Source organism: Saimiri boliviensis, chromosome 6 (genome assembly GCF_048565385.1).
Source record: "Saimiri boliviensis isolate mSaiBol1 chromosome 6, mSaiBol1.pri, whole genome shotgun sequence".
NCBI lineage: Eukaryota > Metazoa > Chordata > Mammalia > Primates > Cebidae > Saimiri > Saimiri boliviensis.
The window spans coordinates 121,191,630-121,324,986 of NC_133454.1; the positions used below are offsets into that span (position 1 = coordinate 121,191,630).

Sequence of the window (133,357 nt, forward strand, 5' to 3'; positions counted from 1 at the left end):
ACTTTGCATATGAGGAGACTGAGGCTGAAGTGAACTAACTTCTTTCCCATTTCAGTTGAGGATAACAATGAGGCAGTGAGGAGGAAGTAAATACTCCTACAAGGCTGTCTCTAAAGAGATTCTTATAATAACAACAGCTTTATTGTTTGCCATGATTAGAAAAGTATTCAAGATCATTGTGAAATAGTGTTTTTTTCTAGGCAGATAATTATATAAAGGCCAAAGTTGTGTGTGGTGGTGGGGGACAAGGAGAGGGAAAGCATTAAGACAAATGCCTAATGCATAGGGGGCTTAAAACCTAGATGATGGGTTGATAAGTGCAGCAAACCACCATGGCACATGTATACCGATGTAACAAACCTGCACGTTCTGCACATGTATCCCAGAACTTAAAAAAAAAAAAAAAGTGTGTACAAAAATCACCTGCAATCTCAGCATAGTTAATGCCTAGTACATTTCAGAGAGAGGGTGACAGGAAAGGGAGGATGAGAGTGGGTTTATTTTAAGGCACAAGGTCATATTAGAAAGCAGGGCTTCCGGAAGTGTGGTTCTAAGACCACACACATCATAATTCCCTGCAGTGCTTGATTAAAATGCAACATCCCTAAGGTCACAGACTCAGATTCTGGAGAAAGATTTAAAAAAAAAAAAAAAAACAGGCCAGGGATGGTGGCTCACGTCTGTAATCACAGCACTTTGGGAGGCTGAAGCAGGTGAATCACGAGGTCAGGAGTTCGAGACCAGCATGGCCAACATGGTGAAACCCCACCTCTACTAAAAATACAAAAAAAAAAAAATTAACTGGACGTGGTGACGGACGCCTGTAATCCTAGCTACTCGGGAGGCTGAGGCAGGAGAATCGCTTGAACCCAGAAGGGAGAGGTTGCAGTGAGCCGAGATCGTGCCGCTGTACTCCAGCCTGGGCGACAGAGCAAGACTCCGTCTAGGGAAAAAAAACAAAAACAAAAACTGCACCTTTAATAAACATTTGGGCAATTCTTATGGCCACTAAAGACCAAGTACCACTGCTGCCTGGAGCGCTGCTCTCTTCATTGAACAGTACAAGAGTGTGTAGGTAGACACCCATCACTCTCAGCAGCTTAGGAGAGCCCTTGAGTATAGACTGATGTATTAAAATTGAATCACATGCTGAGATTTTCACCAGCTGCCCTTGGGGATGTGGGCACATATCCCCACATTGCACTGGCTGGCTGGAAGCCGGCACCATAAACTCCAAGGCTGCTCTGTCAACCCCCACAAGACTCACCCCCGCCCCCGCCCTCCCCACTTCCCCACCTCCCCACCTCAAGAGCCCCTGAAAGCTACTCTTCCACCTACCTGAGGCAAGCTATTAATGGACCCTGCCAACCAATCACAGCTAGAATAATATATGATGTCACCAGCAGCCAATCAGAGCTCCTCACCAGTATATGCAGAATTCTGTCATTCTACTAGGATGATGAGATTCCCAAGCAACACCATCCTTTTCAGATAAGGGCACTGAGGCTGAAAGAGGAGCTGAAACCCACCCAGGGTCACTACACACAGGTGGCAAGGCTGGGACCAGAAACCAGGACTTCTGACTGCAGCCCAGTATTCATTCTTTCCACAGCTCACAGGGCTGTCAAAGACCCCAGGGCCTGGGCAGAGGCTCCTCCTCCCTGGAGAGTCAAGGCACTCCAGCGAGGAGTCAGAGCACTCCAGGAAGGAGTTGAGGCTCAGCACAGCCCCCCAACTCCCTCAGGGGTCAGCATACTGGTGGAGCAGATCCCTCAACCTCTGGATTTTAGGGCCATGGTAGAGGAAGTGTTGCCCAAAGTTCCAGTCCTGGTCTCAGCCCAATGCCCCCCAAGAAGAAATTAGCGGGGCCCTGGCCAGGCTGTGCTGGCCATTGCTTCTGAGCAGATTACAAGGAGGGACCAAGACAAGGGCTCCTTTGTGGAGGCTTTGGCTTAGGGAGTCAAGTGACAGCTCAGCCCTCACGTGGGCAGTGCCAGCCTCTAAGTGTGGACAGGGGCACTGGCCACAGAGTCCCAGGGAGTCCCACCAGCCTAGTGGCCAGACCTTCTGTGGGATCACCGGACCAGCCTGGAACCCACCTGTGAGTAGAAGGGGACCCAGTTAGACTGGGCTGGAGCTTTGAGGAGTTCAGGGTTGGATGGCCGCCTTGCTTATGTGTGTGGGATGTGCACACACAGGCAACACATGCGTGTGTGGGCACTTGTGTGTCTGTGCAAAGTCCCTGAGGTGGGAATGAGCTTGGTGTGCATTAGGCACAGCCAGCCAGTGTAGCTGCAGCCAAAACACATGGGGAAAGAATGGAGGGGACATCAATCACTGCTTCAGTAAATGTTCATCAAGCGCCCTCTATGAGAACACAAAGGAGGAGCTTCCATTCTGAGGAGGAAACAGGCCATAAACAGGCAGGTATTCTGTTTAATTTCAAGTAGTGATAAGTGCTATATAGAAATATCAAGCAAGGCAAGGAGACAGTGAGCACCAGTGGCACTGGGGCTCTATTTCCAGGAAGGATGGTTGGGAACATCTTGTCTTTTTTTTTTTTTTTTTTTTCCTTGAGACAGAGTCTCACCCCATTACCCAGGCTGGAGTGCAATGTCGTGATATTGGCTCACTGCAGCCTCCCCTTCCTGGGTTCAAGCAATTCTCCTGCCTCAGCCTGCCGAGTAGCTGGGATTACAGGTGCATGCCACCACGCCCAGCTAATTTTTTGTATGTTGAGTAGAGATGGGTTTTCACCAACCTGGCCAGGCTGGTCTCAAACTCCTGATCTCATGATCTGCCCGCCTTGGCCTCCCAAAGTGCTGAGATTCCAGGTGTGAGCCACCGTGCCCAGCTGGGGACATCCTCTCTAAAGGTAACCTGGAATGGGAAGGAGCCATCCAGGTATCTCAGGTAGAGCTTCCTCCAGGCAGGAAGATCAGCAGGTGGAAAGGCCCTGGGGCCACCATTCAGTAAACATTGAGCATCTCTACCAGCTAGGTTCGGTTCTGGGAATGGGAATACGGTGGTGGACAGCGCTGCCTAGCCCCTTCCATAATTCTCACAGTAGGGTGGTTACGAGAGCTTGGGAGCTAATGAACAAGATGGGCTAAGAACACTGCCTAGCTCAAAGGACCCGAGCTCAGTGTATAGACATTGCCGCTGTTACTACTGCCTTTGTCATTATACAATTTTTTTTTAGAGGTGGGGTTTCACAATGTTAGCCAAGGTGGTCTCGGTCTCCTGACCTTGTGATCCGCCCGCCTCGGCCTCTCAAAGTGTTGAGATAATTGGCATGAGCCACTGCGCCCAGTGGCATGATCTCTGCTCACTGCAACCTCCACCTCCCAGGTTCAAGCAGTTCTCCTACCTCAGCCTCCCGAGTAGCTAGGATTATAGGCACCTGTATCATACCCAGCTAAATTTTTGTATTTTTAGTAGAAATGGGGTTTTGCCATGTTGGCCAGGCTGGTCTCGAACTCCTGGCCTCAGGTGATCCACCTATCTTGGCTTCCCAAAGTGCTGGAACTACAGGTACGAGCCACCGTGCCTGGCAATCATACAAAATTAAAGGCACATGGCAACGCACACACCTATCTACGTCTTCCCTGAAGGCTCTGGGCAGCCTCTGGGCTCACTTTCTTGGTTTTCCACCTTCAACAGGCTGTCAGAGCTGGCAGGGCCTTGGAGACCACTTCATCCACCTCCTGGGTCCCTATGGGAGAGCTGAGACCCAGAGCAGGGAGGGGTTCTGACAGGCTCTGACCAGGGCTTCTGATCCCTACCAGCCCCCAATCAGCATCTCTCGCTGTCTACCAGGACCCAAGCCCAGCTGCTGCAGCCCAGTGCCTGGCCATGACCATCACCTACACAAGCCAAGTGGCTAATGCTCGCTTAGGCTCATTCTCCCGCCTGCTGCTGTGCTGGCGGGGCAGCATCTACAAGCTGCTGTATGGAGAGTTCTTCATTTTCCTGCTCTGCTACTACATTATCCGCTTCATTTATAGGTAAAGCTGGCAGGGCTGGGGCAGAGGGTCTGGGAGGGATGTGGCTGGGGCTGGGAGCCCCTGGGGGCTTCTGACAGCTGGGGGCCAATGTACCAGTTCACTACAAGACTAAGCTGAGCTCCTAACCAGGTCCTGGGCACTGGAGCTGAGGCTGGGGCTGGGGGCTGTGGAGAGAAAAGAAGTCAGACTGAGAGGCTGCTCAACCCAGCCAGCAGGGTTTTAGCCACCCTCCCTCCAACTCTGGGAGGAGCCCGGGAGCCCAGGCTTTGCCTAGCCCCACTCAAATGGCCTGTTTTATTGAATCCCACACAGACTCAGAGGCCCACATGGTACATAAAAACAAAGAGAGAGGCCAGCACGGTGGCTCACGCCTGTAATCCCAGCACTTCGGGAGGCCAAGGGGGGCAGATCACCTGGTTCGAGACCAGCCTGATCAACATGGAGAAACCCTGTCTACTAAAAGTACAAAATTAGCTGGGCATGGTAGTGCATGCCTGTAATCCCAGCTACTTTGGAGGCTGAGGCAGGAGAATCACTTGAAGCCAGGAGGCAGAGGTTGCGGTGAGCCGAGATTGTGCCATTGCACTCCAGTCTGGGCAACAAGAACAAAATTGTCTCAACAAACAAACAAACAAACAAACAAAACAAAGAGAGAGACAGAGTTTCACTGTGTTGTCCAGGCTGGTCTCGAGCTCCTAGGCTCAAGCAATCCTCCTGCCTCAGCTTCCCAACGTGCTGGGACCATGGATATGAGCCACCGCACCTGGCTGACCACATGGTACTTTTTGCTTGTTTGTTTTTTGAGACAGGGTCTCACTGTCACCTAGTGAATGCAGTAGGTGTGATCTTGGCTCACTGCAACCTCTGTCTCCCATGTTCAAGTGACTCTCCTGCCTTAGCCTCCTGAGTAGCTAGAATTATAGGCACACACCACCACATCTGGCTAATTTTTTTTTTTAAATATATTTTTAGTAGACAGCATTTTGTCATGTTGGCCAGGCTGGTCTCGAACCCCTGACCTCAAGTAATCTGCCCACCTCGGCCTCCCAAAGTGCTAGGATTACAGGTGTCAGCCACCAGGCCTGGCCCACATGGTATATTTTAAAAATTATTTTTTAATTAAAATGTTTATCTAAGGCCAGTAGCAGTGACTCATGTCTATAATCCCAGCACTTTGAGAGGCCAAGTTTGGAGGATCACTTGAGCCTAGAAGTTCAGCTTAGGCAACATAGTGAAATCCCATCTCTACCAAAAATTTTAAAAATTAGCTGAGAGTGGTGGCATTTGCCTTTGGTCCCAGCTACTTGGGAGGCTGGAACCATTGTTCACTGCAGCCTCAACCTCACATGCTTAAGCCATTCTCTCAAAAGCAAACAAAAAGCCAGGTTCGTGGCTTATGCCTGTAATCCCAGCACGTTGGGAGGCTGAAGCGGGCAGATCACCTGAGGTCAGGAGTTCGAGATCAGCCTGCCCAACACGGAGAAACCCCATCTCTACTAAAAATACAAAAAAATTAGCCGGGTATGGTGGTATATGCCTGTAATACCAGCTACGTGTGAGATTGAAGCAGGAGAATGGCTTGAACCCGGGAGGCAGAGGTTGTGGTGAGCCGAGATCATGCCACTGCATTCCAGGCTGGGCAACAAGAGCAAAACTCCATCTCAGAAAAGAAAAAAAAAAAAAGAAAGAAAAGCAAACAAAATAATGTTTCTCTGGGCCAGACACGGTGGCTCACACCTGTGATCCCAGCACTTTGGGAGACCAAGGCGGGTGGATCACGAGGTCAAGAGATGGAGACCATCCTGGCCAACATGGTGGAACCCCGTCTCTACTAAAAATACAAAAATTAGCCGGGTGTTTGGCATGTGCCTGTAGTCCCAGCTACCACAGACTATATGATATAATCACAGAATATATGATAGTATTTTAAACTGAAAAAGCATTCATGATTACATGGATTGTAAAATACCAAATACATAAAATTCTTGAGATCCTAATAATGCTAGGAACAAAGCACATTTTGTTTTCACTAGGGCACCAATGTACTTTTTTAAAAGTTAGGGCCAGGCACTGGCTGATGCCTGTAATCCTAGCACTTTGAGAGGCCAAGGCAGGAGGATCACTTAAGCCCAAGAGTTTAGGACCAGCCTGAGCAACATAGGGAGATCCTGTCTCTATATAAAAAATTAAAAATTATCTGAGCATGGTGGCTTATGCCTGTAGTCCCTCCCAGCTACTCAGGAGGCTGAAGCAGGAGGATTGCTTGAGCTCAGGAGGCTGAGGCTGCAGTGAGTCATGATCGTGCCACTGCACTCGAGCCTGGGTAACAGAGCAAGATCCTGTCTCAAACAAAACAAAACCAACAAAACAACAATAAACCAAAAACGTTTAAACAGATATAATCACAAAATATAGACAGCATTTTAAATTGAAAAAGCACTAATGACTACAATGGATTGTAAAACATCAAAGGCATAAAATTCTTGAGTTCCTCATAATCCTAACAGCAAAGCACATTGGTCCTCGGTTTTTACTTGGGCACCTATGTACGCTGAAAAATGTCAGACTTCAGTTTTTAGAGCAGTTTTAAGTTCACAGCAAAATTGAGCAGAAGGTAGAGTTCTCATATGTCTCTTTCCTCCTCCCCCTGCCCCCAGCCTTCCCCCTATCAACACCCCACACTACAGCAGTAGATTTATTACAGTCCCTGAACCCACATTGACATATCACTATCACCCAAAGTCTATAGCATACAGCAGCATACACTCTTGGGGCTGTATGTTCCGTGGGTTTGGATAAATGTGTAATGATGTTTCCACCATCGAAGCATCAGGCAGAGTGGTTTCACTGCTCTAACAAAATCCTCTGCATGGTTATTCACCCCTCTCATTAAAGCCAGACAGTCTTTGTTTCTTTTTTCTTTTTTGATTTTAGAGACGGTTTCGCTCTGTCATCCAGGCTGAAGTGCAGTGGTAACCACGGCCCACTGCAGCCTTCAACTCCTAGGCTCAAGTGATCCTCCTACCTCAGCCTCCAGGGGCTAGGACTGCAGCCATGCGGCTACCCCACCGGGTTAATTTTTTGTAGAGATGGGGTCTTGCTATGTTGCCCAGCCTGGCCTTGAACTCCTGGTCCTGCCTCAGCCTCCCAGAGCTCTGGGATTACAGGCTTGAACCACTGTTTCAACCTGCTTTTTTTTTTTTTAAGAGATGGGGTTTCACCATGTTGGCCAGGCTGGTCTCGAACTCCCGACCTCAAGTGATTTGCCCACCAAGGCCTCCCAAAGTGCTGAGATTACAGGTGTGAGCCACTGCGCCGGACCTCGACCTGCTTTTAAACAACTGACCCTTGGCTGCTTTCAAAGGGTCAGGGTGTCTGAAACTGACCCCTGCAGCAGGACCTTCCTTTCTACACACCTCCCAGTGGCCAGTGTGAGGATTCTCGTCATAAGAAACCACTGGAGCGGGCCTCTAGCCTGTTCAGGTTTGTGGCTGCACAAGGAGTATCATGGACCTGGCTCAGGCCTCAGGAGGGGCCCTGGGCTGGGGAAAAGGTGGGACAGCATCGAGGCAGTCCCACTCCTACCCAGGGTCGGGCTAGACCTGGGGACAGCCTCAGCCATCTCCTCGCTGCGTCCACACATGTCCACCCCACCCCCACCCCCAGGCTGGCCCTCACGGAGGAGCAGCAGCTGATGTTTGAGAAGCTGACTCTGTATTGCGACAGCTACATCCAGCTCATCCCCATTTCCTTCGTGCTGGGTGAGCCCCCCCTTCCTGCTGTTCCGGCTCCCTGTGGCCGCCCAGGCTCCAGACAGGCCAGGGGTGGACCACAAAGAGCTGGGTCTAGGGGCTGGGGTGGAGGCTGGGGGGACGCCAGCCGCAGGTCGGCGCCTCTCTGTAGTTCAGGTAAACGTGCGGACTGCAGCCAGAGAGACTGCAGTTAGACGTTAGGTAAGACGTCCTGCTGTTAGGGAGCGCTGACATCATGGTCCCTGGAGCCCCTGAGCGGGAGGGGAGAGGCTCTGGCCGATTTCTGGGACCAGCAGGGGGACCTCCGGGAGACGGAACCCGTAGGGCTCTCGCGCTGGGGCTAGGCCCGCCCGCAGCAGAAAGCTGGAGGAGCTGGGCCCCGGGCGGGCTCTGGCCGCAGCCCGGCCCCTCGCCCCCCGCCCCTCCTGCCCAGGCTTCTACGTGACGCTGGTCGTGACCCGCTGGTGGAACCAGTATGAGAACCTGCCATGGCCAGACCGCCTCATGAGCCTGGTGTCGGGCTTCGTCGAAGGCAAGGACGAGCAGGGCCGGCTGCTGCGGCGCACGCTCATCCGCTACGCCAACCTGGGCAACGTGCTCATCCTGCGCAGCGTCAGCACCGCGGTCTACAAGCGCTTCCCCAGCGCCCAGCACCTGGTGCAAGCAGGTGGGCGGGGCGGGGGCGACTGGGAGGAACGGGGCGGGGCCAGGGTGGAGATGGGCGTGGCCGGAATGGAAGATGGGTGGAGCCAACGTCCCCTGGACTGTGGAGGGCGGCATTGGGTGGACATAGGAGCGGGGGCGGGGGCAAGATTTAGGGGTCTAATTGGGTGGGATAGAGTTGGGTGTCTAAAGGTGGGGCGAGGCCAGGAGCCCACTCTCCGAGAGTGGGAGTTTGGGGCAGGGCCAAGGACCCTTGAGGGATAAGGGAAAGAAGGGTGGCGGCTTGGGAGCTGGTGAGGTCCTAGGTTCTACCTCCCTCTGCCCGTGCCCCTCCTCATCTCCGGTTTCCACTCTGGAGGTCTGCCACATCTGTCTCTGACTCCCCCCCGGCCTTGCGTGACCTGGTCCTAGTTAAAAAGACAGATCCAGGCTAAGCGTGGTGACTGTCGCCTGTAATCCCGGCGCTTTGGGAGGCAAAGGTGGGAAGATCCCTTGGGCCCAAAAGTTTGAGACTTCCCTGGGCAACATAGTGAAACCCCTATCTCTACAAAAACATTAAAAATTAGCCGGGCATGGTGGCATGTGTCACTACGGTGGGCTCAGTGTACAGGCACACTACGGGCATGGTGGCATGTGCCTGTAGTCTGAGGCTAAAGATCGGGAAACTGAGGCAGGAGGCTCACTTGAGCCCAGGAGTTCCAGGCTGCAGCAAGCTAGATCGCACCACTGCACTCCAACCTGGGTGACAGAGCCAGACCCTGTCTCTGGAAATAAATTAATAATAAATAAATAAATCCCCTGCCCACATGCTCAGCCCAGAATAGCACATAGTAGGTGCTCAGAATTTTTTGTTGTTGTTGAAAGAAAGAAGACGGCAAAGGAATGCTGAGGTCTGTAGAGGTCCGCAGGTCCTGGCCTGGCCACCAGGTGCCAGCCACGTGGCTCCTGCAGGTTCTCCCTCCCACCGCCTTCTTCACTCCACTCTGCAGGCTTTATGACCCCAGCAGAACACAAGCAGTTGGAGAAACTGAGCTTACCACACAACATGTTCTGGGTGCCTTGGGTGTGGTTTGCCAACCTGTCAATGAAGGCGTGGCTTGGAGGTCGAATCCGGGACCCTATACTGCTCCAGAGCCTGCTGAACGTGAGCCCGCTGTACACACAGGGCTGCCTCAGGGTGGGAAGTGTTGGGGTCCACAGGAAACAAGGTTTCCTACGAAGAGAAGGCTCGAGCCCTCAAGGGTCTTCCCTGAGCCTGAGGTAGGGTTGCAGAATCTTTTCCAACAGCATTCCATAGCCCAAGGTGGTCCCTCCTCATAGGCCCCTCCCTCCTCTCCCAGGCTGTGAGGTCCTGGCTCCTTTTCGATAGATAAGGAAGCTGAGACACAAAGAGGTTTAGTGAGCTGCCCATGACCACACAGCCAGGGATGGACCATGAGCACCAGACCCTGGTGCCTGGAGAAGAGGTGGAGGTGAGCCCAGGGTGGGAGCAAGTCCCGGGTGGGGGCAGGTGGTGTTCAGAACCCCATCCCTCCCTGCCGCCTCCAGGAGATGAACACCTTGCGCACTCAGTGTGGACACCTGTATGCCTACGACTGGATTAGTATCCCACTGGTGTATACACAGGTGAGGACGAGGCTAGTGAGGCTGCCCCTTTGGGAAACTGAGGCTAGAAGGACCAAGGAAGCAGCAGGGGTGGGAAAGGCTCACCTAGAGGCTGAGTAAATTGCTCCCCCTGGCAGTTGGGCCTGGACTTTGAAGTGCTGAGAGAATTCTAAGAGTCCAGGCTCCTGCCTGGCTCAGTAGACACAGTGTGATTATTCCCATTTTAAAGAGAGGTTGGCCGGGCACAGTGGCTCACACCTGTAAACCCAGCACATTGGGAGGCTGAGGCAGGCGTACTCCTCACTGAGGTCAGGAGTTGGAGACCAGCCTGGCCAATATGGCAAAACCTGGTGTCTACCAAAAATACAAAAATTAGCTGAGCATGGTGGCACATGCCTGTAATCCCAGCTACTCAGGAGGCTGAGGCAGGAGACTTGCTTGAACCCAGGAGGTGGAAGTTGCAGTGAGCTGAGATCACGCCATTGCACTCCAGCCTGGGTAACAGAGTAAGACTCTGTCTCAAAAAAAAATAAAAATAAAAAATAAAAAAGAGGGGTTAACAGAGACCCTAAGTCACATGAGTGTGCAAGTCGGAACAAGGCCTCGGTCTCCTGTCTCGGACCCCAGCCCCAGGAGCATCTGATTCAGGGTTCCTGCCTCGCTCTTTGCTGCCACACTCCTCCTCCTCCCAGGTGGTGACCGTGGCGGTGTACAGCTTCTTCCTGACTTGTCTAGTTGGGCGGCAGTTTCTGAACCCGGCCAAGGCCTACCCCGGCCATGAGCTGGACCTCGTGGTGCCTGTCTTCACGTTCCTGCAGTTCTTCTTCTACGTTGGCTGGCTGAAGGTGAGCCTCTCCAGGGCCCCGCGGGGCTAGAGGCACGGCCAGAGGGGTCATGGCCAGCAGCCACCCGAAATGAAGATGCAGTGTCAGGAAAGGAAGTTCTCATGGGTGGAAAGCAGCAAGCAGGGCCCCGACCACAGCCCTCCGGTCTGCGCTTTCCCGTGTGGTTACACATGAGGAAACGAAGACTACAGGGCAGCTTTCTTGAGGCCTGGGTCTGCTTCCGGAGGCTGCACCCAAGGCCCAGACTTAGCAGCTTGAGGGACAGGGAGAGCTCAGTCTAACCACGTGCCGCTCCCTCAAGAGAATATTCTTCAAACGTCTGTCCGGAGAAAGGGGGATTCATGGAATAGGAGTGGCAATGGCAGGCCCCACTGGTGAGGCTGTTAAAACACAGGCTTTGAATGAAGAGACCCCCAAACAGGCTTTATGTGAGCAACATGGCTGTTTATTCAGCTGAGGCCGAAAAGGGCGTCAGCGAAGGGCAGTGGGATAGGACTTGGTTTTATAGGTTTGGGGCGGGCAGTGGAAAGTTACAGAGTAAGATCAGTTACAGTGGTGGGGCAGGGGCAAGGAGCATCCGTTACCACCGTAAGTTCAGTTACAATGGCGGGTGGGATAGGAGTAGTTAAGACAGTAGGGTGGGGTGAGGAGTATTCACATTATCATAATGACAGTTAAGATGGCAGGGTGGGGTGAGCGGAAGCTTATGTTGGGGGGGTGGAAGCTCCGCTGGGCAATGTAGGGTGCGGTGATCAGTGGAGGCAGGCAGGACTTTAGACTTTCTGGGTCCAGGCTTGCACATGGAGACCTGACAGAAGCCACTTCTCATCTCTCCTGAAAACAAAGCCCGGAGGCTGGGCATGGTGCCTCACGCCTGTAATGCCAGCACTTGGGGAGGCCAAGGCAGGCAGATCACCTGAGGTTAGGAGTTTAAGACCAGCCTGGCCAACATGGTGAAACCCTGTCTCTACTAAAAACACAAAAATTAGCCGGACGTGGTGGCAGGTGCTTGTAATCCCAGCTACTTGGGAGGCTGAGGCCGAAATTGCTTGAATCCAAGAGGCGGAGGTTGCAGTGATCCGAGATCGTGCCATTGCATTCCATCCTGGGTGACAGAGCAAGACTCTGTCTCAAAAAAGAGCACCTCTCCTTATTCAAGATGCCTGTTGGGGGGTCTCGTTCCCCACCTTAGGTGGCTAGTATTTCCTCCCACCACACCCAGTACTCTGAACGGGAGTCCTGAATCACAGTGCTCTCTCTACCTCTTTGTCTTTCCTACCTTCTGTTATCCACGCACTCTCTCTCCCTTCCTACCTGCCTTTTTTTTTGGTAGTGGGGGTGGAAGTCTCCCTCTCTGCCCTTCCTGTCCATGTCTCTCTCTCTCTCTCTCTCTCTCACACACACACACACACACACACACACACACACACACACACACACTCCTATTCCTCTAAATTCCACCTGCCCCCCAGTTATCTTTGGTTTCTGCAAATCAAAACAAGTCACACTTTTATGCTTGAAATTCTCCAAGGTGCAGCTGGATTAGGTGGGTCATGCCTGTCATCCCAGCACTTTGGGAGGCTGGGGTGGGCAGATCACCTGAGGTCGGGAGTTCAAGACCAGCCTGACCAACATGGAGAAACCCCATCTCTACTAAAAATATAAAATTACCCGTGGTGGCACATGCCTGTAATCCCAGCTACTCGGGAGGCTGAGGCAGGAGAATTGCTTGAAGCCAGGAGGTGGAGGTTGCGGTGAGCTGAGATCACTCCATTGCACTCCAGCCTGGGCAACAGAGCGAGAGAAGGAAGGAAGGAAGGAGGGAAGGAGGGAAGGAGGAAAGGAGGGAAGGAGGGAAGGAGGGAGGGGAGAGAGGGACAGAGGGAGGGAAGGAAGGAAGGAAGGAAGGAAAAAAGAAATTCTCCAAGGAGCCCAGTGGCTTACAAGATGTCCCCTGGACCCCTAAGGCAGCTTGTCACCTCTTTGGAGCTTTGTTAGGGCATTTTAGAGATTACTATCCAGGAATCTGCTCTCCTGGACCACCCTTTAGTTCAGCTACATCTTCAGAGTGTATCTCTATTGCATGAATGAATACAATTATGCAACAGGGAAAGAGGCATGAGGTGAGATAAAGGTGTGACTCCTCTGAGTGACACACTCAGGGACAGCTGTGGGTGTGCAGGAAAGGACTGGGTCAGGAGAGTCAGAGGGGCTGGGTCAGGAGAGTCAGAGGGCCTGTGCCCAGAAGTGTGTGGGTGCCCATAAGCGTTGGGGGCTGGAGCCCTAAACTCTGGCATTGAAGACAGTGGTCAGGCAGGAAGGGTGTGATGGGGTGTAGAAATGGCAGCCCTGAGTTTAAGGGGGGAGGCTGGCCTTGAGGAGTTCTGCCTGAGGGTTTACAGAGCCTCGCCTGTCCCCAAGGTGGCAGAGCAGCTCATCAACCCCTTCGGAGAGGATGATGATGATTTTGAGACCAACTGGATTGTTGACAGGAATTTGCAGGTATGGAGAGAGGGAGAGAGGCCATACCATGGACCTTCCCCAAAGGGGGCCCAAAGACAGGACCCCACTGTTCTGCAGGGAGGCCTCACAGTGAATTATCACCCCTTCCCCTCCTCCCTCCTGATGCCAGTCCTTCACTCACAGGATTCTCACCTCAATCTTTGAGGCGGCAGGCGGGCACCCATCTCCTCATTTCACAGGCAGGAAAACTGAGTTGCAGAGAGAGGGAAGTGATTCCTCCCAAGTCATCAGGCAAGTACAAGCTCCTGCCTGGCATGACCTTTCTGTGGGACTTCTCCTTCTGTCCCTGGTGACCAGGTGTCCCTGTTTGCTGTGGATGAGATGCACCAGGACCTGCCTCGGATGGAGCCGGACATGTACTGGAATGAGCCCGAGCCCCAGCCTCCCTACACGGCTGCTTCCGCCCAGTTCCGCCGAACCTCCTTTATGGGCTCCACCTTCAACATCAGGTGTGGCCAGTGCTGGGGGGCTGGGTGGGAAGCCCCTCTAGAGCAGGGGTCTGCCGAGGAGCTTGGAATAGCACTAGGTAATACATACTGGGTGCCTCATAAGTGTGAGGCACTGTACTATGCTTTTTATAAATATTAACTACTGTTTTCCCCCCAAGTTTTCAGATGACGGAAGTACAGGTTCAGGTTCAGAGAGAGCAAGTTGCCCAAGGCCACGTAGCTAGCAAATGGTGCAGGTGCTACCAAAAGAACAGCCAGTGATCAGTGATGCCGTGGAACATTAGGACCTGGCTTCTGTCATCCAGAACTATATTTTCTTTTTTCTTTTCTTTTCTTTCTTTTTTTTTTTTTTTTGAGATAGGGTCTTGCTCTGTCACCCAGGCTGGAGTGCAGTGGTGTGATTTCAGCTCACTGCAACCTCTGCCTCCTGGGTTCAAGTGATTCTGCTGCCTCAGCCTCCCGAATAGCTGGAATTACAGGTGCCCATCACCATGGCCAGCTAATTTTTGTACTTTTCGTAGAGACGGGCTTGGCCAGACAGGGGAGACAGATGTTGGCCAGGCTGGTCTCGAACTCCTGACCTCAAGTAATCTGCCTGCTTTGGCCTCCCAAAGTGCTAGAATTACAGGTGTCAGAACTATGTCTTCTGATAAGCATGCGTGCTTGGATAGGAAGTGGAAGTGAGGGTCCCTGGGATGGGAGAGGAGCAGCAAATATGTCCCAGCAGGCAGCCATGTCATCACAGGTACCTCCTGAATTGACTTTGTCCTACACAGTAAAGGCCTCAGGCCGCCCACAGCAGCCAGACTTACCTCCACATGGGCCCACTGCCCTGATTCGACCTAAATCCCTCTTGATCTGCAGTGGGCTGAAGGGCTGTCCCAGCTGGTCCTGTCTCCCCAGGATGACAGAGTTGAGAGGGCCTTGGAGAGTGCTGGGCACACGTCAGGGTTTATACTCAAGGTTTTCTTCCACAGTATCCAGTGCCGTTCTCCACTTGCTGATTTTTGTTTGTTTTGTTGGTTTTCTAAGACGGAGTTTTGCTCCGTCACGAAGGAAGGAGTGCAGTGGCGTGATCTCAGCTCACCGCAACCTCCTCTTCCCGGGTTCGAAGGATTCTTTTGCCTCAGCCTCCTGAGTAGCTGGGATGACAGGTGCCTGCCACCATGCCTGGCGAATTCTTGTATTTTTAGTAGAGACAGGGTTTTACCATGTTGGTCAGCCTGATCCCAAACTCCTGACCTCAGGTGATCCGCCCGCCTCAGCCTCCCAAAGTGCTGGGATGACAGGCATGAGCCACTGCGCCCGGCTGTTTGTTCTTTTAAAAACCAAACATCGCAGGGCGCGGTGGCTCACGCCTGTCATCCCAGCACTTTGGGAGGCCGAGGCGGGTGGATCAAGAGATCGAGACCATCCTGGTCAACATGGTGAAACCCCGTCTCTACTAAAAATACAAAACATTAGCTGGGCATGGTGGTGCATGCCTGTAATCCCAGCTACTCAGGAGGCTGAGGCAGGAGAATTGCCTGAACCCAGGAGGCAGAGGTTGCGGTGAGCCGAGATCGCGCCATTGTACTCCGGCCTGGGTAACAAGAGTGAAACTCCGTCTTAACAACAACAACAACAACAACAACAACAACAACAAACCAAACATCCCACTAAACTGCAATCAGATTTAACTAGAGTCAATAGTGAGTGTGAGTAAGGGTTGGGAAGGTGATCAAATGAAGGCTGAGGGCTGGCTTTAGTCAAACATTTCTGGAGGATGACTTTGAGCCCTACATGATCTGTACCCCAGTAGCTGAAGGTTGCGGGGGGGAGGCTAAAAACAGGACGATAAATCGTAGACCTTGTCTCCAAGGAATACGCTATTTACACAGGGAGCTCAAACCCAAGCCCCAAACTCTGTATACAAGGTTACAAGGACTGGGTGTCTAGGAAAGGGACAGAACGTGGAACACAGTCACCTTTGGCTGCCTGAGAGGTGGCTTCCAGCCGGGTCTGAAGCTGGGCCTTGGAACATGGGGAGAACGGCAGGCCATACTCTGCGGCAGTTAAGCTGTCCCTTACAGGGTAAAGGTCTTGGGCCCCCAGGATGCCTGTTGCCACGAAGCCAAACTTCTCTTTGTGGATGTCACTCCCAGTTGGAACCACAAATCTCTGGCATTGCCAGAGTCACTCATGGGCCTGATCTGAATCACTCATGCCAGGGGACAAGTGGTTCTGACTGCCTGGCTCGAGGGGTTTTAAAGGAAGCAGTGAATGATGAGGAGGAGGCCTTTACATGCTAGGTGGGGGGTGGCGGGGTGGGGGTGGGAGTTGGATGTTAACTCTGGTCAAGAGGGAGTCAAAGAACAGTGAGGTGAGCCGGGCCTGGAGGGGTCACCTCCAGGAGGTACAGAGGGACCAGTAGAGAGGTGAGAGCTGGGGCATTGTGTGGCCTTGGTTTGGAACAGCGGAGAGAGAGGAGGAGGTAAGGGACAAATAAGGCCAGGAATTGGTCTTCTGTCCACCTGCTCAGCCCTGTATCTCCTGCTTCTTTCCAGCCTGAGCAAAGAGGAGATGGAGTTCCAGCCCAATCAAGAGGATGAGGAGGATGCTCACGCTGGCATCATTGGCCGCTTCCTAGGGCTACAGTCCCATGATCATCAGCCTCCCAGGACAAACTCAAGGACTAAACTACTGTGGCCCAAGAGGGAATCCCTTCTTCATGAGGGCCTGCCCAAAAACCACAAGGCAGCCAAACAGAACCTTAGGGGCCAGGAAGACAATAAGGCCTGGAAGCTTAAGGCTGTGGACGCCTTCAAGTCTGCTCCACTGTATCAGAGGCCAGGCTACTACAGTGCTCCACAGACACCCCTCAGCCCCACACCCATGTTCTTCCCCCCTGAACCATCAGCACCGTCGAAGCTTCACAGTGTCACAGGTATAGACACCAAAGACAAAAGCTTAAAGACTGCGAGTTCTGGGGCCAAGAAAAGTTTTGAATTGCTCTCAGAGAGCGATGGGGCCTTGATGGAGCACCCAGAAGTCTCTCCCGTGAGGAAGAAAACTGTGGAGTTTAACCTGACGGATATGCCAGAGATCCCCGAAAATCATCTCAAAGAACCTTTAGAACAATCAACAAGCAACATACACACTACACTCAGAGATCACGTGGACCCTTACTGGGCCTTGGAAAACAGGTCTGTCCTCACCCGAACTAGAGTCACTGAATTGCCCTGTGCATGACCCCTCTTTCCCCCACCCTATCTTCCCTTGCTCTGAGCCTATCTTTCCTCACAAATTCCTAGGGTCTATCATTGCCAGAGCACGCTGGACCTACACCCAGCACTAGCTTGTGGTATAGACTTGGCCATCTCCACAGGGATCCTAGGGAAGCGTTTGGGACCTTTTCTCTCTTCATCCAAGAACCTGGTATCACCAGGAAGACCTATTGGGACCATGTGAAGGAAGACGAGGTTGCACCGACCAGGATGCTGCTGAAGGAACAAGTGACCAGGCTTAGCTGAGCAGGTGTTATCACTGGCCCCAACTTACTTCGGCAGCTGACCGAAAACCATGGGGTGTCAGTCAGCTGCGTGACAGATGAACACTTCCCCATAACCATTTAGGGTAGTACCCAAGTACTCCAGGAAAGGGTGGCAGGCACCGCCTCACCCCCTGGAACTGGTCGATGGTGAGGTTGAGGGTGTCCAGGGCCCTTAGGCCATTTTCTCACTGCCTAGGGGACCTCACGAAAATACTTCATGCTTCCTTGGGGTCAGCCCAAAGCTGTCACAAAACCAGATGCTTCTCTTTATTCCAGATTTCCTGAGCACTTTCACCCAATTAGAAACACCCCATTTCATCCCCAGTCATGTGGAGAGGAAGTTTAACTTCCCTTTTCTCGATTCTCAAGCAGTTACTTTCGTGGTCAGAACACCCAGCTATTATGATTGAAAACTTAAAAAGGGCAACAAATTCAGTCTTGCTTCTAGGGCTAGACAGGAACTTTACAAACACCTGTGGCTTGTTTAGGAAAGAATGTTACTATTGGGTGTGCGGTGGCTCCTGCCTGTAACCTCAACACTTTGGGAGGCAGAGACGGGCGAGTGGATCAGTCAGGGGTCACCAGCCTGACCAGTGTGGTGAAACCCCGTATTTACTAAAAAATAAGAAAATTAGCTGGGCGTAGTGGCACATGCTTGTAGTCCCAGCAGGAGGCCGAGGCAGGAGATCAAATCCAGGAGGCAGAGGCTGCAGTGAGCCAAGATCTCGCCACTGCACTCCAGCTTGGGTGACAGAGACTGTCTCCAAAAAAAAAAAAAAAAAAAAAAAAAAAAAAAAAAAAAAAAAGGCCAGGTGTAGTGGGGCTCACGCATGTAATCCTAGCACTTTTAGGTGGATCACAAGGTCAGGAGATCGAGACCAAACTGGCTAACATGGTAAAACCCCATGTCTACTAGAAATACAAAAAAATCAGCCGGATGTGGTGGTATCTGCCTGTAGTCCCAGCTACTTGGGAGGCTGAAGCAGGAGAATCACTTGAGCCTGGCAGACAGAGGTTGTGAGCCAAGATCGTGCCACTGCACTTCAGCCTGGGTGACACAGAGTAAGACTCTGTCTCAAACAGAAATCTTGGGCTGAGTGTGGAGGCTCATGCCTATAATCCCACTAAGTCAGGCGGATCACTTGAGGTCAGGAGTTTGAGACCAACCTGGCCAACATGATGAAACCGTCTCTACCAAAAAATACAAAAATTAGCTGGGTGTTATGGCGCATGCCTGTAATCCCAGTAACTCAGGAGGCTGAGAGAATTGCTTGAACCAAGGAGGTGAAGGTTGCAGTGAGCCAAGATTGAGCCACTGCACTCCAGCCTAGGCAATGGAGTGAGACCGTGTCACAAAAAAAACGAAAAAAAAAAAAAAAAAAAAAAAGAAAACTTTGCCCTCCTACTGCAACATTTTAGTATTTGAAATGACGGTACCTTCCATACTCATGCCATTTTCTCTCACATTCTCACTAGGGATGAAGCACATTCCTAACCTGCCTTCTAAGGGGGATGCTTCGCCAACCAGGTCCTCTCCTGCATGGTACCAGCAGAACACTGATCCAGTCACAGCTGAACAGCTGTCCACAATGAGGCATACAACCCACGACAGCCTGAATCAAATGGTTAGCCTAATAGATAAAAATCAGTAGTCCTGGACTAGTTCAGCCTTTAATGCCTTTCATTCATAAAAATTGTGAAAGCTAGACTGAATCATTGTAAACATTTAACCGGAGACACTGGATTCAGTGGGAAACCCTTAGTCCTGTCTGAATCCAAGACAGCCACACCTTAGCTAAGGAGTTTAATACAAATACTCTCCAGCTTCTTTTTGATCCGCATGACTAAAACTGAACAATGGAGGCTGGACACAGTGGGTCACGCCTGTAATCCCAGCCCTTTGGGAGGCTGAGGTGGGTGGATAACGAGGTCAGGAGTTTGAGACCAGCATGACCAACATGGTGAAACCTCATCTCTACTAAAAATACAAGAACTAGCTGGGAATGGTGGCATGCGCCTGTGATCCCAGCTGCTCAGGAGGCTGAGGCAGGAGAATCACTTGAACCCAGGAGGTGGAGGCTGCAGTGAGCCGAGATTCCTGCCACTGCACTCCAGCATGGGCGACTGGTGGTGGTGGTGGGGAACACTGAAAGGCACTTAAAGAATCGGGAAGCTCGCCTAGATAGATGTCTGACTCATCCCAAGACCTGAAAGACAACACCTGGGTACCAAATTTCTTTATTTGAAGGAATGGTACAAAGAACTTAAGTGGATGTTTTGGTACAACTTATAGAAAAGGTAAAGGAAACCCCAATATGCATGCACTGCCTTGGTGACCAGGGAAGTCACCCCGTGGCTATGGGGAAATTAGCCTAAGGCTTAGCTTTCATTATCACTGTCTCCCAGAGTGTGCTTGTCAAAGAGATATTCTGCCAAGCCAGACTGGGGTGCTCCCATCTTGCGCAAGTTGGTCACGTGGTCACCCAATTCTTTGATGGATTTCACCTGCTCATTCAGGTAATGTGTCTCAATGAAGTCACACAACTAGAAAACAATGGGGAAGACAGTTAGTAGTCAGCTTTCCCAATCCCTAAAGCAAACGATTTTCTCCATTTATTTCCTGGGTTTCCAATACTCACATGGGGGTCATTTTTGTCGGTGGCCAGTTTGTGCAGTTCCAGTAGTGACTGATTCACATTTTTTTCCAAATGTAATGCACACTCCATCGCATTCAGCCCGCTCTCCCAGTCATCATGGTCTGGTTTCTAAATGAAGAGAACAGGTGAATGCATCTCTATCAACTAACCTACACATCAGTAAAGCCTGTCTTACCTAACCACCATGCTTTGGCAAAGGAGGTATTAATATCGGCCTAATTTAGTTTATTTAGACGGTTAAGCCTAAAAACGCACAAAAGGCAAAAGCCCACTGTATCATCATATCATCACTTTCCAAGGGCAACTGCTATAGTTGGAGTGATTTCGGACATCCCGGCACCACTAGATCACCAAGTATGACAGCCGTAGTTCTTTTGTTTACCTTGATATCCTGAAGGAAGATGCGGCCACCTCGTTGGTTCTGCAGCTTCATCAGTTTCTCGGCATGTTCCCTCTCCTCATGAGATTGGTGAAGAAAGTACTTGGCAAAGTTCTTCAAAGCCACATCATCGCGGTCAAAGTAGTAAGACTGAAAGGGGAACACTGAATATGTTATGCTAGGGATTCCCAGACAAGTGGCTGTTGACAATCTACGGGGAGGCGAGATGGTCTTGTGAGCCTAGGCTTCCTTTCTCAAAGCACAGCATGACGGAATCAGTGCCTAAGGAGATTGGGGGTAGATGGATTGAACCGAACAGTAGTGCTTCTATTCTAAAATAGAAAACGGAAACTTGACCTTTGAAAGTTTCTTTCAAGGAACCTTTAGAATATGATGGGCATTTCCTCGAACACGGAGTGTCTTAAGGATCTGTATTAGTGCAGAGAACACTTCTTACAGCCCGTGCCAAACCTCACTTATGAGAGGCTGGCTGCGGGAGTACTGACTGCACGTAAGTCCTTTTCTGCCCGCCCCCCCCCCCCCCATTAACCACGTTAAAGCATGGTTAAAACAAAGAGCTCAGGAGCTGGCCAGCTATACCGCGGATTTATTTATAAAATTAAAAACTCCCATGCAAGGTGACAAATATGGACAGCATATTGATGTAAATATACTTTTATAATATAATTGTATTGCAAAAATTTGATTTTTGGTTTTAGGCATTTGATGTAGTCAAGTGTTTCTGAAGGGCAGCAACAGTCACGGAAACACAGGCTTGTTTTCAAATCCATTTGGAACACATCTATTCTTGGGACAGTTTGGACAATCACAAGGCAACTCTAAGGAAGACTCTCAGGACACCGCCTAAGACCAGGATTTGGGAAAATTGATTCCACTGATCACCGAAAAATTTATTGCCCAGTAACTGTCGGTTGACTTTACTCAAGAGCTAGGGGTTCAATTAGTAGGTCAGAACTCCACACCTCTCACAGTAAGATACATAAAAGATAAATTAAGTTCCCTAGGCGCAAGATCAGGTGACACTTCGGTGACTGCAGAAGGGGCGATTTCTAGAGATATGCTTCAATGCAAGCGGGGGACTTAAGAGATAAGCAGAGCAGAGAGGTGTATACGGCTGCTCAAGAGGGCACAAGATAAGCCACTACGCGCCAGCCCCCAAGGGGGCTATTCGACAGCGTTACCGTGCAGGCTCGCCGTACCTAGGCGGATGGGAGTTGGATATCTAAGCAAAAAACGCTGGGTCTCAAGGCCAAATGCCAGAGGCAGAGGAAAAAATGGGAGTGCAAAACCCCACCTTCCTAACCGCAGGTTTCCTGCAGGAGCTGCTGCCAAGTCTTACAACCCAGGATTTCTGGACGCCAAGCGCTCTTTTAAAAAAGAAGGGTGTGCAGAGGTGGCCCTGGCCTAGGAGGGAGCGTTCCCAGGGGACAGCCAAGAACCAGCTGCCTGGACTTCCCGCGCCAGAGAAGTCCTTGGAGACCTCGAACAGCCTCCATTTTCCAGAAGGGCGCAGGGAGGCGGGGAAGCCCGCGGACGGCCACACCCCCGGCCCGCCCCAGCGCGCGCCCCGGGAACCGCGCCCGGCCCCCGCCCCGGCCCCGGCCCCGGCCCCGGCCCCGGCCCTGGCCCGCCCGCACTCACCATGGACAGGTAAACATACGAGGCGTAGAGCTCCAGGTTGATCTGGCGGTTGATGGCGGCCTCTGAATCCTGGTGGTAGTTCTGGCGCACCTGCGAAGGTGATGCGGTCGTCATGGCGGCTGCTAAGGAGAGGCGGCGGCGGCGGTGGCTGCGCGGCGCTGGAGAGGCGGCGGGGGCCTTGGGGCGGTCCGAGGACGCGGTGTGGAGGTGACAGAGGGCTGGCTGTGGGCGGCCGGCCGGGGTGGGGGACGAGCGCCGGGTTCCGTCCAAGCACTGTTGAAGCAGGAGACCGCGGCGACTCTCGGCGAAGAACGTCTGGCGCAGCGGGCCGCTCGCTGGCTCTTATAGCGGCTGCAGCGTCAGGCCCGCCCCGGCCAATCAGCGCCGCCCGCCCCGCGCCCGCTGCTTCCGGTGGGCGCGCGGCCTCGCCCCTGCGGTGGGGGAGGGGCGGCCGCGGGAGGCCCTCGCACGCTCCGGCGGAGCTGGGGCGCTGGGGCGGGTACCGGACGGCCTCGGGGACGGCGGTGCCGTCTTTGTGCCCTGGAGGCCCGTTTAGTGGGGTTGGAGGGAAGCTGCGAGGAGTGCCCTGATCTAGGGGCTCCCGGGCCTTGGAACGCGCGGGGCGCGGTAGGGGAGTAATGGCGTGATCCCGATTTCCAGTTTCCAGACCGGGCACCCGGAGGCTCCTGGCCCGGGTGGTGTTAAAAATCGTAGCGGCGGGGAAGCCCTGGTGACATCTTGCTGCGGATTGGGAAGGTGGAAGGTGGTCGCGGGCCTTAGGTGGTCGAGCCCACTTCCTCGTCCTCAGAGTTCAGGAAGGAGAGCGATGGAGAAGTGGGCGCACGGCCGGTTTCGGGTCCGCCCCTGCCCTCCCGACTCCAGCGACCATGTCCGCCTTTGGTGGAAAGCAGACATGGCTCCCTGTGCAGTTTCTGCAACAAAGGCTGGGCGGGCCGGGTTTCCCTAGGGATGAGGACCGCCTCGCCCCGGGGGTCGTGGGGGTGAGCCACCGGGGCCTCCGAGAGAATCGCTAGTGTCGCTTCTCCCCCAAGGGACATATCTCTCGGATTAGAAATAAAGGAGAAGCGACGTGGATCTAAAGGCGAAGCCCATCCTGAGGCCTTTTCAAAATGGCCTCTTACCGGCCCCACTCCGTGGCCCTATTGGGCAACCCTGGGTGTGTCATTGGAGAGAAGCTGATGGGGTTGGTGGCGGGCGACAGGTGGAAGAGACCCCGGGAGGGGTGGAGCCAGCGTGTGTGGCCTGCAGCTGAGTCCCAGGCACAGGGTGGATGTGAATTTATAGGTGGCAGAGCTGGAGCCAGGCCCTGCCCCTACCTAGATCCTGGCTTCGGGGTCCAATGTTCGCTCGCGTGGTTGTTTGAGGCATCGGTGGAAGAACTATCAAGATCATTTTCAGGATGCTAACAAACCTGCAGCTAGAAGCTAGACTTCCAAACCTTATTGTTAAAAAGCAACTCTACCGAAATATTAAAACAAATTGCCGATGGAATTAGGGTGATCTGTTTTTCACCGTTTCATTTAAAAATTCACCTATGTGCCAGCTATGTGCCTGGCGCAGTGGCTCACACCTGTAATCCCAGCACTTTGGGAGGCCGAGGAGGGTGGATCACTTGAGGTTGGGAGTTCGAGACCAGCCTGACCAACATGGAGAAACCTTGCCTCTACTAAAAATACAAAAAATTTTCGGGGCGTGGTGGGGGCATACCTGTAATCCTAGCTACACTCCAGCCTGGGCAACAAGAGTGAAACTCTGTCTCAGAAAAACAAAAAACACCTATGTTACTTGCAGGAAAACCGTTTTAGTGGTGCTAGAGCAACAATAATAAGGTAAACAGTAGAATGTTGCTAGACAGTGAGTACCTTACCCGGTTTGGGATATAGGAGGAGGTCAGGGAAGCCTTCCATAAGCGAGACACCTGAGCTAAGTTTGAAGAAAAAGTTAAAAGGAAGGTGAAGTGCGGGAGGGAAAGGGGGAAGGGAATTCGGAGCAGAGTGAAACAGCATATGCAAAGGTGTGAAGATGTGGAAATGCACGGCCTGTTCAAGCTACCTTAAGAAAGTATGTTGGCCTGGGGCCAGGCGCGGTGGCTCATACCTGTAATCCCAGCACTTTGGGAGGTGGAAGCGGGTTGATCACTTGAGATCAGGAGTTGGAGACCAGCAAAACCCGTCTCTACTAAAAATACAAAAATTAGCTGGGCATGGTGGCGTGTGCCTGTAATCCTAGCTACTCTGGAGGCTGAGGCAGGAGAACCGCTTGAACCTGAGAGGTGGAGGTTGCAGTGAGCCGAGATCGCGCCTTTGCACTCTAGCCTGGAAGACAGAGCGAAACTCCGTCTCAGAATATAAAAAAGAAAGTATGTTGGGCTGGAAAATACCGTGCGTGTTTGGTGATGCTGGATAGGGTGAAGAATAGAACAAGGTCCGGCAGGGTTGTGTGCCATAAAGGGGTTAAACTTGATCCTAGAGACAGCATGGAGACACCACATTAGCTTTGTTTTTAGAAACTTTACACTGGAAATCTCCTAGGATAAGAGTATTGCAAAGCCACCGTATATAGGATCCAAAGCTTTCCTTTATAACAGTAACCAACAGAAAATGGGGGGAAAAAGAATGGAAAAAAAGATGTTTTTTACTTACATTGGCAACAAAAGCTTAAAGTACCTTGGAATAAAGTTAACAAGAAATATATAGAGAAAACTATAAATGCTTACTGCTGGACAAAAAAAAATTTAAAAAGGCAGCCTTGCATAAATGAAGAGGTACCATAGTCCCAAATGGTCAGTCTTCATTTTGTAAAGATATCAGTTGGCCAGGCGTGGTGGTTCACACTTGAAATCCCAGCACTTTGGGAGGCAGAGGCAGGTGGATCATGAGGTCGGAAGTTCGAGACCAGCCTGGGCAACACAGGGAAACCCCGTCTCTGTTAAAAATACAAAAATTAGCTGGGTGTGGTGGTAGGCACCTGTAAATCCCAGCTACTTGGGAGGCTGAGGCAGGAGAATCGCTTGAACTTGGGAGGCGGAGGTTGCAGTGAGCCGAGATCGTGCCACTGCATGCCAACCTGGATGACAGATCTAGACTCTGTCTCAAAAAAAAAAAAAAAAGTCAGTATTCCCCAAATAAATGAATTCACTGCAATTTCTGTAAGAGGCAGGTTTTTTTTTTTTTTTTTTTTTTTTTTTTTTTTTTTCCCCCTCAGTCATTACTGACTCTGGGACAGTATGTTTTTTTTGAAACTTCGCAAAATGATTCTAAAGTTCATTTGGAGGAGTCAGTGTGTTGATAGATTTGCATTTGGTGCTATAATAAAAGTACAGTAAAGTGCTATAAGCAGTGTGTGCTGGTGCAGAAAGAGATGACTACATTATTGCGACAAAATAGTCCTGCCCGCCTACATATGGGAACTTGGGACATGTTGAAGTGTCGTTTCAAATTAGGGAAGAAAGAATGGGTTTAACAAATTATGCTGAAACAATTGATAGTCATGTGGAGAAAAATGACTCACTCAGTGTTTAAAAATACATTCCAGATGGATTAAAACTCCAAGCCTTAAAAGAAGTATAAGGTTTTGAGAAGAATATATAGAAGATTATTTTTTATAATTTTGGGGTAAGGAGTATTCTTCTGAGGCTGTCAGAAGCCATAAAAGTACAGTTGGCAGATTTGACTACTTAAAAATGAAAAGCTGTAAGACAAAAGATGTTGTAAACAGAGTCAAAACAGAGACGACAAATTGGGTTGATATTTGTAGCTCATATAAGTGATGAAGATTAGTAACTATAATATATATTTGTGTATGTCTAGTTAAATGCTATATATTTGTCACACCTTTATTTTTTTTTTTTGAGATGAAGTTTCACTCTTGTTGCCCAGGCTGGAGTGCAGTGGCTCGATCTTGGCTCACTGCAACCTCCACCTCTGGGGTTCAAGTGATCCTCCTGCTGCAGCCTCTCAAGTAGCTGGGACTGTAGGCGCTTGCCACCATACCTGGTTGATTTTTGTATTTTTAGTAGAGACGGGTTTTCACCATTTGGCTAGGCTGGTCTCTCGAACTCCTGATCTCAAGCCATCCACCCACCTCGGCCTCCCAAAGTGCTGGGATTATGGGCATGAGTCACCATGCCTGGCGTTATGAGGCCCTTTTGATTGCCTGCCCTGGTGCTATAGATGGTAAGCTCCTGGAAGGCAGGCATTGTTTCTGTCTTGTCTCTGCACTCCCAGCTTTTTGCAAGGTGCTTGGTACTTGGTACTCAATATGTGTTGCATGAACAGATGGATGCATGATTGAATGTTCAGGACGGATGAGAGTGAGGCTAGAGATCTGGGCAGCAGTCGGGGTGCAGCAGCCTTAGTTCTTAGAGAGCAGAGGGGATAGAACGAAGATTTGACAGATCTGGAGAAAACTGAATTAACAGACTGATAGACAAAAGTTGGGGGTGGGGGTGGGCAGTGGGTAAGGGAGCTCCCAGCTTTCTGGTTTGGGCAGCCTGGCTGCTGCTGCCATTCCCTGAGCCGAGGAGCACAGGAAGAAATGCAGGTTTTGGGGAAGGCCCTTGGGGAAGGTCAGCTTGGTTTTAGAATACATGTGCTGAGTTTCCAGGCTTCCGGGATGTCCAGGGGGACAGAGCCAGCATGAAGTTGTTGGACCCACCGGAAGAAAGTCGATCTGCTGCAGGGAGTAGGTTTCCTGAGTCAGTATTGGCGCCATGCTTGGCTGAACACGTACGTAGCTGCAGTGAACATCGCAGCAATACTGAGGGGCAGCTTGTGCTGTAGAAAGTCACTAGGGAAGGCTGGTGGAAACAATGGAAGGGAAATCTGTTGGTGGGGGAGTGTAAGAGCGTGAGAGAGAGAGAGAGAGAGAGAGAGAGAGAGAGAGAGAGTTTGTGTGTGTGTGTGTGTGTGTTTATATGACTGTTTATATGATTGCTTCTGTCCCTTCCCTACTTTCTGGTAACTTGAGGTGTCAGAACTGCAATCTCCAAGCCTTTAGATTCTTCCGAAGCTGTGGCCTAGTCTTTGGACCTTTGTTGACCAGGGTTCCACCTCCCCCACCCTCCAGCCCAGCTCCTCGTGACTTGGAGGCTGCGGCGGGGAGTTTGGCTGAACTCCCGGGACAGCAGCCTCCCAGGGCGAGGGGTGGCGGGAGGGACCTCGAACGAGAGAAGAGCCAAGCCGGAGGTTTCTGGAGGCTCAGCGCATCCCGGAGGAGGAGGGGGCGGGGGTGGGGGTTGCGGTGGAGAGTTGCTGTCCCACCGTGACTCAGCACTCTGCTGGTAGAGAGTTGCTGTCCCACCGTGACTTAGCACTCTGGTGGGCCGGGCTTGGGCTCCAAAAGTGCTTTGTCCTGGAGGAGAGAAGCAGTCAGAAGACCTGGAGGGCTGTGGCTTCACTGTGGAGGGAAGGAGGGAGGGGGTGAGAAAGAGCACCCACCTCCCGTCATTTCCTAATGAAACAAAGACCAGAGGCTGGGCGGGGAACAAAGGGGTCTGAGATCACCCAGTGGGGCCTCTGATGGTGTTTTTGCTGGCAAGCCATGGTTTTTCTTTTCCTGCCTGTCTCTTGCTCGTGCCTTCCCACCGCGTGGGGAATTCTCAATAGGTGCTGGGTTTCTTTCCCTTCTCCGGACCGTTACAATGTAGGATTCTACAGCTAGGAAATCATCATAGACCCCCACAAATTTAAAGGCTTGGAAGGGACTTTAGAGCTTCCAAATCATTGTGTTTTACAGAAAGGTGAGACCCAAAGAAGGTTAGGCTTGCCCAAGGCCATAGAGTCACTGGCTTTTCAGCAGAAAACTAGGACAGGGCACATGACAGGAAGCCTGTGGCCATTAAATACGATCACTGTGTTTAATAAGTGTGTTGAAGGAATGGGTGTGTGAAGGAAGCGCTGTGTGAAAAGGCAGAGCCCAAACTGTTCCACGGGCTGGTTACAACAAAGGAAAACCTCAAGAAGAACCTCAGGGCTGGAGACGTGGGTTTCATGGCATTTTAACTGAAGAGCTGATGTTTTAAATGTCTGGGATTCCCCCTGAAGTGAAGTGAAGTAAAGCAGGAAATTCGAGTTTTGAAATTCAGAACATGGAAAAAACAGTACTAAATCAGATTCGGGTACATTTCTGGATGATGCAATCGTATTCACAGAGCTTGTCCTTAAGTCGTTTCTTGAAAGCCCTTGAGACCAGCGGACTCAAGAGTGTAGATACTCAGAACCCCCAGCCCCCCACCTCCTCCAGAAGGTTAACGAGAGCCACAGCCTGCGATGTTTGAGGACTACTGCAAACCGAAGGCAGGGCCTGTTTTTGAACGCTCACTCAGGCCCCCCTGCACTCCAGCCTTCTGCCCCAGCCCTTATCACATGGGGTCCCAGCTGTGTGTTTGCTTCCTGGCTGGACTTTGAGCTTCACTTTGAGCTGTGTCTCCAATCCTGGCACAGCCCAAGGCGCTTCCAGCTCTAGCAGTTTGCAGCTCCGCACCTCTTCTCCCGAATGGTCATGCCCAGCAGAACATCTGGACTAGTGGCTCCTGGAGTTCAAGGCTTTTGCCTTTAACAGTCCCCAGCTGTATCCTTCCCTGTGCGCCCCTGGGAGCTGCCCGCAGTGAAGAGGCTACCTGGCCTCTCTGAACTTTGATTCCTGTGTTATTTACAGTATCTGAAGCCAGCCCTCTCCCATGCTACCTTGAGCACACACTCTGGGCGCCCTCTTCACTACAGTTCTCATTGCACCCCATCAGCTGGGACCCAGCCACTTGGCATCCCCACATCACCCCGTCCAGGCCCAGCTGTGCTCACCCTGGCCAAATCAGGAGAGGCCCAGCTCAGCACAGGTGGCAGGCGGTAGCCAGGGCTAGCAGCCTTGGGAGAAGGGTGAAAAAAAAAAAAAAAATGACTTGCACCTCTGGGCAGGGACCTCAGCAGCCAGAGAGGCCTTGATATCCAGGGACTGGGAGTGCCTCCTCGTGGAAATGGGGACTGTGTCTGCCTTGGGGGTTCTCACCGTGTGGACACTCACTGTGGTGGAGGGGAACGATGGCTGCACAATCACAGTCCCTTGAGCACCGGGGCAGAGGGGGGGAGTAGATCCAAGAGCATCTGAGACAGCCAGGGACCAGCCCAGCCGGGAGGCAGCAGAATGAGGCAGCCAGAGGGAGCGGCGAGGGCTTTTCTGCCCTCAAAGAAGGGGCACAATCCAGGAGAGCTAGTGAGTCTTGCTGGGCCAGCAGATAGGGCCTAAGTCAGCAGAGGGAAGTCCTGAGTGTCCTATGAGAGAGTCAGGACGCAAACGATCTCCCCCTCAGCATGGCTGAGACCTCCAGCCTGTGGCTGCTCCCAGCGTCTCGGGCTCTTTCTTTCCTGCCTGGACCACTGCCTGCAGTCCCAGCCTCTCTTACTTGTCTCTGTTCTGTCTGTCCCAGCATTAAGAAATGCAAAGATAAGCACTTTGTGATGACAACTTAGGGAGGCTGGTACAGTGGCTCATGCCTGTAATCCCGGCACTCTAGAGGCAGAGGTGGGTGGATTACTTGACCCCAGGAGTTTGAGACCAGGCTGGGTAACATAGTGAGTCTCCCTCTCTATAAAAAAAATACAAAAATTGGCCGGGTATGATGGCACAGGCCTGTAGTCCCAAGTACTCAGGAGGCTGAGGCAGGAGGATTGCTTGAGCTCAGGAGTTCAAGGCTGCAGTGAGCTATGATTGTGCCACTGCACTCCACCCTGGGCAACAGAGCCAAACCCTGTCTCTAAATAAATAAAAGTAAAAATAAAACTCCTTAAGGGCTCCCCACTGCCCTTGGGATACAATTGTGATTCCTGGGTGTGGCCCAGCCACTCACCCCCAGGCTTCCCTCTAGCCCAACAGTGTTCCCCTCACACCTTGGGACTTCACACAGCTGGTCCCTCTGCCCAGATGGCTTGCCTCTGACCCTTCTGCCTGAAAAACTACCCGACCTTCAACACCCAGCTCAAATATCCTCTCGAGGCTCCTTGCACTGCCCCACGGAGCTGAGAATTTCCATTTTTCGTGCCCTCCAGCACTCTGAGTGCATGGTCTCCTATGCCACACCGTACTGTACTGTAGACCTGCCCTGGACCTGCCTCCCCCACTGGAAGGGAACTAATGCCCTTTATCTTAGGCATGCCTTTGCCTTTCCCACCTCAGCACCTGGCAAAGCACTTAACAGATTTAAAGGCTCCCAGACTACCAATAAATATGGGCTGGATTTAACTTGGACTTGGCTCTTAGCTCAACTCTTACCTTTTCTGTTACTAAGCGTTAGGCTGCTCCACCACCACCTCATAGGTTTTTTTGTTTGTTTGTTTTTTATTGAGACGGAGTCTCACTCTGTCACCCAGGCTGGACTGCAGTGGCGCGATCTCGGCTCACTGCAACCTCCGCCTCCCAGATTCAAGTGAGTCTCCTGTCTCAGCCTCCCGAGTAGCTGGGATTATAGGTGCTCACCACCACACCCAGCTATTTTTAGTAGAGATGGGGTTTCACCATGTTGGTCAGGCTGGTATTGAACTCCTGACCTCAAGTGATCCACCTGCCTTGGCCTCCTAAAGTGCTGGGATTACAGGTGGGAGCCACTGCGTCCGGCCTTCTTTTTTTTTTTTTTTTTTTTTTTTGATAGTCTTGCTCTGTTGCCCAGGCTATAGTGCAGTGGCATGATCTCAGCTCACTGCAACCCTGCCCCCCAGGTTCAAGTGATTCTCCTACCTCAGTCTCCTGAGTAGCTGGGACTACAGGCACGCACTACCATGCCCAGCCTAATTTTTGTATTTTTAGTAGAACAGGGTTTCCCTATGTTGCCCACACTGGTCTCGAACTCCTGGCCTCAAGCTGTCCACCTGCCTCAGGCTCACAAAGTGCTGGCATGAGCCACTGCGGCCAGTCAGGTTTGGTTTTTCCATCTTTACTTAAGTAAGACTCCCAGCTGTTTCTGCCTCCCTTAAGGAAGAAGCCGGGAATTAGCGAGTCTTTCTGGGGTTTCAGGATTATTCCTTGGCAGAGACCTGAGGACACTGCGAGGCAGTTGGGGATGGGGACTAGTGCTGCCACGGGGATGGAGATGTCACAGTCCTGGGCTCAGTGGTTCTGAGGACCAGTTCCCGTGGCTTGCTTTTGTGGTCACAGAATGTTTCCTCAACTGGAGGAATCTGTGGGCTGTCACTAGGGGCCGACGGGGGAAGAAGTCAAGAACGGTTTTTTTTTTTTTTTTTTTTGAGACGGAGTTTCACTCTTGTTACCCAGGCTGGAGTGCAATGGCACGATCTCAGCTCACCGCAACCTCCGCCTCCTGGGTTCAGGCAATTCTCCTGCCTCAGCCTCCTGAGTAGCTGGGATTATAGGCACGCGCCACCATGCCCAGCTAAATTTTTTGTATTTTTAGTAGAGGCGGGGTTTCACCATGTTGACCGGGATGGTCTCGATCTCTTGACCTCGTGATCCACCCACCTCAGCCTCCCAAAGTGCTAGGATTACAGGCTTGAGCCACCGCGCCCGGCCGAAGGGTTGTTATAAAACCAGCTTGCTACTTCAAAACAATGTCCTGTCCTTCCTGGCAGTGGACCAATGCATTGTTGAAGTTGTCCTTTCATAAACATAACAGAGATTTTTACATAAAGTAAGTTTTGGGGCTGACACTGACCGCACCTCTGAGTAGGTAGGGCTGGCAGCAGAGGTTCCCTTTATCCAGTGAACAAACTGGAGATAAGAGAGATTAAGAGACGGCCTTGCCTAAGATTGCACAGCTGGTAAGAAACAGGGCTCTGACTGGAACCTGGACTCTGATTGTGGCCCAATTTTCCAAATCTGGTGCCTTGACTCAGCCATGACAGCAATGCTGAAACTCAGCACGTACATTCCCTTAACCTCGAGGCATGCAGGAAGAAGACCTCCAAGATTCCACTTGCTGAGGCTTCTGAAATTTCCCTACAGGTGGAGAGCACTTCCTGCACCCTGAGTCCTGAAGGCGAGCCAGCACCGACCTTCTGCTGGCTTCAAGCCACCAGCTTTGGCAGAGGGCACTTTCAAAGTAGTTGCTGTGATTCTACCATCAGCAAAGTGATCACGGGTAATCTTCGAAATGAATAGGCGGATGTGATTAGTAACTGGAGTCTGTTTGCTTGGTGGGAGTTTTGTGGTTCTTTGGAAGGTGCTATTGGGAATCTTATGGCAGGGCTTAAAGAATTGGAATTGGTCTTGATCTCCTGGACTTGGTGTTCATGGCTGGCAGGCATCTCCTGGACTTGGTGCTCATGGCTGGCAGGCCCAGGAGATGCCTAAGCAGCCTGGAGACTGGTGGCTGTCCAGTGGCTTTCTGAGCAGGACAGTGGGTCTAGGCCCACGCCAGAGAGCTAAGGGTATTTCTGCAGCTTGTAATTCACAGAGACCACGGCTGGCTCCTCAGATCGGCACTGCTCCCACTGTGCTTGGCTGGTCCTCCCGGAGGCTGGGGGCCTCTACTCAGCCACAAGACACACCGTCTTTTTTTTTTTTTTTTTTTTCAATAAAGACGGGGTTTCACCATGTTGGTCAGGCTGGTCTTGAACTTCCGACCTCAGGTGATCCACCTGCCTTGGCCTCCTCCAAAGTGCTTGGTTACAGGTGTGAGCCACCACACCCTGCCAAGACACACCATCTTAGGGAGCAGTGGGAGATGCTTCCCCGAGGGGCTCATGGTGTCTCATTACTAGGTAGGATCTGAGAACCGTATAATCGTGCCTGAAAGAGTGTCCGGGTCTCTGGAGCTGAAGGTGTTCACATGCCGGGGAACATAGGATGACCCACTTCCAAACTGGGGCAACACCAGCTCCTCCCTTGAGGCCTTAGCCTACCCTTAGTTTTCTGGGGGGAGGGCTCATCCACCCTTCTGACAAAGCCTGTGATCGGATGCTCAGAAGCCAGCCGGCCCCAGGCAGAGCCAGGAGAGCCCTCCCATGGGAAGGGACTTTACATGCTATTACTACCTTTCTCATCTGTTTCCAACTGCGTGGATGATATTCTAATCCCCTGTCCAACACCCCTGCCTTTTGTAATTCTCTGAAAGCATTAGTTGGAACCAAGTGGCTCCCATTTTTTGCCACTATTTACTCACCTATCTGGCTGCCCTTTCAATATCGTAGGTATGTATGGGGGTTAACGGGGGTGTGTATGTGTAGTGGCAGGAATCCAGATAGTTCGCTTTTTGCTTTTTCCTGGAATTGATTTCATCAGATCCATACCTACTTCCCAATATCCACTTCCCTTCTGGACACTAGATCCAGATTTTCCTCTGGGGAACTATTTGCTTCCCTCCAAGCTCTGTGATGTGCTACACTTGAAACTGCCTCCATCTCTAGATTCAGGGGTAGACATGTTGTCTTTTACTTGGAACAAAAAAAAATTATTTTTTAGAGCTGTGTTGCCCAGGCTGGAGTGCAGTGGCTATTCACAGGCACGATCCCACTACTGATCAGCTCAGGGGTTTTGACCTGCTCTGTTTCTGACCTGGGCCGGTTTACCCCTCCTTAGGCAACCTGGCGGTCCCCTGCGCCCAGGAGGTCACCATACTGATGCCGAACTTAGTGCAGACACCCAGTTGGCATAGGGCACTACAGCCCAGAACTCCTGGGCTCGAGCGATCCTCCTGCCTCAGCCTCCCGAGTAGCTGGGACTACAGGCACGTACCACTGTGCCCAGCACAACAAAATTTTTAATCAACTTATGTTTTACATCGGGGTCCCTGTAGAGAGCCAGTGTAGCCCACCCCCTCTGGGGAAATCAGCAGCAAGGCTGCTGTGAACTTTGGGTGAACTCCAGAGAAGGAAACCGTAATAGGGGAATGTGTGTCTCGGAGAAGAGCAGAGAGGCTTAGAAAAAGATAACCAGCTCTCACTGACCTTGCTGCAAGATAGTTGTTAGCAGAAGTATGTTAACTGAAATATGAGAATTATAACCACAGGCTGTTCTAAGTAACTACAGCCTCGTACTCTGAGGCACATGTGGGCCGAAGACACTGACATCATCAGCTTTTCGGACCGCTTGGCCCAGCTTTCTGTATGTCTGTCTGTGTGACTTTCTCTCTCCCCCGCTGTTCCTTCTTAGGTCTTTGAACCCTTGTGCAACGCAGGACGCAGCACACGCCAGAGGCCCCCGGCCCCAGGTAGACCAGTACCGGTTGGAGCTGAGCAGCAGGCCAATGAACATCCCCTCGCTCTGCCTGCTGCTCACGTGATCTCTGCCTCCTGGCAGGTCAGCAGCCGTATTAGATTCTCATAGGAGCGTGAACCTTATTGTGAACTGGACATGCGAGGGATCGAGGTTGTGTGCTGCTTTTGAGGATCTACCTAATGCCTGATGATCTGAGGTGGAACAGTTTCATCCCGAAACCATCTCCCTCCCCACCCCTTGTCCAGGGAAAAAAATTGTCTTCCACAAAACTGATACCTGGCGCCAAAAAGGTTGGGGACCACTATTTTACATCATCTAAATGGCAACTGATTCCTTCATGGGTCACAGAATTTTCAAGACCGGAAGGAGCCTTTGAGACTATCTAATACTTTCAATCACTCAACTAACATTTTTATTTTATTATTATTATTATTATTATTTTTAAGACCGAGTCTCTCTCGGTCATGTAGGATGGAGTACATTGGCATGATCTCAGCCCACTTCAACCTCCACCTTCGGAGTTCAAGCGATTCCCCTGCCTTAGCCTCCCAAGTAGCTGGGACTACAGGCATTTGCCACCATGCCTAGCTAAAATTTGTGTTTTTAGTAGAGATGGGGTTTCACCATGTTTGCCATGATGGTCTCAATCTCTTGACCTCATGGTCCGCCTGCCTTGGCCTCCCAAAGTGCTGGGATTACAGGCTTGAGCCACCTTGCCTTACCTATTATTAATATTTTAAAAATAGAGACAGGGTCTCACTCTGTCACCCAGACTGGAATGCAGTAGCAGGATCATAGCTCACTGCAGCCTCCAACTCCTGGGCTCAAGTGATCCTCCCACCTCAGCCTTCTGAGTAGCTGGGATTACAGGTGTGTGCCACCACATCTGGCTAATTAAAACAATTTTTTTGATGAGAGTCTCACTATATTGCCCAGGCTGGTCCCAGACTCCTGACCTCCAAAGATCCTCCTGCCTCAGCATCCCCAAAGTTTGGGATTACAGGCATGAGCCACTGCACCTGGCCTCAAACGTTGAAAAATGCCAGCTCGGCCCGGCGCAGCGGCTCACGCCTATAATCCCAGCACTTTGGGAGGCCGAGACGGGTGGATCACAAGGTCAAGAGATCGAGACCATCCTGGTCAACATGGTGAAACCCCGTCTCTACTAAAAAAATACCAAAAATTAGCTGGGCGTGGTGGTGCACGCCTGTAATCCCAGCTACTCGGGAGGCTGAGGCAGGAGAATTGCCTGAACCCAGGAGGCGGAGGTTGCGGTGAGCCGAGATCGCGCCATTGCACTCCAGCCTGGGTAACAAGAGCGAAACTCTGTCTCAAAAAAAAAAAAAAATAAAAAGAAAATTGCCAGCTCTATGCCAGACTCTGGGTTAGATGAAGAAAATGATGCCTGGAGGACAGGAGGAGACCAGCTCCGGTTTACAGGGAAAGTCAGTGGCTGAGCCAAGAACCAAAACCTATATGTCTTCTGACTCCCATACCAGCCTTCTTTCCTCATGCTCCTCTGCTTCCTGAGATTAAATTGTTCTGGCAGCGCTCACATATGGTTACATGAGCTTGAATAAACACGGGGAACTCTGTGCCAAGCAGTTATTATCAGTTTTCTGGGGAGAGTTGCAGAGAAAGAGAGATGAGAAGGATGATGGAGTCTCACTCACCCCGTGTGCCAGGCTCAGCTCTCTGACGGGGGCGAAACAGGCTCGTGGGACTGCCTGAGGGTTTGTCCCCTAGCGTCCCTCCTCTGGGCCCCATCAGCCCTCTGCTTCATCCACACCAGCCCCTGGGGTGCCCCACAGGACCCTTGGGTCCCCTCCGTCCTTTGCTTAAGTCTTTCCTCCCATAGCTATTCACTTTTATCCATCAAAGACCCACCCTTTCTCCCAGCTCCAGTCCTGATCCTGCATCTGCCGAGGAGTCTTCCCGGATTCAGAGCTCGTCTCTTATTCCAGGTTCTCCTGCTAATGTTTGTTCCTTTAGCCTTTACGGAGTGACAGGAGACCCTGTGCCATTGTATCGTCATTCCTCCATTGTCACTGGGAGATGGAGGCTCGTAGGAAGCTGGTCTTCATCTTTGCTCCCAGGAACGGGACCAGGCCCTGGCACCTGGCAGGGCCCCAGCTAAGACTCTGGTTGGATGTGATTGAATCATTGTGAGAGCAGGGAATCCTTGCTCCAGGAGGGTCCTTCGTTCCTTGAAAGATGGTTCTTTGCACTTAACTACAGGCAAGGGAGGGCCTCTCCTGCAATTTCCCCTGAAGAGCCTGGAGTGGGAGCCTCGGGAGTTAGAACTGGTCTCTGGAGTTTGCCTTAACCCCAACCAGCTTGGTCAGCTCTTTACCCCCAAAACTCCTATATTCCAAGGCCAGGGGTCCTCAGGCCCAAGCGCCACCCAGCTGGGTGGGTTAGACTCAGACTGTTTTCTTACAATGAATCAGGTAAGAATAAAAACTAATACTTATTAATAAAAGCAGACTTCTGCTGGGCACAGTGGCTCACGCCTGTAATCCCAGCACTCTAGGAGGCCAAGGCAGGTGGATCACGAGGTCAGGAGTTTGATACCAGCCTGACCAAAATGGTGAAACCCTGTCTGTACTAAAAATACAAAAATTAGCTGGGCGTGGTGGTGTGCACCTGTAATCCCAGTGAGACGAGATCATGTCACTGCACTCCAGCCTGGGTGACAGAGAGAGACTCTGTCTCAGAAAAGAAAAAAAGAAAGAACAAATGAATAGATAGTAGTCATAAACCATAACATCATTCTTGTTCCCCAGGCTAGAGTGCAGTGGCGTGATCTTGGCTCACTGCAACCTCCGCCTCCTGGGTTCAAGTGATTCTCCTGCCTCAGCCTCCCCAGTAGCTGGGATTACAGACACCTGCCGCCATGCCTGGCTAATTTTTGTATTTTAAGTAGAGACAGAGTTTCACCATGTTGGCCAGGCTGGTCTTGAACTCCTGACCTTAGGTAGTCCACCTGCCTTGGCCTCCCAAAGTGCTGGGATTACAGGCTGTGAGCCACCACGCCAGGCGGAAGACCCGAGCTCGACTGCACTTGAGTAGATGACAGCTTTACAGTTCATAAACATTTGCTTTGATTAATTTTGCTGTTTTCTCTTTAAATTTAGGAGCCAGTACATTTTCTTGGGCCTTGTAAAGCTCATAGGCACTAGGCCCGGGCCTGTCATGCCTAATAGAGAAACCTGCCTGTCTGAGGTCAGCGATGGTGGTTTGGGTGTGTGTCCCTGAAGGAACACCAGACCTGGAGCCAGGACTGTGGAAGCTGGTCCCAGCTCTGCCATTAACTAGCTGGGTGATCTTGGGCAAGCTGCCAGCTTCTCTGGCCTTCTGTGTACTCACTTGTCAACTGGAGATAATGTCACCTCTATTTGTCTCCTGTGTTCTTTGCTGAAGGAGCATTTCTTCCAGCTGGAGAGACTGGAGGGACTTAACTGAGTCTTGCCATAGAGCCAAGTAAACACAATTTCTTTCTTTTTTTTTTTTTTTTTCAGACGGAGTCTTGTTCTGTCAACCAGGCTTGAGTACAGCGGTGCAAAGCAATCTCAGCTCACTACAACCTTCGCCTCCCAGGTTCAAGTGATTCTTCTGCCTCAGCCTCCTGAGTAGCTGGGATTTCAGGCGTGCACCACCACACCCAGCTGATTTTTTTTTTTTTTTTTAATTTTTGTATTTTTAGTAGAGATGGGGTTTTACCATATTGGCCAGGCTGGTCTCAAACTCCTGACCTCCTGATCCGCCTGCCTCGGCCTCCCAAAGTGCTGGGATTACAGTCGTGAGCCACTGCACCTGGCCAGTAAAACCAATTTCTTTGGGATCCATTTGACACTGGTTGGCTGCCCACTGTCAGCCAAGCTCGCAGCCAAGCTTGGAGAAGTAGAGATGGCTGAGCCAGAGCTTGTGTTCACAGTAGTCCAGAAAGATAGGCTCAGCAGAGATGTGTGGAAGGGGCACTGTGGGATTCAGGTGAGCAGCCCGAGAGCCTGAGAGAGCCATGGAAGAGCCCAACAGAGGAAGGGCCTTTTCCTTGCTAAGGAAGGTAAAATACCCAAACCAAGTCAATTCAGCAATGATCCAGGCGGAAGCCTGGGATGCAAGAGTGGAAGGGGCGGGACTGTAGCTGCTGTTATCCCCAGTGTGGGGACTCCCTTCTGTTTTGTTTTGTTTTTTCCTTTTTTGAGACAGCGTTTAGCTCTGTCACTCAGACTGGAGTGCAGTGGCACATACATGGCTCACTGCAACCTCAACCTCCTGGGCTAAAGCAATCCTCCCACTTCAGCCCCCTGAGTAGCTGGGACTATAGGTGTGAGCCACCACACCTGGCTAACTTTTCTGATTTTTAGTAAAAAAGATGTGTTTCCATATTGCCCAGGCTGATCTTGAACTACTGGGCTCAAGCAATCCTGCTGCCTTGGCCTGCCAAAGTGTTAGGATTATAGGAGTGAGCCTCTGCACCCGCCCTCTCTTAACGACTGTTAAGTGTACATCACAATATTGTTAACTATATGTACACTGTTGCACAAGAGTTCTCCCGAACTCTTTCATCTTCCATGACTGAAACTCTGTCTCCTTGAGCAAAAGCTCCCCATTTCCCCTCCCCTCAGCTCCTGGAAACCACCATTCTACTTTCTGTCTCTATGAATTTGATGACTTTGGGTACCTCTTGTAAGTGGAATCATGCAATATTCGTGATTGGCTGACTTCACTCAGCATGATGTATTCAAGGTTATCATCGGTATAGCATATGGCAGGATTTCCGTTTTTTAAAAAAGACTGAATGATGCTTCACTGTATGTATGTACTATCTTTTCTTTATCGATTCATCCATCCACGGACATTTAGGTTGCTTCCACGTCTTGGCTATTGTGGATAATGTCGTAATGAACATAGGAGTACCGCTCTCTTTGAGATCCTTTTTTCATTCTTTAGGATATATGCTCAGAAGTGGGATTGCAGTATCGTACGGTTGGTCTATTTTTAACTTTTTGAGGAGACTCCGTATTATTGTTGCATAGCAGTACACCATTTTACAATACCACTAACAGCGTGCAAGAGTTCCAGTTTTTCTGCATCCTCACTGACACTTGTTACTTTTTGGTTTTGTTTTGTTTTTTTGAGATGGAGTCTTGCTCTGTCACCCAGCTGGAGTGCAGTGGCATGATCTCTGTTTGCTGCAACCTCTGCCTCCCTGGTTCAAGCAATTCTCTTGCCTCAGGCTCCCGAGTAGCTGGGACTACAGGCGCACACCACCACACACAGCTAATTTTTGTATTTTTAGTAGACACGGGGTTTCACCATGTTGGCCAGGTTGATCTCGAACTCCTGACCTTGTTATCCGCCCACCTCACCCTCCCAAAGTTCTGGGATTACAGGTGTGAACCACTGCGCCCAGCTGACATATTTTTTTTTTTTTTAATAGTAGCTATTCCAATGAGCATCAGGTAATAGCTCATTGTGTTTTTGATTTGCAGTTCCCTGATGATTAGTGATGGTGAGCATCTTTTCATACCCTTGTTGGCCTGACTGTTAAAAGAGAAACAAACAGAAAGCAACAACAAAAACAGCTTCAACAAAAAGTCCCCAAGCAAACCCCATCCAAAGGTCAGCAGCCTTGAAGATCAAAGCTAAACTCATGAAGGTGAGAAAAAAAATCAATGAAAAAAATGCTGAAAACTCAAAGAGCCCGGTACATCTTCTCCTCCAGATGATCGCCAACACCTCTCCAGCAAGGGCTGAGAGCTGGGCTGAGGTTGAGATGGACGAACTGACAGAATTAGGCTTCAGAAGGTAGGTAATAACAAACTTCCCTGAGCTTGTTACTACCAAATAACAGAAAAGTAACAATTCTTTGCATTATTACCCAATGCAAAGCAGCTAAGAACCATGATAAAACATTACAGGAGCTGTTAACCAGAATAACCAGTTTAAAGAGGAACATAAATGACGTGATGGAGCTGAAAAACACACCACGAGAACTTCACAACACAACCATGAGTATCAATAGCTGAATACACCAAGCAGAGGAAAGAATTTCCAAGCTTGAAGACTATCTTGCTAAAATATGACAGAAGGTTAGGTGTGGTGGCTCATGCCTGTAATCCCAGCACTTTGAGAGGCCAAGGCGGGTGGATCACCTGAGGTCAGGAGTTTGAGACCAGCCTGATTAACATGGTAAACTATAATCCTAGTTACTCGGAGGCTGAGGCAGGAGAATTGCTTGAACCCAGGAGGTGGAGGTTGCAGTGAGGTGAGATTGTGCCATTGCACTCCAGCCTGAGAGACAGAGCGAGATCCATCTCAACAAATAAATAAATAAATAAATAATAAAACAGAAAAGAGTAGAGAAAAAAGAATGAAAAGGAGCAAACAAAATCTCTGAGAATTATGGGATTATGTAAAAAGACTGAACGTACAACTGATTGGGGTATCCAAAAGAGACAGCAGAATGGAACCAAGTTGGAAAACATACTGCAGGATATCATCCAGGAGAACCTTCCCAACCTGGCAAGACAGGTCAACATTCAAATTCAGGAAATCCAGAGAACCCCAGTTAGATACTCCACAAGAAGATCAACACCAAGACACATAATCATCAGATTCTCCAAGGTCAAAATGAAGGAAAAATGTTAAGGGCAGCCAGAGAGAAAGGCCAGGTCACCTCAAAGGGAAGCCCATCAGACTAACAGTGGACCTTTCAGCAGAAATCCTACAAGCCGGAAGAGATTGGGGGCCAATATTCAACTTTTTTTTTTTTTTTTTTTTTGAGACGGCGTTTCACTCTTGTTGCCCAGGTTGGAGTGCAATGGCACGATCTCAGCTCACCGTAACCTCCACCTCCCGGGTTCAAGTGATTCTCCTGCCTCAGCCTCCTGAGTAGCTGAGATTACAGGCATGCGACACCATGCCCAGCTAATTTTGTATTTTTAGTAGAGACAGGGTTTCTCCATGTTGGTCAGGCTGGTCTCGAACTCCTAGCCTCAGGTAATCTGCCCACCTCAGGCTCCCAAAGTGCTCAGATTACAGGTGTGAGCCACTGCACCCACCTCAACATTTTTAAAGAAAATAACTTCCAGCCGGGTGTGGTGGCTCACGCCTGTAATCCTAGCACTTTGGGAGGCCAAGGTGGGTGGATCACCTGAAGTCAGGAGTTCAAGATCAGCCTGGCCAACATGGTGAAACCCCATCTTTAAAAAAAAAGAAAAGAAAATAATTTCCAACCCAGAATTCCATATCCTGCCAAACTAAGCTTCATAAGTGAAAGAGATATAAAATCATTTTCAGACAAGCAAATGCTGTGGTGATTCATCACTACCAGTCCTGCTTTGCAAGAGCTCCTGAAGGAAGCACTAATATGAAGGAAAAACCATTACCAGCCACTACAAAACACTGAAGAATCAAGACCTGTGAAGCAACTACATCAACAAATCTTCAAAGTAACCAGCGAGCATCATGATGATGGGATTGAATTCACACATAACAATATGAGTCTTAAATGTAAATAGGCTAAATGCCCCAATTAAAAGACACAGAATGGCAAGCTGGATAGAGTCAAGACTTGGACGCTGTATTCAAGAGACCAAGCTGACATGCAAGGACACACGTAGGTACAAAATAAAGGGATGGAGGAAAATTTACCAAGCAAACAGAAAGCAGAGAAAAGCAAGGGAGAAAAATTTACCAAGCAAACGGAAAGCAGAAAAAAGCAAGAGAGGAAAATTTACCAAGCAAACGGGACAATATTAGGTTAGTGCAAAAGTAATTGCGATTTGCCCAGGTAATTTACCTGCCCTGGCAAATCACAATTATTTTTGCACCAATCTTACTAGTATTTATAGGTCACCATCCAGGTACTAGAAGCACTCATTGTTTCAGTGCTCAATAATGCTAGACCTTTTCAGAGGACAGAGATAGGACCCTTTACAATTTTTTTTTAAGAAAAAAATGAGTTCATTCTGATCTGAGACTTTCAATTCAAATTCAGAATTCTAGGTGTTTTGCTTCATCTTAAAGATTTTACATCCGGGCTGGGTGCCGTGGCTCATGCCTGTAATCCCAGCACTTTGGGAGGCTAAGGTGGGTGGATCACGTGGTCAGGAGTTTGAGACCAGCCTGGCAAACATGGTGAAACCCCATCTCTACTAAAAATACAAAAATTAGCTGGGCATGGTGGCATGCACCTGTAATCCCAGCTACTCGGGAGGCTGAGGCAGGAGAATTGCTTGAATCCAGGAGGTGGACGTTGCAGTGAGCCGAGACCATGCCATTGCACTCCAGCCTAGGCGACAGAGCAAGACTCCATCTCAAAAAAAAAAAAAAAAAAAGATTTTACATCTGAATTGCCTTTCTTCTAATGCCCCAAATATCTACTCTCAAGTATAATTACAGAATTATTTATTTATATTTTTCTCCACCACATACGCAGCAGTCTTAAAGTAATAACCCCTATACTACCACCAAACAGTTACTCTTGAAAACAGCTTGGTATTTTGATCTTGTAGTTTTCGTCTTATAGTAAATCCCACCAAGAATACATAGTCAAATGAATGTATTTAAAGTTCCTTGGAATAGCTCCTCTGTGTTTTTTTAAATTATTATTATTGTTATACTTTAAGTTCTGAGGTACATGTGCAGAACGTGCAGGTTTCTTACATAGGTATACACATGCCATGGTGGTTTCCTACACCGGTCAACCTGTCATCTACCTTAGGTATTTCTCTAATGCTGTCCCTCCCCTAGTCCCCACCTCCCACTCTGTGTTTTTGCTACCAACCCATTACACAGTTAGGAGCATTTACTTCATTTTGCTTTCAATTTTTAGAATTACTTTTTAAAGTTTATTTTAGTTTTATAATTATGTAAAATATATGCATGGTCAAAGTCAAATCTATAAAATAAGATATATTTATCTTTTCTCTTTTTTTTTTTTCAAAGATGGGGTTTCACTATGATGGCCAGGCTGGTCTTGAACTCCTGCTCTTAGGTGATGCACCCACCTCAGCCTCCCAAAGTGCTAGGATTACAAGCGAGTCACTGCGCCTGGCTCAAAATAAGATATATTTAAATGGATGTAGGCTGGGAATGCTGGCTCATGCCTGTAGTCCCAGCACTTTGGGAGGCCGAAATGGGGAGGATCACTTGAGCTCAGGAGTTCAAGACCAGCCTGGGCAGCATAGCAAGACCCCATTTGTACAACAATTAAAAAAAAAAATTTTTTTAAAGCCAAGTGTGGCTTTGCTTAGTGACAGTATTGTAGCCGATGAGGTTTATCCCTGGCATGATTATTGCTAATTGAAAACTTTTCCCAATACCCCGCCATGATGACTTGCAATATAGTCAGCATTGGCAATTTTTGGCAGTCTCTATGGAGACTGAAAAATTTCAAAATAAATAAATAAAAGCCAAGTGTGGTTGTGCGTGCCTGTAGTCCTAGCTACATGGGAGGCTGAGGTGGGAGGACGGGTTAAGCCCAGGATTTCAAGTCTGCAGCGAGCTATTATCATGCTGCTGCATGGGTGACAGAGCAAGACCCGGTCTCAAAACAAACTAATAAATAAATAAATAAAAACAAATAAGCCTAGTGTCTATTCTCCCCCTACTCTATTCCTTCTTTCTGTTAAACTATCAATGTTTAGTATTTAATTGTATGAAAATATTTACATATTTTTGTTTATATTTGTCTCTTTTGTTCTTAGAGAAACAGACCGTAAGGTGTCCTTAGGATGACATTGTATTAGTTTGTAGAGATCTTCCTTGTTCTTTTCATGGCTGCAAAGCACCCCATTGTGTAGACGTGCTATTGTTTACTTCTCAAAGTCCTTATTGATGGATTTTTGGCTTTTTCCCATGCTTTGGCTTTTACAAACAGAGCTGCAATAAACAGCCGTGTCTCTGTGTCTTTCTGTATCGTTTGCGGTGTATCTTTATTATAGATTCCTAGATGTGGGATTGTAGGATCAAAGGGCAAATGCACTCCTAAATTTGCTAGATATTGGCAAATCCTCTTCTACAGAGACTGTAATACCATTTTGCATTCTCACCAAGGAATGTGTGAGAATGTTGGTTTTCTCACAGCCTGGAAAAGACAGCGTACAGTATTAAGCTTTTGGATTTTGGCCAGTCTGATAAACGAGAAACAGTTCCTTGGGGCAATTTGCGTTTCTTTTACTGTTAGCAAGGTTTAGTGTCTTTCTGTATAGTTTTGAAATATTTGCCTTTCTTTTTCTGTAAACTGTATTTTTAGTGCATTTTTCTATCAGGTTGTTGGCCTTTTAATCTGTATTAGAAACTCTTCATAGCTGGGCGCGGTGGCTCTTGCCTGTAATCCCAGCACTTCAGGAGGGTGAGGTGGGCGGATCACCTGAGGTCAGGAGTTCCAGACCAGCCTGACCAACATGGTAAAATCCCATGTCTAAAAAAAAAAGAAGCTCTTCATATATTAAGAATATTGGCCCTTTGTCTGTGATGTAGTTGTACAGTTGTTTTTTTCTTTTTCTTATTTATTTATTTATTTATTTTTGAGATGGAGTTTCGCTCTTGTTACCCAGGCTGGAGTGCAATGGCGTGATCTCGGCTCACGCAACCTCCGCCTCCTGGGTTCAGGCAATTCTCCTGCCTCAGCCTCCTGAGTAGCTGGGATTACAGGCACGTGCCACCATGCCCAGCTAATTTTTTGTATTTTTAGTAGAGACGGGGTTTCACCATGTTGACCAGGATGGCTTCGATCTCTTGACCTCGTGATCCACCCGCCTCGGCCTCCCAGAGTGGTCGGATTACAGGCGTGAGCCACCGCGCCCGGCCCTTTTTTCTTTTTAAAACCAATTTATCATTTGTCTTTTTAATTTTGCTTATGTTTAAAATTTTCATTTAATTTTTTTCATTAAAAAAATTTTAATTCCTTGAAACTTGTTCATCTTTTCCCCTTATTGCTTCTAGGTGTTGAGTCAGAATTAGGAAAGTTTTCCCCACTCCCAAATTATAGGAGAATTGGTCCATATTTTCTGTTAGTACTTGTATGGTTTCATCTTTACATTTAAATCTCCAACCCCCCTGGATGCGGTGGCTCACACCTGTAATCCCAGCACTTTGGGAGGCCAAGGCGGGCAGATAACTTGAGGTCAGGAGTTCAAGACCAGCCTGGCCAACATGGTGAAACCCCGTCTCTATTAAAAATACAAAAATTAGCTGGGTGTGGTGGTGCATACCTGTAATCCCAGCTACTCGGGAGGCTAAGGCAGGAGGATCACTTGAACCGGGGAGGCAGAGGTCGCAGTGAGCTCAGATTGTGCCACAGCACTCCAGCCTGGGCAATAGAGTGAGACTTCCTTTAAATCAATCAATCAGTCAACCTCCAACTCCTTTGGGACACACTGTGGTCCACAGCATGAGGAATGCCTCTGGTTGGTTCTGAGTCCATGAAGCTCTCCTGCTATCCTGATACCAGCTATGAAGTCACTCTCCCTCCCTCCCTCCTTTCCTTCCTTTCTTTTTTTTGAGACGGAGTCTTGCTCTGTCACCCAGGCTGGAGTGCTATGGCACAATCTCAGCTCACTGCAACCTCTACCTCCCAGGTTCAAGCGATTCTCCTGCCTCAGCCTCCCAAGTATTTGGGATCACAGGTGTGTGCCATCACACCCAGATAATTTTTGTATTTTTAGTAGAGATGGGGTTTCACCATGTTGGCCAGGCTGGTCTCGAACTCCTGACCTCAAGTTATCTGCCCACCTTGGCCTCCCAAAATGCTGGGATTACAGGCGTGAGCCACTGTGCCCGGCCAAAGTCACCCATTGTTTCCCATGACTTGGGATGCTGCCTCTATCAGACATCAGCTTTCCATAGGCCATGGGGGCGATTTCTGGATTGTACGCTGTGTTCCTCAGAAGGATTGCTTCATTTTATTCATCCTTCCCTGCCAACGTCCTCCCAGCCTCTCCAGGATAATAGGGTGTCAGGCAGAGCATCTGTAGCAGGAGGCGCCATGTGGCTGGCTCTAGGGCTGCAGAAGGCTTTCCCCTGACAACAAAGCCCTTTGTTCCAGGCTCAGAGATCAAGCTTTATAGGCAAATGGTTTTGAGAAGATCCGCAAATCCCTACGAAGCCACACTTTGCAGATAGAGAGGCATTTCTGGAGAATCACTTTCAGGGAAGAAGAGTGTGCGTTGGAGGGGCCTCTGGGAGGAGGAGACTCCTATTCTGTTCCTGGGGAAGGGATGGATAGGACCAAATGTTCTACATTTAGAACCAATGCTGGGGCCTGCAGGGAATCAAATCCTGGCTCATGATGACCCTTGAAGGATGACTTCTTCATAAGCAAGACAGAACCGTCATCTATGCAGCTACCCACCCATCCACTCATCTTATAAATATTTACTTAATATTTAATTCCCTCCATAGCACACACAGGCTCTGTGCTGTGGGGGAGAGAGTCAGCACTTTGTTCCTTCCCCTTGTTTAGGGAGATGAGAGCAGAGGCTCCATGTGTCTGAGAGATAAAAATGAGTCATGGCCTTGTTTTCTGAGCAGTATTCAACACATGTTTTCTTTTGAGACAGGGACTCACTTTGTCACCCAGGCTGGAGTGCAGTCATGGCTCACTGCAACCTCTGCTTCCCAGGCTCAAGAGATCCTCCTGTCTCAGCCCCCCAAGTAGCTGGGACTACAGGCATACACCACCGTACCCAGCTAATTTTTGTAATTGTTTTTTGTAGTGACAGGGTTTTGCCATGTTGGCCAAGTAGGTCTCGAACTTCTTGAGCGGAAGCAATCCACCTGCCTCGGGCTTCCAGAGGGCTCAGATTGGCTGGGTGCAGTGGCTCACACCTGTAATCCCAGTACTTTGGGAGGCTGAGTCGGGTGGATCACGAGGTCAGGAGTTTGAGACTAGCCTGGCCAACATAGTAAAACCCCATCTCTACTAAAAAATACAAAAAATTAGCTGGGCATGGTGGCAGGCACCTGTAATTCCAGCTACTTGGGAGGTTGAGGTAGGAGAATTGCTTGAACCTGGGAGGTGGAGGTTGTAGTGAGTCAAGATCATACTGCTACACTCCAGCCTGGGTGACAGAGCAAGACTGTGTCTTAAAAAAAAAAAAAAAAAAAAATGCCGGACACAGTGGCTCATGCCTATAATCCTAGCACTTTGGGAGGCCAAAGCAAGTGGATCACCTGAGGTCAGGAGTTCGAGACCAGCCTGACTAGCATAGTGAAACCCCATTTCTACTAAAAATGCAAAAAATTAGCCGGACCTGGTGGCGCACACCTGTAATCCCAGCTATTTGGGAGGCTGAGGCAGGAGAATTACTTGAACTCAGGAGGTAGAGGTTATAGCAAGCTGAGATCACACCATTGCACTTCAGCCTGGGCAACAAGAGCAAAACTCCATCTCAAAAAAAAAAAAAAAAAAAAAGGCCGGGCGCGGTGGCTCAAGCCTTTAATCCCAGCACTTTGGGAGGCTGAGGCGGGCGGATCACGAGGTCAAGAGATCGAGACCATCCTGGTCAACATGGTGAAACCCCGTCTCTACTAAAAATACAAAAAAGTAGCTGGGCATGGTGGTTCATGCCTGTAATCCCAGCTACTCAGGAGGCTGAGGCAGGAGAATTGTCTGAACCCAGGAGGCGGAGGTTGCGGTGAGCCGAGATCGTGCCATTGCACTCCAGCCTGGGTAACAAGAGCGAAATTCCGTCTCAAAAAAAAAAAAAAAAAAAAAGTGCCAGGATTACAGGCATGATCCGCAGCGCCCAGCCACCACATCTGCTTAAGTTAAATCATTGATTCCATGTCTCAACTCTGCTGAATAGAAATACAAATTCTAGGAGGAGAAGACAGCCAGGGTAATAGAATGACTAGGACAACAAATCTTTAATGACATGCTGAGCTGTCATGTTATAAAGAAAGAAAGAAAAAATGCTTTCTGGGAGACAGGCTTGAAGTGTAGACAGAAGTCATTTTCAGCCTTGGGCTTCTAGGGCAAATTTGTCCAATTGATTTTTGGTGGGTTGGTTTGGGGCAGATTGCTTTTCAATAAATTGTCTGCCTGCAGCATAGGCTCTAGCTATGAACGGCGTCTTTTGAAGGATTGCAGCTCCCACTTCCCTTCAGCACTTTTAAGATGCAGTGAACTAAGGCCAGGCATGGTGGATCACACCTGTAATCTCAGCACTTTGGGAGGCTGAGGCGGGCAAATCACTTGAGGTCAGGAGTTTGAGACCAGCCTGGCCACTATGGTGAAACCTCATCTCTACTAAAGATACAAAAAATTAGCTGGGCATGGTGGAGCACACTTGGAATCCCAGCTACTCAGGAGGCTGAGGAACGAGAAGCGCTTGAATCCAGGAAGCAAAGGTTGCAGTGAGCCAAGATCATGCCACTGCACTCCAGCCTGGATGACAGAGTGAGACTCCGTCTCAAAAACACAAGAAGAAATGATAAATGGATAAAAGTTGGAGAAGACAGATATGCTAATTACCCTGATATGATCACTAGAAATTGTATATATTGAAATACCACTATGTACCCCATTAATATGTACAATTATTATGTGTCAATTAAAAAATAAAATAAAATAAATAGCTGGATGCAGTGGCTCATGCCTGTAAGCCAAACATTTTGGGAAGCGAAGGTGGGAGGATCACTTGAGCCCAGGAGTTCTCCAAGATCAGCCTGGGCAAACTAGGGAGAGGTCTTGTCTACTATAAATTAAAAAAAAAAAAAAAAATCACTGGGCGCAGTGGCTCATGCCCTTAATCCCAGCACTTTGGGAGGCCAAGGCGGGAAGATCACAAGGTCAGGAGTTCGAGACCATCCTGGCCAACATAATGAAACCCTAGCTCTAAAAAAAAAAAAATTAAAAAAAAAAAAAACAAAACTAGCCGGGCCAGTGGTGTGCACCTGTAGTCTCAGCTACTCAAGAGGCTGAGGCTGGAGGATTGCTGGGGCTGGGGAGTTTGAGGTTGCCATGATCATACCACTGCACTCCAGCCTGGGTGACAGAGTGAAACCCTGTTTCTAAAATAAATAAATAAATAAAAAAATAAAGAATAAAGTACAGGCAGGCCCTAAAGGTCTAGAGTAGGGTAGGGCCAAAGGCAGTGGAGCCCATCATAGGCTCCCTCTGCATCTATCAGGCTCACCTCCTGGGGTCGCTGTGAGGATGGACGGACATGAAGACCCTACAACCTATGGAGTGTCCCTACAATCGTATCATCATTTGTTTGCCGAGATTTTGCAACCCCTGCCCCCACTGCTAAACAACAGTCGATTTCTTAGCAGCTCTGACCTTTACCTCCTTATCTCTCTGAGGTGGCCCTGAAGCCCAAGCGTTACAGAGCCAAACGTGGTTAAGAGTAAAAGTGGCATTAGAAATCATGGTGTCTGGCAATTCTCAGCGCCTGGAGCTGTTGAGACTTTCATTCTGCTTCCGTTGAGACTTTCATGGGAAGCCGGGGCTTTTAGGGGAGCGTGTCCTGACCCTCAGCTGTGTACAGAAGGAAGAATCACCTGGGTGATTTGACCAAGTCCAGGCTGCCCCCAGCCCAGGCCTCCCCTCCATGCAGGACCAGGCTGGTGATGTTCACTGGCTCTCCTGGACTACCCCTCCAGGCCAGGAGAACCAAAGGCTCAGAGCAGGAGGGGTTGAGGGGGCTCACAGGCCCCTTCCTCTGCTGGTCCATAGCAGAATGGGACTTTTCCTTCTGCCTGTTCCTTTTATTTTATTTTATTTTTATTTTTGCTGAGACTGAGTCTGGCTCTTGTTACCCAGGTTGGAGTGCAATGGCATGATCTCAGCCCACTGCAACCTCCGCTTCCCGGGTTCAAGTGATTCTCTTGCCTCAGCCACCTGAGTAGCTGGGATTACAGGTGCACGCCACTGGGCCCGGCTAATTTTTTTGTGTGTACTTTTAGTAGAGACAAGGTTTCACCATGTTGCCCAGGCTGGTCTGGAACTTCTGACCTCAGGTGATCCGTCTCTGCCTCCCAAAGTGCTGGGATTACAGACATGAGCCACTGTGCCCGGCCCTGCCTGATCCTTAACCCATTGCTCCTTGTCCTGAGGAGTCACATCTACAGCGTCCAAGTGCCCCTATTATGATGCCGCTTGCTCCCCTTCTGCTCATCTTCTTCAGATCCAGTGCCTGCTTCTAGAGCCTCTGTGCCACGTGGCATGCTTCCCATCCCCTCTGTCCTGGTCCCCTCCCCAGCCTTGCTGTCCTTCTTGCCCAAGTGGCGTCTGGTGCAGAGAACAGAGAGGCCCCCAGGTGGACTTGGCAGAGCTTTGCAGTGCTCACCGTGGCAGGTGGCAAAGTGCTGTCCCAGGGGCTTTAGAAGAACCCTAAGCAGAAACCATCAAGAAACCTCAGGAACTTGGCCAGGAGCAGTGGCTGACACCTGTAATCCCAGCACTTTAGGAGGCTGAGGTGGGCGGATCACCGGAGGTCAGGAGTTCGAGACCAGCCTGACCCACATGGAGAAACGCTGTCTCTACTAAAAATACAAAAAAAATTAGCCAGGCATGGTGGCACATACCTGCAATCCCAGCTACTCAGGAGGCTGAGGCAGGAGAATCACTTCAACCCGGGAGGTGGAGGTTGTGGTGATCCAAGATCACTCCATTGCATTCTAGTCTGAGCAACAAGAGCGAAAACAAAACAAAACAGAAACAAAACAAAACAAAATCAACCTGTCCATTAGATCTCCCAGTTCTGGTGGGGGAGGTTAACTCAGGAGGATCAGCTGGAGGAAACAGAGAGGGTGAGTGGAGGGGTGGGGGCTGGAAGTTCCTAAGATGGTCTGTCCTACCCCTGAGACCACCCGGCATCTTTCTGGTCAATTAAGTAAAAGAAGCCGTCCTGAGCTCAGTGGGTGACTGGTCGTGTGGGAGCAGAGCAGGCCTCTTAGCCCACAGCTCAAAGGCCTGGCCTTGGCGCTGCACTGAGCCTTGGCGCTGCACTGAGCCTTGGCAGGGAGCCCACTGCAAGGTTAATCTTCACCTTCTCTGGCTCCACATCTCCTGGAGGAAGAGAGCAAAGCCTTTGTTCCCTGTGCTGTAAGAGGAGTCTGGGGCCTACCTTGCCAAAAAAGACTGCATTTGTAAGTGTTCAGTAGATTTGTGTGTACAAAGAGAAGTAGGCAGAAGCATTTTCACCCAGAGAGGACGTTTCATTACCCTCATCCTTGACGCGTGAGGGTCAGGCAGTCTGTACAGCCAGTGACGGGAATGCCTGACTTCATGGGGCACTAAAAAGAAAACAGAAGGCTATGTTCTGTCCTTGTGAAAGCAAAGGGTCCCTACTGACAGCATAGCTTGTTATCTATGGCTCTGCTTAGTCAAAATGACACTCCAGGCTGGGTGCGATGGCTCACGCCTGTAATCCCAGCACTTTAGGAGGCCAAGGTGGTCAGAAGGTTGAGACCAGCCTTGCCAACGTGGTGAAACCCCATCTCAAAAAAAAAAATGACACTCGATGTATTTATTTATTTTTAGAGACAGGGTCTCTCTCTGTCGCTCAGGCTGGAGTGCAGTGGCACAATCTCAGCTCACTGCAACCTCTGGCTCCTGGGTTCAAGCGATTTTCTTGCTTCAACCTCCCAAGTAGCTGGGATCAGTCACAGCTGTGCACCACCACTCTCGGCTAATTTCTGTATTTTTGGTAGAGACAGGGTTTCCCCATTGTTGGCCAGGCTGGTCTTGAACTCTTGACCTCAAGTGATCTGCCCTCCTCGGCCTCCCAAAGTGTTGAGATTATAGGCGTGAGCCACCACACTCAGCCCACGCTCCTTATAAATGTGTAAACACTTTATGCAGACAAGAAAGGTTTTCTGCTTCTGTGAGTATCCCTTCGAGTAATCGGATGAAAGGGAAAACAGCCCCAGAGAATTTCCAGAGTGTTCCCTGGAATCTCCAGATTCCAGCACATTCGATGCTCCTCGGGACTTCTATATTTGCTGTTCTCTCTGTCCAGATGCTCTTCCCTAAATCTCTGCTGGGCTGGCCTCTTAGCACAGAGGGCTCAGCTGAAGAGCCAGCTCCTAGCAGCCTTCCCTGACCCCTCCTCAAAGGGGTGCATCTCCCCAAGACTAAGTCCCTCTCCATGCCGTCGCTGTTTTGCTTGTAATTAACACTGTTTCCGTGGCATATACCGACTCTTTCCAGCCTCCACTGACTACAGTGTGAGCTCTCTGAGAGTCATCGGGCGCTGTCATCATCACTGCTGTATCCCAGTGCTTAGACGGGTACCTGGCACCTGGGCCGTGTTCAGTCAGTATTTGCTGGATGGGTAGATGGAACTTGGGTTTGGATGGAGTGAGGAAGAAGATGGCTTGGAGAGACAAGTAGAGCCAAGAAGACAAGTGGCCTTTTCTTTCTTCAGCTTTCCTCTTCACATATGGCCCTGAGGGACAGATTGCTGAAGAAAGAGGCAGCCCACTGTCCCTGTCCCTGGAAGCACCTTCACCAACCAGGGGCTGGCGTTCTCCCCATAGGCTGGGCCAGGCAGACGGAGTCTCCTTCAGCCAAGATGCTTCTGGAGCAGCAGACCCACCTCTGCCACCATCCTTTACTTAAACTGGAAGACTCCCAGCCCCTGTGAACAAATCCATCGGGAATTCTCTGTCTGGTGTGGGGCTGTAACTCAGGGAACTCCAGGCTGGAAAAAGTGGGATGGGCTCACGTGGCTTGCAGAACTTTAAAAGTAAGTGACCTGGCCAGGCGCAGTGGCTCACGCCTGTAATCCTAGCACTTTGGGAGGCCGAGGTGGGTGGATCACGAGGTCAAGAGATCGAGACCACCCTGGTCAACATGGTGAAACCCCGTCTCTACTAAAAATACAAAAAATTAGCTGGGCATGGTGGCGCATGCCTGTAATCCCAGCTACTCAGGAGGCTGAGGCAGGAGAATTGCCTGAACCCAGGAGATGGAGGTTGCGGTGAGCCGAGATCGCGCCATTGCACTCCAGCCTGGGTAACAAGAGCGACACTCTGTCTCAAAAAAAAAAAAAAAAAAGTAAGTGACACCATTGGGAACAGGCTGAAGGAGCTAAGTGTCTTCCTTTTTTTTAGATGGAGTTTCACTCTTGTTACTCAGGCGGGAGTACAGTGGCACGATCTCAGCTCACTGAAATCTCTGCCTCCCGGGTTCAAGTGATTCTCCTGCCTCAGCCTCCCTAGTGGCTGGGATTACAGGCGCCCACCACCATACCCAGTTAATTTTTTGTATTTTTAGTAGAGATGGAGTTTCACTATATTGGCCTGGCTGGTCTCGAACTCCTGACCTCAGGTGATCCACCTGCTTCAGCCTCCCAAAGTGCTGGGATTACAGGCACCCACCACCATACCCAGTTAATTTTTTGTATTTTTGGTAGAGACGGGGTTCACCATATTGACCACGTTGGTCTTGAACCCCTGACCTCAGGTGATCTGCCCGTCTCGGCCTCCCAAAGTGCTGGGATCACAGCTGTGAGCCAGTGTGCCTGGCCCAGGTTTCTTTCAGTTTGGGCAGCTCACAGGCCCTTCTAGTTATTCTAGTATCCAACGTCCCCTAACTCTGCCTTGTGCTGTTTCTAATTGGATTAAACTTCTCAGAGGCAGAGCCCTAGAGGGAGATTCTTTTGCCAATGACTCCTTGAGGGGGAACTCTCAGGATGAAAACCATTGTTGGTGGGGAGCGGGGAGGGGGCACGCAGAACAGGACAGGTGCAGAAGCAGAGCAAAGCTGTTCCAGCTCTGGTCTGACTTGGCCTGATCCCTGGGAAGCCGTGGAGTGTGAACAGCACCATAGAGTTGTTCCACCTTGAAGGCCTTTGTCCCCATGGCCCACATGGTCACTGGGTGCAGGTCACTCCCTGGGGAATGCAGTCATTGGGTGGATTTTGTCAGCCAAAGGCACTGCTGTGAGCTAGCAACAGCCAGCACTCCCACTTGCTGGAGACAGGGATCTGGGTGGGCACCCACAGTGTCTCCTGCGGCCTCCAACCTTGCCTGCCTTCTACTGTCCAGAATGAACGCCCCTTCTCTTGAAGGTGCCATGGCCTCCGCCATCCCCCACCTCCAAGACCCCGCCTGCTCCTCTGAAAGGCCTCACCGTCTCCTCTGCGCCTTTGATTCCCACATGGCTTATTTATCCCCATCATGTCTTCCTATTCGACTCTCCCCTTCCTCCTGGGGTGTGGGCCTTGTCCTTGAGTGTCCTTGGAAGGACACTCATCTGCAAATCCCCTTGTGTCGCTAACGAGGCCTGGCACAGAGCTGGGCACCTCTGAGGTGTCCTAGAGTGGACGCTGCTGGACTTGGGGGACACTGAGTTTAGGAGGCTATTGCCCACGACCTGCCCAGGGTCTCGGGCTGCAGGCAGAGCTGGGACCAGAACCCATACCGACACTTGAATCCTCCCCTGTTGTCAAATCCTGATTAGGGTACATTTTTTATTTTATTTTGTTTTATTTATTTATTTTGAGACAGAGTCTCATTTTGTCACCAATCTGGAGTGCAGTGTTGCGATCTCGGCTCACTGCCACCTCCCCCTCCTGGGCTCAAGTGATCCTCCTGTCTCAGCCTCCTGAGTAGCTGGGACTACAGGCACGTGCCACCGTACCTCGCTAATTTTTTGTATTTTTGGTAGAGGCGGGGTTTCACCATGTTGCCCAGGAGATCTCAAACTGCCTGCCTCGACCTCTCAAAGTGCTGGGATGAGCCACCTCACCTGGCCAGGGTACACATTTTCTTTTTCTTTTTCTTTTTTTGGAGATGGCGTCTCACTCTGTCACCCAGGTTGGAGTGCAGTGGTACAATCTTGGCTCACTGCAACCTCTGCCTCCTGGGTTCAAGCAATTCTCCCACCTCAGCCTCCCAAGCAGCTGGGATTACAGGTGCGTGCCATCACGGCTGGCTAATTTTTTGTATTTTAGTAGAGACAGGGTTTCACGGTGTTGCCAAGGCTGGTCTAGAACTCCTGACCTCATGATCTGCCTGCCTCGGCTTCCCAAAGGGCTGGGATTACAAGCGTGAGCCACTGCACCCGGCCTGGGGTACATATTTTCTAATCCACTCTCCTGGTTTCAGTGTTTTGTGTTTCTGGGTATTAGGCTTGCTAGGATTTCTAACCTTTGCTTTCCTAGAACAGAAAGCTCCAACTTCGTGTATAATCTTACTGAAGTTGACCCACTGCTCAGGAAACAAAATAAGAATTAAAATCCCCAGGGGAATTACCATACACACATATTGCAAAAACCTCCGAGGTCAAGTGTGTGGGATTTCCAGAGGAAGTGAAAGTCAGGACCAGCAAGAATATCAGACCAGCTGGCCAGAGCCCCACCCCAATGGCTAGCCTTGCCCTGCAGCGAAGAACAAGCTTACTTCCTCTAAGCCAGAGCTCATAAGACCCCCTCCGACCCAACACTGGGCTGCATGTTAGTGCCACTGCCATGGTGGGTCCCCTGAGAGTCCAGGAGGCCTTAGAAAGATTCCGAGGCCTGGCCGTGCATGGATTTTGCTCCTTAAAAATGTCTCTCGCTGGCTTACACCTGTAATCCCAGCGCTGAAGTGGGCAGATCACAAGGTCAAGAGATGGAGACCATCCTGGCTAACATGGTGAAACACCGTCTTTACTAGAAATGCAAAAATTAACTGGGCCTGGTTGTGCATGCCTGTAGTCCCGGCTACCCGGGAGACTGAGGCAGGAGAAACACTTGAACCTGGGAGGCAGAGTGGGCTGAGAAGGTGCCACTGCACGCCAGCCTGGGCGACAGAGCGAGACTCCATGTCAAAAAAAAAAAAAAAAGAGTCTCTCCTCTCTTTCAAATGAGCAGTTGCCCCAGAACCCACCCTAACACCACCGACGAATGGATGGAAGGACAGAGAAAGGCAGAAAAGACCCCCCGCCAGGACTCTTTGGAGGCCAGTGCTGTCTCTCTGTTCTCTAACAGGGCTAGGAGAGGATGGGCCCGTGGGGAATTGTTCTGATCCAGAGCCAGGGCAGCAGCTGTGCTGTGCCTCCAAACTGTTCTGGAGGAAGAAAATAGTGCAAAGAAAGACGTATTCAGGGCGGCAAGCGGCCTCCCTCTCCGGCTCAATCTCCCTCTTTCTCTCTGAAATTCTTCACACCCACAGGCATCAGCTTTTTCTGTCCCATGATGTCGGGGGTGGAGATGGGGGATGGGAGAACTGGCTGCCTGACTCTGCCTGATCAGCTGGCTGCAATCTGTAGGTCGTGGAGCACCTGGGATCCAGACGGTTCCCCAGACACCAACTGCCAGCCCTAAGTGTCCTCCATTTGCTACCACCGAGGGGGCCAAGGATTTTTCTTTCCCACAAACCGCATAACTGGACTCGAAGCCTTTTGTTTTAGGAGAGCTTATTGAAGAGTTGATGGGAAAAGCATTGACAAGATGGGCGAGGCTCCCAGCTTCCCCAGGGAGGGTGACCAGGTCAGGACTTCACAGTGTGAATTTGTGCTTATTTGATTTGGATAGTTGGTTAGGATGAAAAAGAAGCCATTTTTCAGCATATGTATGGCCACCTCCCCAGACGAGTTTCTCTTCTGTTAATAAAATAGGAAGCAAGGTCATACCATGTTCAAAGGTCAGATAACGCTGAGTGTGGTGCTCATGGCTGTACTCCCTACTTGGGAATCTAAGGTAAAGGGATTGCTTGAGCCGGGGAGGCAAAGTCTGCAGTGAGCCGCGAACATGCCACTGGCCTCCAGCTTGGGTAACAGACTGAGACCGTCTCAAAACAACAACAACAACAACAACAACAAGTTTAGATAAGATATTTTGGTGTGGCTGAATATGGCGGCTCATGCTTGTAATCCCAGCACTTTGGGAGGCTGAGACTGGCGGATCACAAGGTCAAGAGATGGAGACCAGCCTAGCCCATGTGGTGAAATCCCATCTCTATTAAAAATATAAAAAATTAGCTGGGCATGGTGGTACGCACCTCTAGTCCCAGCTATGCGGGAGGCTGATGCAGGATAATTGCTTGAACCCAGGAGGAGAGGTGAAGGTTGCAGGGAGCTGAGATGCACCACCAAACTCCAGCTTGGTAACAGAGACTCCATCAAAAAAAAAAAACCAAAAACATATTTTGGCTCAAAATCTATCATGAACCCCCAAAATTCTGCCCAGGTCAATCCAGTCCAGTGAGAAGAATATTTTGCTTTACAAATTTGTTTCCCGAAAGAGTTGGACCTGAGTTCATTTGTCTCTTTCTCCAATGCCTTAGAAATTAATGGTGTAGGCTGGGCGAGGTGGCTCATGCCTGTAATCCCAGCACTTTGGGAGGCAGAGGCAGTTGGATCATCTGAGATCAGGAGTTTGAGACCAGCCAGGATAACATGATGAAACCCTGTCTCTACTAAAAACACAAAAAGTATTCAGGCATGGTGATGGGTGCCTGTAGTTCCAGCTGCTCAGGAGGCTGAGGCAGGGGAATTGCTTGAACCTGAGAGGTAGCTAAGATCGCGCCACTGCACCCCAGCCTGGGTGACAGAGTGAGACTTTATCTAAAAATAAAAAGGGGAGGGCACAATCATTCAATAAATGGGGCTGGATTAACTGGGTATCCATGTTCAAAAGAAAAAAATTGAACCTTACCTCATACTATGTACAAAATTTACTCAAAATGGATCAAATGCCTAAATGTAAGAGCTAAAATTACCAAACTCGAAGAAGAAAACATAGGGCTGAGTCTTCATGACGTTGGATTTGGCTGTGGATTCTTAGATATGACACCAAAAGTACAAGCAAGTAACAAAAGAAACAATGGACGTCATCAGTATCTAAAGCTTTTGTGCACCAAAGACCACTGTCATGAAAGTGAAGACATAACTCGCAGCATGGGAAAAATATTTGCAAGTCATATATCTGATAAGGGTCTAGGATCCAGAACACAAAAAGAACTGTTAAAACTCAGCAATTAGGCCAGGCACAGTGGCTCACGCCTGTAATCCCAGCACTTTGGGAGGCCGAGGCGGGTGGATCATGAGGTCAAGAGATCAAGACCATCCTGGTCAACATAGTGAAACCCCATCTCTACTAAAAATACAAAAAAAATTAGCTGGGCATGGTGGCACGTGCCTGTAATCCCAGCTACTCAGGAGGCTGAGGCAGGAGAATTGCCTGAACCCAGGAGGTGGAGGTTGCGGTGAGCAGAGATTGCGCCATTGCACTGCAGCCTGGGTAACAAGAGCGAAACTCTGTCTCAAAAACAAAAAACAAAAAACAAAAAAACAAAACAAAAAAAACCTCAGCAATTAAAAGCAAACAAACAAACAAATGAGCAAAGGACTCAATTGTACATTTCTCCACAAAAGATCTGCAAATGTTCCATAAACATGGTGCTCAACATCATTAGTCCTTAGGGAAATGCAAATAAAAACCACAATAAGCTCACACCTGTAATCCCAGCACTTTTGGGAGTCCGAGGAGGGCAGATCACAAGGTCAAGAGATGTAGACCATCCTGGCCCACATGGTGAAACCCCACGTCTCTACTAAAAATACAAAAAATTAGCTGGGTGTGGTGGTGCACACCTGTAGTCCCAGCTACTTGGTAGGCTGAGGCAGGAGAATCGCTTGAACCCAAGAAGCAAAGATTGCAGTGAGCTGAGATTGTGCCACTGCACTCCAGCCTGGTGACAGAGCAAGACTCTGTCTCAAAAAACAAACAAACAAACAAACAAACAAACAAAAAACCACAATGAGATGCCACGTTCCACCCACTAGGATGGCTATAACTAAAAATGCTGAAAATAACAAGTGTTGGTGAAGATGTGGAGAAATTAGAACCTTCATACATTGCTGGTAAAATGGTACAGCTACTGTAGAAAACCTTTTGGCAGTCTTCAAAAACTTAACCATAGAATTACCATATGACTCAGGAATTTCACTCTTAGGTATGTACCCAAAAGAAGTGAAAACAGGCCAGGCGCGGTGGCTCGTGCCTGTAATCCCAGCACTTTGGGAGGCCGAGGTAGGTGGATCACGAGGTCAAGAGATCGAGACCATCCTGGTCAACATGGTGAAACCCCGTCTCTACTAAAAATACAAAAAATTAGCTGGGCATGGTGGTGCATGCCTGTAATCCCAGCTACTCAGGAGGCTGAGGCAGGAGAATTGCCTGAACCCAGGAGGTGGAGGTTGCGGTGAGCTGAGATCGCGCCATTGCACTCCAGCCTGGGTAACAAGAGCGAAACTCTGTCTCAAAAAAAAAAAAAGTGAAAACAAAAACTGGTACTTGAATGCTCACAGTAGCACTACGTGTTAAAAACGCGCACTTTGAATGAAGAGATCCCCGAAAGAGGCTTTGTGTGAGCAACATAGCTGTTTATTCACCTGGGTGTGGGTTGGCTGAGGCTGAAAAGGGTGTTAGTGAAGGGCAGTGGGATAGGACTTGGTTTTATAGGTTTGGGGTGGGCAGTGGAAAGTTACAGAGTAAGATCGGTTACAGTGGTAGGGGTAGGGGCAAGAAGTATACATTACCATAAGTATAGTTATGGCTGGGCGTAGTGGCTCACACCTGTAATCCAAGCACTTTGGAGGCCAAAAGGGGCAGATTACCTGAGTTCGGGAGTTCAAGACCAGCCTGACCAATATGGTGAAACCCCATCTTTAAAAAAAAAAAAAAAAAAGTTCAGTTACAATGGCGGGTGGGGTAAGAGTAGTTAAGATGGTAGGGTGGGGTGAGGAGTATTCACATTATCATAATGACAGTTAAGATGGCAGGGTGGGGTGAGCAATCTTAACCTGGGGAAGCTCTGCCAGGCTATATGGGATAATGGCAAACACAGGCGGGGGGTGGGAGGGTGGGGGGATTGGGATGGGAATTGGGGGTGGTGATCAGCCGAGGCAGGCAGCACTTCAGATTTTCTGGATCTGGGCTTGCACATGGAGGCCTGACACTATGTATAATAGCCAAAGGTTTGAAACAACGCAAATGCCTTCAGCTGGTGAATGAATAAACAAAATGTGCTATATTTATTCATATCATGGAGTTTCTTCAGCCATACAAACATGAAGTATTGATAGATGCTACTGCATGGATGAATCTATACAAGACGCCAGACACAAAAGCCCACATATTGTATGACTCTATTTATACAAAATGTTTGGAATAGGCAAATCCATAGAGACAGCAGGTTAGCGGTTGCTAGGGACTGGCGAGAGGGGCAGTGGAAGTCACTGCTCAACAGATACAGAGTTTCCTTTCGGGGAGATAAAAAAGGTCTGGGATTAGATGGTGGTGATGGTTACACATTTTGAATGTATAAATTCCACACTTTAAAAGGAATTCTACACTTTGGTTAAAATGGTACCTATTATGGGATGTGAATTTTGCCTCAGTAAATTTTGTACCCAAGCGAATCAAGGAATGGGCCACACTCTGAGATTGAATTATGAGTCCTTTATTATGCCAGCGACTGAGAGGTGGCTAACACCCAAAATTCTCTCGGCTCCTAAGAAAAAGTTAGGTGTTGGCTGGGCGTGGTGGCTCATGTCTGTAATCCAAGCACTTTGGAGGCCAAGGTGGGCAGATCACCTGAGGTCGGGAGTTCAAGACCAGCCTGACCAATATGGTGAAACCCTGTCTTAAAAAAACAAAAAGAAAAGAAAAAGAAAAAGTTAGGTGGTCTTTTATACTCTAGTTTAAAAAGGGAGGGGGAACCTAGCTGAAGCAAATTTTTCACAAAAGTAAGCAAAAAGTTAAAAGATGAACTAGTACATGAGCAATAAAACGGTGCCAGGTGCGAGGGGTAAAGCGGTCATGAAAGACATACAACTTACAGATAATGGGGGCTCCGGGCGCTCAACGGCACCTACATCCCCAGGCTCTGCTCGTACCACTTAACTCGGCTTTTATCAACAAATGCATTCCTGGAGATGCCCAGTGTCAGCCTGCCCCAGCCACATGCTCTAGTTACATACTTAAAGGTGGGAAAATAACTAAATTGAGGAAGCTAAGATGGAGTCTGTCCGGCTCAAGAAGCTAACATAAAGCCTGAACGGCTTTTAGTCTGAGAAAGAGAGAGTTAGTTTTAGCTGGCAGAAAGCAGGTTATCACATAAAAAAGAAAAAGTTGGTGGCTCACACTTGTAATCTCAGCACTTTGAGAGGCCAAGACAGGAGGATTGCCTGAGTCTAGAAGTTTGAGACCAGCCTGAGCAACATAACCAGACTTTACTCTATAAATAAAAAAATGAGCCAGGTGTGTTGGTGCATGCCTGAAGTTCCAGCTACTCGGGAGTCTGAGGTGGGAGGATCGCTTGAGCCCAGGAGGTTGAGGCTGCTGTGAGCTATAATGGTGCCACTACCCTCCAGCCTGGACAACAGAGTGAGACCCCATCTCTAAAAAAATAAAAGCATTGGGCACAGTGGCTCATGCCTGTAATCCCAACACTTTAGGAAGCCGAGGTGGGTGGATCACAAAGTCAAGAGATGGAGACCATCCTGGCCAACATGGTGAAATCCTGACTTTACTAAAAATGCAGACATTAGTTGGGCGTGGTGGCCTGTGCCTGTAGTCCTAGCTACTTGGGAGGCTGAGGCAGGATAATCACTTGAACCCAGGAGGCACGTTGCAGTGAGCCAATATTGTCCCACTGCACTCCAGTCTGGTGACACAGTGAGACTCTGTCTCAAAATAAATAAATAAATAAATAAAATAAATAAAAAACACGGGCCTGATGTGGTGGCTCATGCCTATAATACCAGCACTTTGGGAGGCTGAATCACTAGAGGTCAGGAGTTCGAGACCAGCCTGGCCAATATGGTGAAAGCCCATCTTTAATAAATAAAAAAAGAAAAATAAATAAATAAAAAACATGGCCAGGGCTAGCTCATGCCTATAGTCCCAGCACTTTGGGAGGCTGAGGAAGGTGGATCACCTGAGGTCAGGAGTTTGAGACTAGTCTGGCCAACATGGTGAAACCCTATCCCTACAAATAATACAAAACATTTGTTCTCAAGTCTGGTTGCTCAAAATCAGGACTCCTAGAGCTGGTCAATTACAGTACGTACTTTTGTTTGGTTAACCCAAAGTCGCAGTGTTAGCCCATGCCCGGCTAATTTTTGTGTTTTCAGTAGAGACAGGGTTTCATCATATTGGCCAGGCTGGTCTTGAACTCCTGACCTCAAGTGATCCACCCACCTCGGCCTCCCAAGTGCTGGGATTACAGGCATGAGACACTGTGCTTGGCCTACTTTTTTTTTTTTTAACAGCCTTAATTAACTTTTTCTTGTATAAAAACACTATGTTGTGGCCACAGCTGGAGCCTGGGTCCTCTACACAGAGACTCTGGTGTGGGTCTTGACAAGATGGTGAGTGAATTTCTGGTAGGGAGACTTGGTGAATACAGTCTTCTTCTACAGGTCTGGTCAGGTAGCTGTAGGTCTTGCAGATGGCATCAAAGCTGGTCTTGGAAGGGTGCCCAGGGTGGCAGTGCAGCTCCTGGCTAAGGTGTAGCAGTCATCGGTACCAGCCATCATCAGCACCTTCCTGGCACCAGGGCCAAGATGATGCCAGTGCTGTTGGGCACAGGGTTACTAGTAAGGTGTACTAGCACAGAGCCACAGTGGTCTGTCACCTTGCAAGGGACAGTGTGGGGCTTGCTGATATTGTTCCCCCAGTAGCGTCTGTGCCCAGAGATTATGGAAAGCTTGGGCAGGATCATGGCCCCTTGGATGGCAGTGGCTACCTCCTTGAAGCACTTCACACCCGAATTGATGTGGCCATTGCAGTCTGAATGGCAACAAGCGCCTTGTACTTGGTGCACTGGCCAGCGCAGGTCTGCTTCTGTGCCAGTACGATCTTTAAAATCTCATCCTTGAGTGAAGCCCCCAGCAAAAAGTAATAATGACATCAGACTCTTTGATGGGGAGGGAGAAGAGATAGACCTCCTCCAGGGACTTGATCGTCATGTCCTTGACCAGACGGGCCAGCTTGGTGACGAACATCCACTCCTTATCCTCAGCCTTGCCTCCAAGAGCTGCACTGTCTTGGAGGTCTCACGGCCCTGGCCTGGAACCTGGCCCTGACCCCAGCCCCAGATTGCCAGTGCTGAAGCCTCCCCAGAGACTGCTGCAGCTCCTCATCCCAGGGACCCATTTGGTGTTTTCTCAGAGAAGAAGCTGTCATCTTCTTACATGAGAAATGTAAAAACTATGTTTCCCACATTGTTGTCCATGTTTTGTGCTAGTTGCAGCTGAATGCATTCCTGTGCCATCAATCATGTCTACTTTAGAGATAAACAGGTTCTCAAAAAAGGGGAGGTCTCCCTTTGAAGCCAGCTTGTTTCCTGGAACTGGAGATTCAGGTGGAAGGGGAGAAAAGTCCCTCTGGCTGGGGGTTAAGCTGGGGATGAGGAGTGGAGTTTCTGGCAGAGAAGTCTTGGGGTAAGGACAATACTCGCTTTCCTATGACAGGGCCTGAGGATCTTCCTCGGCCCAGGTCACAGTGTAGCAGGAGCGGCAGCGGGAAACAGATCTCTCGGACACCGAACACAGGAGGAAGGAGTTTATTCACTCGGGAGCAAGGTGGCATAGTTGCCTAACAGCCAAGCTCCCCTAACAAAAGGAAGGTTCCATCTTTATACAGGCTTATACTTTAGATGTAACATGTGGAAGAATCTTAGGTTAATAGCTTAACATATGAAAAGGGTCTTGGTTTACAGTCTCAGGAATTATATATGAAAAGGGTTTCAGTTTACAGTCTTAAGAATTACATATGAAAACGGCTTTGTTTTACAGTCTTAGGAATGAAAAGGGGAAGTTAATCAGAGATGCCTGGGTCTCCCTCTTCACTAGGCCTTGGCCACATGAGAAGTCAAAGATGCCTCTCCTGAGCTGAGTACCAGGGAGCACTCCCTGACACTAGTAGGCACTGGTGTGTGTGGGGAAGATGGCAGTAGCCATGGATAGTGACTCAGATCAGAGACCCAGCTCCAGTCCCTGCTCTGCTATGAACTGCCTGTGTGTCAGTGCCTCAACCAATTCCTTAGGGCAAGTAATCTGAGCCCTCACCCATGAATAGGACACTGTGTGCTCACAGCGAGGCTCCTGCCCAGGTCCCCTGACCTCTGAGGCTCTTCTCAGAAACATGAGTAAATCCTGGCAGGTGAGGGATCCAGGAGAGCGACAGAGGGCTTTGTGTCACAGCCAGGACACTGCAAGTATCCATCCTCCAGGCATGTGGCTTCCTGAGGGCTAGGACCAGTCGAGGTGGGGGTGGGGGACTAAGATTCTGCTGTGAGCAATGCAGAGTAAGGAAAGGATCCACATTCCAAGGACCATGGCTTTGCTGCCAGCTGACTCCCACTCCACATCAAATACTCCCCCATCCCCCGCTTGCTTCCTGTTTTCCTGTTGCTGGGGCAGTCAGCACCGAGGCCAGGCTTGGCACTGCAGGAGAGATTCCAGAGCCTGGGGAGTCCTGCGCTCTGGAAAGGCTTTTCTCAGGATTCCTCCCTGGCTCCCCGGGAGGCTGAGGTGCAGGGAAATGCCCAGTATGCACCATGCCTGCCAGCTTTCCTGGAACCTTCCATAGAGTGAGCCAAGAAAGGATCTGCCCCCAGGCCCCTGGGGCTACAAACTCTCTTTTCCCTGCTCCTGGAGATGAACCAGGAAGAAAGCTCGGGCCTCTCCCCTGGGTGAATGCCTTCAATAACAAAAAGAAGGCCAGGTGTGGCAGCTCACCCCTGTAATCCCAGCACTTTGGGAGCCTGAGGCAAGCGGATCACTTGAGCGTAAGAATTTGAGACTAATCTGAATCTACAAAAGGAAAAAAAATTAGCCAGGCACGGTGGCATGCATTTGTGGTCCCAGCTATTCAGGAGGCTGAGGAGTTCCAACCAGAGCAACTCCATCTTGAATAGGATCTGGGTAATATAAGACTGAGACCTACTGGGCTGCATTCCCAGGACGCCAGGTATTCCAAGTCACAGGATGAGATAGGAGGTCGGCACAAGATACAGGTCACAAAGGCCTTGCTTATTAAACAGGCTACAGTAAAGAAGCAGGCTGAAACCCACCACAACCAAGATGGTAACAAAGTGACCTCTGGTCATCCTCACAGCTCATTATATGCTAATTATAATCATTAGCATGCTAAAGGACACTCCCACCAGTGCCATGACAGTTTACAAATGCTGTAGCAACATCAGGAAGTTACCCTATATGGTCTTAAAAAGAGAAGAACCCTCAGTTCTGGAAATCGCCCACCTCTTTCCCGGAAAACTCATGAATAATCCACCTGTTGTTTAGCATATAATCAAGAAGTAACCATAACTATCAGTTGAGCAGCTCAAGCTGCTTCTCTGTCTATAGAATAGCTATTCTTTTATTCCTTTACTTTTTTTTTTGAGACGGAGTTTTGATCTTGTTGCTCAGGCTGGAGTGCAATGGTGCGATCTTGGCTCACTGCAACCTCCACCTCCTAGGTTCAAGCAGTTCTTTTGCTCAGCCTCCCTAGTAGCTGGGATTACAGTCACAGGCCACCACGCCCAACTAATTTTGTATTTTTAGTAGAGACGGGCTTTCTCTCCATGTTGGTCAGGCTGGTCTCGAACTCCTGACCTCAGGTAATCTGCCCACCTGGGCCTCCCAAAGTGCTGGGATTACAGGCATGAGCCACTGCACCAGGACTTACTTTCTTAATAAACTTGCTTTCGATATACTCTATGGACTTGCCCTAAATCCTTTCTTGTGAACGGTCCAAGAACCCTTTCTTGGGGTCTGGATTGAGACCCCTTTCTGGTAACACAAACATGTTTTTTCCACTCTATAGCATTGAAAACCAAAGATATTGCTTCCAAATGGGTTACTCTTACAATCCATTTTAGTGAAGGTTCCTCCGGGAGCTGATACACAAATCTAGAGTAGATTGTAGATTTGAGGATCTACATTGTGCAACAGAGCATCACACTGTGCCCTCTGGTGTCAGTAGTTGGTGGTTTTGGCTTCCCTGACACTGACTACCTTCTTGGTAAACAGAGGTCTCAGAGATACATCTGTTGTCCTGGCATAATTTTTCACTAAACTTCAAAGGGAGAGAGGGTCCATGAGGCATGTCTGGCCTCCCTTCCTGTCATGGTCAGGAATTCCGTTTTCCGGGTTTCTCTAGTATCACCTTGGCCAAGAGGGTCTGTTTAGTTGGTTGGAAGCTTAAGATTTTATTTTTAGTTTATAAAACTAATAAATTCTCTAAACCTATAATCCCTTGGTTATTGCCATCTGTGATAGCTAAAATGAAAGTAAAAGGGCTGGGCATGGTGGCTCACACCTGCAATCCCAGCACTTTGGGAGGCTGAGGCAAGAGGTTCGCAAAGTCAGGAGTTTGGGACCAGCCTGGCCGATATGGTGAAACCCTGCCTCTACTAAAAACACAAAAACTAGCCAATCGTGGTGGTAGGCACCTGTAGTCCCAGTTACTTGGGAGGCTGAGGCAGGAGAATCACCTGAGCTCAGGTCACTAAGCTCAGAATGACTGCTGGCTGCCCTTCCTTATCACTGTGTGATGGATGGCTCTCAGTCAACAACGGCATTTTCAGGGCATTCCCATAGTCACATGGGAGTCTATAGGTATATAAAAGGTGAATCACACCACTCCACATGAAGGCGACCCTGACCGGGCACAGTGCTCATGTCTGAAATTTCAGCACTTTGAGAGGCCAAGGTGGGATGATCCCTTGAGCCCTGGAGTTCAATACTGGCTTAGAGAACACAGTGAGATCCTATCTGTACAAAAAGTTTAAAAAATTAGTTGGGCATGGTGGTGCACGCTTGTAGTCCCAGCGATTCAGGACGTTCAGGTGTGTTAGACATAGTGAACCCCAGGTTCCTCTTCATCAAAGAATCAGTATGTCAGTATGTTCAGCTCTCTTATTCTTTAATTCTCTATTTTAAAGTTTATCTTATTTGTAGTTCCAGTAAACAACCTTCTCCACCAGTTCTAATCAGTAGTTCACATCTGTTCCCCCCGTCCCTGGCTCCGTCCTGACTCATCCTGTTCACCTGCTCCAGTCACCTTCTTTGACCTAGGTCACCCCTGGCTACCTGCTCTGACCCACCCATAACTGTCCTTCCCACCAAAACACCCACCCTGCCACTCCAGCTCGGACCCCTACTCTCTTTAAAATAGCCAATCGGGATGAGTCTAGCTTGTGTGTCTAACCCTAGCCAACAGGGGAATGACACAGCAGTAGGGGCGACCCCTGTCAGGCGTAAGTACCCCTTCCCTCCTTGTCCAGGTGCGCCCGCCATGGTTTCGTCTATGAGCCGCACCCTTCTGTAGAAGTAAATTGCCTTGCTGAGGACATTTATATTTGAGTGCTACTTCTTTTGTGGTATCAAAGATTCTATTTATAACAGGTGGGAGGATCATTTGAGCCCAGGAGATCAAGGCTACTGTGAGCTATGATGGTGGCATTGTATTCCAGCCTGGGCAACACAGTGAGACTGTCTCAAAAAAAAAAAAAAAAATGAAAGAAAAGAAAAGGAAAGAAAGAAAGTGATTGACCACCCTGAGATTTTCCCAACAGTTGATTTCACTCATTTCTTTTATTTATTTATTTTTTGAGACGGAGTCTCACTCTGTCACCAGGCTGGAGTGCAGTGGCACTATCTTGGCTCACTGCAACCTTCGCCTCCCAGGTTCAAGTGATTCTCCTGCCACAGCCTCCTGAGTAGCTGGGACTACAGATGCAGACCACCACATCCAGTAAATTTTTGTATTTTCAGACTAGATGGGGTTTCACCATGTTGGCCAGGATGGTCTCAATCTTTTGATCTCATGATCCACCAGCCTCGGCCTCTCAGGGTGCTGGGATTACGGGCATGAACCACCGCGCCCGGCCCCCTCATCCATTTCTTGATCTCTCAGCTCCTGGCCCGGCTGGCTTGCCACATGCTCTGTAGGGGATAGGCCTATGGAAACCTATCCCCAGAGTCTAAGGAAGCTGAGAGGCCAAAGAGGCTGACCAATCTAGTTTCTTAGAAAGAAACATTTAATAGGAACTTGAAAGCCATGTCTGGGTCTCAGATGGCAGCGAGACAAGATGGTGGACTGGCGCCATTATTCCTTTTTCTTTTTTTTTCTTGTTTTTGAGACAGGCTCTCACTCTGTCACCCAGGCTGGAGTGCAGTGGTGCCATCATAGTTCACTGCAGCCTCAGTCTCCAGGGCTCAAGTGATCCTCTCACTTCGGCCTCCTAAGTGGTTGAGACTACAGATATGCATTAAGACACCCAGTTAATTATTTTATTTTTTTGTAGAATTGGGGTCTCACTTTGTTGCTCAGTCTGGTCTTGAACTCCCGAGTGCAAGTGATCCTCCCACCTTGGCCTCCCAAAGTGCTGGGATTATAGCTGGGATTATAGGTGTGAGCCATAACATGTCTGGCTGATATGATTTCTTTTTTTTTTTTCAAAGTGCAAAAGCAATGCCATCTTGAGGCAATAAACCAAACAATACCATTGTGTAAAACAGTCAGCAATATCCCCTTCTACTCAATTCCAGCCTCTCCACAACCAATGTGAACTTTTGATATCTATCTTTTCATACCTATGTATATATGTGTGTATGTACACACAGTTATCTGTATCTGTGTGTGTGTGTGTGTATATATGTATTTATTCATGATAAATACATATATATATATTTATTTATGATTTCTTACAGTGGGAGACAGAGGTCCAGGGAAGACATCTCTTTGGGACATCTCTTTTGGCAGAGCTGGCCTTCCTGAGTCCTGGATTGCCACTCCTGTGCATGTACTAAGTGTAGTTAGCTCTCTCTAATTTCAGCAGGAAAGCAAAGATGCAAAAGGCTCGAGGGACCAAGATCCCTGCCCTGCATGATATCAGCACCCTAATAATGGCCTCAAATACCTACTTCCTCCAATGTTCCAGGGGCCAAGGTACAAGATGTCCCTCCAGGCCTGGGCTTTAACTGTCTAGGCCTCCTCTTCTGGGACTTGCCAATTAAAAGGCTGATTTTTGCTGGGCATGGTGGCTCACGCCTGTAATCCAAGCACTTTGGAGGCCAAGGTAGGCAGATCACCTGAGGTCAGGGGTTCAAGACCAGCCTGACCAACACGGTGAGACCCCATTTAAAAAAAAAATAATGGCCGGGCGCGGTGGCTCAAGCCTGTAATCCCAGCACTTTGGGAGGCCGAGGCAGGTGGATCACGAGGTCAAGAGATCGAGACCATCCTGGTCAACATGGTGAAACCCCGTCTCTACTAAAAATACACAAAATCAGCTGGGCATGGTGGCGCCTGCCTGTAATGCCAGCTACTCAGGAGACTGAGGCAGGAGAATTGCCTGAACCCAGGAGGCAGAGGTTGCGGTGAGCCGAGATCGTGCCATTGCACTCCAGCCTGGGTAACAAGAGCGAAACTCCGCCTCAAAAAAAAAAAAATAAATAAAAATAAAATTAAAAATTAAAAATTAAAAAAATTAAAAAAAAAAGCCGGGCGCGGTGGCTCACGCCTGTAATCCCAGCACTTTGGGAGGCCGAGGCGGGTGGATCACGAGGTCAAGAGATTGAGACCATCCTGGTCAACAAGGTGAAACCCCGTCTCTACTAAAAATACAAAAAGTTAGCTGGGCGTGGTGGCACGTGCCTGTAATCCCAGCTACTCAGGAGGCTGAGGCAGGAGAATTGCCTGAACCCAGGAGGCGGAGGTTGAGGTGAGCCGAGATTGCGCCATTGCACTCCAGCCTGGGTAACAAGAGCGAAACTCCGTCTCAAAAAAAAAAAAAAATAATAATAATAATAATAATAAATAATAAAAAAGAAAAAGAAAAAAAAAAGGCTGATTTTCTGCTGGGCACAGTGGCTTGTACCTGTAATCCCGCACTTTGGGAGACCAAAGCAGGTGGATCACAAGGTTAAGAGATCAAGACCATCCTGGCCAACACGGTGAAACCCCATCTCTAATAAAATACAAAAATTAGCTGGATGCGGTGGCAGGCACCTGTAGTCTGAACTACCTGGTGGGGGCTGAGACAGGAGGATCCCTTGAACCTGGGAGGTGGAGGTTGTAGTGAGCTGAGATCGTGCCATTGTACTTCAGCCTGGGCAATACAGCAAGACTCTGGCTCAAGAAAAAAAAAAAAAAAAGAATTCATAAGCACAAGAGATTAGGACAGGAAGTAGAGGGAGGCCCTAAGTTGAGGGAGGAGAGTTTATTTTGAAAAGGCTTCGTGGTGGAGCAGTCAGAGATGGGAAGGGGCTTAGGGTTTGGGGTGTGGTTATTTCTGCAGTTCTCTGACATTTCTTATTAAACTGAGTCCAAGAGACAGACTCAAGAGCCTCATCCATTGACTAAGTAATTACTAATACCTGCTCTGGTGAATCTATGTGTGCACCCTGGGCTTTAGAGCTGCCCCCTCTTCCTGAAGACTTATAATATGGCCCAGCTATTTAACATTTGAAGAAACAAAATCAGATTTGAGCTCTACCACTTGCTAACATTTTGACCCTGTCTCCTGTCAGTTTCTACCTGTACTGTGGAGAGCTGTTATGAAGTTTCCGTGGGTAAATCAAGCAAAAACAAACAAAACTGGATCCCTGAAAAACACAACTTATAGGCAGGATTCCGATAAACTGAAGCCCAAACTGGGAAATACATATGATGACGTTAACAGAGATTCTGTAAGATAATTCCCTTATGGATTAGAGGTGAGAAAAGACTCCTCAAAAAACATTACGAGTTCAATCATGAGCCATAAAATGGATTAACTTAATCTTCCCTAAATAAAGGGTTTCTGTAAAACAAAGCACACAATGGTCAAAAGTGACAAACAGATGAGAGATTTGGAGAAGATATTGCAATATCTGCAGCCAAAAAGAGACTAATATTTAAAATATACAAGGAAATTTCTACACATGAGAAAGAGAGACCCCAGTGGGAAAATGGGCAATGAGTATGAAAAAGCAATTTGCAGATTAAGAACCTAAAAGGTTACATAAATATGTGAAAGATGTTCCTTGGTCATAAAGTAATTGCATATATATATATATATATATTTTTGAGACGGAGTTTCGCTCTTGTTACCCAGGCTGGAGTGCAATGGCACGATCTCGGCTCACCGCAACCTCCGCCTCCTGGGCTCAGGCAATTCTCCTGCCTCAGCCTCCTGAGTAGCTGGGATTACAGGCATGCGCCACCATGCCCAGCTAATGTTTTTTGTTTTTTGTTTTTTTTGTATTTTTAGTAGAGACAGGGTTTCACCATGTTGACCAGGATGGTCTCGATCTCTTGACCTCGTGATCCACCTGCCTCGGCCTCCCAAAGTGCTGGGATTATAGGCTTGAGCCACCGCACCTGGCTAAAGTAAGTGCATATTAACCTAACAATGAGATATTGTTTTCCACCTATTTGGCAAAAACGATAAAGCTAGATAAAGCCAAGTGGGGTAGGGACGGTGGGTTTAAGTGCCCTATGGTATTGCTGGTCAAGGGTGGGTGTTGTGGAAATTCTGCACAGCAAGCTGCCTTACTTGCCAGACTGTCTATATGTTTGCTACACAACCAATAATCCACTCCTGGGAATATATATATGTATACACACACACACCCCCCACACAGGGGCCTAAAGACATATGATGAAGACGTTCTTCATTGCAGAGACTAGCTTGGGAAGGCAAGTATGACATTGTGACATAATAAAAATTTGGTCTCCGAGGCTGGGCGTGGTGGCTTACGCCTGTAATCCAAGCACTTTGGAGGCCAAGGCAGGCGGATCACCTGAGGTTGGGAGTTCAAGACCAGCCTGACCAACATGGTGAAACCCAGTCTTTAAAAAAAAAAAAATTTGGTCTGTGCCCCCAGTTCCTGGCACAGAGCACCTCAAACCCTTAGAATTTCCTGGGTGATTGATAGAAGTTTCTTTTGTTCTAATGAAGTGACTCTTGCTGGGCTTTCTGGTCACCAGAAACACCAGGCCATGGTTAGAAGCTTGGAACTTTCAGCGCACTGCCCCCTGCCCCACCAATCTCTGGGGTGGGGACGAGAGCTGAGAGTAGAGTTAATCACCAATAGCCCATCAATTTAATCAATCATTCCTAAGTGACGAAGCCTCTATAAAAATCCAAAAGGACTGGGTTTGGAGAGCCTCAGTTTCTGAATGTGTGGAGGTGCTGGAAGGGTAAATTGCCCAGAGAGGGCATGAAGTTCCACATCCCTTCCCCTGTATGTCATTCCGCATACATCTTCATCTGTATCATTTGCCATATACTTTATAATAAACCAGGAAATTGTTTCCCTGAGTTCTGTGGTCAATCAGAAATAGGAATGGTCTACAATTGTAATTGGACTTTGAAGTGGGGGCAATCTTTTTTTTTTTTTTTGAGATGGAGTTTCACTTGTTGCCCAGGCTGGAGTGCAATGGTGAGATCTCGGCTCACCTCAACCTTGGACTCCCAGGTTCAAGCGATTCTCCTGCCTCAGCCTCCAGAGTAGCTGGGATTAGAGGTGTGCACCACCACACCAGTTAATTTTGTAGTTTTAATAGAGACGGGGTTTCTCCATGTTGGTCAGGCTGGTCTCGTACTCCTAATCTCAGGTGATCCACCCACCTCGGCCTTCCAAAGTGCTGGGATTACAGATGTGAACCACCATGCCCGGCCAAAAAATAGTTATTTTAAAAAGGAGTGCAAAGCAAGAGTTTAGCACAGAAACTGGCACGTGGGAAGGGCTCCCTGAGTGTCAGCTATTGCTAATTAATTAAGAAACAAATGGTCCAAAGACAGGCAGTGCTCTTCCCCAGGCACACATCTCGGTGAGTTCCATGGAGAGGCCTGGTCTGTACCTGTCTTGCCGTGATATTTTCAGGAGTCTGGAGCAGTGTTTGGCAGTTGATTTATCTTGAATGATTGAACGAAAACTAGTTCATGACAGAGCCATCCAGGAGAATGTTCACCTCGTCCAACCATTCTACACAATTGAGAGAAATATTCCTTTCTAATTTCTTTTCTTTTTTAGAAAACATTAATAGACCTTCATTCTACCCTCAAAGGCTGAATTAGGGGTTAATTAGGATTAATCACATGTTGTAGTTACGTCCTTTCCTATGAAGGACATATAAGTATCAAAGCACAGAAATGTCACCTCAATGCCTACACAGCTTTCACCTTACCCCCAAGAGTGGGAGAGTCAAATTTAGAATCCCAGGCCCTTGCGGGTAAGCCTGACAGTTTCAGTGAGCTCTGAAGGGGGAGGTGCCCACAGGGTTTGCTGATCCAGAAAGCGGCAGAACTGGGTAGGCTAAGGGAAGTGAGTCAGTGTCTTACCGTACATGGATTTCAAAACAGCAGGGACTGCAGACTTCATGGTGTGAAGAAACACATCTGACAGCTTTGTTATGACATCAGGGAAGCTGCAGTCAGCAGACACCTACGGGATGTAGAAGGTTTGTTTTGACCACACCCCTGTCAATAGTTACAAGACAAACCAAAGCAGAAAGCCCAGACACCATGACTGGCAGAAAAGTGACCATTTGCGGAACTATTTCATGTAACACAAAAAGACATGTTTTCAGTCTGTAGGGCAGAGTTTTCGCGTCTCTGTGTGTGCACAGACCAGACAATTGTGACGGCTCTTGCCTACAGGAAACGGCAGAACAATCCATGTCCTTCCCCAGTGAGATCACCATTTATATACTTCTACAGTGCCTGGGGCTTCCTCTTTTTTTTTTTTTTTTGAGACAGTTTCGTTCTTGTCACCCAAGCTGGAGTGTAGTGGTGAGATCTTGGCTCACTGCAACCTCCACATCCCAGGTTCAAGCAATTCTCCTTCCTCAGCCTCCTGAATAGCTGGGATTACAGGTGCCCACCACCACACCTGGCTAATTTTTGTACTTTCAGTAGGGACAGGGTTTCGCCATGTTGCCCAGGCTGATCTTGAACTCCTGACCTCATCTGACCTCAAGGAGGTTGATCTGCCTGCCTTGGCCTCCCAAAGTGTTAGGATCACAGGCATGAGCCACTATGTCCAGGCTTCCTTACAACTCTTTGTAAAAATCTCCCTCTGTGACAGCCCCGACCTTGCTCATGGAGGGCATAGTCTTCTTATTTGAGTCTTTAGAGCCAGCAGTGGCTAGCATGCTAGATTCACCTGGAGAACTTTTAAAAAATCCCAGTACTGGCCGGGCGAGATGGCTCACACCTGTAATCCCAGCACTTTGGGAGGCTGAGGTGGGCAGATCACCTGAGGTCGAGGGTTCGAGACCAGCCTGACCAACATGGAGAAACTCCTGTCTCTACTAAAAATACAAAATTAGCTGAGCGTGCTGGTGCATGCCTGTGATCCCAGCTACTCGGGAGACTGAGGCAAGAGAATCACTTGAACCTGGGAGGCGGAGGTTGCAGTGAGCCGAGATTGCACTACTACACTCCAGCCTGGAAGACAGAGCTAGACTCCGTCTCTAATTAAAAGAATCTCTGGGATTTGGACTCAGGCAACAGTGTTTTTTAAACTCCCAAAGGGGTTCCTGACCAGGCCAAGGCTGAGTAGCACTGCTTTTGTGTCTTGCTGGTAGGCTGCATTCAGCAGATTTATTAAACAAAACCTGATTCCTTCAGTGAAGGCCAGTGACAGAGCCCTTGTTCTGGGCATTTTAAGGGGCCTGGTTGTAAGAACCATCTGCCAAGGCACAGGCCTGTTGGCCCTCACCTCCTGTGGCTCCCAAAGCAAAACTGTTACCGGATGGAAGGTCTTGACTGTGAGTTGTCCAGGTTCTTGGCATGTCGAAAGAAGAATTGAATACAACGCACAAAGCAACAGAAGAACGAAACTACAGAAGACAAACAAAGCAACAAGCACTGATTTATTAAGGCAGAAGTAAGTTCCCCAGAGAAGGCGTGGGCTTGAGCGAGCAGCACAAGAGCCATCCTCCCCTCATGTTAGAGTTTTTATTAGGTTAAAAGAATTTGGGGCCGGGCGCAGTGGCTCAAGCTTGTAATCCCAGCACTTTGGGAGGCCGAGGCGGGTGGATCACGAGGTCAAGAGATCGAGACCATCCTGGTCAACATGGTGAAACCCCGTCTCTACTAAAAATACAAAAAAATTAGCTGGGCATGGTGGTGTGTGCCTGTAATCCCAGCTACTCAGGAGGCTGAGGCAGGAGAATTGTCTGAACCCAGGAGATGGAGGTTGCGGTGAGCCGAGATCGCGCCATTGCACTCCAGCCTGGGTAACAAGAGCGAAACTCCGTCTCAAAAAAAAAAAAAAAAAAAAAAAAAGAATTTGGAAACACCACTAGGTGACCTTTCGAGGCCTCCAATTTGGTTTACTTTTTCTTTTCTTTCTTTCTTTCTTTTTTTTTTTAATGAGACAGGGTTTCATCATATTGGCCAGGCTGATCTCGAACTCCTGACCTTGTGATCCAGCTACCTTAGCCTCCCAAAGTGCTGGGATTACAGGCATGAGCCACTGTGCCCGGCCTCGAGGCCTCCACTTTGTTACACCCTATGTAGGATTGGCCTGTGACCAATCAGAGGCTGAAGTGGAGGCTCAGCCCACAATTGGGCTGAGGGAAAAACTTCTGTTTTAGCTGGGTGGCTCACCCCTGCAATCCCAGCACTTTGGGAGGCTGAGGTGGGCCGATCACCTGAGGTCAGGAGTTTGAGACCAGCCTGGCCAACATGGTGAAAACCTGTCTCTACTAAAAATACAAAAATACAAAAATTAGCCGGGCATGGTGGCGCACACCTGTGATCCCAGCTACTGAGGAGGTTGAGGCAGGAGAATTGCTTGAACCTGGGAGGCAGAGGTTGCTGTGAGATGAGATCATGCCACTGTACTCCAGCCTGGGTGACAGAGACTCTGTCTCAAAAAAACAAAAAAACTTCTGTCTTGCTGTCACAGGATCGACGATGTGACCTGCGTGCTGCCTCATCTTGCCCAGAACTGGCTGCCCCTGCTGTTCTTCTGTTTCTATCTAAACCCTTGGTTTACCCCGACCCTATTCTCCTGCCTTGATATGGTTTTGCTGGGGGCGCAAATGGGGCCCCAAGGCCTTCAGACTCAACAAGTATGGGGCCTTGGCATCGCTGCTCCTGGATTTGCCATTTACCTGGTGCTAATCTGAGAGGACCCCGAGAGAACCCACTTCTATAGCTCCCTATTAGGTGTCCAGCTTCTGGGGAAACCGTTTTCCAGTGCAGTAACTCCAGGGTTAGGACAGCAAAGGCTGGGAGCTGCAGCTACGTTTCCAGCAGAACCCAGAGGGCCCCTCTGCTTAGAGGCTCTCATTCCTTGTCCTCTAGCTTTTCTTGACTCCAAAACACCGTCAAGGCTCTCTATTCCATATGAAAAAGATAGGATTGGATTTAAAGGGGGAAAATATAACTTGCTTCTCAGGTGACTGAGAAGGTGCAAGGGGTAGCACAATTTGAGCCATGAATGCCAGTGACAGGGTAAGTAGCAATCGTTGCATTGTTTGGACTCTGCTCTCTAGAGAAACCCTTCAGATATTGTCACCACAGGAACAGCCCAAACTGGGTCTACTCTGTTGATAGCAAAATGTTGACTTACTTTTTAGTATAACAGAGCCCAAAACTGTAAGTCCTGTAGCCTGGGCATGCCAAATAGAAAAAACTTAACGTCAGGCCGGGCGAGGTGGCTCACACCTGTAATCCCAGCACTTTGGAAGGCTGAAGCAGATAGATCACGAGGTCAGGAGTTTGAGACCAGCCTGGCCAACAGGGTGAAAACCCATCTCCACTAAAAATACAAAAAATAGCTGGGCATGGTGGTGCATGCCTGTAATCCCAGCTACTTGGGAGGCTGACGCAAGAGAATCGTTTGAACCTGGGAGGTGGAGATTGCAGTGAGCTGAGATCGCGCCACTGTACTCCAGCCTGGGCAACAGAGCCAGACTCTGTCTCAGAAAAAAAAAAAAAAAAAAAAAAAAAAAAAGACCTAGGATCAATAGAAAGGAAATATCTGGGTTTCCTTTGTGAAGAAAAAGGTTGTGGAGACCAAAGTTCTTATTGTGCAGAGGAAGTCTTCGGGTAGCAGGCTTCAAAGAGAATAGATTATAAATGCTTCTTACCAGGTCTGTGTTGATTTTAATGCTGGGGAGGTATATGAGGCATGGACCCCCATTTCCCATCATGCCCTAAAGCAGTCTCTTCTGGTTAATTTTCTTTTCTTTTCTTTTCTTTTTTTTTGAGACGGAGTCTCACTCTGTCGCCCAGGCTGGAGTGCAGTGGCACAATCTCAGCTCACTGCAACCTCTGCCTCCTGCGTTCAAACAATTCTCTGCCTCAGCCTCTCAAGTAGCTGCGATTACAGGCATGAACCACCATCCCCAGCTAATTTTTGTGTTTTTAATAGAGACGGGGTTTCACCATCTTGGCCAGGCTGGTTTTGAACTCCTGATCTCGTGATCCACTCGCCTCAGCCTCCCAAAGTGCTGGGATTACAGGCGTGAGCCACCTCGCCTGGCCCTGATTGGCTGTTTTAAAAAGAGTAGGGGTCCAAGCTGGAGTGGCAGGGTAGGTGGGTGTTTTGGTGGGAAGGACGGTTAGGGGTGGGTCAGAGCAGGTAACCAGGGGGGACCTAGGTCAAAGAAGGTGATCGGAGGAGGTGACTGGAGCAGGTGACCAAAGCAGGTGACTGGGATGAGTCAGGATGGAGTCGGGGCTGGGGGAAGAGATGTGAACTGTTGATTAGAACTGGTGGAGAAGGTTGTTTACTGGAATTACAAGGAAGTTAAACTTTAAAATAGAGAATAAGAGAGCTGCACATACTGACATACTGATTCTCTGAAGAGAAAGTTGGAGTTCACTGTAACATCAGGAGGCAGAGGCAGGAGAATCACTTGAACCTGGGAGGCAGAGGTTGCACCACTGCACTCCAGCCTGGGTGACAGAGAGAGACTCCATCTCAAAAAAAAAAGAGTCAAGCTGGGAGATGTAGTTTGAATGGGCCCCCAAGTAACAGTGATGCTGTATCATCTTGGTGGTTATACAATGGGGTTACATAATGGGGTAACAGAGACAGACTGTGCTGTCTGTGCATTTCACAAGAAATGTATATTTGGTGTTCCTCTCGGTTCCTGGCACAGACCTTCTAAAACCTTTGGAGTTTCCTGAATGATGAGGGGAGAGGAGCATCTTTTGTTATCATAGTGAATCCTTCGTCACCATACCTCAGTTCATGCTAACACAGTGACTCTTGGAGAGTGGGGCTGGTAGCCAGAAGAACCAGCCAAGTGGCTGGCACGATGGCTCATGTATGTAGTCCCAGCACTTTGAGAGGCCGAGACAGGTGGATCACTTGAGCTCTGGAGTTCAAGACCAGCCTGAGCAACATAGTGAAACCTTGTCTCTACAAAAAATACAAAAAGTTAGCAGGACATGTGTGCCTGCAGTCCCAGTTACTTGGGAGGCCAAGGTGAGAGGATTGCTTGAGCCTCGGCAGGTGGAGGCTGCAGTGAGCAGTGATCACAGCACTACACTCTATCTTAGATGACAGAGCAAGACCCTGTTTCAACAAACAAACAAACAGTAGGGTCAACTGGCAGGTGTGGTGGCTTATGCCTGTAATCCCAGCACTCTGGGAGACACTGCTGTTCTCCGCCTGTTGTTGGTTTTTTTTTTTTTTCCGGAGATGGAGTCTCCCTCTGTCACCCAGGCTGGAGTGCAGTGGCGCAATCTTGGCTCACTGCAACCTCCATCTCCTGGGTTCAAGCATGATTCTCCTGCCTCAGCCTCCCTGAGTATCTGGGACTACAGGTGTGCACCACCATGGCCAGCTAATTTTATTTATTTATTTTTTTGAGACAGAGTCCTTATGATGTTCATTGTGGGCTAAATAAAAAGAGAAAAAAGAAAAAAAAAAAGACAGAGTCTTCCTCTGTCACTAGGCACCAGGCTGGAGTGCAGTGGCACGATCTTGGTTCACTGCAACCTCCGCCTCCCAGGTTCAACCAGTCTCCTGCCTCAGCCTCCCGAGTAGCTGGGACTACCGGTGCGCACCACCACACCCAACTAATTTTTGTATTTTAGTAGAGATGGGGTTTCACCATGTTGACCAGGATGGTCTCTATCTCTTGACCTTGTGATCAGCCCGCCTTGACCTCCCAAAGTGCTGAGATTACAGGCATGAGCCACTTCGCCTGGTCTTTTTTTGTATTTTTAGTAGAGATGAGGTTCACCATGTTGGCCAGGCTAGTCTCGAACTCTTGACGTCAACTGATCTGCTGGCCTCAGCCTCCCAAAGTGCTGGGATTACAGGCATGAGCCACCGTGCCTAGCCCAGGAGAGCAGACTTTTTAAGAATAACTTGGTGGGTTGCAGGGGAGTCAGTAAGGCAGGGGTGCTGATTGGTCAGGGATGGGATGAAATCACAGGGAGTCAAAGCAGTCTTCTTGCACTGAGTCAGTTCCTCTGTGCGGGCCACAAGCTCAGACAAGCCAGTTTATTCATTTGGATGGCGCCACCTGACCCATCAAGTGCAGGGTCTGCAAAATAGTTCAAGCACTGATCTCCTAAACCATAACTTCTAATCCTGTGGCTAATGTTAGTCTAGTTCCTGGGCAAGAATGAAGTCTGCTTTGGGAAAGGGCTGCTGCCGTCTTTGTTTAAACTATAATCTACAAATGAAGTTTCTCCCAAAGTCAGTTCAGCCTACGGCCAGGAATGAACAAAGACAGCTTGGAGGTTAGAAGCAAGATGGAATCACTTGAGTTAGATCTCTTTCGCTGTCTCAGTCATAATTTTGCATTCCTGCTGACATTCACCTGTGCAGGCTCCCAGCTTGCAGGCTGCTCTTTGTTAGAAAGTGATTTGGGACTGCTTTTCATTAAAAAGAATAGTGTTGGCTGGGCGCAGTGGCTCATGTCTGTAATCTCAGAACTTTGGGAGGCCAAAGTGGGTGGATCATGAAGTCAGAAGATTGAGACAATCCTGGACAACATGGTGAAACCCTGTCTTTACTAAAAATACAAAAATTAGCTGGGAGTGGTGGTGCCCACCTGTAATTCTAGTTACTCAGGAGGCTAACGCAAGAGAATCACTTGAACCAGGGAGGCAGAGATTACAGTGAGCTGAGATGGTGCCACTGAACTCCAGTCTGGCCACAGAGCAAGACTGTAGCTTAAAAAAACAAAACAAAACAAAACAAAAAAACAGCCTTACTGAGGACTCTCATGCCTTGCTATCTGCCTAAGTAATTTCTTCTTAACTCCTATATCGATAGGTCTGTTGCCCAAAGTGCCTGTTGAGTCAATATGCAGAGACACCAGGTTACAGCAGAAAAAGAGGTTTAATTGCAAAGCCACTGAACCAGGCGATGGGAGGAAACCTCAAATTCATCTTTTTTTTTTTTTTTTTTTTTTTTTGAGACGGAGTCTCACTCCATCACCCAGGCCTGAGTGCAATGGTGCGATCTCAGCTCACTGCAACCTACACCTCCTGTGTTCAAGTGATTCTCCTGCCTCATCCTCCCCAATAGCTGGGACTACAGGCCTGCGCCACCACACCCAGCTAATTTTTGTATTTTTAGTAGAGATGGGGTTTCACCTTGTTGGTCAGGCTGGTCTCAAACTCCAGACCTCAAGTGATCCACTCACCTCAACCTCCGAAAATTCTGGGATTACAGGCGTGAGCCCCTGCGCCTGGCCAAATTAATCTTTCCAAGAAATTTTGGGATAGTGTTTTTTTTTTTTTTTTTTGAGTTTCGCTCTTGTTACCCAGGCTGGAGTGCAATGACACGATCTCGGCTCACCGCAACCTCCACCTCCTGGGTTCAGGCAATTCTCCTGCCTCAGCCTCCTGAGTAGCTGGGATTACAGGCACGCGTCACCATGCCCAGCTAATTTTTGTATTTTTAGTAGAGACGAGGTTTCACCATGTTGACCAGGATGGTCTCGATCTCTTGACCTCGTGATCCACCTGCCTTGGCCTCCCAAAGTGCTGGGATTACAGGCTTGAGCCACCGCACCCGGCCCAGGATAGTGTTTTTTAAACACTTTGGAGGGGGCTGCCTTGTGGAGATTGCTGGCTGATGGAAGAGTGCAGGGTAAAGTCATGGGGCAGCGAGATAAACAAACTGTATTCTCATGCTCATTTCCTTCCTTCTGTTGGGGTCTTCAAACTGGTTGGCATCCGCCGTTGTGCTAGAATTCAGGATCTGAAAAACATCTTAAGCAACTGATAAACAGAAGCCATGGTCCGGCGAGGTGGTTCATGCCTGTAATCCCAGGACCTTGGGAGGATGAGCTTGGAGGATCATGAGCTCAGGCGATGGAGACCATCCTGTCTGACAAGGTGAAACCTAGTCTCTACTAAAGACACAAACAATTAGCTGGGTGTGGTAACACGAGCCTGTAGTTTCAGCTACGCGGAAGGCTGAGGCAGAAGAATCGCTTGAACTTGGGAGGTAGAGGTTGCAGTGAGCTGAGTGTGCCACTGCACTCCAGCTTGGGCCACAGAGTGAAACTCCGTCTCAAAAGAAAAAAAAAAAGCCGTATGATTCTAACGTCAGAAATCCTATCGAACAATAAGAACAATGGGGATGCCGATGATCAGTGTTACGGTTGCAAGGAAGTGGGTCAAAGTGCAGCCTGATTAATGCTCAATTACAACCACATTTCTATCCAGGGTTCTTGTTAACCCTGTGAAGGCAGCTTCAGGAAGAGTGCAGAGCATTTGAAATCAGCACTGTTTTTGAGAACTTTGGCCTATCCCACTAGCGGGCCTGGGGGTCTTCCTTTAGACATTTACCAAACTGACTGGGCACAGTGGTTCACGCCTATAATCCCAGCACTTTGGGAGGCTGAGACGGGTGGATCATATGAGGTTAGGAGTTCGAGACCAGTCTGGCCAACATGATGAAATCCTCATCTCTACTAAAAATACAAAAAAATTAGCCAGGAGTGGTGGCGAGTGCCTATAATCCCAGCTACTCAGGAGGCTGGGGCAGCTTGAACTGGGGAGGTGGGGGTTGCAGTCCGAGATTGTGCCACTGCACTGCAGCATGGGTGACAGAGTGAGACTCTGTCTAAAAAAAAAAAAAGAAAGAAAAGAAAAGAAATTTACCAAACTTGGCTAAAAGAGGCTGTGACTCCTCATGGTGTTAAAAGTAGAATTTTCAATGCCGCAAAAGAAGTAGCACTCAAATATAAATGTCCTCCGCAAGGCAATTTACTTCTACGGAAGGGTGCGGCTCACAGACGGAACAATGGCGGGCGCACTTGGACAAGGAGGGAAGGGGTACTTACGCCTGACGGGGGTCTCACCTACTGCTGTGTCATTCCCATGTTGGCTAGGGTTAGACCACACAAGCTAGATTCATCCCGACTGGCTATTTTAAAGAGAGCAGGGTTCTGATCTGGAGTGGCAGGGTGGGTGGTTTGGCGGGAAGGACGGTTATGGGTGGGTCAGAGCAGGGAGCCAGGGGTGACCTAGGTCAAAGAAGGTGACTGGAGCAGGTGACCGGGATTAGTCAGGACGGGGCAGGGGACCAGGGGAACAGATGTGAACTACTGATTAGAACTGGTGGAGAAGGTTGTTCATTGAAACTACAAGGAAGTTAAACTTTAAAATAGAGAATTAAAGAATAAGAGAGCTGAACATACTGACATACTGATTCTTTGAAGAGGAACCTGGGGTTCACTATGTCTCACAATAGCAAAAGCGAGTCACATAGGGAAGACAGGACAGGTGTTTTTCCTTTAGTAATCTTTCTAGATTCTGACAGCCAAATCATTTTTCACGTTGATACCAAATATATCCTAAAATGTGGGTTTAATCATGCCACTCTCCTCCTCAAAAGCCCACAGTAGCTCCCTATTGCCGACAGAGTACAAACATAAATCCATTTGGCATGAGATGGGCTCCATTCCAGAGCCCCCCCCCACCCCGACCTCCTTTCCAGCCCCATCTGCCACCTCCTCCCCAACACCCTCGCACTCCCGGACACACCTTGTGCTGCTGTGACTTCGGTCTTCTCCCTCTCTTCTTCAGCCCCAGCCACTCCCTAAATGCTTCCTCTTGTGTAAACCTGCCCCTACCTGGATCCTTTGGTCAGAAATAATCTCTTCTTAGTGCTGTCACGGCAAATAGCGGGTGAGTCTACTGAACCCTTGTGCTGCCGTGCCTTGGATTACTGTGACGTGTTCACGAGCCGTTTCCACCATAGACAACAAATACCGCAAGGACATTGGCCGTGAACTCACCTTGGTGTAGGGCAGAAATCCAGACTTCCGTTTACGGGCAATATGATACCCTGTCTGTGCTGCATCCTTATTGGGCTTCTGCTTCTCTATCCTTTTTTTTTTTTTTTTTTTTTTTGAGACAGAGTTTCGCTCTTGTTACCCAGATTGGAGTGCAATGGCGCGATCTCGGCTCACCGCAACCTCCGCCTCCTGGGTTCAGGCAATTCTCCTGCCTCAGCCTCCTGAGTAGCTTGGATTACAGGCATGTGCCACCATGCCAGCTACTTTTTTGTATTTTTAGTAGAGACGGGGTTTCACCATGTTGACCAGGATGGTCTCGATCTCTTGACCTTGTGAGCCACCCGCCTCGGCCTCCCAAAGTGCTGGGATTACAGGCTTGAGCCACCGCGCCCGGCCTTTTTTTTTTTTTTAATTGAGATGGAGTCTCACTCTGTCATTCAGCTGGAGTGCAATGACGCGATCTTGGCTCACTGCAACCTCTGCCTCCCGGGTTCAAGTGATTCTCCTGCCTCAGCCTCCTGAGTAGCTGGGATTATAGGCACCTGCCACTGTGCCCAGCTAATTTTCATATTTTTAGTAGAGAATGGGTTTCACCATCTTGGCCAGGCTGATCTTGAACTCCTGACTTCGTGACTGCACTCCAGACTGGATGACAGAGTGAGACTCTATCTCAAAAAAAAAAAAAAAAAAAAAAAAATATCGAGAACTACTGCTTGGCAGCCGCATTGTTTAAAAGAAAAGCCCCATTTCACCTACCATCGCCTCAACCCACTGAAAATGGGATTTGGTCCCTACGGAGCTGTCCAGATTCCTTCCTCCAAGGCAATACCTCAAGAGCAAAGCCTAGCACATGACTCAGCACTCGACACCACCAGCAGTGTTTGCTTTGACAGTTTCCAAACTGTCCTTCCCTAGCTGTCGCCTCTTGCCCCTGTGGCTGTCCCTGTCTATATCTCCTAAACTGGAGCATCTCCCTGAGCCCAACTCGTAAGCAAGGCCGTTTGCTTCTTCTACACTGTCCCTAGACAACTCAGTCACTTGTGGGGCTTTGGCTGCCACCTAAATGCAGAAGAACTTGGTCTATGTGCTAGATCTTTCTGAGCTCTCGATCTTTCTGGGCTGACTGTCTAACTGGATGCCCCAAACATTTCAATTTCTCCCCTCACTGCGGCTTTGGTGGGGAGAAATATTGACTCCAACTCTTTATTCCAATGTTTCACTGTGGGCAGAGTATACACCTCGCCCCTTGACTCTGGGCTTGGCCCTGTGACTTCCTTTGGCCAGTAACGAGGGTGAGGGCTGGAAGCAGCAGTGTGCCACACCTGAACCTCTGGCATGACAATGAGAAGAGCTTCCCCTGGCAAGCACTACCTCCTGTGTCTGGGCCCAGAATGAGCACACATGGAGCCAAGCCCAGCTGCCCCCACCAACCCACAGACATAAAACAAGAAGCAGGGCAAGCCCAGTATGGTGGCTCATGCCTGTAATCCCAGCACTTTGGGGGGCTAAGGTGGATGGATCCTTTGACCCCAGGAGTTCAAGACCAGCATGGGCAACATAGTAAGACTCCATTGCTACAAAAAATAAAATATGTTTGCCAAGCATGGTGGTGCACGCCTGTTGTTCCAGCTACCTGGGAAACTGAGGTAGGAGGATTGCTTAAGCCTGGGCTGAGTCAAGGCGGCAGTGAGCCATGATCGTGCTACTGCACTCTTACCTGAGTGACAGAGTGAGACACCCCGTCTCAAAAAAAAAAAAAAAAGAAAGAAAGAAAGAAAGAAAGAAAAGAAAAGGAAAAAAAGAAAAAAGAAACAGCAGTCTCCACTCCTGCAGACTGAATGGAGCCACTGGCCCCCACAAATAAAGAACTATGATTTTAAGCCACTGGATGTTCAGAGATTTGCTATGCAGCATTATTGTAACAAAAACTAAACAATACAATCTTGAATGAAGTTGCATGTATAAAACCTCAATATGCAAATTAAGATTAGTTGTGCAGGGAAAATCCACATCACCACCACCAAGGTCAGGAAATGAATTATTGCTCAATGTCACCGAAGCCTCCATGTGCCCCTCCTGATCATCACCTCCTCCTTCACCCATGGAGGTAATCAAGATTAATTTCCTTCCTTCCTTCCTTCCTTCCTTCCTTCCTTCCTTCCTTCCTTCCTTCCTTCCTTCTCTCTCTTTCTTTCCTTTCCTCCCTCCCTCCCTCCCTTCCTTCTTTCCTTCCTTCTCTCTCTCTCTTTCTTTCTGTGCAGTGGCGTGATCTCAGCTCACCACAACCTCTGCCTCTCAGGTTCAAGCAATTCTCCTGCCTCAGCCTTCCAAGTAGCTGGGATTACAGGTGCACACCACCACGCCTAGCTAATTTTTCTATTTTAGTGGAGAACGGGTTTCACCACATTGGTCAGGCTAGTCTTGAACTCCTGACCTTAGGTGATCCATTCTCCTTGGCCTCCCAAAGTGCTGGGATTATAGGTGTGAGCCACCATGCTCGGCACTGTATGTCTTCTTTTAAGGAACGTCTATTCACATCTTTTGCCCATTTTTAAAACAGATTTTTTTTTATAGAGTTGTTTGAACTCTTAGATAGTCTGGTTATTAATCTTTTGTAAGATATTTGCAAATACTTTCTCCCATTCCGTGGATTGTCTCTTCACTTTGTGGATTGTTTCCTTTGCTGTGCAGAAGCTTTTCAGCTTGGTGTGATCCCATTTGTTCATTTTTGTTCTGGTTGCCTATGCTTATGGAGTATTGGTCAAGAAGTTCTTGCTCAGTTCAACATCCTGAAGATTTTCCCTGATGTTTTCTTGTAATCGTTTCATAGTTGGAGGTCTTAAATTTAAGTCTTATTTTTCTGAGATGGAGTCTTGGTCTGACGCCCAGGCTGGAGTGCAGAGACGCAATCTTGGCTCACCGCAACCTCCGCCTCCTTAGTTCAAGCCATTCTCTTGCCTCAGCCTCCTGAGTAGCTGGGATTACAGGCACCCACTATGAGGCCTGTTTAATTTTTGTATTTTTGGTAGAGACAGGGTTTCACCATGTTGGCCAGGCTGATTGAGAACTCCTGACCTCAGGTGATCTTCCTGCTTGGCCTCCCAAAGTGCTGGGATTATAGGCATGAGCCACCTTGCCTGACCCAGATTTAAGTCTTTAATCCATTTTGATTTGATTTTTGTACATGGTAAGAGATAGTGTCGTTCTTTTGTATATGGGTATCCAGTTTCCCCAGTGCCATTTATTGGAGAGACTGTCCTTTCCTCAATGTATGTATTTGGCACCTTTGTTGAAAATGAGTTCACTGTAGATGCATGGGTTTGTTTCTGGGTTCTCTATTCTGTTCCGCTGGTCTATGTGTCTATTTTTATGCAGTACCATGCTGTTTTGATTTCTATAGCTCTGTAGTATAATTTGAAGTTAGGTAAGGTGATTCCTCCAGTTTTATTCTTTTTGCTCAGGATAGCTTTGGCTATTCCAGTTCTTTTATGGTTCCACATAAATTTTGGGAAAGTTTTTTTCTATTTCTGTGAAGAATGTCATTGGTATTTTGATATGGATTGCCTTGAATCTGTAGATAGCTTTGGGTAGTATGGACATTTTAACAATATTGATTCTTCCAATCCATGAGCATGGAATATCTTTCCATTTTTTGGGGTCCTCTTCAGTTTTTTTCATCGATGTTTTATAGTTTTCACTGTAGAGATCTTTCACTTCTTTGGTTAATTCCTAATTTAATTTTATTTTTAGCTGTTGTAAATGGGATTAATTTCTTGATTTCTTTTTCAGATTGTTCACTGTTGGCATGTAGAAATGCTACTAATTTTTATATGTTGATTTTGTATTCTGCAACTTTTTTTTTTTAAGATGGAGTCTTGCTCTGTTGCCAAGCTGGAATGCAGTGGTGTGATCTTGGCTCACTGCAACCTCTGCCTCCTGGGTTCAAGATATTCTCCTGCATCAGCCTCTCAAGCAGCTGAGAATACAGGTGCATGCCACCACACCTGTCTAATTTTTGTATTTTTAGTAGAGATGGGATTTCGCCATGTTGGCCATGATGGTCTTGATCTCTTGACCTCGTGATCCGCCCACCTCAGTCTCCCAAAGTGCTGGGATTACAGGCGTGTGCCACCGCACCCGCCCTGTATTCTGCAACTTTACTGAATTTATCAGTTCTAACAGTTTTTTGGTGGTGTGTTTAGGCTTTTCCAAATATAAGATCATATCATCTGCAAACAAGGATAATGTGACTTTTTCCTTTCTAATTTGAATGTTCTTTGTATCTTTCTCTTATCTGATCGCTCTAGTGAGGACTCGCCTTTTGATTGTTTTTAAGTTGTATGAATATAATCTTACTGTTCATATCATTTTGTGTCCTGGTACATTTGCTCAGTATTGTTTATGAGCCTCATCCAAGTGTTACATGTAGCTACAGTTTGTTCATTGCCATCACTGCATAATATGCCCTACATGAACTTATTTTTACATTCATTTATTCTACTGATGATGGATATTTCAGATGTTTCTGGTTTTTGTTGTTGTTGTTGTTGTCGTTGTATTACAAACAATCCTGTGTAAGCATTCCTGTATATCAGGTCTGGCAAACTTATTCTGCAAAGGACAGATAATAAACATCTTAGGCTTTGTGTGTACATCTGGTTTCTGTTGCATATACATTCGTCGTCTTCTTCTTCTTTCTCTCCTTCTCGTTCTCCTTCTCCTTCTTCTTCTTCTTCTTCCTCTTTTAAAATAGAGATGAGGTCTCACTATGTTGCCCAGCAAGTCTGAAACTTGGGCTCAAGTGATCCTTCCACCTCAGCCTCCCAAAGTGCGCAGATTACAGGCATGAGCCACCACACCCAAACTACATTCTTTCTTTCTTTCTTTTTTTAAAAGTAAAAATACTTTTTAAAAAGAAAATGTAAAAACTATTTAATTTGATTAATTTATTTATTAGAGATGGAGTCTCACTCTGTCACCCAGGCTGGAGTGCTGTGGCACGATCTTGGCTCATTGCAACCTCCGCTTCTTGGGTTCAAGCAATTCTCTGCCTCAACCTGCTGAGTAGCTGAGATCACAGTAGCTGTGCCCACCACCACATCCAGCTAATTTTTGTATTTTTAGTAGAGACAGGTTTTTATCATCTTGGCCAGGCTGGTCTTGAACTCCTGACCTTGCGATTCACCTGCCTCAGCCTCCCAAAGTGCTGGGATTACAGGTGTGAGCCATTGCACCTAGCCATAAAAAGCATTTTAAAATGTAAAAATTGTTCTTAGCTTGCCGGCTGTACAAACACAGGTTGTGGGGGCTGACTTTGGCCCATGGGCTGCGGTGTGCCGACCTCTGCTTTCTGCTCCTGGGTGTGTGTGACAAACATTTCTCCAGGAGTGTGATGGTTTGCACGTCTTTTGCCTCACTGGGTGATTCCCATCTTAAATTCAGCATATGGAAAATGGAAATTTCATCTTCTCAAGCAAATGAATCTGTGGGTACCAGTTTCCTAGGGAAAATGACATTCCTGTGGTTGCCATGGGAACTGAGCCCTCTGCAAAGTCATCCCCCTTCATTCCAGATGGTAGTGACTGGCACTACTGTCCAGCAGGGTGCCCATCAGAGTAGGCCAGGGAGGGTGGTACCAGACAGGTCAGAGGCGGGTCACAATGGCAAGTGAGGCTAGATAGTGAGCTTGGATTTTAATACACCTGTAATAGAAAACCAGTTTAGCGGGTGAAGCAGGATGGAGGTAAATGAGTTATGTTTTAAAAGGATCACTCCGGGCTGGGGGAGGTGGCTCATGCCTGTAATCCCAGCACTTTGCAAGGCCAAGATGGGTGGATCACCTGAGGTCAGGAGTTCGAGACCAGGCTGGCCAACATGGCAAAACTTCGTCTCTACTAAAAATCAAAAAAATAAAAAAAGAAAGAAAGAAGGAAATAAATAAATAAATAAATAGCTGGGCATGGTGGCAGGCACCTGTATTTCCAGCTACTTGGGAGGCTAAGGCAAGAGAATTGCTTGAACCCAAGAGGCGGAGGTTGCAATGAGCTGAGATTGCGCCATTGCACTCCAGCCTGGGTGACAGAGCCAGACTGTCTCAAAAATAATAATTATTATAATGATAAAAATAAAATAAAATAAAAGGATCATTTTGACTTCTGAGAATGGATCTTAGGGGGACAAGAGCGGAGGCAGAAAGCTCCCAGAGGAGTCTCAGGACAGGGACACCCACAGCTCCAGCCACCCTGCACCTGAGCAAGTCTCTGAGCCATCCCCGCCCTTATCCCCTTGTGCATCCTGTACTCCATTTCTGCAGCCTGCTCACCCCTTACCCAGTCAACATAGTTCAAATATTCTGCCCCGGCTGACCCCACTCCCAAGCTCCCAGACTTTTTCAGTAGATAATTAGGTGGCCCCACTTCACACGACTTAAGGATAAAATGTGACACATGCCTCAAATCTGTTTTTTTTTTTTTTTCCCAAAGGAAATATATTTATTTTATTTTAGACAGAGTCTTGCTCTGTTGCCCAGGCTGGAGTGCAGTGATGTGATCTTGGCTCACTGTAACCTCTGCCTCCTGGGTTCAAGCAATTCTTGTGCCTCAGCCTCTCGAGTAGCTGGGATTACCAGCACCTGCCACCACGCCTGGCTAATTTTTGTATTTTTAGTAGAGATGGGGTTTTGCCATGTTGGCCAGGCTGGTCTCAAACTCCTGATCGCAGGTGATCCACTCCTCTCAGCCTCCCAAAGTGCTGGGATTATAGGCATGAGCCACCATGCCTGGCCAAAACGGTTTTCTCACTGACCTTTAGATAACTGTATCTTTGAGTCTTATCTTTGCAGTTCAGCTGCCCACAGGCCATTGAGTGGAGGGTTGAAGGAGGGAACGTGGAACTGAATCTGCTATCTGGCAACCACCAGGGCAGAGATGGTTCTGACTGTGGCGATTAGGAAGCAGGGCCCAGTGGATGCACCTGCCGGCTGGGTCACCAGGAATGATACAGGCCACTAAAGTGTGTGAGCCTAAACTGGAATGCATGGTGTATGTGACATCCTCAAAAGAGTAAAGGCAGGTGGAGGTGAGTTGGAGTGATTGCAGCAATAGCGGCGCCCACGCTGTACCATGGGGAGTGAGCTAGAGGTGCCTAGGGCTGGAGCTAGAACACACCTTGCCATGGCTTCACCAAGGGTGAGTCTCTCTTATCGCTTCTCCTGCAATGTTAATTACCATTAACTGTTAGCAGTTGTTATAACCGCCTCTGCCCCAAGATACGGGACAGAAGGCACTGCTAGTTCCTTTTGGCTCCACTCCCATCTGTTCTCCGGAGAAACTGCAATACAAATTAACTCATTAAAAAAAGGTCAAGCTATCCAGCTAGATTGGAATAAAGGGAGTCTTATTCCGTCACTTGGGCTGGAGTGCAGTGGTGCAATCTCGGCTCACTGAAACCTCTGCCTCCTGGGTTCAAGCGATTCTCCTGCCTCAGCCTCCTGAGTATCTGGGATTCCAGGCACCCATCATTATGCCTGGCTAAGTTTTTGTATTTTCAGTAGAGACAGGGTTTCATCATGTTGCCAGGCTGGTCTTGAACTCCTAATCTCTTGATCCACCCCTGCTTCAGCCTCCCAAAGTGCTGGGATTACAGGCGTGAGCCACCTCACCGAGCAACATTTTGATTTTCTTCTTTGTTATGCCAGAGTCAGATTGGAAAGTAAGTCATGATATACAGGGTCAAACAGAACCCATCTGATGAGAATTTATGGTTTGTAGGGCATGACTCCCCAGACCCCTTAGGTGGGAATTTTGGCAAGATTAAAAAAATCAGAGCTTAGTCCTCAATGCCAATCAACAATGTCAGCACTTCTTAAAGACTCTGGGTACAAATTGATCAGATTACTGTGTAGAGGCTTCTTTGATAATCACAGAGGTGGATCTAGAAGGCTGGCAGAAGTTAATTAGACAGGAACAATTTGTTTTTTTTTTTTTTTTTGGCTAGAAGGCAAAGCAAAGAATACAATAGAATGCCAGAATGCCAAAGGGTTTCTTGGGTAATCGAAACACATTAAGTGACTCAGGTCTGTATCTCAGAGTTATTCACACCCAAAGCAGTTATAAAAGCAGGCTCCTGCCAGCAAGGTGGCTCATGCCTATAATCCCATCACTGTGGCCAAGGCGTGCTGAGCTCGAGGTCAGGAGATAGAGACCGTCTTGGCTAACACTGGTGAAATCCCGTCTCTACTAAACATTAAAAAAAAAAAAATTAGCTGGGCGTGGTGGTGTGTCCCTGTAGTCCCAGCTTCTCAGGGGGCTAAGGCTGGACAATGACTCGATCCTTGGAGGCGGAGGTTGCAATAAAGGGAGATCACATTACTGCACTTCAGACTGGGCGACAGAGTGACACTCGGTCTCAAAACAACAACAAAAAAACAGGGTCAAAGAGCACCTTTGGTGTTGCTCATAATTGCACTAGATAGTGATAAGGAAGAGAAGAAAGAGTTGCTTTAAAATTATTAAGATCAGCCAACCAGGAATGCAACATCCCTGGTTACAAATAGCGTGGTAGAAGCAGAAAACGCCCTGTATCCAAGGAGACCCGTCAATGTCACCGTGCGCTACCAAGACAGGCAGTTCCTTGTCAGGAACGTGCAGAAGCGGCCGTCAGCATAACCTGCCTCAGAGTCCCCCCGCTTGCTGGAACACCTCCCGTTTCCTACACTATGCACCCTGAACCTAGTCCTACAAAGGCACAGTGGTGAGATAATGTGGGTGACCGGAAGGTGGTGCTTTATTCCTGTGTCCCCAAAGAGGCTCCAGGGCAGAGGCCAGGCAGCACCCCACAAGGCTGACCTGGTAGCCTCGATGTTACGTTGCCCAGGTCTCCTTCCAGAACACTCGCTTGTATCCTCTTGTATACATGCTAAATTTCTCATTTTTTGGGAAAAGAGCTGGGTGGTGATTTTTCATTTTTAGAGATCCTCAAAGGGCAAAGGCAACCAAAAGGGGATTTTGATTGTGCAGCCAAACCCCAGCTCAGCCCTCAGGCCTGGCCAGTGCCGCAGGAGGCTCTGAGAGCCGTTGGAGGTCCCACTACCGGGGGGGTTATTTGCTTATTCATTTAGTAAATATCAGTGTAAAGAATGGAAGGGTGGACCAGGCTCCTTGGCTCAGCACTTTGGGAGGCTGAGGCAGGCGGATCACCAGGTCAGGAAATCGAGACCATCCTGGTGAAACCCCATCTCTACTAAAAATGCAAAATTTAGCTGGGTACGGTGGTGCGTGCCTGTAATCTCAGCTACTCAGGAGGCTGAGGCAGGAGAATTGCTTGAACCTGGGAGTCGAAGGTTGCGGTGAGCCGAGATTGCGCCACTCCACTCCAGCCTGGTGACAGCGAGACATCGTCTCAAAAGAAAAAAAAAAAAAAAAGAAAGGTGGAGGGTGCAAACAGCACAGCCTCCACACTCCAGAGAGCCTCTGCTCACCCAGCTCATCGCTATCCTCCAGACTAACTGGGCTTCTTCCTTTCTCTACCGGATCCAAGCCAGAGATCAGGGCCATACCTTGGATTCTTCCTTCTCTCTCTCTCTCTTTTGTCTTTTTTTTTTTTTGAGACGGAGTTTTGCTCTTGTTACCCAGGCTGGAGTGCAACGGCGCGCTCTCGGCTCACCGCAATCTCCGCCTCCTGGGTTCAGGCAATTCTCCTGCCTCAGCCTCCTGAGTAGCTGGGATTACAGGCACACGCCACCATGCCCAGCTAATTTTTAGTATTTTTAGTAGAGACGGGGTTTCACCATGTTGACCGGGATGGTCTCGATCTCTTGACCTCGTGATCCACCCGCCTCGGCCTCCCAAAGCGCTGGGATTACAGGCTTGAGCCACTGCGCCCGGCCTCTTTTGTCTTTTTGAGATGGAATCTCATTCTGTTATCCAGCCTGGAGCGCAGAGGTGAGATCTCAGCTCACTGCAACCTCCATTTCCTGGGTTCAAGCTATTCTTCTGCCTCAGCCCCCTGAGTAGCTGGGACTACAGGTGTGCACCACCACCTCCAGCTAATTTTTGTATTTTTAGTAGAGACCGGGTTTCACCATATTGGCCAGGCTGATCTCAAACTCCTGACCTTGTGATCCACCTGCCTCACCCTCCCAAAGTGCTAGGATGACAGGCCTGAGCCACCGCACCCAGACTCTTCCTTCCCTTTCATGCTCCCTTCTCCATCTTCCTCCCCTGCTCCCTACTATCTAATTAATCACTGAACTTTCTCAATCTCACCTCTTACAACTTCCCAAATGATAAATGTTGATAACTGAAGACGACAGGTGCTTGGGGCATGGAGGTTCATTATACAATTCCCTCTCCTTGTGTACGAGTCTGAATGTTTCCAAAACCGAAAATTAAATTTAACAAAAGATAAAGGAATACAATTTCTCAGGTTTGTCCCCTCTGCTCTGTTACTTGCAGAATCCAGACTTTCACCGTCCCCCTTGCCCACTTCGGCCCCCGGCCTCCATCTACCCCGGCCAGCCACCCTTGGATTACAGATGTGTTTCCCTCAGTAGTGACGTGGATGGCAGCAGGGACTCCTTCTTCCAGACAATAGCTTAAACTGCTTTTAAGTGAATGAATTTCAAGACATGTGATACAGTTAGGCACATAGGCAGATGTACTTTACCCCAGGCTGGGGCTCAGGGCCCAGGTTCTAGTCCCAGCAACGCCTCCAACAGGGTGTGAGGTTGAGCTGTTTCTTCCACTTCTATTTGGTTTGTTTATTCATTTTTTTTTTAGTTTTGAGATGGAGTTTTGCTCTTGTTGCCCAGGCTTGAGTACAATGCACAATCTCAGCTCACTGCAACCTCCGCCTCCCAGGTTCAAGCAATTCTCCTGCCTCAGCCTCCCAAGTAGCTAGGACTACAGGCATGTGCCACCACGCCCAGCTAATTTTTGTATTTTTTTTTTTTTTTTTTTTTTCAGTAGAGACAGGGTTTCACCATGTTGGCCAGGATGGTCTCGATCTCTTGACGTCGTGATTCACTCACCTTGGTCTCCCAAAGTGCTGGGATTAGAGGCGTGAGCCACTGTACCCGGCTCCACTTTTGTTTTATACAAATGAAATACACAAAAACATCACTAGCCCTTGGCCCTGGCTTTCACTGTCAAAGGGATTTGAAGAATTTTGTCATATATTTAAACCTCAAAACAGTCATGGGAAAGCAGGGCATGTTTGAAGATGATTTCATCCACTGCTTTCTTGGTATGAACTAAGCACCTTCCCCTCCCTCCCTCTTCCTAGGGAAGGCTGAGACATGTCTGGCTCCAGTAAAGTAGCGACCTCATCTCAACTGACTTATTTGTGTGAAACATGTTCAAAAAGCAAAGCAAATAGAAAGGAGGAGAAATCTTGCAGGAAGAAGGAAAGCAGGCCCACAGTTCAGCTTATTAGGATAAATGTTTAAAGGCGTGTGTTTTAAACTATGCATCTAGAAACGGGCATGCCTAATTTTAGGCACTGACGAAGGTATTTTATGCCATACAACCAGTAATCATGGAGGAGCCATCTGGACCCGTGTCTTTGATCATTTTACTAAAACATATCTCTTCTTTCTTGAGGAAACAAACCCATATAAATCCAACGGAGGGGAAAAATAAATGTGGTGGTAGTGAGAGGTCACTGAACTATAACCCTTAGGCTACAGTGAGCCATGATGGCACCACTGTACTCCAGCCTGGGTGACACAGCGAGACTGTCTTTTAAAAGAAGAAAAGAGGCTGGGCGCAGTGGCTCACGCTTGTAATCCCAGCACTTTGGGAGGCCAAGGCAGGTGGATCACGAGGTGAAGAGATCGAGACCATCCTGGTCAACATGGTGAAACCCCGTCTCTACTAAAAAAAATACAAAAATTAGCCGGGAATGGTGGCACGTGCCTGTAGTCCTGGCTACTCAGGAGGCTGAGACAGAAGAATTGCTTGAACCCGGGAGCCGGAGGTTGCAGTAAGCAGAGATCGCGCCACTGTACTCCAGCCCAGGTAACAAGAGTGAAACTCCATCTCAAAAATAAATAAATAAATAAGTAAATAAATCAATAAATAAAAGAAGAAAAGAAAAAAAATGTCCCTTGGGTCTAGTTCCAGTGTCGCCACACAAAGGCCACCTCTCTGTTATCCCATCCTGCCTTTGTCACAATCCTAACCCATTTAGAACCTAAGTCAAGGCCTGGACAGAGTTATTCTAAGGCAAAGTGTGCATGCGAGCATACATGTGCGTGTGTATCTGTGTGACTCCAGTGTACGTATTTCCTTTTCACTTCTGAGATTGTACCTTTTGGGGCAGGTGGAAGCCTTTCTTCTTTCAAGTCCTTCATCTTCAGTGGCTACTTTCCATCCCCATAGCCCGAGTTTAAGAAAATCTATCCTTAAAGAAGGAGTCCGAACTCAAGTCTTAACTCTCTTTTTTTGAGACAGAGTCACACTCTGTCTCCCAGGCTGGAGTGCAGTGGCATGATCTTGGCTCACTGGGCTCAACCTTGAACTCCTGGGCTCAAGCAATCCTCCCGCCTTGACCTCCCAAAGTGCTGGGATTACAGGCCTGAGCCATCATGCCTACCTAATTTTTTTTTTTTTTTTTTTTTTTTGAGGTGGAGTCTCTGTCGTCCAGGCTGGAGTGCAGTGGCACAGTCTTGGCTCACTGCAACTTGCAACCTCCACCTCCCTGGTTCAGGCAATTCTCCTGCCTCAGCCTCCCGAGTAGCTGAGACTCCAGGCGTGTGCCACCACACTTGGCTAATTTTTTGTATTTTAGTAGAGATGGAGTTTCACCGTGAGGCTGGTCTCGAACTCCTGAGCTCAGGCAATCCACTGGCCTCGGCCTCCCAAAGTGCTAGGATTACAGGTGTGAGCCATCACACCCAGCCTAATTTTTGTATTTTTAGTAGAGACAGGGTTTCACTATGGTGGTCAGGCTGTTTTTAAACTCCTGCCAGATGATCCGCCTGCCTTCGCTCCCAAAGTGCTAGGATTGTAGGCGTGAGCCACGGCGCCTGGCCTTATTAACTCGCTAGAAGGCATTAGCAGCCCCAGTTTGCTTGCTGAACAGATCTTCCTTGCATGACTTGGACAACACTTTTCTCCGAAACTTCACATACAGACTTTTTATCTGATCATCAGGTAAGCCTTACGTTTTTATCACACAGGCGCAACCTTCCTACCTCTCTCTGCTATTCGTCTCTTTTTATCTTCACACTTTCTGCATTTGGAAAAAGAAGGGGGGAAATGCATGTTTAAAAAAGAGGAGAGAAATGAACGGAAACCAGAGAGGCCTCACCCACGGTGATGTCCACTTGGCCACTCGGGCCCTCCCTGGCCCGTTGCAGAAAAGTCGGTCTATTTACTCTTACCCCGAATCAGGCAGAGGTAGGAGCAGGGAGGCCTCCCGCTGCCTTCTCTGGGGAAGGATCCTAAGTCCCACGGAACATTGACAGAGTCCCTTCTCTTCAACAGGGCAAGAATCTTATTGCAAAGGAGCACGAAGATCCCCAGAAAAGCCTGCGCAGGAAAGATAAAGTGGAAAAACCCACAGTCAAAAAGGAAAGAAAAACAGGCGTGACCTTCCAAAAAGACAGGCACCCACTGTTCCCTAAGGTGGCTGTTTCCTAAACCCCCATGTGCTGATTCCCTCCTCACTGGATGTCCCCAAGGCCACAGCACAGTCTGATTTGTCCAAAACCAACTGTTTTTCCTCTGCTTTCTCACCACACAATCAAGACAGAAGACTTCTGTGACCAAATGTGTGGGGTTTTCCCCCACACGCCAAGCAAGCCATTAATTCTGCCATGGACACCAGCTGGGTGTCCTCCAGTTTAATTCTGACACTAACTACCCTGCAATAGCATCAGATCTCCCAAGCTTAGGGCTCAGTCCCTCAGGACTGACTGCCTTCCTCCCTTTAGATGCCAGTTGTGAGTCCATGCCTCTGGAACTGTTGACTGACCAGCTTCAAAGTTTCCCACGGCCCCCTCTGTAGGCTCAATTAATTTTCTAGAACGACTTACAGGATTCAGGGAAACACTGATGTTTACCAGTTTATTGTAGAGGATATGACCAAGGATATGGATGAAGAGGTGCATAAAGAGAGGTATGAGGGAGCTGGGCATGGTGGCTTAAGCCTGTAATCTCAGCCCTTTGGTAGGCTGAGGCGGGCAGATCACAAGGTCAGGAGTCCGAGACCATCCTGGCCAATATGGTGAAACCTCATCACTACGAAAAAAAATACAAAAATTAGCTGGGCGTGGTGGTGTGCACCTGTAGTCCCAACCACTCGGGGAGCCTGAAGCAAAAGAATTGCTTGAACCTGGGGACAGAGGTTGCAGTGAGCCAAGATCGTGCCACTGCACTACAGCCTGGGTGACAGAGTGAGACTCCATCTCAAAACAACAACCACCACCACAACAAAAGAGGTATGGGGAAGGAGAATGGAGCATCCATGCCTTCCTCAGGCAAAGTACTCTCCAAGAACCTTTCATATGTTCAACTGTCTGGGAGCTCTTCATACTCCATCCTCCTGGGCTTTTTAGGGAGACTTCACTGGTTAGACATGACCTAAGCATGGACAGCCATGCAGAAACGTGACTGAACAAAAAGGGAATGATCAAAGGCTAATGGACTGACTTGGGAATGCCAGCGAGGCCTGCCTGTCTAGATTCTTCTCGGCCTCTCTGTGCAGCAGTCCTTTCTCCACGGTATGGGGGCAGGATCTTGCCTGGAATGGTTCTCTTGTAATCTACGATTAGGCAAGGTAGACCTGGGAATTTATTTATGGCCAGTACCTAGACAAAAAGGCAGGAAAAGATAAAGAGAGGTATCGGGGTCCAGGCGCTGTGGCTCACACCTGTAATCCTGGCCCTTTGGGAGACTTAGGCAGGTAAATCATGAGGTCAGGAGTTCAAGACCAGCCTGGCCAACATGGTGAAACCCCCGTCTCTACTAAAAAAGTTAGTAGAGAAAAGATTCCTGCCTTGGGGAGAAAAAGGAGCAAGTAAAATGTGGGCAGGAGAAGGTGAGGGAGAGAGATTCTGTCTTCTGAGGTCGTAGTGGTGCATGCCTATAGTCGCAGCTACTGGGGAAGCTGAGGCAGGAGGATCTCTTGAATCTGGGAGGTAGAGATTGCAGTGAGCTGAGATTTCACCACTGCACTCCAGCCTGGGTGACAGAGCAACAGCCTGTCTCAGAAAAACAAAAACAGAAAATAAAATAAAAGATTTTTTTTTTTTTTGAGACAGTTCAGGCTGCAGTGCAATGGCTTGGTCTCGGCTCACTGCAACCTCTGCCTCCCAGATTCAAGCGATTCTCCTGCCTCAGCCTCCTGAGTAGCTGTGATTACAGGTGTGCGCCACGTGCCCGGATAATTTCTGTATTTTTAGTAGAGACGGGTTTCACCATGTTGGCCAGGCTGGTTTCGAACTCCTGACCTCATGATCCCCCCTGCCTCAGCCTCCCAAAGTGCTAGGATTACAGGTGTGAGCCACCAAGCCTGGCCCCCCCCCCCTTTTTTTTTTTGGAAACAGAGTCTTACTCTGTCGCCCAGGCTGGAGTGCAGTGGTGAAAGTACCACAGTGGTGGTGGCCTAAAGAAACAGAGACTGGGTGAAGCCCAGAGTCTGAAATCAAGGTGTGGGGCAAGGCCACGCGCCTTCCTGCAGCACCAGGGGAGGGTCTCACTTTGCCTTCTTAGACTCTGGTGGCCTCAGGCATTCCTTGGCTTGTGGGGGCATTGCTCCAATCACCCCCATCTGTCTTCACGTGGCCTTCTCCTTGGTGTCTGTGCCTTCTCTTCAGGAGGGCCCCCCCTAGGTTAATCCAGCACAAGTTAATTGTATCTGGAGAGATTGTTTGTCCAAATAAGGGCAGATTTATAGATTCTGGGGCATGGATATCTTTTGTTGGGGACCACCATTCAACTCACATGTGATAGTCCTGATGTTTAGGAAATGCACTTTTTTTTTTTTTTTTTTTTTTTTTTTTTTTTTTTTTTTGAGACAGAGTCTCACTCTGTTGCCCAGGCTGGAGTTCAACGGTGCCATCTTGGCTCACTGTAACCTCCGCTTCCCTGGTTCAAGCGATTCTCCTGCCTCAACCTCCTTAGTAGCTGAGATTACAGGCGTCCGCCACTATGCTGGGCTAATTTTTGTATTTTTAGTAGACACAGGGTTTTATCATGTTGGTCAGGCTGGTCTTGAACTCCCGACCTCAGGTGATCTGCCTGCCTCAGCCCCCCAAAGTGCTAGGTTTACAGGCATGAGCCATTGTGCTGGCAGAGTGTGCAAAGTTTCTCGGGAGCCAGGACTCCTGTCCATAAAGACCACCTCTGTTGGGAGCTGCGATGTCCTTCAAATTGTTCTCAGTTGGCTCCTGGGGTTGGAGGACATGACGGCATATTTTATTTTCCCTTTGCTTTTGCCTCAGCAGAACCTAGGAGAAATCCTGGCATGGTGCCAATGATCAATTTCGTCTTGACCTTAGTGATGACCGAGGCCCTGACACTATGCTTCCTGCTGCCTCCATGCACACGCACAAGACGGTTCTGAGAAGAGTAAGGGTTAAAAATCCTTTTGACACTAACCTAAAGCTTTGCTCCCTCTGGTCCACAGGGAGAAATCAGTTACCAGAAGGAAAGGTCGACTGAAGGATAGACAAAGAGCACCTGATGTTTCCAGCTGAAATCCTAGGAGGGTTGACTGCAGAGCTCCGCAGAGAGAGAGAAAGCGTCAGAGAGCTCTGGCGGTGGAGGTGGCGGGTGCTATGGAATGCAGAGACCCTGGCCTTTCATGGCTGCCTTTAGAGAGGTCTTTAATGACTATATTAACCCTAGGGCCACCTGGGGAGAACCCACAGCTTTGCAATACAGACTAAGAACACTACTCCCTCCCTCTCCACTGCCTATCCCCAGGATTGGGTTCCACTGAGTGATGTGCGCAGTCGCTAACAATTTCTTCTATAGTTTAATTTCGGATCGAGGCCATGCGGGTGTCTATTTTGTATTAGATTGATGCAAAAGTAATTGTGGTTTTTGCCACTAAAAGCAATTTTGCCGGCCAGCCTTGGTGGCTCACACCTGTAATCCCAGCACTTTGGGAGGCTGAGGCGGGTGGATCACCCGAGGTCAGGAGTTTGAGACCATCTTGGTCAACATGGTGAATCCCGTCTCTACTAAAAATACAAAAATTAGCTGGGTGTGGTGGTGGGCGCCTGTAGTCCCAGCTGCTCAGGAAGCTGAGGCAGGAGAATCACTTGAATCCAGGGGGCGGAGGTTGCAGTGAGCTGAGATCGCGCCACTGCACTCCAGCCTGGCGATACAGTAAGACTCCGTCTCAAAGAAAGAAAGAAAGAAAGAAAGAAAGAAAGAAAGAAAGAAAGAAAGAAAGAAAGAAAGAAAAGAAAGAAAGAAAGAAAGAAAGAAAGAAAGAAAGAAAGAAAGCAAGCAAGCACAGGATCTGGAGGACAATGGAGCAATGCCTTGAAAAGATTTGTGGGAAAATGATTTCCCACCTAGAAATCAATTCCCAACCAGATCACCCATCAAACATAAGCAGAACAAAAGCCACTAAAAGACATGAAAAGCTTTCAAAAATTTTTGCTACCAAGCATCCACTTCCAGAAAGCTTCTAGAATAAAATGAAGGAGTAAATCAAGAAAGAGAAAGGTATTAATTCCAGGAATCTCGGGCTCAACACAAGAGTGAAGAAAAGGAAGTCCTCAGCGTGCTGGTGCAGGGAGGTCCCAGGATGGCAGCAACCTGTCCATTTGGGAGCCATTCAGAAGGTCCTGGGAAAAATAGCCTAAGAAGATGATATCGGTAAAGTGCACTTTTCTTTTTTTCATTTTCTTTCTTTCTTTCTCTCTCTCTCTCTTTTTTGAGAGAGATGGAGTCTTGCTCTGTTGCCAGGCTGGAGAGTAGTGGTGCAATCTCCGCTCACTGCAACCTCCGCCTCCCGAGTTCAAGTTATTCTCCTGCCTTAGCCTCCCGAGTAGTTGGGACTACAGGTGCACACCACCACGCTCAGCTGATTTTTGTATTTCTTGTTTTAGTAGACACGGGGTTTCACCATGTTGGCCAGGATGGTCTCGATCCGTTGACCTCATGATCTGCCTGCCTTGGGCTCCCAAAGTGCTGGGATTGCAGGTGTGAGCCACTGTGCCCAGCCCAAAGTGCACTTTTCTTCTTCTTCTTTTTTTTTTCCTTTTTGAGACAGGGTCTCACTTTGTTGCTTTGTCACACAGGCTAGATCGCAGTGGTGCCAACATAGCTCACTGCTACCTCTATCCCCAGGCTCAAGCAACCCTCTTGCCTCAATCTCTTTAGTAATTGGGACTGCAGCTGCACACTACCACACCCTGCAGCTAATATTTTTTTGTATTTCTTTTTTTTTTTAACTTTATTTTATTTTTTTAAAGATAGGGTTTCACCCTATTGGTCAGGATTGGTGTTGAACTCCTGACCTCAGGTGATCCGCCCACCTCAACCTCCCAAAGTGCTAAGATTACAGGCATGAGCCACTGCACCCGGCTTATTTTTTGTATTCTTGTAGGGACAAAGCTTTACCATGTAGCCTAGGCTAGTCTCAAACTCCTGAGCTCAAGCCGTTGACTGCCTGGCCCTCTCAAAGTGCTGAGATTACAGGCATGAGCCACGGTTTGTGGCCAGCGGCCACGGTAAAATGCCTAATGTGCTTAAATATACCGAATGGAGTCTCACACTTTCAGGAAATATTTGGGGAAAAAAACGGAGATAGGTACAGAGAAAACAAAGCAAACAAATAAAAAACAAGAGCAGCATCGAATCTAGGAAAAATGAAAAGTTGTACAGGAAAGAAAAAGTAAGCCTAGTGACCTGTGAACAGGGCAAGGTGGGGCTGAGTGATGGAGTAGGGAGTGCGCTAAACCCCCATTTCCAGAGTCAGAAGGTGATGTCTGATGGTCATGTACTGCTAAGTAGAATATGAGTACAGTATGTTATTTTAAGACATGAAAGTAAATCCCAAAGGAATTGGCTAAAATATTTCAAGTTTTGATCTGGGGAGCAGGATAGAAGAGAGACTTGAATTACTGATTTTTAGATTATGTCCATATACATCTTTGACCAAAAAGAAAGCAAAACCAGACAAAATTATATGCATTGATTTGAGAAAGTGGTCACAATATAATGTTAAGTTAAATAATAGGATATTAAATGTATATTCAGTATAGTCTTATTTGGTACATTAAATTGGAGGAGCAGATAGAAAAAATAGAAGAAAATATTTCTAAGTGAAAAGATTAAGCATATTATATACATAATTTTGAAACAGAATCGTGCTCTGTTGCTCAGGCTGGAGTGCAGTGGCATAATGATAACTCATTATAACCTCAAACTCCTGGACTCAAGCGATTCTCCCACCTCAGCCTCCCCAGTACCTAGGACTATGGACATCACGCCACTACACTTGGCTATTTTTTTTTTTTTTTTTTTTTGAGATGGAGTTTTGCTCTTGTTACCCAGGCTGCAGTGCAATGGCGCGGTCTCAGCTCACCGCAACATCCGCCTCCTGGGTTCAGGCAATTCCCCTGCCTCAGCCTCCTGAGTAGCTGGGATTACAGGCACGTGCCACCATGCCCAGCTAATTTTTTGTATTTTTAGTAGAGGCGGGGTTTCACCATGTTGACCAGGATGGTCTCGATCTCTTGACCTCATGATCCACCTGCCTCGGCCTCCCAAAGTGCTGGGATTACAGGCGTGAGTCACCGCACCTGGACTCACACTTGGCTATTTTTTAAAGTTTTTGTAGAAGGGGAGTCTTACTATGTTGCCCAGGCTGGTCTTGAACTCCTGGCCTTAATTGGTCCTCCTGCTTTGGCCTCCCTAAGTGCTGGGATTGCAGGCGTGAGCCACCGTGCCTCTTCAGGACTATGTGTAATTTAATTTTCTTCTTTATATTTTCTTAGATTTTCTAATTTTTATTTGAAAATTAACATGTATTAATTTGTACCTAGAAAGGAAAACTTCTATAAAGATTGTAGAGACGAGGTTTCACCATGTAGCCCCGGCCAGCCTTGAACTCCTGAGCTCGAGCCATCTGTCCACCTGTGCCTGTGACTGCCAGCTCTGCAAATCCCTTCCTGAGATCAAGAAGGGGAAGCAACTTACCCAGGTTCACTCAAGCAGGTTTTGTGAATACAAAACCATTGCCCTCTTACGGCTTTCTGTTTCTCCACGTGGGATTTCTTCCAGCTGAAAGCTTAACCTTTATATGAAGGCTCAGAGCTCCCAGGCCAAATGCCATCTTCTTCATGGAGCTGTGCCTGCAGATGACGCCCCCTTTTTCTGCTCCATTAAACCCAGTGTCTTTCCTGCTGTATGTGCCGGCAGCTGTGTTGTGGTTGTGGGTGTGCATGCTTCCGAGTCTTCGTTCTGCCATAAGCCCCTTAGGAGTAAGGACCACACCTCAGATATTTCCATTTCTCCTTAGGTACCATCCAGATGCATCATTCACATACAGGAGGGATTGGCTGTACACACAGGCAGGTTAACCCAAGAATAAACTTTTTTTTTTTTTTTTTTGAGACAGAGTCTCACTCTGTTGCCCAGGCTGGAGTGCAATGGCTCGATCTCAGCTCACAGCAACCTCTGCCTCCTGGGTTCCAGTGATTCTCCTGCCTCAGCCTCCGGAGTAGCTGGGATTACAGGCGTGAGTCATCACACCCAGCTGATTTTGTTTTTTTTTGTTTTTGTTTTTTTTTTTTGAGACGGAGTTTCACTCTTGTTACCCAGGCTGGAGTGCAATGGCGCGATCTCGGCTCACCGCAACCTCCGCCTCCTGGGTTCAGGCAATTCTTCTGCCTCAGCCTCCTGAGTAGCTGGGATTACAGGCACGTGCCACCATGCCCAGCTAAATTTTTTTTTTTTTTTTTTTTGTATTTTTAGTAGAGACGGGGTTTCACCATGTTGACCAGGATGGTCTCGATCTGTTGACCTCGTGATCCACCCACCTCGGCCTCCCAAAGTGCTGGGATTACAGGCTTGAGCCACCGCGCCCGGCCCTGATTTTGTATTTTTAGTAGAAATGGGGTTTCACCATGTTGGCCAGGCTGGTCTTGAACTGCTGACCTCAGGTGATCCACCCACCTGAGCCTCTCAAAGTGCTGGGATTATAGGCGTGAGCCACCGCGACAGGCCGGAATAAACTTTATTGTCTGCTTCTAAGTGCTGTAGTGTGATGTGAAGCGCGTAGTGCATAATTGTGGAGATAGACTTGTAGAGTAGGTGGGTTGTGAGGTCCAGTGGGAAGAGAGGCCCCACACAATGGTACTTTGATTGTTAGCCAGTGTGGAACTGGTGAACCAGCTGTTGCATTCCCAGGGGAGAATGCGGGCTCGGGCGGCCTGTGCTGTACTCTGGCGCCCCGAAATGGTTATGTAGGGTTTATTACACATCGGAAGTAAACTCTGCTTCTACTATTTATAGTGAGGTAGTGACTGTTCCTTGTTATCTCTCTGCAAGCTCATCCGCCTTCTCTTTAAAGTGACACTTCACAGAGGCAGGATAATCCAGTCAAGGAGAAAGGAAAATTGGATCAGGGCTTCCAATAAACCCGCAATATTTTAGGTGTTCTGCTGAGTCATAAATATCAGCTAAGTCTGTTGTATCATCATCTGTACTTTATTTGTACGTCTCAAAATACCATTTGAAATAATGAAAAAAATCTAAAACTTAGCTCTAGAGATCATGCCTCCAAAAGACACTGGAGTTTAATTTTTACATGTTTCCCCCTTTTTCCTTGGAGGTAAAAATAAAATTCAGGATGTTTTTCAGACCCATGTGTGTTTTCATACTTATAAAACCTGCATATGTATCCATAAACATATATAGTATTGATTTGTGCTTCAGTTTTAAAAAATTGTCGTCACACTGTATCATTCTGAGGGTCTTGTTTTTTTTTTTTTTTTTTTTGAGACGGAGTCTCTCGCTCTGTTGCCCAGGCTAGAAGGCAGTGGCATGATCTTTGCTCACTGCAACCTCTGCCTCCGGGTTCAAGTGATTCTCTTCCCTTTGCTTCCTGAGTTGCTGGGACTACACGTGCATGCCCCACCAGGCTACTTTCTGTATTTTTAGTAGAGACGGGGTTTCACATGTTGGCCAAGCTGGTCTTGAACTCCCGACCTCAAGTAATCTGCCCACCTTGGCGTACCAAAGTGCTGAGATTACAGGTGTGAGCCACTGCACCTGGCTATCTATTGCATTTATTGATCAACATTGTGTTTAAGAATTATTCCCGAGATTGTGCCGTTGTACTGCAGCCTGACAACAGAGCAAGACTCTGTCTCAAAAAAGAAGAAGAAGAAAAGTATTCATGTTGGTACCTATACTTCTAGTTGATTCATCTTTATCACTGAAAAATTCCTTGTATAACAACGCATATATATATTTTTTTCTTACTTTTTTTTTGAGATGAAGTCTCGCTGTGTCTCCCAGGCTGGAGTACTGCAGTGGCACGATCTCAGCTCACTGCAATCTTTGTCTCCCAGGCTCAAGCGATTCTCCTGCCTCAGCCTCCGGAGTAGCTGGGATTACAGGCACCCACCACACCAGCTAAGTTTTTGTATTTTTAGTAGAGACAGAGTTTCGCCATGTTTGCCAGGCTGGTCTTGAACTTCTGACCTAAGGCGATCTGCCAGTCAAAATGCTGGGATTACAGGGGTTAGCCACTACACCTGGTCTTTTTTTTTTTTTCTTAACTTTAAAAACATATTGAGGGCCAGGCGCGGTGGCTCACGCCTGTAATCCACGAGGTCAAGAGATCAAGACCATCCTGGTCAACATGGTGAAACCCCGTCTCTACTAAAAAAAATACAAAAAAAAAAATTAGCTGGGCATGGTGGTGCGTGCCTGTAATCTCAGCAACTCAGGAGGCTGAGGCAGGAGAATTGCCTGAACCCAGGAGGCGGAGGTTGTGGTGAGCCGAGATCGCGCCATTGTACTCCAGCCTGGGTAACAAGAGCGAAACTCCGTCTCAAAAAAAAAAAAAAAAAAACTTATTGAAAAAAAAAAAATAGAGACAGGGTCTTTCTATGTTGCCCAGGCTGGCCTCAAACACCTGGGCACAAGCAATTCTCCTGCCTTGGCCTCTCAAAGTGCTGGGGTTACAGATGTGAGCTGCCGTGCCTGGCCCTTATGATATCTTTTTATATTCCAAGATCATAAGATAGTCATCTAATTTTGAAAAGTATTTTAAAGATTTGCTTTTTACATTTAGATGCTCAAATCCCCTTGATTTTATTTATGTAGTTGGTGCAAGGTGAATGCTTCTTTGTCTGGATGACTTTCTCTTGGGCAGCGTACACATTAAAACAGTCTAGGGAACTTTTAAAAGACCATTTCTGGGCCTCATCTATGGGAAATCAAAAATCTCTGAGTGTGGACCTGAGACATCAGATTTAAAAAATAAAATCAAAACTCTCCCAGGCATTTTTAACATGGAGCCAGGGTTGAGGATATTTGCTTTAAGGTCAGATCAAGAGTAGAGTTTCTGGGGTGTATATTATTTGCATTGTATATTATATATGCTGGATATTGCTGGTGCTCTCTAAAGTGATTAAAATAGGCCAGACGTGTTGGCTCACACCTGTAATGCCTGTACTTTGGGAGGCCAAAATGGGCAGATCACCTGAAGTCTGGAGTTCAAGACCAGCCTGGCCAATATGGTGAAACCCCGTCTCTACTAAAAATACAAAAATTAGCTGGGCGTGGTAGTGCACACCGATAATCCCAGCTACTTGGGAGGCAGAGGTTGCAGTGAGTAGAGATTGTATCATTGCAATCCAGCCTGGGCAACAAAGTGAGATTCTGTCTAAAAATAAATAAATAAATAAAATAAAGTGATTAAACTATTTATGGTCCTCAAGTAGGAGAATTTCAGTTGCTTCACATCTTTGAAAATACATGTTGTGATTTTTTTTTTTTTTTTTTTGAGACGGAGTTTCACTCTTGTTACCTAGGCTGGAGTACAATGGCGCGATCTCGGCTCACCGCAACCTCTGCCTCCTGGGTTCGGGCAATTCTCCTGCCTCAGCCTCCTGAGTAGCTGGGACTACAGGCGCGCACCATCATGCCCAGCTATTTTTTTGTATTTTTTTTAGTAGAGACGGGATTTCACCATGTTGACCAGGATGGTCTTGATCTCTTGACCTCATGATCCACCCGCCTCGGCCTCTCAAAGTGCTGGGATTACAGGCTTGAGCCACCGCGCCCGGCATGATGTTATTTTATATAAAACCAAGAATTGTGGATGAAAACATATGCATATGTGTCTCATATATATATGCATTTCATATATATGTGTTATAAACATATACATATGTCTTTCATATATATATGTTTTCATCAACAATTCTTGGCTTCTAATTCACATAGCCCTTGTTATTACAGTTTTTTGTTACAGTGTTAGGGCACGTTAGTTCTTAGAAGCAGGCTTCAGGTAACAGAATCTCTCCCTTTGACCTTCTCCTGCCCACCTTTTACCTGCTCCTTTTTCTCCCCAAGGCAGGAATCTCTTCCTTTTTTTTTTTCTTTTTTTTTTTTTTTTGAGACAGACTCTTGCTCTGTCACCAGGCTGGAGTGAAGTGGCCCAGTCTCGGCTCACTGCAACCTCCACCTCTTGGGTTCAAGCAATTCTCCTGCCTCAGCCTCCTGAGTAGCTGGGACTACAGGCACGTGCCACCACACCCAGCTAATTTTTGTATTTTTAATAGAGGCAGGGTTTCACCATGTTGGCCAGGATGGTCTGAATCTCTTGACCTCATGATCCACCTGCCTCGGCCTCCCAAAATGCTGGGATTACAGGCGTGAGCCACCACGCCAGCCAGGGATCTTTTCTTTTTTCTTTTTTTTTTTTTTTTTTTTTGAGACAGAATCTTGCTCTGTCACCCAGGCTGGAGAGCAATGGCACGATCTTGGCTCACTGCAAACTCCGCCTCCATGTTCAAGCAATTCCCTGCCTCAGCCTCCCAAGTACCTGGGATCACAGGTGCCCACCACCACACCTGGATAATTTTTGTATTTTTAGTAGAGATGAGATTTCACCATCTTGGCCAGGCTGGTCTTGAACTCCTGACCTTGTGATCCACTGGCCTCAGCCTCTCAAAGTGCTGGGATTCCAGGCATGAGCCACTGCCATCAGTGGCATGAGCCACTTGGCCATCAGTACAGATTGTAAGTGGTTCGATTTTAAAGAAGTGACTCAATATGAGCTAGTCATTTGGACCAACTGACCTTGAACATCCTCTTCTGCTTTGAATTCTAGGAATTTATGAGATAGTGAAAGCTCTGAGGCTGAAAACAAAATGAAATCTTCTTCCGGGTTGTGGTAGGCAGCCTCTAAGATGGCCCCAGTGATCCTTTTCTCTGGTTTTCATGCCCTTTTGCAATTTTCTCCACCATAGATAGAGCTTAGCTGTGAATTCAGTTTGAATATTGTGGCAATGACGGTGGGTGACTTCTGAGGCTGTCATAAAAGGCATTGTAGTTTTCACCTTGCTCTGTCTTGCACTACTTGCTCTGTGGGAAGCCAGCAGACATGTTGTGAGGACACTCAAGCAGCGCTGTGGGGGCCTTGTGATGAGGAATGGAGACTTCCTGTCGACAATTAGCACTAATGTGCCAACCACGAGTGAGCCACCTTGGAAACAGATCCTGTAGCGTGAATGAAACCTTTGGAGTGACTGCACCCAGGACTGACATCCAGACCACAGCCTTATGAGAGACTTGGGGCAGAATTACCCAGCTAAACTGCTCTCCAATTCCTGACCCACAGATATTATGTAAGACAGTAAGTGTTTGTTGTTGTTTTAAGTTCCTAAGCTCTGGTATAATATGGAGCAGTAGATAACCAATACAGTAGTTTTCACGTGGCTGCATTGCCAACCTAGTAATGAGAAACAACTCCAGGCTGGGTGCGGTGGCTCATATCTCGAATCCCAGCACTTTGGGAGGCTGAGGCCCAACGTTTGAGGCCAGTCTGGTCCACGTGGTGAAACCCCGTCTCCACTAAAATTACAAAAAGATTACTTTGGTGTGTGGTGGACGCCTGTAATTCCAGCTACTCAGGAGGCTGAGGCAGGAGAGTCACTTAAACGCGGGAGGCAGAGGTTGCAGGGAGCCAAGATCGCGCCACTGCACTCCAGCCTGGGCAACAGAGCTAGAATCTGTCTCAAAAAAAAAAAAAAAAAAAAAAAGAAGAAGAAGAAGAAGAAGAAGAAGAAGAAGAAGAAGAAGAAGAAGAAGAAGAAGAAGAAGAAATCTGTTCTTAGCGTCACAGCAAGGCAAGCCCATACTCCCTGTTCTCCCCGGTTAAGCCAAGCTCACAGCAAAAACAGCCTCACGCCTTGCAATCAGGGCACCTGGGTTCCAGGATGTGGTTACGCCTGGCTCTGAAACCCAGGATGGTGACCCAATTTAGCAGGATGTTAGCACGTGAGAACCAAGAGGCGGTTTTTCTTAGAATAGCACCCAGCCACCTGCAAAACCCCTATATAACCCCCATAGTCTGTGAGCCAAGCTGCTGCCTTCACTGCCTGTTGGTGAGGCAGCCAGCCTAGAAAGTTGAAATAAACTTGCTAAACCTGACCCTGGGTCTGCCTCTCCATCCTTTTGGTCAGCCTCACAAAAACAATTTCTAATTACTTGAAAGCCTTTAAATACTGTCATTATCCCACAAACTCTGAAAGAGGCAGATGATAAAATGAAAGTATTAGGGAAAATAATTTGTTTAAATATCATGGGGGCCTGTCACGGTATACTAGTCCATTTTCACGCTGCTAATAAAGACATAGCTGAGACTGGGTAATTTATAAAGGAAAGAGGTTTAATGGACTCACAGTTCCACAGGGCTCAGGAGGCCTCAAAATACTTCCAATCATGGCATAAGGGGAAGCAAACATGTCTGTCTTCACATGGCAGCAGGATGGAGAAGAATGACAGCTAAGGGTGAGGAGAGCTCCTTATAAAACCATCAGATCTCGTGAGAACTCATCACGAGAACAACATGAGCATAACTGCCCCCATGATTAAATTACATCCCACTGGGTCCCTCCCATGACATGTGGGAATTATGGGACCTACAATTCGAGATGAGATTTGGGTGGGGACACAGCCAAACCATAATAGACCTGTAATCCCACCTCCTACCTGTAATCCCAGCACTTTTGGAGGCCAAGGTGGGTGGATCACTTGAGCATAGGAGTTTGAGACCATCCTGAGCAACATGGCGAACCACTGTCTCTATTATAAATACAAAAATTAGCCCGGTGCAGTGGCATGCACCTGTAGTCCCAGCTACTTGGGGAGCTAAGGCAGTCGCTTAAACTTGGTAGGCTGAGACTGCAGTGAGCTGAGATCCCACCATTGTACTTCAGCCTCCATGACAAAGTGAGACCCTGTCTCAAAAAAAAAAAAAAGTCCCTAAGCTTTGGTGTAATTTGTTATGTACAGTAGATAACTAATACGATGGTTTTCACATAGACACATTGCCATCCTAGCAAGAGGAGAACGATTCCAATTACTTAAAAGCCTTTAGATATTGTTATTATCCCACAAACTCTGAAAGAGGCAGATACAGGGTTTTGCTCTTGTCACCCAGGCTGGGGTGCAATGTCGCTATCTCAGCTCACTGCAACCTCTGCCTCCCGTGTTCAAGCGATTCTCCTACCTCAGCCTCCCAAGTAGCTGGGATCACAGGTGTGAGCCACTATGCCCAGCTAATTTTTGTATTTTTAGTAGAGACAGGGTTTCTCCATGTTGGCCAGGCTGGTCTCAAACTCCTGACCTCAGGTGATCTGCCTGCCTTCCCTCCCAAAGTGCTGGGATTACAGGTGCGTGCCACCGCACCTGGCAATAAATTATTTATTTGAATATAATTGGGATACGACCGCAGAGATCTCAGATTTCAACGGGTTTTTGTCCAATACTTGTACATTCAGGTTATGACCATTTTTGAAATGGTCTGGCAATTCATGTATGGTCTGTGGTGTTAGGTTTTCAGATGTATATGTGGGATATGTGTGGTTTAGGGAAAAAAAACTCTGCAACTTTACAAAGCGCTGGACATACACTAGCTAGCCTTCTCTTCACTCCTGTCATTACTGATCTGTTTTCCCCATTTTAGCAAATGGTCAAGATTTACCCCTAGAGAAAGAGCCAGCTTGTGGTCAAGTTCATGTTTGATAGATCTTTTCAGCTTTAAAACTGAAAGGGAGAAGCTTAAAATAAGAGAGAGAGAAAACAAACAAGTCGGGGGCGGGTGGCTGAAATAATTTCCTATGCTTGTTAAAACAGATTACCACAAATTTAGTGGCTTCATACAACACAAGGCCCAGCTTGGTGGCGGTGGCGCATGCCTGTAATCCCAGCACTTTGGGGGGCCGTGGGGAGACAACTGCTTGAGCTCAGGAGTTTGAGACCAGCCTGGCAACACAGTGAGACCTTGTCTCAAAAATGGAAGGGAAGGGCAGGGAAAGGGAGGGGAGGGGAGGGAAGGGGGCGGGGGAGGGAAGAAAAGAAGGAAAAAAGGAAGGAAGGGAAGAAGGGAAGGAAGGAAGGGAGGGAGAAGAAAGAAAGGAAGGAAGGAAGGGGGAAGGAAAGAAAGAAAGAAAAGAAAGAAGAAAGAAAGAAAGAGAATAAACTCCAAAGACCAAAAACCACCCCACCAATTTATTATCTTACAGTTCTGGGGGTCAGAAGTCCAAAACTGGTCTTCATGAGCTAAAAACCAAGGTGTCATCCGGACTGCATCCCTTCTTTTTGTTTTATTTTAACTTTTTTTTTTTTTTTTTTTGGTAGGGATAGTGGTCTCACTCTAATGCTCAGGCTGGTCTTGAATTCCTGGGCTCAAGCGATTCACCGATCTTGGACTCCCAAAGTGCTGGGATTATAGACATGAGCACATGCACCTGGCCTTACTCTTGGTTTTTTAAGGAAAAGTGTGGTTTAGACACTCAGAAATGTCTTTATTGTAAAAAACCTTTTCTAAGTGCACTGTAAAAGCATCACATGATCTAATCTCATAACGATTCCCCCATTTTGGAGACCCAAGATTCAATGTGGGCTCTGCCCAGAGCTCAGAGATCCAGTTGAAACATAGGTAGGCCCTATCTAAATAAAATTGATCTCCTTATACAATCCATGATCGGTTTCTATAATTTTAAGTTTGATTTGGCATCGGTCTTTAATCTTCCTCTAGCACCACCAGGCTTTTTCTCTCTGTACTTAATGACGTAAATTTTTCTATTTGATTTTCACCTGAGTGGTTTCCTTTACTATGCACATTTAAGGCTATTTAACTGACAATTGCCTTGGGTTGTGAAATAGGTTATCAAGTATCTGAAAGTCTAAGATGGGGGGAAAAACGTGTTTATAAGTTTATGAGATGTAATCCTTTTCTTTTTTCTTTTTTTAGATGGAGTCTTGCTCTGTTGCCCAGGCTGGACTGCAGAGGCACAATCTCGGCCCACTGCAACCTCCACCTCCCAGGTTCAAGCAATTCTCCTGCCTCAGCCTCCCGAGTAGCTGGGACTACAGGTGCCCACCACCATGTCCAGATAATTTTCTGTATTTTTAGTAGAGACAAGGTTTTGCCATGTTGGTCAGGCTGGTATCAAGCTCCTGACCTCAGGTGATCCACCCATTTCAGCTTCCCAAAGTGCAGGGATTATAGGCCAGAGTCACTGTGCCCAGCCTATAAGATGTATTTATTTATTTTTATTTTTTTATTTTTTTTGAGATGGAGTTTCGCTCTTGTTACCCAGGCTGGAGTGCAATGGTGCGATCTTGGCTCACCGCAACCTCCGCCTCCTGGGTTCAGGCAATTCTCCTGCCTCAGCCTCCTGAGTAGCTGGGATTACAGGCATGCGCCACCATGCCCAGCTAATGTTTTGTATTTTTAGTAGAAACGGGGTTTCACCATGTTGACCAGGATGGTCTTGATCCCTTGACCTCGTGATCCACCTGCCTCGGCCTCCCAAAGTGCTGGGATTACAGGCGTGAGCCACCGCGCCCGGCTATAAGATGTATTTCTATTGGCCTGCCTAATACATCTCTGTATTTATGCATTGTGTACACAATGTTTCACAACCAAAAATATATAAAAGAGCTCTAATTAATTGGTTTAAAGAAAAATAAAAGAACTTAAATACTTTATCAGAAAAAGAAAAAACTAGTCAAATTATTTTTCAAGTTTATGTGACTTAAGTAAAATCTTTGATAAAAAGTAAATAAATCCCAGAAGGAAAGTTTGTTGTCCTAATCAATTCTTTAGTGTATAAGTGTTTTTTTTTGTTTTTGTTTTGTTTTGTTTTTTTTAACATCAAACTCAATGTCTAGAAAGACCTTTATAATTTCCCATTAATTATGGACAACTTGATCACATGAAAGTTTTTTCTTAGGCTGGGTGCGGTGGCTCACACCTGGGCGTGGTGGCACATGCCTGTAATCCCAGCTACTCGGGAGGCTGAGGCAGGAGAATCGCTCGAACCTGGGAAGGGGAGGTTGTGGTGAGCTGAGATTACACCATTGCACTGCAGCCTGGGCAACAAGATCAAAACTCCGTCTCTAAATAAATAAATAAATAAATAAAATACAAAAAATTGGCTGGGCATAGTGGCTCAAGCCACCGTAATCCAAGCACTTCGGGTGGCCGAGGTGGGCAGATCACCTGAGGTTGGGAGTTTAAAAATACAAAATTAGCCGGCATGGTGGTGCATACCTGTAATCCCAGCTACTCAAGGGGCTGAGGCAGGAGAACCCAGGAGGCGGAGGTTGTGGTGAGCTGAGATTGTGCCATTGCACTCCAGCCTGGGCAACAAGAGTGAAACTGTCTCAAATAAATAAATAATACAAAAGATTAGCTGGATGTGGTGGTGCACGCCTGTAGACCCAGCTATTCTGAAGGCTGAGGTGAGAGGATCACTTGAGCTCGAAGGTGGAGGCTGCAGTGAGCCATGATAGCAGCACTGCACTCCGGCCTGGGTGACAGTGAGACCTGATCTTACATAAATAAATGAATAAATACAAATAAAGGAAGTTTTTTTTTTTTAAATCTTTCTGTAACCTTTGAAATGTCACTAATGAAACTGCTGCCTCCATCAAAGCTCAACAAAAAGCATTGATTCTTTGGCTAAGGTTATACTAGACAATTGCATTGCTTTAGAATATATATCAGCTGAGCAAGGAGGTGTGTGTATAATGGCAAATACTGCTTGTTGTGTATACTCAAATATTTCCCATGAAATAGAAACTCAGCTAGGAAAAATTAGAAAAGATTTTTACAAGTTCCAAAGAAGAATCTGAATTTAATTTTCTTCATTACATTTCTATGTACTTATTTATTTGTTTGTTTGTTTATTTATAGAGACAGAGTCTTGCTCTGTCACCCAGGCTGGAGTGCAATGGTGCGATCTTGGCTCACTGCTATCTCCGCCTCCTGGATTCAAGTGCTTCTCCTGCCTCAGCCACCCAAGTAGCTGGGATTACAGGTGCATGCTACCACACCCGGCTATTTTTTATGTTTTTAGTAGAGATGGGGTTTCACCATCTTGGCCAGGTGGTCTCGAATTCCAAACCTCAGGTGATCTGCCCATCTCGGCCTCCCAAAGTGCAGGCATTACAGGCGTGAGACACCCCACCCAGCCCTTCATTACATGTTTAGTTGGCTACCTAAGGAAATTGGTTATTTTTTTCATTCTGTATACAAATTTTTCTTTTTATAATCCTTATATACATTACATTTCTACTATTCAAATTATTAATGCTCTGTATCTCTTCATGTTTTCCTTCTTCTGAGAAAATTAAAAACATGGTATTCCAAAAATTAGAGATGATTCGTCAGCTGTGTAAATTAGTGACTTCATTGAGGCCTCTTTTTTGTTTTTTGAGATGGAGTCTCACTCTGTCGCCTAGGCTGGAGTGCAGTGGCATGATCTCAGCTCATTGCTGAGAGAGTTCCTTGAACCTCCGCCTCCCAGGTTCAAGCAATTCTCCAGCCTCAGCCTCCTGAGTAGCTGGGATTACCAGCATGCACCACCACATCCGGCTAGTTTTATATATTTTTAGTAGAGACAGGGTTTCGCCATGTTGGCTAGGCTGGTCTCAAACTCCCGACCTCAGGTGATCCGCCTGCCTCGGACTCCCAAAGTGCTGGGATTACAGGTGTGAGCCATCATGCCCAGCTGAGGCCTCCTTTTTACCCCTCTGTGGTGCCAGCCCAATTTGGCCTTTGGGTGCGCTTCAAAGTCTTCACTGACACGTCTCCTCTCCTATCCCCAACCGAACCCCACCCTCCCTGGTCATGTGGGATAGAGCTATCCAAAAATGAGCCTTCCCGGCAACAAGAGATGCTTGACACTTAACTCTGATCATCGATGCTTTCAAGTAGAATGATTTGGATCAAAAGAAGGCAAATGGAAAAGAAAAGGAACACGAGATTTCTCTAAATTATCAGGCCCAGAGCAGAACGGGAATGAGGCACTAGTCACGGCCCATTCCCCCCTCGAGCTAGGTAACCATTTCTTCACACTGCTTGTTATGTGGACTCTAGACTGACTGCTGCTACAAGTAGCTATAGATTAATTGAACAACGCTGCACACTGGACAACATAACTCACACCCTACAGTTCAACAATGAATAGCCCATCATCAATCAATGTTATTTCTGTAAATCAGTGAGAATTCCTGATAAACAACTTTGTTATCAGTCCACTCTTTGTGCCCTTTTTTGCCTTTAAAAAACCAACCAGATCTCATATCAAGGTTACTTGGGTCTGAGTCTTCCAGGCAGCTGTCCTTATCTCTGCTCAAGGAAACTCTTTTTTAAAAAAATATTTTATTTTTAAGACAGAGTCTCACTCTGTCACCCATGCTGGAGTGCACTGGCACAATCTCAGCTCACTGCAACCTCTGCCTCCCAGGTTCAAGCAATTCTTCTGCCTCGGCCTCCTGAGTAGCTGGGACTACAGGCATGCGCCACCACACCCGGCTAATTTTTTTGTGTTTTTCAGTAGAGACGGGGGTTTCATCATATTGACCAGACTGGTCTCGAACTCCTGACCTTGTGATCCACCCTATCTCGGCCACCCAAAGTGCCTGGATTACAGGCATTAGTCACCGCACCCAGCTGGAAACTCTTTAAAATTATATTTTGTGCCTCTGATTTTCCTTTAGGTTGACAATCCTAGACAATCTTTCTTCTTATATCAACTTCCCTCTCTGCCTTGTTCAGCCCACCTGCAATTTTGTTTTTCATCTTTTCTGAGGAAATGAGATCTCTGGGTATAACTTCAAGTTCAGGAGAGATGGCAATAAACCCTCTACATCCCAAGCAGTTATTATTTGCTGTTTGCTTAGAGGCAGGAATATCCCAGGGCTCCTGGTTTTATCAGGTACATACAGTGTCTAGGGAGCACTCTGAATGCCCCTACTAATTTCCAGCATGTTTTTTTTTTTTTTTTTTTTTTTTTTTTTTTTTTTTTTTTTGAGATGGAGTCTCGCTCTGTCACCCAGGTTGGAGTGCAGTGGTGTGATCTCAGCTCACACCTCCACCTCCTGGACTCAAGTGCTTCTCCCACCTCAACAGCCCGAGTAGCTGAGACTACAGGTGTGCACCACCATGCCCAGCTAATTTTTGTTTCTTTTGTTGTTGTTGTTTGAGACAGAGTCTCACTCTGTCGCCCAGGCCGGAGTGCAATGGCGCAATCTTGGCTAACTGCAACCTCCGCCTCCAAGGTTCAAGTGTTTCTTCTGCCTCAGCCTCCCGAGTAGCTGGGATTACAGGCATGCACCACCACGCCCGGTTAACTTTTTAATGTTTTTAGTAGAGATGGGGTTTCATCATATTGACCAGGCTGGTCTCGAACTCCTGACCTCATGATCCATCCGCCTCAGCCTCCCAAAGTGCTGGGATTACAGGCATGTGCCACTGCGCCTGGCCAATTTTTGTATTTTTTATAGAGATGGGGTTTTGCCATGTTGGCAGGCTGATGTGCCTGCCTCAGCCTCCCAAAGTGCTGGGATTACAGGCGTGAGCCACCATGCCATGACAAATTTCCAGCTTTTAAGAACTGTCCAAAAAAAACAAAACAAAACAAAACAAAAACTGTGCTTAGGACTTATCCATAATACTTTCCAATCCACATACATTTTTGGTTAAGATTTCTTTTGCAATTTGAATATTTTCTTCTCTTTTTTCCTCCCATCTCTCTTTCCCTCCTTCCTTCTCCTCTGCCTCCTCCTCTTCTTTTGACATGTTGGAGCTACAGTACAAACTAGAAAACATTGATTTATTTACGTCCTCAGCCTAATAGGGATTTCCAGCTGTATCTTCATTTCCCAAGGAAGAATCTCATGACTAAACCATTCATTGTGGCCATCTGAAGAATCTGTAAAATATAGCTAAGATGGTCAATGCTATAATAAAGAGACAGATTATGCAAGGCCTTAATTTATCCTCAAACCAAAATTATGAGCACAATAACGTCAATATCCAACCAGGGCTATTTCTGGGCTTGTCATTTTTGATGAATGAGGAAGAAAGATCTGCTAGTATGATCAAATCCAAGCTTTTATTCAATACGTAAATATTGAGTTTGACTAGCTCAATTTATGCATCCTTCTGATGGTACAATTAGGAAGGTCTGAAAAATTCATGAAAAAACCTACAATGGTGGCTAAGAAGCTGAGCTATGGAGAGTTTCCCAGGCTTACTAGTGTGCTCCCTGACAAAATGTAAAAAGGACCCTGTTTTATATTTAGTATCAAAAACTTTACTAAATTATTTGAGCTTGGCAGTCCTAACACAGTGTTTCTTTTTAACATTTTTAATTTCGTAAAGAGAGGGTTCCACTGTGTCACCCAGGCTGGAGTTCCACAGTGTGATCATAGCTTACTGTAGCCTCAAAGTCCTGAGGCTCAAGAGAGCCTCCCACCTCAGACCGGGCACAGTGGCTCACACTTGTAATCCCAGCACTTTGGGAGGCCAAGGTGGGCAGATCACCTGAGGTTGGGAGTTCAAGACCAGCCTGATCAATATAGAGAAACCCCATCTCTACTAAAAATACAAAATTAGCTGGGTGTGGTGGCACATGCCTATAATTGCAGCTACTGGGGAGGCTGGAGAATCACTTGAGTCCAGGAGGCAGAGGTTGTAGTGAGCTGAGATCACACCATTGCACTCCAGCCTGGGCAACATGAGCAAAACTCCATTTCAAAAAAAAAGAGAGCCTTTCACCTCAGCCTCCTGAGTAGCTGAGACTAGAGGTGTATGCCACCATGACTGGCTAATTTTTAAATTACATTTGTAGAGATCGGGTCTTGCTATTTTGTCTAGGCTGGTCTCGAATTCCCAAGTGATACCTCCATCTTTCCATCTTGTCCTGTCAAAAGTGGTGGGATTACTCTGAACCACATCTCCATCATTTAGGGGTTTCTTTCTTTTCTTTTTTTTTTTATGAGACGGAGTTTCGCTCTTGTTACCCAGGCTGGAGTGCAATGGCGTGATCTTGGCTCACCACAACCTCCGCCTCCTGGGTTGAGGCAATTCTCCTGCCTCAGCCTCCTGAGTTGCTGGGATTACAGGCACGCACCACCATGCCCAGCTAATGTTTTGTATTTTTAGTAGAGATGGGGTTTCACCATGTTGACCAGGATGGTCTCGATCTCTTGACCTCGTGATCCACCTGCCTCGGCCTCCCAAAGTGCTGGGATTACAGGCGTGAGGCACCGCAACTGGCCCTTTTTTTATTTTTTAAGACGGAGTCTCGCTCTGTCGCCAGGCTGGAGAGCAGTGGCGCGATCCTGGCTCACTGCAACCTCCCACCTCCCCTGGGTTCACGCAATTCTGCCTCAGTCTCCTGAGTAGCTGGGACTACAGGCATGCACCACCACACTCAGCTAATTTTGTATTTTTAGTAGAGATGAGGTTTCACCACATTGGCCAGGATGGTCTCGATCTCTTGACCTCGTGATCCTCGGCCTCCCAAAGTGCTAGGATTACAGGTGTGAGCCACTGCACTCTGCCAGTATAGGGTGTTTATGGGAGCTTCATTACGTAGGCATGATTAATGAAAGCATTGGTCACGAGGGATTCACTAAATCTCCAGCCCCTCTTTCTTCCCTGAAAGTCAGGGGGTGGAACTGAAAGCTCCAACCCTTTAATCATGCCTTGATCTTCCTGGTGATGATATAATTTGGTTGTATCCCCACCCAGTATGATGGTCATGCTGGGGTCACCACCTGAGACGCTGATCACCACCTGCGGGTGTCTGTCCTACAAACCCTGACTTCACAACGGATGAATAAGAACACTCAGAAACGGAGTACAGTGAACGAGTGAGCTAGGGAGGTCGTCGGCTGCTCTAAGAGGGTGATTACAGCTACCCAACCCCCCACTAGCTGTTCCTCCTTGCATTTATTCAGTACAGATTTAATAACAAAGGTTTTGAGTAAACACAGTTATGGATAATTAACATGGTTAAGAGAGTAGTTCTTAAGATTAAGAGTAGTTCTTAAGATTAAAGCTTAGGTACCTATTCCAGAGCAAACATCCATTAAAGGATAATTTCCCTGGTTGACCTTTCCCCTAGAAGGCCGTCTTAGAGTAAAGACAAAGGAATGTGGGGTAAATGTGGGGGATAGACTTAACTGGGGAAACTTCTATTATCCCTAATCTTTACCCTATGACCTAATGCTCTAAGGTAAGAAAAGTTAAGAACAAAAGACTATATCTTATAGCTTTCCCTAATATTTCCCTTAATATTTTGCCAACCACCCTGAGTGAATCCCAACACCATCCAAATTTCATCTTGATTTGTAGTTTCCATAGTCCCCACATGTCATGGGAGGGACCTGGTAGGAGATAATTTAGTCAGGGGGTGGTTACCTTCACACTGCTCTCATGATAGTGAGTTCTCATGAGATCTGATGGTTTTATAGGGGGCTTCCCGCCCACCCCCTTGCTCTCATTCTTCTCCTTCCTGCTGCCATGCGAAGAAGGACATGTTCGCTTCCCCTTCAGCCATGACTATAAGTTTTATGAGGCCTCCCCAGCCCTGTGGAACTGTGAGTCAATTAATCTTCTTTCCTTTAGGCTGGGCATGGAGGCCAAGGCAGGCGAATCACTTGAAGTCAGGAGTTTAAAACCAGCCTGGCCAACATGGTGAAACCCTGTCTCTACTAAAAATACAAAAAAATTAGCTTAGCTGGGTATGGTGGTGGGTGCCTGTAATCCAGGCTACTTGGGAGGCTGAGGCAGGAGGATTGCTTGAACCCAGGTGGCAGAGGTTGCAGTGATCCAAGATTGCGCCATTGCACTCCAGCCTGGGTGACTGAGGGAGACTCTGCCTCAAAAAAAGACAAAAACAAAAGATAAAAACCTTTTCCTTTATATAAATTACCCAGTCTCGAGTATTTCTTCATAGCAGCACGGGAATAGACTAATACAGGTGACTACTCACTATGGCAAATGCAGACAAGGGCACTCTGTTTATTGGGATGCTGAGGTGGGGGTGTGATGGGAGTTTGGCAGGACTTGTTTCCCAAGACACAGGTCACAAAGACCCCACTGATGAAACAGGATGTGGTAAAGGAACCAGCCAAAACCCACCAGAACCAAGGTGGTGATGAAAGTGGCCTGGTCCTCTCACTGCCCATTATACACTAATCATAATCTATGATTGGTCCATGCTAAAGGGAACTCCCATCAGCGCCATGACAGGTTACAAACAGCATGGCAACATCCAGAAGTTACCTTATATGGCCTAAAAAGGGGAGGAACTCTTGGTTCTGGAAATTCCCTGACCTTTTCCTGGAAAATTTAGGAATAAACCCCCCTTGTTGAGCATATGAGCAAGAAACAAACATAAAAATAGCCAACGTGCAGGTCTCACGGCTGCTCTTCCATGGTACAGCCACTCTTTTATTCCTTCACTTCTCCAAGAAACTGGCTTTCACTTTACTCTGTTAACTCTTGAATTCCTTCCTGTGCGAAGCCAAGAACTCATGTGGCCTCCTGGACTGAACCCCAATTTCGGGATGGGCTTGAGTCCAGGAGCTCGCGTCCAGCCTAAGCCCATAGTGAGACCCCATCCCTATTTTTTCTCAGGCAGTGTAAGAGACAGATGAAGCAAAGTGCATAAACGGTTGTGAGGAGCATGTGGTTTGTCAAAGCTGGGACTTTGTTTACAGAGAAGTTCCAGCATTATCTGAGTGAGTGCTGCTAACAATCATAGGGTGTTCTTTAAAACTGCAGACTGGGATTAGACAGTTTGCCAAAAAGCCACTGACTAGATGAAAGCAAGAATTCCGATTTCTCAATTTATCTTCGGGTTTCTTACACCCTCCCTCTGTGCCCTTCTCTGCATTTGCTGCATGTGGGTATGAGAAGTCCACACAATGGCAGTCTACACCAGTGGTCCAGGTTTCCCCTGCATCTCGCTGGTCAAGCAAGTTCGCATTCACAGAAGGAAGCTTCCCCCCATGTTTGTTTTTCTGTTTTACTTTTAGTACATTTTAGGCCTTAAGAGTGTTGCTTTTTGTGTGTGTGAGAGATGGAGTCTTGCTCCATCACTCAGGCTGGAATACGGTTGGCATGATCTCGACTCACTGCAACCTACCCCTCCAGATTCAAGCAATTCTCCTGCCTCAGCCTCCTACATAGCTGGGACTACAGGCGCACACCACCATGCATGGCTGATTTTTTTTTTTTTTTTTTTTATTGGTATTTTTAGTAGAGACTGAGTTTCACCATGTTGGCCAGGCTGGTATTGAAACTCCTGACCTCAGGTGATCTGCCCACCTTGGCCTCTCAAAGTACTGGGATTACAGGCATGAGTAACCATGCCTTGCCAAGAGTGTTTTTATCATATAGAAATAGAAACTACAGCCGGGCACGGTGGCTCAAGCCTGTAATCCCAGCACTTTGGGAGGCCGATGCGGGTGGATCACGAGGTCAAGAGATCGAGACCATCCTGGTCAACATGGTGAAACCCCGTCTCTACTAAAAATACAAAAAATTAGCTGGGCATGGTGGCGCGTGCCTATAATCCCAGCTACTCAGGAGGCTGAGGCAGGAGAATTGCCTGAACCCAGGAGGCGGAGGTTGCGGTGAGCCGAGATCGCACCATTGCACTCCAGCCTGGGTAACAAGAGCGAAACTCCGTCTCCAAAAAAAAAAAAAAAAACCAGATAGAAACTACAAATCTCTCAGGAGGTTCTTTGGAAGTGCAGCTTTAAAGACATACTTTTTGACCCCCACTGTTTTCTTTTGACCAGCTTGGATATGTGATCTGCCTTCATCATCTTTTGAAGGGAGGCATTCTTTTGTGTAGGAACTTTTATAGCATTGTCAGTGGCTTAAAGCAGACGTTCTTAAGGCTGATCTGTAGGCTGAATCCAGTGGGTGACAAAGATTTTACTGATTTGTACAAAATAAGAAAAATAAGAACAATGCAATGAGTTTTTCGTAATTTCTTTTCTTTCTTTTTTTTTTTTTTTTTTTTTTTTTTTTGAGATGGAGTTTCACTCTTGTCACCCAGGCTGAAGTGCAGTAGTACGATCTCAGTTCACTACAACCTCCACCTCCCAGGTTCAAGCGTTTCTCCTGCCTCAGTCTCCTGAGTAGCTGGGATTACAGGTGCCTGCCACCACACCTGGCTAATTTTTGTGTTTTTAGTAGAGATGGGGATTCACCATATTGGCCAGGCTGGTCTTGAACTCCTGATCTCAGGTGATCCATCCGCCTGGGCCTCCCAAAGTGCTGGGATTACAGGAATGAGCCACCATTCCTGGCCTCATAAAGGAATTTATTGTGCCACTTTAATGTATTCTGAGATTGTATGCTCTCTTCTTTTTGAGTTTAAATGTCTTTTATAATAGTGGGATAATAAGGGATAGATGTTTAAGAAAACCATACATATTTACTTAATAAAATCAACTCAGTGCCTAAAGTTAATGCCTAAACATTTTTGCAAATTTTGCTGCTCTGTGAAATCCATAAGTCCAGAGGACTACCATTTTAATCAATGCAACTTGAGATTTAATGTGATATAATGGATTTAACAAGATTTAATTAAACTCCTTTCTGATGAGAAAGGTTTTAGATAATCCAACTCTACATATTCAGAAAAGTCAACCTATCAGCCAATTTAATGCTTAGATCCACCACAGAGAAGCAGAAATCACTCTCTGAATAATGATGAGAGAGCCAGACTCTTAGACCTAAAGGAACTTCAGAGACCACCTCTCATTATACAGCTGAAAAAATGGACTTGATGGTTTGTTTTCCTGGTTCTGCCATTAACTTGCTATTGCCTTGAGCTCCTGACCTCAGGTGATCTGCTGACCTTGGCCTCTCAAAGTGCTGGAATTACAGGCATGAGCAACCATGCCTTGTCAAGAATATTTTATCATACAGAAATAGAAGCTACTTACCACAACTGAAAAGGTCCCTTCAGGTCTGAAATTCTAAAACTTAACAAGTAACATTGTTAAAAATAAAAAAATTTTAAAAAGAAAAAGACAAAGAAAAAAGACCGGGCACGGTGGCTCATGCCTGTAACCCCAGCACTTTGGGAGGCCAAGGTGGGTGGGTTACTTGAGGTCAGGAGTTCGAGACTAGCCTGGCCAATATGGTGAAACCCTGTCTCTAAAAAAAAAAAAAAAAAAAAAAAAAAAATTTAAAAGAGAATAAAAACAAAAAAACAAGTAACATTGTGTGTGTGTTTGATTGGGACAGAGTTTCCATCTTGTTTTCCAGGTTGAAGTACAATGGCATGATCTCAGCTCACTGCAACCTCTGCCTCCCAGGTTCAAGTGATTCTCCTGCCTCAGCCTCCCGAGTAGCTGAGGTTACAGGCATGTGCCACCATGCCCGGCTAATTTTGTATTTTTAGTAGGGATGGGGTTTCTCCATGTTGGTCAGGCTGATCTTGAATTCCTGACCTCAGGTGATCTGCCCACCTCGGCCTCCCAAAGTGCTAGGATTACAGGCGTGAGCCCGGCCAACAAGTAATGTATTAAGAAAAAGAGGGGGGCCGGGAATGGTGGCTCATGCCTGTAATCCCAACATTTTGGGAGGCCAAGGCAGGGGTATTGCCTGAGGTCAAGAGTTCCAGAGCAGCCTGACCAACATGGTGAAACTGTCTCTATACAAATAGTAGTCGGGTGTGGTGGCATGTGCCTGTAATTCTAGCTACTTGGGAGGCTGAGGGAGGAGAATCGCTTGAACCTGGGAGGTGGAGGTTGTAGTGAGGTGAGATTGCACCACTGCACTCCAGCCTGGGTGACGGAGTGAAAGTGACTGAAAAAAAAAGAAAAATAAAAAGAGATCATTCCTCATGGGTAAAGGGTCAAATCCAGGGAAATTCAGACTGATGCAGAAGACAATAAAATACTCATTTTTTTTTTCGTATTGCCCCAAATAGCCACGATTTACATGGCTTTATTGTAGCTTGTTATGGAGGGGAAACCAAAGAGAGTCCTTATCCCACCTACCTGCCTCTTACTTTCTCAGTAAAGGTGCCACAGTGTTTCAAGGGCTGTGGATCAGTGGATCCAAATGCGGACAGTTATTGCCCCCTAGTGGACTCACAGTATGGTGCTCATTTACAAATTAGATTAAAGCTTGACCTTCCCCTGCTGCTGAAAGAATTGCAGTGGAGGGACCTTAAGAAGCCACCTGTTTTAACGCCTTCGCTCTTCAGATGGGGACACTGGTCCTCTAAGTCCCATAGGTGCCCCAGGGCTTTTTGTTCCAAGTCTGGGGCCCACACCACTGCACCACAGCTTCATTAGGCTGCACAAGCTCCAACTACTTCTGGAGTTGCTGGGGAACTACCATGACCTTTCTTTCTGTGGCAAGGGAAATTAGCTGGGTGTGGCGGCAGGCACCTGTAATCCCAGCTACTCGGGAGGCTGAGGCAGGAGAATCACTTGAACCCGGAAGGTGGAGGTTGCGGTGAGCCGAAGATCGCTCCATTGCACTCCAGCCTGGGTGACAAGAGTGAAACTCCATCTCAAAACAAACAAAACACCAAAAAAGCCAACCAAACAAAAAACCCCCCAAAACAAAAACAAAACAAAGCAAAAACACCCCATGTTCGATTTGCCTCCCGCTGGGATTTTTGCTGTGGAGGACACGTCTGGCACAGCTACGTGACCTCGTAAGATACACGGGGAGAACACCGTGTGATCATGAAGGCAGATTTTCAGCAAAACATCAAAATCCAGGCCGGCCGGTGCAGTGGCTCACGCCTATAATCCCAACACTTCAGGAGGCCGAGGCGGGTGGATCACCTGATGTCAGGAGTTTGAGACCAGCCTGACCAACATGGAGAAACCCTGTCTCTACTAAAAATATAAAAATTACCTGGGTGTGGTGGCAGGCACCTGTAATTCCAGCTACTCGGGAGGCTGAGGCAGGAGAATCACTTGAACCCGGAAGGTGGAGGTTGCGGTGAGCCGAAGATCGCTCCATTGCACTCCAGCCTGGGTGACAAGAGTGAAACTCCATCTCAAAACAAACAAAACACCAAAAAAGCCAACCAAACAAAAAACCCCCCAAAACAAAAACAAAACAAAGCAAAAACACCCCATGTTCGATTTGCCTCCCGCTGGGATTTTTGCTGTGGAGGACACGTCTGGCACAGCTACGTGACCTCGTAAGATACACGGGGAGAACACCGTGTGATCATGAAGGCAGATTTTCAGCAAAACATCAAAATCCAGGCCGGCCGGTGCAGTGGCTCACGCCTATAATCCCAACACTTCAGGAGGCCGAGGCGGGTGGATCACCTGATGTCAGGAGTTTGAGACCAGCCTGACCAACATGGAGAAACCCTGTCTCTACTAAAAATATAAAAATTACCTGGGTGTGGTGGCAGGCACCTGTAATTCCAGCTACTCGGGAGGCTGAGGCAGGAGAATCACTTGAACCCGGAAGGTGGAGGTTGCGGTGAGCCGAAGATCGCTCCATTGCACTCCAGCCTGGGTGACAAGAGTGAAACTCCATCTCAAAACAAACAAAACACCAAAAAAGCCAACCAAACAAAAAACCCCCCAAAACAAAAACAAAACAAAGCAAAAACACCCCATGTTCGATTTGCCTCCCGCTGGGATTTTTGCTGTGGAGGACACGTCTGGCACAGCTACGTGACCTCGTAAGATACACGGGGAGAACACCGTGTGATCATGAAGGCAGATTTTCAGCAAAACATCAAAATCCAGGCCGGCCGGTGCAGTGGCTCACGCCTATAATCCCAACACTTCAGGAGGCCGAGGCGGGTGGATCACCTGATGTCAGGAGTTTGAGACCAGCCTGACCAACATGGAGAAACCCTGTCTCTACTAAAAATATAAAAATTACCTGGGTATGGTGGCAGGCACCTGTAATTCCAGCTACTCGGGAGGCTGAGGCAGGAGAATCACTTGAACCCAGGAGGTGGAGGTTGCAGTGAGCCCAAGATTGCTCCATTGCACTCCAGCCTGGGTGACAAGAGTGAAACTCCATCTCAAAAAGAAAAGAAAAAAAATCACCACCACCAACAAAACACCAGAAGTTATGACAGCTGCGCAGAACAGATTCTCTCTCATGGCTCTAGGAAGGGACTGACCCTACCAACACTGTGATCTCAGATTTCTGACCTCCAAAACCATGGGACTACACATTTCTGTGGTCTAAGCTGCTCCATCTGTGACACTGTTACAGCAGTCCTAGCAAATGAATACAGATTTTGCAAGAATTTATCCTTCAAACACCTTTCAGTGGTTACTTTGAATTTACTGAACCAAATTAAGTGGATTTCCCCAATGCAGCCAACGACTGGAAAACTTCAAATTGTAAGGATGTGTGAACTTTGAATCTGCAGTCCAGTGATATCTTGAGCAGCAATTCCTTACACAATGTCTTTGCCAGCCAGGGTAGAAAAGAGTGCTGTGTCCTTACAAAGAAAGTAGGACAAAGAAATGGAGAAAGTTGGATAGCCCACAGCCAGACAAGCTATTATACTGTAATAGAAGGTAAACTTAGAATGCAACGAAGAATTAACATTCTTGACTACCTTCAGTACTTGGAGCTAGAGAGAGGTGCTCCTAATGAAGCTGGAAATGAGAAAAATGGAAAACGAAATTGTCACCTGGCACTCAACTCGGAGATCACTTATAAGGGATCAGAGCAGAGACACACAAGGTCACCCGAGCAAAGCAAAAGGGAAATCAGAGAGGCGAATGCTGGCATTTCCTATCCAAGCGCTGTACATGGAAGAATGAGTTTCAGGCACCAAACCTGAAGTGTGTCGTGTTCCAAAGTTTTATTTTTAGGTAGAGATAGATACAGGGAGTTATGGCTGTAGGACTTCATGTATTTCTGATCCCATCAGCAAGACTCTCCCTGATATAAGTTGAATGCACCAAGCTGTCATAGTTTGATGCCATTAGCCATGCCTGAAACTGGCCTTCTTCCTTCATGATCACATGGTGTTCTCCCGGTGTGCCTTACTAGGTCCCGTGGCTGTGTACGAGGCATCCTTCATAGTTTGATGCCATTAATCATTCCTCTAATTGTATTCCTGTAACTATTAGCAACCCCATGCTAACTCCGTAAGCACTGACCATCTTCAGATTATGCGAGTCTTCCACTGGGCCTTAGAGACAGAATACACTGGATTGCCCCTAGGGTTGCTGGCTACTAATGACAGTAATTCCTAATACTAAAACCTCAATAAAAGCCTATGGCTAGGTGCAGTGATTCACACCTAAAACCCCAGCACTTTGTAGGCTGAGGCAGCAGGATTACTTGAGGCCAGGAGTTTCAGACCAGACTGGTCAATATAGCGAGACCACATATCTATAAAAAGTAAAAAATTACCTGGGTTTGATAGCATATGCCTGTAGTTCTATCTACTTGGGAGGCTGAGGCAGAGGACTGCTTGAGCTGCAGAGGTTAAGGCTGCAGTGAGTTATTATCACGCCACTGGACTTCAGCCTGGGCACCAGATTGAGACCTTGTCTCTGGAAAAGAATAAAAAGGCTGATTACGATTTCCCTCATGTGCCCTGCTATGGAAGAGACTGAACAATCATGTGCACACAGACATTCTAGTCTGATGAAATCTTATTCTTTGCAAGTTGATAAAAGTCACTTTTATTAACCTTCCTTCTGCACTTTTTTTTTTTTTTTGAGACGGAGTTTCACTTTTGTTGCCCAGGCTGGAGTGTAATGGCGTAACCTTGGCTCACCGCAACCTCCACCTCCCAGGTTCAAGCGATTCTCCTGCCTCAGCCTCCTGAGTAGCTGGGACTACAGGCCTATGCCACGACGCCCAGCTAATTTTGTATTTTTAGTAGAGATGGGGTTTCTCCATGTTGGTCAGGCTGGTTTCGAACACCCAACTTCAGGTGATCCGCCTGTCTCAGCCTCCCAAAGTGCTGGGATTATAGGCGTGAGTCACTGCATCCGGTCCCTTCTGCACACTTTCTGATGAGCATAAATGAGCCTCTCAGCCATCATCATCATCATAGGGCAAAAACTAACAAGAGGGAGGCTTTGAGATTTCAACACACAGGCCCCCAATAAAACACAGGACGGGTGACTTCTGCTATCATCTATGATGGAGGAACTGGTACAGATTTAGCCTTTCCACCCTAAACAACAATAAAACTGGACAAAAAAATAATAATAAGGCAACTCTTCCAGGCACTGGACCACAGGAAGAGAAAGACTAATTCTGGAAAGAAGGAAAACACCTGGGGTTCAAGACCAGCCTGGCCAACGTGGTGAAACCCCGCCTCTACTGAAAATGCAAAAATTAGCCGGGTGTGGTGGCAGGCACCTGTAATCCTAGCCACCCAGGAGGCTGAGGCAGGAGAATCGCTTGAACCTGGGAGGAGAAGGTTGCAGTGACACAAGATTATGCCACTGCACTCCAGCCTGGGCGACAAGAGGGACACTGTTTCAAAAAAAAAAAAAAAAGTCCTGGGCTCTGAGGAGGCAAAAGATACCAGACGCAAGAGCAGACCGTAGGCCACATTATTATAAGTATTATTTTTATTTTATTTTATTTTGAGACAGAGTCTTGCTCTGTCGCCCAGGCTGGAGTGCAGTGACACCATCTTGTCTCACTGCAACCTTCGCCTCCAGGGTTCAAGAGATTCTCCTGCCTCAGCCTCCTGAGTAGCTGTGACTACAGGAGCGCCATCAAGCCGGGCTAACTTTTGTATTTTTAGTAGAGTCCGGGTTTCGCTAAGTTGGCCAGGCTGGTCTCGAACCCCTGATCTCAGGTGATCCGCCCGCCTAGGCCTCCCAAAAAAGTTCTAGGATTACAGGTGTCAGCCACTGCGCCTAGCCATATTATTTTAAAAGCAAACTAAACTACAACGCTTAGGGATGCTGCTTGGATGGTGAAGCAATAACACGATTACCGTATTTTTTATTTAGGGCGGTTACTTTGGAGGAGGCGGGCATCACGAGGGCGCAGGAGGCCTCTGGGAGGCTAGCGAAGCTTTATTACTTGACCGGGGAGGTGGTTTTTCAGAAATGTTTTTGATAAAGTAATAAGCTGCTTAACTGTTTCGTGCACTTTTTAAAAGATGTGTTCTATATTTCGCAATACAAATGGATTTTTAAAAAAATATGTAAAAAGAAAACGACATTCGGGACAAGCTGGGGTGTCCGAGAGAAGGCAGGAGCCACCTCCAGGCTTATTACCAGCTGCGGCCCGACTCCCTCTTCAGGCCAGGTGAGTGGCCTCGCCGGTCACTGGACTCCCAGAGCGACGGCTTCAGCCCCCAGAGTCTACGAGGGTGGGTACAAATCCCTTGGGCACTCATAGCCCGGGATGGGCACCTCGAATCTCAGCACCTCTTCCCGCACTGGGCCCGCAATCGCAGCGCATCGGACCGTCTGCGCCTGCGCGGACGTGCGCGGGGACTCGGCTGCGCATGCGCCCTCTGTCCGCAGGCTCTCGGAACAGCAGCTGGAGCATAGGGAGATGCTGGCTCTGGGGTTGTGACTGCTGTCACGTGTTCCTTGGACTGCTTTGCAGGTTCCTAAAGGGGCAACTATGTTCAGTTCTAGAAATGTTCCTTTTTTTTTTTCTTTAGAAGTGTTGCGCTATCACCCAGGCTGGAGTGCAGTGGCTTGATCTGATCCCACCGCAGCCTCCTCCTCCCGGGTTCAAGCGATTCTCCTGCCTCAGCCTCCCAAGTAGCTGGAATTACAGGCGTGCCACCACCCCTGGCTAATTTTCGTATTTTTCGTAGAGATGGGGTTTTGCCATGTTGGCCAGGCTGGTCTCGAACTTCTGGCCTTAGTCGATCCAAACGCCTCTGCCTCCCAAAGTGCTGGGATTACAGGTGTGAACCACTGTGCCCAACCAGTCCTAGAAATTTTCTAGTGCTGGGGTTAGCAGACCACTGTAAAGGGTCAGATAGTAACTATTTTAGACTTTGGGCCAAGAGGCAAAATCTAGGACATCTAAATGGGTATTAGGTAACGAGAGAAAAATAAATTGCCACAATTTTTTAAATTGGTGAAATTAAAAATATTATAATAGAGTACATGTATTTTTAGTACAGGCCTACTAGTGAGAAGTATGGAATTCTTTTTGGGGAGTGAGTTATGGAGGATAATATTTTCCGTAACAGTTGCTCAAAGTTAGCATTTCCTAGAACTAACAGACATTGATTGCAGTGTTCATCTGTTAATACAGATTTGCTGTGAGATTTTTACTCACTTCATTTTTTTTAAAAAAAAGACAGAGTCTTGCTCTGTCGTACAGGCTGGAGTGCAGTGGTGCGATCTTGGCTCACTGCAGCCTCCATCTCCTGGGTTCAAGTGATTCTCCTGCCTCAGCCTCCTGAGTAGCTGGGTCTACAGGCATGTACCACCACACTTGGCTAATTGTTGTATTTTTAGTAGAGATGGAGTTTCACGATAGTCTCGATCTCATGACTTTGTGATCTGCCTGCCTTGGCCTCCCAAAGTGCTGGGAATACAGTCGTGAGCCAGGGTGCCTGGTCTACTCCACTTCATTTTTGAAATGTGCTTTATTGCCAAAAACTGGTATCAGGCTATTAGCATATGATTTCAGTTGACCATTTTCATTGCCAGGATAGGAGGAAGGCATTTGTAGAATTCTATTTGATTCTTCTCTTGATAGTTGCCTTTTTGCAGGTCATTATACTGCAGATTAATCACTGCCAATAGAAGGTTAGGTGGAAGTAAGGTAGGAGGTGGAACTCCAGAGGTGGGGCTTGGACACCAGACCTAATTGAGGACTAGTTAAAACAGGGATGGAGCAAAAGCACTACCCCATAAGGCACACCCACCAGGAAAGGACAGGAACAGCCACTTCTCAAAAGAAGACGTACATGTGGCCGAGAGTCATGAAAAAAAACCTCAACATCACTGATCATTAGTGAAATGCAAATCAAAACCAGAATGAGCCATTCTCACACCAGTCAGAATGGCTACTAGTAAAAATGGCTACTAGCAGATATTGGTGGGGTTGTGGAGAAAAAGGAATGTTTCTACGCTGTTGGTGGAAGTGTAAATTAGTTAACCATTGTGGAAGACAGTCTGGGTGTGGAAATTCCTCAAAAGACCTAGAGACAGAAATACCATTTAACCCAGCAATCCCATTACTGGGTATATACCCAAAGGAATATAAATCATTCTGTTATAAAGACACATGCACATGTATGTTCATTGCAGCAGTTTTCACAACAGCAGACATGGAATCAACCTAAATGCTCATCAACAGTAGACTAACGAAAATGTGGTATGTATACACCATGGAATACTGTGCAGCCATAAAAAGGAACAAGATCATGTCCTTTGCAGGGACATGGATGGAGCTGGAGGCCATTATCTTTGGCAAACTAACACAGGAACAGACAACCAAATACTGCATATTCTCACTTATAAGAGGGAGCAAAATGATGAGAACACTTGGACACATGGAGGGGAACAACTCACACTGGGGCCTACAAGAGGACAGAGAATGGGAGGTGGGAAAGGATCAGGAAAAATGTCTAATGGATACTAGGCTTAATTCTTGGGTGATGAAATAATCTGTACAACCGTATTAGTCTGTTCTCACCCTGCTATAAAGGAATACCCAAGACTTGGTAATTTATAAGGGAAAGAGGTTTAATTGACTTACAGTTCCATATGGCTGGGGAGGCCTCACAAAACTTACAATCATGGCAGAAAGTGAAGGAGAAACAAACACCTTTACAAGGCAGCAGAATAGAGAAGAGTGAAGGAGGAACTTCCAAATACTTATAAAACCATTAGATCAGGTGAGAACTCACTCACTGTCATGAGAACAGCAGAGGAGAAACCATCCCCATGATTCAATCACCTCCCTCCCTCCCTTGACATATGGAGATTAGAGGTCCCTCCCTCAATACAGGAGTTTTACAATTCAAGATGAGATTTGGGTGGGGACACAGAGCCAAACCATATTAACAACAAAATCCCATGACACACTCTTACCTATGTAACAAACATGCACATCCTGCACATGTACCCATGAAATTAAAATAATAAGATATGCCTATGAGTGAGCCATGCCAGTTGACTATTGCCATGGCAACACCCCAAAGTTCCCACCCTTTTCCATGGCAGCGAGACAACTGGGAAGTTATCACCTTATTTCTAGGAATTTCTGCATAATCTGCCCCTTAATTTGCATGTAAATAAAAGTGATTGTAAGTATGACTGCATAACTACCTCTGAGCTGTTACTCTGGTTGCACTGCTTATGGGGTAGCCCAGCTCTGTGCACTGCCACTTCAGTAAAACCTCTGGCTGGCCCTTGACTTATTTCCTGGGCAAAGCCAAGAACTCT

The 133,357-nt window shown here is 47.8% G+C and overlaps 2 protein-coding genes, 1 long non-coding RNA gene, 1 other non-coding gene and 2 pseudogenes across 9 annotated transcripts; 4 read left to right on the forward strand and 2 right to left on the reverse strand.

The window, feature by feature from the left end:
- Positions 1 to 1,998: 1,998 nt before the first annotated feature.
- On the forward strand, positions 1,999 to 19,542 carry BEST1 (bestrophin 1). Of its 6 annotated transcripts, none has more exons than XM_003920217.3 (11): positions 1,999 to 2,101; positions 3,820 to 4,007; positions 7,674 to 7,768; positions 8,193 to 8,426; positions 9,412 to 9,566; positions 9,971 to 10,048; positions 10,720 to 10,872; positions 13,294 to 13,374; positions 13,693 to 13,844; positions 16,391 to 17,029; positions 18,853 to 19,542. In XM_003920217.3, exons 2-11 carry the CDS (start codon positions 3,856 to 3,858, stop codon positions 18,869 to 18,871), a joined length of 1,758 nt encoding a protein of 585 aa, XP_003920266.1. In that variant the 5' UTR covers positions 1,999 to 2,101; positions 3,820 to 3,855; the 3' UTR covers positions 18,872 to 19,542. The 6 variants fall into 6 exon arrangements, with proteins under 6 accessions (XP_003920266.1, XP_003920267.1, XP_074257693.1 ...); XM_074401590.1 differs by lacking the exons at positions 1,999 to 2,101; positions 3,820 to 4,007 and adding exons at positions 6,899 to 7,307; positions 7,402 to 7,490; XM_003920218.3 differs by lacking the exon at positions 3,820 to 4,007.
- Positions 19,543 to 19,602: 60 nt separating this feature from the next.
- Positions 19,603 to 22,413, reverse strand: FTH1 (ferritin heavy chain 1; the record flags this gene model as incomplete). Its single annotated transcript, XM_039471094.2, has 4 exons — positions 19,603 to 19,920; positions 20,016 to 20,141; positions 20,416 to 20,562; positions 22,075 to 22,413. Coding segments are annotated over 4 exons (777 nt in total), but the record flags the coding sequence as incomplete, so codon positions are not given.
- Positions 22,414 to 22,712: 299 nt separating this feature from the next.
- On the forward strand, positions 22,713 to 25,274 carry LOC141584963 (uncharacterized; annotated as a pseudogene).
- Positions 25,275 to 30,702: 5,428 nt separating this feature from the next.
- On the forward strand, positions 30,703 to 44,177 carry LOC141584896 (uncharacterized). Its single transcript, XR_012518179.1, has 2 exons — positions 30,703 to 32,179; positions 34,192 to 44,177. It is a non-coding gene; the product is annotated as an uncharacterized LOC141584896 (long non-coding RNA).
- Positions 43,512 to 43,652, forward strand: LOC120364714 (U4 spliceosomal RNA). The gene has a single exon (XR_005579869.1). It is a non-coding gene; the product is annotated as a U4 spliceosomal RNA (small nuclear RNA).
- Positions 44,178 to 62,510: 18,333 nt separating the features above from the next.
- On the reverse strand, positions 62,511 to 63,453 carry LOC101032439 (small ribosomal subunit protein uS5 pseudogene; annotated as a pseudogene).
- Positions 63,454 to 133,357: the final 69,904 nt, after the last annotated feature.

Excerpts from the sequence above, each read along its gene's own strand:
- BEST1 (XM_074401589.1), top strand. The coding sequence starts at position 7,110 with ATGTTGCCCAGCCTGGCCTTGAACTCCTGGTCCTGCCTCAGCCTCCCA. Across the intron at positions 8,427-9,411 it reads CCAGCACCTGGTGCAAGCAG|GCTTTATGACCCCAGCAGAA; the intron begins GTGGGCGGGGCG and ends TCCACTCTGCAG. Across the intron at positions 10,873-13,293 it reads TCTACGTTGGCTGGCTGAAG|GTGGCAGAGCAGCTCATCAA; the intron begins GTGAGCCTCTCC and ends CCTGTCCCCAAG.